Raw genomic sequence first — 144,179 nt, forward strand, 5'->3', positions numbered from 1 at the left:
ATTGCACTACCGACTGGGCAACAAGAGTGAAACTCCATCTCAAAATAAATAAATAAATAAAAATACAAAAATTAGCCAGGTACAGTGGTAGGCGCCTGTAGTCTCAGCTACTCAGGAGGCTAAGGCAAGAGAATTTCTTGAACCTGGGAGGCAGAGGTTGTAGTGAGCCGAGATGGCACCACTGCACTCCAGTCTGGATGACAGAGCCAGCTTCTGTCTCAAAAAGAAAAGGCGGGGGCGGGGGGGGGGGGTGGGTATTTCTAACTCCCCAAAGTCTCCAGATTCCCAGCTTGGCCTGACTCTGATCACGTGCCCATCTCTGAAGTATGAAGTATGGCCTGGGAGAGGGAGTGTCTGATTGCTGGACCCAGGTCTGATATGCAACCTTCAAAAGGGTAGGGCAGATGAGGTTGGGGAGCTGAATGATGGTGGGGAAGAGGATCTGCTCTACCCAGATCATGTGAACCTAGAGTGGAGGAATAGTGGCTTCCTCAAGGAAAATCAAGATGCCGTCACCTAAGGAAGGAGGAATGAGATCTTGAGCAGATATTCATGCGAGATATCCATGGACCATGGGACATAGCCAGAGACATAGCATCAGAGACGGAGAGGGAGAGCCAGAGCCAGATGGACCATTAGGGAAGCCAACCACTGACACAGGGGAAAGAAAGAGACTTTTGTAATTTTAAGAAGAAAAGTGACTTGTTTTAATAATCAAGAAACAGAGCTGGGCGTGGTGGTTCATGCCTATAATCCCAGCACTTTGGGAGGCCAAGGCAGGAGGATCACTTGAGCCCAGGAGTTCGAGACTAGCCTAGGAAACATAGAGAGATCCCCGTCTCTAAAAACAGTTTTAAATTAGCTGGGGGTGGTGGTGCATGCCTATAGTCCTAGCTATTCAGGAGGCTGAGGTGGGAGGATTACTTGAGCCCAGGAGTCCATGATCAGCCTGGGCAACACAGGGAGACCCCATCTCATATTTTAAAAAGGAGAAAGTAAAAAGAAACAGTTATTACACGGATGTTCATAGCAGCATTATTCACCACAACCAAAAGGGGGAAACAACCCAAATTTTCATCAACAGATAAATGGATAAACAAGGGCTGGGCGTGGTGGCTCACGCCTACAATCCTAGCACTTTGGGAAGTTGAGGCAGGTGGATCACCTGAGGTCAGGAGTTTGAGACCAGCCTGGCCAACATGGTGAAACCCCATCTCTATTAAAAATACAAAAATTAGCCAGGTACGGCGGTGGACACCTGTAATCCCAGCTTCTTGGGAGGATGAGGTAGGAGAATTGCTTGAACCGGGGAGGTGGAGGTTGCCATGAACCAAGGTGGTATTACTGCACTCCAGCCTGGGCAACAGAGCAAGACTCCATCTCAAAAACAAACAAACAAACAAACAAAAAATGTGGTCTATACCTACAATGGAATATTATTCTGTCATCAAAAGCAAGGAAATTCTGACACATGCTGCAACAACATAGGTGCCCTTTGAGGACATTATGCTAAGTAAAATAAGCCAGACTCAAAAAAGTGTATATCGTGTGATTCCCCTAAAGTAGTCAAATTCATGGAGACAGAAAGTGGAACAGTGGTTCCCAGGGCCTCGAGGGAAGAGGATTAGGAAGTTAATGGTACAGAGTTTCAGTCTGGGAAGATGAAAAACTTCTGGAGGTGGGTGGTGGCAATGGTTGCACAACAATGTGAATGTATTTAATGTCACTGATTTGAACTTAAAAATGGTAAAAGTAGTAATTTTTATATTATGCATATTTTCCCACAATAAAAATTAAATTAAAAGAAAGAAACAATCGCTATTGGGACTGAGAGGAAGAAAGCGATTTTGCCCCACACCTTCTTGGCAATACACTTAACTCAGACTTTGCCTAGTGCAGTGCCCTGCAAATAGAATAAATAAATAAAAATTTCCTGGATATATCAATAAAGCAACTTGAGCTGTTCTGACCCCATCATGAAGCCAGCGATAGTTTCTTTTCTTTTTTCTTTTTTTTTTGAAAGGAAGTCTTGCTCTGTTGCCCAGGCTGGGGTGCAATGGCACAATCTCAGCTCACTGTAACCTCTGCCTCCTGGGTTCAAGCAATTCTCCTGTCTCAGCCTCCCAAGTAGCTGGGACTATAGGCGTGCACCACCATGCCCAGCTAAGTTTTTGTATTTTTAATAGAGACGGGGTTTCACCATGTTGGCAGGCTGTTCTCAAGCTCGTGACCTCAGGTGATCCACCCACCTCGGCCTCCCAAAGTGCTGGGATTACAGGCATAAGCCACCTTGCCAGGCCACCAGCAGTAATTTCTGAGCAAATGTTAAGATCATCATCCTCTGGCCCAGCACTTTGGGAGGCTGAGGTGGGCGGATCACCTGAGGTCAGGAGTTCGAGACCAGCCTGGCCAACATGGTGAAACCCCATCTCTACAAAAAATGCAAAAATTAGCCAGTCATGGTGGTGCACACCTATAGCCCCAGCTACTCGGGAGGCTGAGGCAGGAGAATCACTTGAATCTGGGAGGCGGAGGTTGCGGTGAGCCGAGATCACGCCACAGAACTGCAGCCTGGGCAACAGAGCAAGACTCTTGTCTCAAGAAAACAAAACCAAAAACAAACAAAAAAAAGTTATCCTCCACATGTCATATCATGGCCCTGAATGCTTGAGTCTTTGTGGGAACCTCAGCATTGTCTCACGCAGACCTGATCATCAGCATGTGGCTGTCAGCCTTCCCCAAATAGCCCAAATCCCCTTCAGTTCTCAACCCTTCTTGCCCGTAGAACACATCAGGCAATATCTAGAGATTTTTTTTTTTAGATGGAGTCTTGCTCTGTTGCCCAGGCTGGAGCACAGCGGTGCCATCTCGGCTCACTGCCACCTCCACCTCCCAGGGTCAAGCAATTCTCCTGCCTCAGCCTCCCGAGTAGCTGGGATTACAATTTTTGGTTGTTATAACTGGGGGAGCAGGGAGATTTCATGGATAGAAGCCAGAGATGCTGCTAAACATGTCAGAATTCACAGGACAGATCCCAACAACAAAGTTATTCAGTCCCAAATGTCGATAGTTGCCAAGGCCAAGCCCACCTGGGAAGTCCTCTTACCTGTCCAAAAGCTCAAACACACACGTGCACACACACACACCCTCACCTATGTCCTCCTAGGTACCTTCTTGGTCTGTGTTAATTTTCAATGAATCACAAGAAGTTTACAGCATAAAAATACACTTCTAAAATTAACTTCTTGCTCAATATCCTTTATAGCAAAAGGCCACGCAATAAATTTGCCTTGGGTTTAATCCCATGCTTGGGATTCTGCATGACAGGGTACGGGCAGGAAGTGGAAAGGAAAGGGAGGGGCATTGAGATGCACCCATAGCGCAAACAATAAAGACCAGTGCCCTCTCCCACCCAGCTGGGCCCCACTGAACCATCCTGACCTCAACACACCGATATAAATCACCAATCACCAATATAAGGTGCAACACACAGAACGGACTTTCTGGAGGTTGCAAGGAGGGTTAAGGGGTAAAGAAGGGAAATGTATGCTGTTTGAAAAAATATGTTTAATATAATCATACAGCCAGGTGTAGTGGCTTGTGCCTATAATCCCAGCACTTTGGCAGGCCAAGGCGGGCAGATCACCTGAGGTCAGGAGTTTGAGACCAGCCTGGCCAACCTGGTGAAACCCTGTCTCTACTAAAAATACAAAAAATTAGCCGGGTGTGGTGTAGTCCTAGCTACTCAGAAGGCTGAGGCAGGAGAATCGCTTGAACCCAGGAGGCAGAGGTTGCAGTGAGCTGAGATCGTGCCACTGCACTCCAGCCTAGGCAACAGAGCAAGACACTGTCTCAAAAAAAAAAGAAAATATATATATATATATATATATATAAATAAAATAAAACTGTATGATTTTACATACAACAAAACTGTATGATTTATATACATATATAAATATATGTGTATATACATATTATATATTATATACATATATTATATATTAAAATATTAAATATTATATACATATATAAATATTATATATGTATATAAAATCATACAGTTTTATTTTAAAAAGCGAATACATATTGGCCTTTCTGTGTTTCTCGAGAGGTGGTTTAACTTACAGAATGTTGCAGTTTGACACTTTTTATCAGGCCAGAAGTTAAACTTTCTACTTGAATGACAAAAATTCTTTTTGTGAAACAAAGTTAGAAAAATAAAAACAAAAGCAAAACAATCCAATTACTCTACATATTCCTCTCCCTGCTTTTTTATTTTATTTTATTTTATTTTTATTTTTTGAGACAGAGTTTCACTCTTGTTGCCCAGGCTGGAGTGCAATGGCACGATCTCAGCTCACTGCAACCTCCTCCTCCCAGGTTCAAGCCAGTCTCCTGCCTCAGCTTCCTGAGTAGCTGGGATTATAGGCATGAACCACCATGCCAGGCTAATTTTGTATTTTTAGTAGAGATGGTATTTCTCCATGTTGGTCAGGCTGGGCTCGGACTCCTGACCTTCGGTGATCCGCCCTCCTGCTTCCCGAAGTGTTGGGATTGCAAGCATGAGCCACCACTCTGGCCCCTCTCCCTGCTTTTAAATGTTTTGTATCCAGACAGCTTCTGGGTGGATGAATTAGCCTCGACAAATTTTTTCCCCCTAGGTGTTTTGTTTTGTTTTGTTTTGTTTTGAGACAGAGTCTTGTTCTGTCACCCAGGCTGGAGTGCAGTGGCTCGATCTGGGCTCACTGCAAACTCTGCCTACTGGTTCAAGCAGTTCTCATGCCTCAGCCTCCCGAGTAGCTGAGAATACAGGCACCCACCACCGTGCCCAGCTAGTTTCTGTATTTTTAGTAGAGATTGGGTTTCACCATGTTGGCCAGGCTGGTCTCGAACTCCTGGCCACAAGTAATCCACACACCTCAGCCTCCCAGTGATGGGATTACAGGCGTGAGCCACCACACACAGCCAATACCCCTAGGTTTTAAATGTATACTATTGCATTTACATTTTTTTCTGTTACATTAAATATAATAGAATTACACATTTAACTTATGGATGACTATATAACTTATGTTTGTAAAATCCCACTCCATTAGACCAATGACTAGAAGTATAAGAGTGATAGTTATTCAACAGGATTCCAACAAAAAATGCCAAATTGGCCAGTCTTTTCTACAATTTTTCAAAGAACAGAATACATGTGGCTCTGATTAAGCAAGATGTACGTTCTAATTCAACAAATATGTATTGAACATATATTATAAAGAGTTATTAAAGTTCTATGCTAGGTGCTGTCATATGTATTTGGCTTAGTAATCAAAACAATAAAACATCTTATACAGAGTATTTTAAAATGCATATAAATAATCTTTGTAAACAACTAGGAGCACTGCATGATTTTCCACCCTTTCTTTTATACTTATTGAATGATTTAGATGACTGGACAGGTTTTTCTTTTCTTTTCTTTTCTTTCTGTCTTTCCTTTAGTCTAGCTTAGAGGGTCTCAATTGTGATGTTCATAAGAATTGTGAATATTAGGGCCAGCGCAGTGGCTCACGCCTGTAATCCCAGCACTTTGGGAGGGTGAGATGGGCAGATCACTTGAGGTCAGGCATTTGAGACCAGCCTGGCCAACATGATGAAACCCCATCTCTACTAAAAATACAAAACGATTAGCTAGGCGTGGTGGCACATGTCTGTAGTCCCAGCTACTTGGGAGGCTGAGGCAGGAGAATTGCTTGAACCCAGGATGCAGAGGTTGCAGTGAGCCATGATTGAACCACTGCATTCCAGCCTGGGCAACAGAGTGAGACTCCATCTCAAAAAATAAATTAAAAAAATAGGCCAGGTGCGGTGGCTCACACCTGTAATCCCAGCACTTTGGGAGGCCGAGGCGGGTGGATTACTTGAGGTCAGGAGTTTGAGATCAGCCTGGCCAACATAGTGAAACCCCATCTCTACTAAAAATACAAAAATTAGTCAGGTGTGGTGGTTGGTGCCTGTAATCCCAGCTACTCGGGAGGCTGAGGCAGGAGGTTTGCTTGAACCTGGAAGGTGGAGGTTGCAGTGAGCCGAGATTGCACCATTGCATTCCAGCCTGAGCAATACAGTGAGACTCTGTCTCAAAAAGGAAAAATAAATAAACAAATAAATAAAAGTCTGAATGTTTTTCTCTAAGTTCTGAATAGAATTTCTAGGTCCTTATTCTATTATCTTTTTTTAAAGTCTTAATACTTAACATTTAATTTTTAAAATTACTAATGTTTCCTTATCTCTAAGCTCACTATTCAATCTTTTTCTCCTATTATTGGGGTCAAATATGCCTCTGAGTTTTTGAGGAAAGCATATTTTTCTAATTAGACTAAATTATTTGTTTTTTCTGAAGACATCAGAAATTCTTTCAGACTGGGCAAGATGACGAGATGCCATCTTTACAAAAAATGAAAAAATAGCTGGGTGTAGTGGTATGTGCCTGTAGTCCCAGCTACTCGGGAGGCAGAGGTGAGAGAATTACCTGAGCCCGGGAGGTGGAGGCTGTAGTAAGCTGAGATCACATCACAGCACTCCAGCCTGGGCGACAGTGAGAATTCATCTCCAAAAAAAAGAAAGAAAAAAGAAAAAAAAAAGAAAAAAAAGAAGACATTTTGGAGAATAAGAAGGAGAATGAAATAATTTTGGAGAAGATTCTTAATTAAGACTAACATCTGTTCCCAAACTCTGCCCAGGGCTTTTTCATCCAGAAGTCAATTTTCGCAAGTGAAATAGAACCAAATGACTTTGTCAAAAGGTATTGCTTGTTCCTGTTTTCCGGTGGTTTCTCTCCTGTAGAGATATTTTACCTGTTAAAAGCAAAATTTTCCGAGTTTGCAAACTGATTCAGATCCTAATTATATAATATATGACCTTTTGTGAGTCACCAGGACTTTGAACTTTAGTTTCCTGCAAAATGGGAACAATACCTACGTTACAGGATTGTCACGAGGAGTAAGTAGGATGGTGTTTGCTAAATGCTCTGTGCAAGGCCTGGGCTAGGACTTACTGCATGTTAACCTTTATTCTCCTTGATAACAATTTCAATTGCTGTCATAAAGAGCATAGTAGAGGCTCCTGTTTTTTTTGTTTTTTTGTTTTTTTTTAGACGGAGTCTTGCTCTGTCACCAGGCTAGAGGGCAGTGGCGCAATCTCGGCTCAGCTCACTGCAACTTCCGCCTCCTGGGTTCGAGAGATTCTCCTGCCTCAGCCTCCTGAGTAGCTGGAACTATAGGTGTGCACCATCACGCCGGGCTAATTTTTGTATTTTTAGTAGAGATGGGGTTTCACCATGTTGGCCAGGATGGTCTCGATTTCTTGACCTTGTGATCCGCCCACCTAGGCCTCTCAAAGTGCTGGGATTATAGGCGTGAGCCACCACGCCCCACCTTCTGATTTTTTTCTTTTCTTCTTCTTTTTTTTTTTTTTTTTTTTTGAGGAGGAGTCTTGCTCTGTGGCCCAGGCTGGAGTGCAGTGGCGCCATCTCAATCTCCACTCACTGCAACCGCCGCTCACTGCAACTTCCGCCTCCCGGGTTCGAGGGATTCTTGTGCCTCAGCCTCCCGAGTAGCTGGGATTACAGGCGCCCATTACCACGCCAGGCTAATTTTTGTACTTTTAGTAGAGACAGGGTTTCACCATATTGGCCAGGCTGGTCTCAAATTCCGGACCTCAAGTGATCCGCCCTCCTCGGCCTCCCAAAGTGCTGGGATTACAGGCATGAGCCACCGTGCCCAGCCGAGGCTTCCGGTTTTTAGAGGCAATTTCCAAATGTGCTTATTTATTTGTTTAGACACAGGGTCTTACTCTGTCGCCCAGGCTGCAGTGCAGTGGTATGATCAGGACTCTCTGCAGCCTGGAAGAGATCCTCCCACCTCAGGCCACCCCCAACCCCCAGCCCCAGTAGTTGGGGCTACGGGAGTCTGCCTCTAGGCCAGGCTAATTTTTTAAAATTTTTTTTTGTAGAGACGGGGTTTCGCCATGTTCATATTGCCCAGGCTGGTCTTGAACTCCTAGGCTCAAGTGATCTGCCCTCCTCAGCCTCCCAAAATGCTGGGATTACAGGCATGAGCCACTACGATTGGCTTATATTTATATTTCATGGTGATAAAATGTTATAGCTGACAGCATGGAGTTTGAAGTCAGTATTATCTTCAGCATTCTCTTCTTAGGCACCAAAGTACAGATTTCCTCTTATGTCCAGCAGGTAACTGTCTGAAAACAGTTTGGTTTTAACTTTTTATTCAAGTATACCATACACACAGAAAAGCACACGTATTGTAACAGCTAGATGAATTTTCACGAAGTGAACTCACCCATGTAGCCAGCATCCACACCAAGAAATAGAGGTATCACCCCAAAACTCTCCATGTGCCCTGGGCAGTAACTAACTCCTAAAGCTAGTAGTGTGGCCAGCTTTGCTTCTTTCTGGGTTTTAGAATCCACAGGATGTACTCCTTTGTGTCCGGTTTCTTTCACTTTATGTTTGTGAGATCCATCCAATTGCTAACCAATACATGTGATTTGCATTTCCCATGATGCTTTCTCTCTTTCTCCTTTTCAAAACATTATCATTTCTTGGTCTGTAATCCCAGCACTTTGGGAGACCAAAGTGTGCAGATCTCCTGAGCTCAGTAGTTAGAGACCAGCCTGGCCAACATGGGGAAATCCCGTCTCTACTAAAATACAAAAATTAGCCGGGTATGGTGGTGGGCACCTGTGGTCCCAGCTACTCGAGAGGCTGAGGCAGGAGAATTGCTTGAACCCAGGAGGCAGAGGCTGCAGTGAGCTGAGATCGCACCACTGCACTCCAGCCTGGCCGACATGGCGAGACTCTGTCTCAAAAAAAAAAAAAAATTATCATCTTTTTATCCTTTTATCTTATATGCAGTATATCAATTATGTCTCAATAAAGTTATTATAAAAAAACAAGAAAATCATATATATATATTTTGTTGTTGTTTTTTGTTTGAGACAGGCTCTCACTCTGTCACCCAAGCTGGAGTGCAGTGGCCCAAACATGGCTTACTTCAACCTTGGCCTCCTGGACTGAAACCATCCTCCTGCCTCAGCCTCCCATATAGCTGGGACTACAGGCACATGCTACCAAGCCTGACCAGCTTTTTAATTTTTAATCTGTAGAGATGAGGTCTCACATTCTTGCCCAGTCCCCCAAAATTATTTTTTCTTAGTTGAGATTTGAAGGATGGGTAGGTTGTCATCAGCATTAGGGAGCAGTTTAGGTAAAAGAAGTAGACTGAAGACTTGAACAGTGAGAGAAACTATGGGATGTCCAGGACACCGAAAGTAGACATTCATCTTTTTTTTTTTTTTTTTCCTATGATGAACAATGATGAAGTTGGCCAGGCGTAGTGGCTCCCTCCTGTAATCCTAGCACTTTGGGAGGCCCAGGCAGGTGGATTGCTTGAGCTCAGGAGTTCAAGACCAGCCTGGGCAACATAGTGAGACCCTGTCTGTATAAAAAATACAGAAACAAAATTAACCAGGCCTGGTGGCGAGTACCTGTGGTCCCAACTACTCGGGAGGCTGAGGTGGGAGGAACACTTGAGCCTGGGCGGCGGAGGTTGCAGTGACCTGAGATAGCACCACTCTACTCCAGCCAGAGTGATGGAAGTGAAACCCTATCTCAAAAAAATAAAATAAATAAATAAATAAAAAGATGAAGTCAATGTCCCTGTAATTATATTCTCACCTACCGGAGCTTTTATTTCTGTAGCCTAGAATTTCCAATTTGAGGTTTGCTGGGTCAAGGGTGTGTATATCTAAGTATTTAACAACAAATATTTCAAGATGGTGTTACAAAATATTGTAGCAATTCCCACTTCCACCAGCAATGTATAAGTTTGCCTGTTTCCCCATCTTTTCTTTCTTTTCTTTTCTTTTCTTTTTTTTTTTTTTTGAGATGGAGTCTCACTCTGTTGCCCAGGCTGGAGTGCAGTGGTGCGATCTTGGCTCACTGCAACCTCCACCTCCCGAGTTCAAGCAATTCGCCTGCCTCAGCCTCCCAAGTAGCTAGGACTACAGGCGTGAGCCACCACGCCTGGCTGATTTTTGTATTTTTCATAGAGACGGGGTTTCACTATGTTGGCCAGGCTGATCTTGAGCTCCTGACCTCAGGCAATCGGCCAGCCTCGGCCTCCCAAAGTGCTGGGATTACAGGCATGAGCCACTGCGCCCAGCCTGTTTTCCCCTTCTTTGTCAGCACTGTATGTTAATCAGTTAAAAAACTATTTCTACCTATCTAATGGTGAAAATGTTGTTTCTGTTGCTTTAATTTGATTTTTTTTCTGGCTATTGCAGAGATTAAGGATTTTTTGGTCTGTTTATTGATCATTTGGATTTTTTCTTCTGTAGAGTTATTTAATTTGGATGTAGATAAAAAGGATAAAAGAGATAGAAAAAGAAGATGGAGTGCCAAGCTCTCAGTAGGTTCTCAGAAAATGGTAGTCATTTTTATTGTTCAAAATGTGCAGATGAAGAGAAGCTGGACACTTGCTGATAAGACTTGGTGGACTTCTTCCTTCCTTCAAGGACTTTACGTCTGTAAAGCATTCTGAAATAGCCAATATAACTGGTTACTTGTGATTCAAAAGACATTCAGCACCTTGACCTTGACACTGCAGGGGAAAATAGAAAGAGCTGGTGACTTCTATGAGGAAGGAAGTTGCTCAAGTGCAAACTAATCTTGCAGTGTGAGAAGACAGAAAGGTGAAAACTAGACTTACTTCCAGTGGCTGGTTGCCCTGAGCTCCAAGTGGTAATACATTGAATACAATTGCAAATCTACTGAGATGGAAAGAAAGCAGTTTCAGAAGAGAATGAGAGGTTCTGCTTTAAGTTTCTGTGGTTGCCTACAGAGCACAGCCTAAATTGTCAAGTCTCTGTGTTATAAATGGTGTCTAGTTTTGAGAAGAAGTTATTAACCTGAAACCCAGTATCTCTGGAATTTGGGGATGATGTATCTGCAAGAACTGTTCTCTTCTGCAAGTACCTGAAATACAAGAACATACATTCTTTAATTCAGAGGACCCCAAACTTTGTTGGTTCACTCTGTGCAGAGGCCCCCTTCCCCAAAAAAAAACCTAATAGTTCTATTAAGGAATTAGGTTCAAAACACTTAAAAAGTTCTTATGTTCTAACAACTTAATAGCCATTTGAAAAAAACCCCACATGTACACAAAAAATTCACATATTATTCAGACATACACTGAATAAGACACGTACATTAAAAACATATTTTATTTATATTTGTATTTCATTCTTAAATAACTACATAACCTCCCAGCAGGTTCACCTTGCCCGCTGCCTAGACAAAGCCAATTTATCAAGATAGGGAAATTGCCATAGAGAAAGAGTAATTCACGCAGAGCTGGCTGTGCAGAAGACCAGTTTATTATTACTCAAATCAGTCTCCCCGAGCATTCGGGGATCAGAGTTTTTAAGGACAACTTGGTGGGTGGGAGTAAGCCGGTGAGTCAGGAGTGCTGATTGGTCAGACATGAAATTATAGGGAGTCGAAGCTGTCTTCTTGTGCTGAGTCAGTTCCTGGGGGAGCCCACAAGATCACATGAGCCAGTTTATCCATCTAGGTGGTGCTAGCTGATCCATCAAGTACAGGGTCTGCAAAATATCTCAAGTATTGGTTTTAGGTTTTACAATCATATATATATGTATATTTTATATATATACATATATATTTTATATATATACATTTTATATATATATATATATATATATATATACTTTTTTTTTTTTTTTAGATGGAGTCTTGCTCTGTTGCCCAGGCTGGAGTGCAATAATGTGATCTTGGCTCACTGCAATTGCTGCTTCCCAGGTCCAAGTGATTCTCTTGCCTCAGCCTCCTGAGTAGTTGGGACTACAGGTGTGTGCCACAATGCCCCACTAATGTCTGTATTTTTAATAGAGATGGGGTTTCACTATATTGCCAGGCTGGTCTCAAACTCCTGACCTCAGGTGATTCACCTGCCTCGGCCTCCCAAAGTGGTGGGATTACAAGCGTGAGCCACTACATCTGGCCTATGTATATGGTCCAAGATGGCTGCCACAGCACCAGCATCACATCTGGCACAACAGTGCAGCCATCAAGGCAAGAAAGAAGGGAAAGGTGAGATGCCAGGGTAAAATGTGACCTGCTTCTACACTCCATCTGGACCTGGTGGGGGATGGCAGACAGGTATGGATGCAGAGAAGTCTTGTCAACCAAACACGGATACAAATTAGAAGCCTTGGTCATGTTAAACAGACCTGGATTTGGAAAACTAGGAAGTGTGCCAGCCAAGGAATTTCTTAGGAAGACAGTATCGCCTTAGCCCACTAGGTTTTTCAGTGGTTTTGAGAGACCAGTATATTGTGTATGAGGACATCAGGACATACTCTAAAACTCTCATGTAGTGGAAATATGTTGTTTTGTCTGAATGGCATTCAGGTTTTCCCTGGAAGCCACTAGTTTTCTTTTTCTTTCTTTCTTTCTTTTTTTTTTTTTCTTTTTTTTTTTTTAAATTAAGACGGAGTCTTGCTCTGTTGCCAAGACTGGAGTGCAGTGGTGCAATCCTGGCTCACTGCAATCTCCGCCTCCCGTGTTCAAGCAATTCTCCTGTCTCAGCCTCCTGAGTAGCTGGGACTACAGGCGCGTGCCACCATGCCCGGCTAATTTTTTGTATTTTTAGTAGAGACGGGGTTTTACCGTGTTAGCTAGGATGGTCTCGATCTCCTGACCTTGGGAATCACCCGCCTCGGCCTCCCACAGTGCTGGGATTACAGGCATGAGCTGCCGCACCGGCCTAGTTTTGGAATTATGGAATCCAACCTTGCCTTGAGCAAGGGAAGGGTGTTTTTAGAGGACCAATAGGTAGTTTGCCCAGGCATCAGAGAGGACATAATATCTGATCTGAGATCTGAATGAGGAGTAGAAGTTGGCCAAGAGGGCAAACAAGGACTCCAAACAGAGGGACCAGCATGGACAAGGCCAGGTGAGGGTACATAGCTTATCTGATAAATTGTTTAGGGTTCATGTGGCAAGAGATGATTCAGGGGCTAGGAACTGAAGTCTCCGTGGCTAGCTAAGGGAGTCTGGGTTTGTCTTGGAACCATGGGAGACACTGAATGATTTAATTCAGGGAAAAACTCGACTAGAACCATGGTCTCTGGGAAAGCAACAATTTCTAGTATGTGGCAGAAATTGCTCGATATTCATAAAATGCCTTTCTTTTTCCTCCTGGGCACAGGGCTAGGCTACAATTCCCAGGCTCGATTGCAGCCAGGTGAAGCCACGTGACTGAGTTTGAGCCCATCAAATATAGATGAGAGGGATATATGGTATTTCTAGGCCCAGCCCATAATAATTTCCTGCACAGCCCTCCACATTCTCTCTTTCCTATTTTGCTGGAGAAGATCTGAGGACCCAGATGGGGCAGCTCCAAGATGGAAGTGGCCTGGATCCCTGAGTCACCGTTTGGAGACAAGCCTGCCATGGACTATTATGTGAGCAAAAAATCCATTTTTTTGGGGGGTGGGTGGGGGTGGGATGGAGTGTCGCTCTGTGGCCCAGGCTGAAGTGCTGTGGTGTGATCTCAGCTCACTGCAACCTCCGTCTTCCAGGTTCAAGTGATTCTCCTGCCTCAGCCTCCTGAGTAGCTGGGATTACAGGCGTGTACCACCATGCCCAGCTAATTTTTGTATTTTTAGTAGAGATGGGGTTTCACCATGTTGGTCAGGCTGATCTTCAACTCCTGACCTTGTGATCTGCCCGCCTTGGCCTCCCAAAGGGCTGGGATTACAGGTGTGAGCCAGTGCACCCAGCCTAGTTTTTCTTTGTTCAAGGGACTAAGCAAGAACAGATGAAGGCATGGGTGAAAACAAGAGAGAATTATTCTGGAAGTAGTACTGGCAGGATTTGAGCAAATAATGAGGGGGATGGGGAAGCCTTGGGTCAGACTATCTTATGTTGCTATTTATAGGATGTGGAAGGAAGGGTCTAAGAAACATCTTGTATGATGTGCTGTGGGATATGTGGGATATGGAGGAGGTAGAGAACAGGGCTAAAGATAACCTTCCTAGAGGTGCAGATATTCGGCAGAGACCCTGTATTCCTGGGCCTCTCGCTGACATGGGCTGTCAACAAACTGTCATGCTCTTCTCTAAATATGTCCACTTCTGTCCTAAAGCAGATATTTTTATGTACACAGCCATGGGTGAGTTCTTTAACTTCTTTGTGCCTCACTTTTATCATCTGAAGATGGTGATAATAAGTGATAGGACTTATCTCAAAGGGGGGTTACGAATATATACCGAGTGTTTAGCATGGTGTTGGAGATGTAGTGAGTACTTGAGAAATGTCAGAAATGATCATTAAAATTCCTTTAGCTCTAGCATGACTTCTCTATCAGTGCATACAAACACTCAGAGATAAAGCTATGAGGCAGAGAAGGATTTTGCCTGTCTTGTTCACTGCTACATCTCCAGCCAGCTTAGAAGAGCGACTGGCTTGCAGCAGCTGTTTAAATGTTTGGTGAGTGAATGAATGAATAAAGAACTCATCTCATTTTCTTTCCTTCCTCCTTCCTTTCTCCCTTCCTTCCTCCCTCCTTTCCTTTCTTTCTTCCCTTCTTTCCATCCATCCATCCATCCATCCATCCATCCATCCATCCATCCATCCCTCTTAGAAAGGCAGTATTGTGTAGTGGGTTAGCTCACAAGTATTTTTTTTCAATTGTGGCAAAATACACATAAAATAAAATATGCCATTTTAACCACTTTTTTTTTTGAGATGGAGTCTCGTCCTCTCACCCAGGCTGGAGTGTAGTGGTGTGAACTCAGCTCACTACAACCTCTGCCTCCCAAGTTCAAGCGATTCTCCTGCCTCAGCTTCCCAAGTAGCTGAGATTACAGGCGTCCACCACCACATCTAGCTAATTTTTGTATTTTTAGTAGAGATAGGGTTTCACCATGTGGCCAGACTGGTGTCGAACTCCTGAAATCAAGTGATCCACCTGCCTTTTGGTCTCCCAAAGTGCTGAGATTACAGGTGTGAGCCAAACACGCCCAGCAATTTGAACCATTTTTAAGTGTACATTTCAGTGACATTAAGTACTTCACATTGTTGTGCCACTATATCATCCATTCCAAAACTTTCCTCCCAAACAAGAAATCTATACCCACTAAACACAAACTCTTCATTTTCCCTTCCCCTCGGGCCGTGGAAACCACCATTCTACTCTGTCTTTATGAATTTGACTAGTCTAGATACTTCATACGAGTGGAATCATATACAGTATTTATCCTTTTGTGACAGCCCACAAGTTCTGTGATCATATAAGCTGTATAATCTTGGGAAACTCAATCTTCCTGACACTCCACTTCCTCGTCTGTGAAATGGTTGTAATAATAGTACCTGCTTCACAGGGTGGCAGTGAGGTTTAAATGAGATAATAGAAGGCACTTAGCCCCAGTGCCTGGCACATAGAAAGTGCCCACTATTAGCTATTAGTTACAGCTAAGCATGTATTGTAAATTAGTGGACACTGGTATTGTGTGTCTAGCACTGTCCTGAGCACTTTACCCATATTATCTCATTTAAACTTCCCAACGACCCTATGACATGGCGCAACCACTAACATCCACACCTAACAGATGAGAAAACAAAGGCCCAGAGAGGCCAAGTCGTGTGCCCAAGGGTTACATAGCTAGTTTACAGCAGAGCTGGGATTGAACGCCAGGCAGCCTGTTTCCAAAGTCCATGGGTCTTGCCGCTGCATTGCATTACCTCTTGCCAGTCTCTGCTACCTCTGTCTGTGAAGGATCGTCATCTATACACTCAGTCCTGGCTCAGGCTGTCACGGTGACTGCAGGTGTTTGAAGCTGTGGGACTCAGTGGAAAAATTATTGAAAATGGGTTTGCTGTTTCTTTCTTTTCTTTTTCTTTCTTTCTTTCTTTTTTTTTTTTAGACAGGGTCTCACTCTGAGGCTGGAGTGCAGCAGTGGCACGATCTTGGCTCACTGCAACCTCTGGGTCCTGGGTTCAAGTGATTCTCATGCCTCATCCTCCTGAGTAGCTGGGATTACAGGCAAACACCAACACGCCCTCTCTTTCTTTCTCCTTCCTTCCTTCCTTCCTTCTTTTCTCTTCTTTTCTTTTCTCTTTTCCTTTCCTTTCTTTTCTTTTCCTTCCTTCCTTTCTTTCTCTTTCTTTTTCTTTCTTTTCTTTCTTTCTCTCTCTCTCTCTTTCTTTCTTTCCTTTCTGTCTTTCTCTTTCCTTTTTTTTTTTTTTTCAGAGCCTTGCTCTGTTGCCCAGGCTAGAGTACAGTTGCACGATCTTGGCTCAGCGCAATCTTCACCTCCCAGGTTCAAATGATTTTCCTGCCTTAGCCCCCCAAGTAGCTGGGATTACAGGCATGCACCACCACGCCTGGCTGATTTTTGTATTTTTAGTAGAGACAGGCTTTCGCCATGTTGGCCAGGCTGGTCTCGAACTCCTGACCTCAAGTGATCCACCCGCCTCGGCCTCCCAAAGTGCTGGGATTACAGGCGTGAGCCACTGCACCTGGCTGTTTGCTGTTTCTTAACATGTGAGTTTCCAACCCAGTGGGTCCCACTTACATGTGCTGTTCTGCTTTGGACCGTAGGGAGCTGGGGTGCTGGACCCATCTCCCACCTTCTACAGCCTGGAGAGTGCTCCCAGATGACACAGCCAAGCTGGCGTGTTTTTCCCTCATTGGCGGAAAGTTCAGCAATCCCTGACTCCCTCACCCTGCCCTCTTGAGATTTAAAAAAATTTCCTCTTCTGGGCCTCAGAGCCGCCTCCTACCTGAGGTTTATTGCTTTCTCTGCACTTGCATTGAGCCTCTGCAGCCCTTTAAAAGGGGCAGAGCCTATAGTGTGATCAGCAGGTCCTGTCCCTAGGAGATAAGAGTATCTTGCACGGCAGGTGCAGGTTTCCCAGCAGCTCAGGCAAGAGTCCGATGTTTGTGCCATCTGATCCTGATGTCTGGAGAGGTGAGCCCTCTGTCGGCATCTTCCTCTCCAGGCTGGCAGAGCAAGGGGGGCTGTGAATTAATTCAAGGTTGGGGGTCGGGGACTTCTATATCTGGATTTGCCTCCCACCCGTTTCTTCTATCCCTTTTTCCCTACGGCAGATAGCCATGTGTGAGCCTGAATTTGGCGATGACAAGGCCAGGGAGCCGAGCGTGGGTGGCAGGTGGCGAGTGTCCTGGTACGAACGGTTTGTGCAGCCATGCCTGGTCGAATTGCTGGGCTCTGCTCTCTTCATCTTCATCGGGTGCCTGTCGGTCATTGAGAATGGGACGGACACTGGGCTGCTGCAGCCGGCCCTGGCCCATGGGCTGGCTTTGGGGCTCGTGATTGCCACGCTGGGGAATATCAGGTGAGACCAGCTCTGAGGATTCAGCCTGATGCTGACTTGGGGTGCTGGGGGTGGAAAGCAAAGCCACTGTCAAGGACCCCTGGGCACATATGTATTCGGGATTTCAAGGAGCGCTCTGGATAACTATGGGGTTGGGAGTTAGACTGTCTGGGGTCAACTCTGGACCCTGCAGCCTGTGAGCCTGTGACTTTGAGCAAGTCATTCTCTTTTTGAGTAGCTGGATCACAGGCATGCGCCACAGCACCCAACTAATTTTTAAATTTTGTTGTAGAGATGGGGTCTCACTACGTTGCCCAGGCTAGTCTTGAACTCCTGGTCTCAAGCGATACTCCTGCCTTGGCTTCCCAAAGTTTTGGGATTACAGGCATGAGCCACCATGCCTGGCTGGCAAGTCACTCTCTAAACCCAAAGTTCCCCACCTAGAAAATGGGAATAGTAGCTTTTAAACGATTTTTTTTTCAAGCCAACACATCTATATTGCTAATCATGTACCAGGCACTAGTCTAATTACTTTATAGATATTAGTTATTTAATCCTCACAAAAGCCTTGCGGGGTAGGTCCTGTTATTAGCCCCATTATACAGCTGCAAAAGTGAAAGACTGTGTAATCTGTCCAAGCTTAGAGGGCCAGAAAGTGGCAGAGCTGGGAGTCAAGAACAAGCTGTCTGGCTCCAGCGCTCAAATCCAAGTGCCTTATGGGGGAGGCATGAGAATTAAATGAAGTAGAGCGCCTGGCACACACCAAACATACAATAGGCATTGGTTGCTGTGTTATTGTTACCACTAGAAGGGGGTTTTAGGGAGAGCAGAAATGCGTAGAAGACCTGAGCCAGGTTTTCCCACGTGGCTATGCAGGGATCTGCAGTGGTCCTGGCTTGTCAAGAGGTGATCAAGAAGGAGGGGCAGGGAAAGGGACAGGCTTCTCTGGCTTAGCTCTCGTCTGGGTAGAGGCTCAGTGGGGAGGTCTGTGGACATGGCTGCTGGTTCCCAGGAGAGCCAGCCATCACGACGAAGATCTTGAATGGGGTGCCTGGCAGGGTGATCTGGGACATGGTTGGTCTGTATTAAATCTCACTCAAAAAATAGATCTGAATGAGGAAGCAGAAATACTGTTTCTGAGAAAACCAGAATGGAAAAGAGCTTTAATATCTCTTTAGGCCAGGCGCAGTGGCTCACGCCTGTAATCCCAGCACTTTGGGAGGCTGAGGCGGGTGGATCACCTGAGGTCAGGAGTTGGAGAGCAGCCTGACCAACATGGTGAAATCCTGTCTCTACTAAAGATACAAAAATTAGCTGGGTGTGGTGGCAGGCACCTGTAGTCCCAGCTACTTGGGAGGCTGAGGCAGGAGAATTGCTTGAACCAGGAGGGAGAGCTTGCAGTGAGCCGAGATTGCGCCACTGTACTCCAGCCTGGGCAACAGGGTAAGACTCGATCTCCAAAAAACAAACAAACAAACAAAAAACAAAAAAAACACATGTCTTTAGATGTCCAAGGGAGGCTGCAAGTGAAACAAAAAGTACATGATCTTCCCTTTGGACGGATGTGAGATTGAAGGCAACCTTTATCACTTCTTAGCAAGGTGACCACAGCAAGTTGCTGAAGCTTCTGTGTGCAGTGGTATAAATGTGAGTAATAATAATAGCTGATGTTTATTGAATGCTAACTACACAGATACTACTATGGGCTGTGCACCTATTAATTCTTTATATCTTTGCAATAGCTTTATCAGGCAGAGATCACTGAGGCACAGAGAGGTTATGTAACTTGGCCAACGTCACATAGCTCTTCAGTGGCAGAGTTGGGCTTTGAACCCAGGCCAGCTGGCTGGAAAGACCATCTCTTTGGCACTGCAAATACTGCCTCTCTGTTTGGCTTTTTTGACAAATATTTATTCAGCACCTACTGCGTGTCAGACACTGACTTTGAGGTTGTTCACTGGATCCAGGATGTATGTAAGTTATGTATGTAAGTTATAAGCACCCAGCACAGCACCTGGCACATAGTAAGTGCCAGAGAAATATTTGCTGAGTGAACAATGAATGAATGAATGAATGAATGAATGAATGTGTCTTGATTGTTTTATTGCTAATGAGTGTAAACCAGGAAATGTGTAGTTTTCGTTACCTGGCCCTCCTGGTAGAGCCATGCTCTGGGTGACAGTTTCTCTCCCCTTTGGGGCTCCTGTGGAAAGTCACCTCACCCTGACTCCATCTGTGTATCTCAGCAGAGCCCAGGTTAAGCTACTTAAGGCCAAGTAGGCCTGGCTGCCCCTCTTCCCAACCTGTGGAGTCTGAGCACTGGCTGGTGCTTTCCAACCATGCATGGAGGTCAGGCACGGTGGCTCACGCCTGTAATCCCAGCACTTTGGGAGGCCAAGGCAGGTGAATCACCTGAGGTCAGGAGTTCGAGATCAACCTGGCCAACATGGTGAAACCCCGTCTCTACCAAAAATACAAAAATTAGCCGGGCTTGGTGGCATGCCCCTGTTATCCCAGCTACTTGGGAGGCTGAAGCAGGAGAACTGCTTGAACCCAGGAGGCAGAGGTTGCAGTGAGCTGAGATTGCACCATTGCACTCCAGCCTGGGTGACAAAGGGGGACCCTGTCTCAAAAAAAAAAAAAAAAAAACAAATCAAATCAAACCATGCATGGAGCTTATCTGAGGGCCTGGGCCCAGAGCTGAGCCAGACAAGTTGGGCTAGCTGGTCTCGAGGTATCAGGGTATTGGACAAAGTCCTTTTGTGCAGAGCTGAGGTCCTCTGTCCAGTCTCAACTGAATGTCCTATGTCCTTTGGAGGATGGGTAAACTCATTGGTGGGCTCTTTACATTTGGGGGGCACTTTGGTTCTTGCGTGACATGGGGAGTCTTGGGGTCCCTTTCTCTCTCACTGGGGAGTATCCATTCCTGGAAACCAGATGGATTCAGGAGGCCAAACTGTGACAATATTTCCTCCATCAGAGTGGGACTGGTTGGGACACCGATGTGAGTGCAGCCACCCTGGCTCTGGAGCCTGGGCTGGTTGAACATCTTGGTGAACACGAAGGCTCTTTACCCATGAGCCAGGGAGTGGCTGATCAACTGCAACCTGCCCTTTCACCTCAGGTTCTGACTTGTCTAATTCCCTTCCACACCCCAAACTTGCAATCCCAATCCCTAACCTGGTCATGAACCTCCAACTCCACCCCGTGATTCTCAATGCCATTTCCAGCCTGAACTCCAAATCTGCATTTTACACCCATCACACTTTCAGACCACAAGTAGGGTTTTCATTGGCTGAGCAGTTCAACCAATCAGGAGGTCTTATTCAGGGCCTAGCTACTCATAAGGGGAGACCTGGGCCGGGCACGGTAGGTCATGCCTGTAACCCCAGCACTTTGAGAGGCCAATGTGGGTGGATTGCTTGAGGTCAGGAGTTCGAGACCAGCCTGACCAACATGGTGAAACCTCGTCTCTATTAAAAATACAAAAATAAGCCGGGCGTGGTGGCACACACCTGTAGTTCCAGCTACTTGGGAGGCTGAGTCAGGAGAATTGCTTGAACTCAAAAGATGGAAGTTGCAGTGAGCCAAGATCACACCACTGCACTGCAGCCTGCACGACAGAGCAAGACTCCGTCTCATAAAATCAAACAAATCATAAGGGGAGGCCTGGATACGGCTCTTGGGCTACTAACTTGGAGCCTTGGTGTCTTAATCTGACCTGTGGCCACATCTCTAAAGGGCTGGAGGGAGGCTTGGAGGGAGTCAGGGAGGAGTTAAGGGATGGTCTCCCTACACGCTCTTCCTCCAGGGCCATCCTGGGGGCTGGGCTTCGGACTTAGAGACTGCCCTTTATCTCTTACCCTCTGCCTGGCATCTCAGGGAAAATGGAAGCAATTTGGTGCTTGAGCTGGGCCTTGGACTGACTCTCACCCTGAGAGGCCAGCCTGGTGGATTGGCTGGGACACGCTGTCTCAAGTGCCAGCCATGTGGTCAGCCCTGGGCTCATGACTTCCTCTGCTCTTGTGGGTTACAGTGGTGGACACTTCAACCCTGCGGTGTCCCTGGCAGCCATGCTGATCGGAGGCCTCAACCTGGTGATGCTCCTCCCGTACTGGGTCTCACAGCTGCTCGGGGGCCTGCTCGGGGCTGCCTTGGCCAAGGTAGGTAAACCCCAGGGGCTGGACTAGTCTTCCTCTCTGATGGGGCTGCTGGAGTTGCATGATGTGTGTGTGTGGGGGACAGTGGGGAGTGGGGAGTGGGGAAATGTCCAGTCTTTTGCTTGTTTCTGCCAGTGGAATTGGGGGATGTTTTTTTTTCTCTCTTTCTTATTGCATTTTATTGTATTTTTTATTTATTTGTTTTTTTGAGATGGAGTCTCGCTCTGTCACCCAGGCTGGAGTGCAGTGGCCTGATCTTGGCTCACTGCAACCTCTGCCTCCTGGGCTCAAACAATTCTCCTGCCTCAGCCTCCTGAGTAACTGGGATTACAGGTGCATGCCACCACGCCCAGCTAATTTTTGTATTTTTAGTAGACGGGGTTTCATCATGTTGGCCAGGCTGGTCTTGAACTCCTGAGCTCAAGTGATCTGCCTGCCTCGGCCTCCCAAAGTGCTGGGGTTACAGGCGTAAGCCACTGCGCCTGGCCTCTCTTTTTTATTTTAGAGATAGGGTCTCACTCTGTTGTCCAGGCTGGAGTGCGGTGGTGCAATCACAGCTCACTGCAAGCTGGACCTCCTGGGCTCAAGTGATCCTCCTGCCTCAGCCTCTTGAGTAGCTGGGACTATAGGTGTGTGTCACCACACCCAACTAATTTTAAAAAAGTTTTTGTAGAGGTGGGCTCTCACTGTGTTGACCACATTGGTCTCCAACTCCTGGCCTCAAGTGATCTTCCTGCCTTGGCCTCCCAAAGTGCTGGGATTACAGGCATGAGCCACCGAGCCTGGCCAGCCACAGAGTTTTCATAGCTTTATGCATAAATCCATGGATAGACTTTCTCCCTTCATCCCTCTTTTTCTTTTTTTTTTTCTCTCTTTCTTTCTTTTCTTTTGCCCTTAAGTCTCGGTTCAGCCAGGGACACTTCAAGCCCTTCAAGATGTGGGCCTTGCTTGGCATGTGTGTGGGGGGTCGTGGATGGGGGAGCCCTGTTAGCTTGGCTGTGATAAGGTCTGAGGCTGTAAGTGCTGACCCACCACTGACTTTGTTCTCAAGCCTCACTTTACTGTCATCCCCTGCTGTGGTCTCTCCATGTCCCAATTTGAGAGCCACAGCCTGTTCCCCAGTCTGTGGAACACGCCTGGGACCTTCCTTCTCTGCTTCTGCTCTGAAAAGCAGTGGCCAGACTCGAGTTCAAGCCCTGCCACTCAAAACCTGTCAAATATGGTTCTGACAGTTGCGGGGCAGCAGGGTTCCCTAAGCACATTCTTCCTGCTAAGTGTTTTACACATATTCTCTTATTTCATCTCCCAGCAACTTTACGAAAAACCATAGTCAGTTCATAGAGAGTGCTTACCTTGTGCCAGGCACACCAATGGCCTTGTCTGTGAACTGGGAGCTGTCAGTATCATCTCTATTTTATAGATGAGAAAACAGAGGTGCAGAGAAGCAGGTAACTTGCTCAAGTTCAAACGTGCCTGTAAGCAGCACAGCCCCGACTGGGTCCAGAGTCCAGAAGCTTGTGCACTGCACTGTCTTTCCCCTTAGGGGCTGTGATAGCCCTGAGGCCGATTGCCCATAGAAATAATTGAGCTCAGGCTTCAGGGCTGTCTGCACATGCCCCTTCCACGGTTCTATGGAGGCTTAGCAATGAGTTCACCTGATCATATGTGTTTGTAAAGTTTCTGAGAGTAAGGTATTTTTAGCTGCGCATGGCGGCTGATGCCTGTAATCCCAGCATTTTGGGAGACAGAGGCGGGAGGATCACTGGAGTGATCCTAGGAGTTCCAGACCAGCCTGGGCAACATAGCAAGACCTTCCATCTCTACAAAAAAATTTAAAAAAACATTAGGTGGGCATGGTTGGTATGCACCTGTGGTCCCAGCTACATGAGAGGCTGAGGTAGGAGGAACACTGGAGCCCAGGAGGTCGAGGCTGCAGTGAGCTGTGATCGTGTCACTGCACTCCAGCCTGAGTGACAGAGCTAGACTCTGACTCAAAGAAAAAAAAAAAGATAGTTTATGTTCTTTTTCTCAAAGAGGATCATCTAAGTTACACAAGCTTTAGGCCTGTAACCTGGAGCCATGACTGGGTTATCCCCGTTTTTCTTTTTCTTTCTTTTTTTTTTTTTGAGATGGAGTCTTGCTCTGTTGTTCAAGCTGGAGTGCAGTGGTGTGATCTCAGCTCACTGCAACCTCTGCTTCCAGAGTTCAAGTGATTCTTGTGCCTCAGCCTCCTGAGCAGCTGGGATTACAGGTGCCCGCCACTTCACCCAGCTAATTTTTGTATTTTTAGTGGATATGGGGTTTCACCATGTTGGCAAGGCTGGTCTTGAACTCCTGGGATCTAGTGACCCACCCATCTCAGCCTCCCAAAGTGCTGGGGTTGCTGACGTGAGCCACCACACCTAGCCCCATTCCTATTTTTCAGCTGAACAAAGTGAGGCTCAGAGAGCTTCAGTAGTTCACGCAGGGTCACACAGTAAAATCTGGCAGAGCTGGGATGTGGATGCAGGTATATCTAACTGAAATTGGACATAACCCTTCACTGGCCTTTAAGGTGGGTAGGCATGTGTGTTTTAGGCCCTCTCCCCTCAGTTTCCAGCTGTCTCTGCCCCACTGTGAGGCTGAGCATCTTCTCTGTGCAGGCGGTGAGTCCCGAGGAGAGGTTCTGGAATGCATCTGGGGCGGCCTTTGTGACAGTCCAGGAGAAGGGGCAGGTGGCAGGGGCGTTGGGGGCAGAGATCATCCTGACGATGCTGCTGGCCCTGGCTGTATGCATGGGTGCCATAAATGAGAAGACAAAGGGCCCTCTGGCCCCGTTCTCCATCGGCTTTGCCGTCACCGTGGATATCCTGGCCGGGTGAGTGTCCCTTGGCAGTGGGGTGACCATGCCCAGATCTGCACTGTTCAGCTCTGGGGGATTTCAGGCCTGAGGGTCACAGATTCAGTTGCTATTAGGGGCCAGAAAGGTGCTGCAAATGGGGAGGTGGGCTGGCATCAGGCAGACAACAGGGAGTGGTGGGGACTGCGGTGTCAGAGGTGCTGCAGTCAGTTCAGCTCTTGTCAATTATTGCTGGGTACATGGGTCTGGGGTGATGCTTTCATTCAAAGGAAGTCAGAAATTTAAATCTGTATGTGATGTTTTCCAATTTTGGTAGTGTAAATACAACATTTCTGTGAATTGTGTTCATTCAGTCGGCGGACAGCCAGGTTTTAGCCTCAGGCTTACAAAGAGCATCTGTAGCTGTTGTCTCATTTATTTTGAGACTCCCAGCAGGCTTTGGAAGGGCTTAAGGAGACAAGACTGGGGATGATGTCTTCCGTTTTATAGATAAGGAAACTGAGGCTTAGAGAGGACAGAAGTAACTTATTTAAGGTCAGTGGGCAGTGGCAAATTAAGTGATAGATTTGGGACAAGAGGCTGAGTGAATCCTTTTTATTTTTCTTGTAGAGATGGGGGTCACCCTATGTTGCCCAGGCTGGTCTTGAACTCCTGGCTTCAAGCCATCCTCCTGCGTTGGCCTCTCAAAGTATTGGAATTACAGGCATGAGCCACAGTGCGTAGCCCAGGGAGCCCCTCCCTAATGTCTGACTCTTTCCTTTCGTTTGGACACAGAGCCAAGTCTAACCTTTCTCCTGGGTCAGCTCTCCCTCAACTTTGGGAGGTGGAGCCTGGGGCAGGCTGGGGAATGTGTAAAGCTGTGGCCATGCTTTGCTGCCCCCTAGTGGCCTTTGATTCACTTACAAGCCTTTTTTTTTTTTTTTTTTTTTTTTTTTTTTTTTTTTTTTTTTTTGCTCTGTCGCCCAGGCTGGAGTGCAGTGGGGTGATCTCGGCTCACTGCAAGCTCCGCTTCCCAGGTTCACGCCATTTTCCTGCCTCAGCCTCACGAGTATCTGGGACTACAGGCGTCCGCCACCATGCCCGGCTAATTTTTTTTTGTATTTTTAGTAGAGACGGGGTTTCACCGTATTAGGCAGGATGGTCTCGATCTCCTGATCTCATGATCCGCCTGCCTCGGCCTCCCAAAGTGCTGGGATTACAGGCGTGAGCCACCGCGCCCGGCCTACTTACAAGCTTTTTGACTTCGAAGCTGGACACAGGGTGGGGATGAGGTCTACAGGCCGCCAGCTGGAGAGAATGGGGTAAAGACAGAGCCCCAGAACAAGAGGGGTGCACCTGGGGAAGAGTCTCCTTGTAGGAGATTCTGGGTCTTAAGCTTGTGGTGCAACAAGGGCCTCATCTGGACCAGCTAGATTAGTTAATGCTTTTCGTACATTAATTATATTCGAGGTGTGGGCTCCATTTGCATTTTCTCATTCACTCCTGATGACAACCTATGGGATAGTCACTTTCACCTCACTTGAACACAGAGAGGTTCATGGAGGTTCCCACACTTAGAACTATCTGGGCTGGGGTTTTTCTTTCTTTATATATATATTTTTTAATTTTTGTGGGTGAACCTAGTAGATATATATATTTCTGGGTTACATGAGATGTTTTGATACAGGCATGCAATGCATAATTATCACATCAAGGTGAATGGGGTATTCATCCCCTCAAGCATTTATTTTTTGTGTCACAAACAATCCACTTACACTCTTCATTATTTTATTTTATTTTTAGTTTTAGTTTTTGAGACAGAGACTTGCTCTGTCACCCAGGCTGGAGTGCAGTGGCATGATCATGGCTCACTGCAACTTCCAACCCCCAGGTTCAAGCGATTCTCCTGGCTTAGCCTCCCCAGTAGCTGGGATTACAGGCACGTGCCACCACACCTGGCTAATTTTTGTATTTTTAGTAGGAACGGGGTTTCACCATGTTGGCCAGGCTGGTCTCGAACTCCTGACCTCAAGTGATCTGCCTGCCTTGGCCTCCTAAACTGCTGGGATTTCAGGCATGAGCCACTGTGTCTGGCTGAGGTTACATGAGATGTTTTGATACAGGTACGCAATGTGTAACAATCACATCAAAGTAAACGGGGTATTCATCCCCTCAAGCATTTATTCTTTGGGTCACAAACAATCCTATGATACACTTTTCATTATTTTATAATGTGTGGGCTGGGTTTTGAATCTAGGTCAGCTTAACTCCAAAAGGATTGAAACTGATTGACTTTCCTTTTGTAGACTTTGGAGCAGATGTAGCTCCAGCTTCTCTTCCTGCCATCGCCGAGCAGGCATTTTTGCTGGGCATTCTGGGAGTGCCTGACTGCACGCCCAGCGGGGAGCCACGCTTTCTGCTTCCTGGTGCTAATAGCCCCTCTACCTTCTTTAGGATCTACCTAGGAGCTCATGATGTAGGAGTTTAGAGAGGGTTTCTGGGTGGTGTGTGACTAGGCCTAGTTGGGGACATGAGGTGAGGTGGGGCCTGGCTGGGATCCTGGTGACCTTGGTTGCCTGGGTGTTTGCAGGGGTACTGTGTCTGGAGGCTGCATGAACCCCGCCCGTGCTTTTGGACCTGCGGTGGTGGCCAACCACTGGGACTTCCACTGGATCTACTGGCTGGGCCCACTCCTGGCTGGCCTGCTTGTTGGACTGCTCATTAGGTAGGAGTGTGACACAGGGTCACCGGCCCATTGGATGGGCACTTGGCAACATCTCCCAGAGAGTCCGGGGCTAGAGGGCTAGGCTCTCACCTGGGTTTGGAAGAGAAAAGAGGGAGCCTCTTTAGAGGCAAAGAAAATGGCTCCATCTAGGAGCTTTGGTTGCAAGTGACAGAGATCTATTTCAAAACAGCTTATGTCATAAAGAGGAATTCATTGGCTCACATCATCAAAAACTTCACAGGTAGCAGTGGTTTCAGATGGTGCTCAAACAATGTCTTTAGGACTTGGTCTTTCTCTTTTTTTTTTTTTGACAGAGTCTCCCTCTGTTGCCCAGGCTGGAGTGCAGTGGTGTGATTCTGGCTCATTGCAACCTCCGCCCCTGGATTCAAGAGATTCTCCTGCCTCAGCCTGCCAAGCAGCTGGGACTACAGGAGCCGCCACCATGCCCAGCTAATTTTTATATTTTTAGTAGAGTCAGGGTTTCACCGTGTCGACCAGGCTGGTCTCGAACTCCTGACCTCATGTGATCCACCTGCCTGGGCCTCCCAAAGTGCTAGGATTACAGGCATGAGCCACCGCGCCCAGCCAGTTTTTGTAAATTTTTTTTGGTAGAGATGGGGCTTTACCGTGTTGGCCAGGCTGGTCTCCAACTCCTGACCTCAAGTGATCTGCCTCCCAAAGTGCTGGGTTACAGGCGTGAGCCACTGCACCCAGCTTCATTTATTTCTGGGCTTTCAGAGTGGCAGCAATGAGCATCTTCAGGAAAAGGGTTAGAAACCAAGCAGGACCCGGGCATGTGGCTCATGCCTGTAATCCCAGCACTTTGGGAGGCCAAGGTGGGTGGACCACTTGAAGTCAGGAGTTGGAGACCAGCCTGGTCAACAGGGTAAAACCCTGTCTCTACTAAAAATACAAAAATCAGCCAGGTGTGATGGTGCTTGTCTATAGTCCCAGCTACTCGGGAGGCTGAGGTATGAGAATTGCTTGAACCCAGGAGGTGGAAGCTGCAGTGAGCTGAGATCATGCTACTGTACTCCAGCCTGGGTGAGTGAGACTCTGTCTCAATTAAAAAAAAAAAAAAAAGAAACCAAGCAGGAAACTGTCTCTCTCTCTGCAAGGGGATCTGGGTATTAAGGCTGGGGAGGCTCAGGAAGTCATCTCTCTGGAGACTTCTGAGCCTGGAGACATAAGGCGAAGGGCCGGGTCTCTCCTCCAGGGCAGAGACCTTACTGGGTCATCTTTCTTGCAGGTGCTTCATTGGAGATGGGAAGACCCGCCTCATCCTGAAGTCTCGGTGAAGCCGAGCTCGTGGGATTCCTGCTGCTCCAGGTGTCCTCAGCTCACCTGTCCCAGACTGAGGACAGGAGAGTTCCTGCATTTCCTGCCAGGGCAGAGGCCTGGAGGAGCCACCCCCCGCTTCCACTGCTTGGGCCTGCTTTCTCAGATGGACTGACTGCTGAGGAGGCTCTAGGTTCTTGGAATTCCTTTGTGCTCATCAGAGACCCCAGCCTGGGGAACACGCTGCCCGCGCTGCCCAGAGAGCAGTGCAAACACCACAACACGAGGGTGCTTCTTGAGAGGAAGGTCCCCGAGTTGGACAAGGAGGCTGTTTCTGCACATCAGAAACATCATTTCCTGCACCCCATTTCTTTCTTGATTGCTTTGTTGTAGAAGGGCCTTCTGGGGCCCGGCCACTTCCTTGCTTCTCAAGCTGACAATTCTCACTTTGCAATAAATAGTCCAGTATTTCCTTCCACGTGCTCACTGGCTTGCCTTTCATTTGAGAAATGGGCACTGCTGAGGAGAAAGCAAGCACAAAAAAGTCTGGGGTTAGGCCTTGGCTGTCCAGAGCAGCTGATCCTATAGCCCAGCTCAGAGTTGTGGGCCACGGCAGGCACTTGAAGTTGAGGCCAGACCAGAGCCTGTCTCCACTTGGACAGGCCCATCCTGGAGCTCTGTCTGGAGCTCAGAGTGTATATTGAGTCCAATTTGGAGTCTAGTCAGAGTCAATTCCAGATCACAGACTTCAGGATCCTGCTGAAAAGCCCCAGGCAGAGTCGAGAGTCTGGCTGAGTGCCCAGTGCTGTCCCTACTCGAGTGCTTGGTGCTGTCCGGGACATGGGTCAGCCCATTCATTCACTCTAGGTAGGGAGGTGGGGGGGTGGGTGGGCTTCGGATGGGCTGCAAGAATTCCCTGAGGAAATATTAGGTTGGTGCAAAATATATATATATATATTTTTTGAGACAGAGTCTTGCTCTGTCACCCAGGCTGGAGTGCAGTGGCACGATCTCAGCTCACTTCAACCTCTGCCTCCCGGGTTCAAGCGCTTCTCCTGCCTCAGCCTCCCAAGTAGCTGGGATTATAGGCGTATGCCACCATGCCCAGCTAATTTTTGTATTTTTAGTAGAGACGGGGTTTCACCATGTTGGTCAGGCTGGTCTTGAACTCCTGACCTCAAGTGATCCACCCACCTTGGTCTCCCAAAGTGCTGGGATTACAGGTGTGAGCCACGGTGCCCAGCCAGTTGCCCAGCCAGCCCGTTACTTTCAATGGCAAAAACTGCAATTACTTTTGCACTAACATAATAGAATCCTGAACAAGAGACACAGTACAGGCCTGAAGAGCCAGTGGCACTTGGGTGCAAGATAGGAGTATAACAAATAAGAAAGGACAGAAAGACACACCCTGGAAGTCACCCCTTTGAAGTAGAGTGTGTGTCTTCTCCATAAGAATCGATGGGTCATTTATGGAAGATGATCATTATAACACCAGAAAGAAGGGCCAGGGAGAAACCACTCTCAACAACAAGTGAAAACTCACCCCCTTCAACGAGATGAGCAAAATGCTCACTTGGGCAAAAATGAAGAAAATCACCACTACAATAAGAGACTGCCCATGGAGGAAATAGATTCACGATATAGCCACACATCCAAACCATTCTCAGAGAAAAGGAGAATAGCAAACAAGAATAACGATGACAATCCGACAGAATAGAAAAGGGAAGGAAAAAATATGATACAATCAGAAACAAGCAAATTAGGACATTTACAGAGTTAAAAATGGGTCAGTCATGGTGTTTCACGCCTGTAATCCCAGTACTTTGAAAGGCCGAGGCGGAGGATTGCTTGAGGCCAGGAGTTCGAGACCATCCAGGCAACATGGCAAGACCCTGTAACTACAAAAAATAAAAAAATTTGCTGGGCGGGTGGCACATGCTTGTAGTCTCCTCTACTCGGGAGGCTGAGGTGGGAGGATCGCTTGAGCCTGGGAAGTTGGGACTGCAGTGAGCTATGACAGCACCAATGCACTCCAGCCTGGGCAACAGAGTGAGATCCTGTCTCAAAAAAGAAAAAAAAAAAAAAAAAAAAAAAAAAAGACCAGGCGCTCTGGCTCACACATGTAATCCTAGCACCTTGGGAGACTGAGGTGGGTGGATCACTTGAGGTCAGGAGTTCAAGACCAGCATGGCCAACATGGTGAAACCCCTTCTCTACTAAAAATACAAAAATTAGCCAGGCATAGTGGTGGGCGCCTGTAATCCCAGCTACTTGGTAGGCTGAGGCAGGAGAATTGCTTGAAACCGGTAGGTAGAGGTTGCAGTGAGCCAAGACCACGCCACTGCACTCCAGCCTGGGCAACAGAGTAAGACCCTACCACAAAATAAAATAAAAGAAGAGTAAAAAAATATTAAAAGTTACTATTTTTTTTGGTGAAATAATGAAATAAATCTTTGATAAACCTAGTAAACAACAAAAGTTATATATCCATATATATGTATACTTATATGTATATGGGTAACATTTATGGAGAGTTTGTTACATGTTAGGCACTGTGCTGAATGCTTTACACGTATTACATCATTTACTCCCTACGACAATCCTATGAGATAGTACAGTGGGTTGAATAGTGTCCTCCCGAAATCTGTGTCAGTCTACAGTCTTAGAGTGTGACGTTATTTGGAAATAGGGTCTTTGAAGATGCAATTAAGGTATGGGTCAAGATGAAATCCCACTGGATGAGGGTGCCCTTTTCTTGTAAGAGATAGTAAAAGAGGCACAGAGACACAAAGGAGAAGGCCACGTGAAGATGGAGGCAGAGGTTAGGGTTCTACTGCCAAAAGACAGCACCAGGAACCACCAGGAGCAGCGGGAGGGAGGGAAGGTTCTCCTCTAGAACCTTCATGGGAAGCTTGGCTCTGCTGACATTCTAATTTCAGACTTTCTGGCCTCCAGAACGGAGAGATAATAGTTTCTGTCATCTTAAGCCACAAGTTTGCGGTGTTTGTTCGAGCAGTTCCAGGAAATGAACAGATAGATTCTCTCATTATTCTAATTTTGCAGAGGAGCCAGTGGAGGTTCTAAAGGATGGTGTTAATGCGAAGCTACACGGTTAGTGCACTGGTGGGCAACTGTTGAAGGTCAGGTATATCTGGCTGCAGGGTCCATGATCTTTGTCATCATACTTTTCTGTTTCTGAATAAGGAACAATATTATGTCCTCTGCCTAGTCTCCTACTTGCCTATTAGTTCCTCATTAAAAAGGGGACAGAGCCATGGTGGCACGTGCCTGTAGTCCCAGCTACTCAGAAGGCTGACGTGGGAGGATTGCTTGAGCTCGGGAGATCGAGGCTGCAGCGAGCTGTGATTATATCATCGCACTCCGGCCTGGGTGACAGAGCAAGACTCTGTCTGGGAAAAAAAAAAAAAAAGGAGGACACAAAGACATTCATTGTTACTCCTCATTTCAAACTTGCAATTGGATTTTAAGTTGTGGCTTTCATTTCAATTTCTAGACTATAAGCTCTCAAGAGCAAGATGGATATAAATTCACCTTTGTATTAAATAACTGTACACTATGCGTTTGGCATTTGCTGAATAGAATGGATTCAGTTCTTTTTTTTTTTTTTTTTAAATGGAGTCTTGCTCTGCCGCGCAGGCTGGAGTGCAGCGGTGTGATCGCGGCTCACTGAAACCTCCGCCTCTCGGGCTCAAGCGATTTTCCTGCCTCATGTTGGCCAGGCTGGTCTTGAACTACTGACCTCATGTGATCAGCCCGCCTCGGCCTCCCAAAGTGCTGGGATTACAGGTGTGAGCCACCGTGCCTGGCCAGAAGGGACTCAGTACTCACTGACTGGAAGAATGGCATAGGCTGATCCCAGTGACTCCCAAATTCATTCTGACCCTACAGAGTGGAATCCAAAACTGATCCAGACCACCAGGTTCATCTCTATCCCAGCTCCCTTTTCCTCAGTAAGAAGGAAGTCACAGAATTTTGGGGTGTTAGAGCTAGAAACTCTATTACAGTAGTAAAATATGGTGGCTGTAACTTTACATCCTGAGGAAGATCCAAGTTTAAATTTCAGAACTGTCACCTTTTTCTGTATGTGCTTGAAGAAGCTATTGAAATTCTTTCGCCTCAGCTTTCTCATCTATAAAATGCAACTACTACCTCAGAATGCTTACGACAATATGTTTAGAAAGCATTAGCACAATGCCCAGTACATAGTAAGTACACAATGTGTTAGCTCTTATATTTATTATCAAATGTTTTGCAATTTGCAGGTATCAGAATCATGACAAGGGGTGGGGTTTGGCAAGGAACAACTTCTGCTTTTTTTTTTTTTTTTGGAGACAGCATCTCGTTCTGTCATCCAGGATGGAGTGCAGTGGTGCAATCACAGCATGCTGCAGCCTCGACCTCCTGGGCTCAAGCGATCCTTGAACCTCAGACTCCTGAGTAGCTGGGACTACAGGTGTACATCACCACACTGGCTAATTAAAAAAAATTTTTTTTTGTAGAGATGGGGTCTCACTGTGTTGCCCAGGCTGGTCTTAAACTCCTGTCTTCAAGTGTCCTCCCACCTTGGCCTCCCAAAGTGTTGGGATTACAGGCGTGATTACCAGCCTTGGCAAGAAACTTCTAAATGGACTTGGGACATATGTATTTTCTCAGTCAAGTATTCTCATATAGGGACCATTAGGGCCTCCCGAGGGAAAAAGGTTGGAACCCCTTCATCCTGTCCAACATCAAATTTCAAAACCCAGAGAAGCTAAATAATTTGACTGTAATTACAGAGTTGTCTAGCAGCAGAGCTCAATTAGAATCCAGGATCTTGGACACACAGTCTAGTGCCCTTTCTACTGCAACACGTGTGTACTTAATTCTCCAGACCCTTGGGGTACAAGTACCGAGCCATTTCCTTTTGCCAGAATTGTGCTGAGGTCCTCGCATGCCATGTTGTTGGGAATCCTAGTATCCCTACTAGGATTATATTTTCCAAGAACCCTGGGGGTTTAAGCAAGCCAAAAGAGAAGTGTACCAATCTTTTATTAATACTTGCATGGGCTGGGTGCGGTGGCTCACGCCTGTAATCCCAGCACTTTGGGAGGCCGAGGTGGGTGGATCACCTGAGGTTAGGAGTTCAAGACCAGCCTTGCCAACATGGTGAAACCCCTTCTCTACTAAAAATACAAAAGTTAGCCAGGCGAGGTGGCGCACGCCTGTAATTCCAGCTACTTGGGAGGCTGAGGCGGGAGAATCTCTTGAACCTGGGGGGCGGAGGTTGCAGTGAGCCAAGATGGCGCCATTGCACTCCAGCCTAGGTGACAGAGTGAGACTCCATCTCAGACAACAAAACAAAACAAAACAAAACAAAACAAAACGAAACATAACACCTTGCATGTTGTCATAGGGAAAATTTTACTTCGTGCCGGCAGCTGCTGTTCTCTCCGCTGCCACATGGTGCCGCTGTTGGAAGAGGTTCGCAGAGATGCTGTATGCTACAGCAAAGTCACACTGGTGTCTTCAAAGAGGGCTCCTTTACTGATAATTCCACAGCTTCCATGCCAAGCATACTTGCATGCGCCAGGGACTCTGCACATGTATCCAAGCAAGGCTTATGGCCTTTCAGGACCCTCCTCTCCCCTTGGCCTCCCTAGAGCCCTATACACACCACCACCACCACCACCATCACCATCATTTTCCCTCCAGAGTCCGACCACCTCAGAGTGAGTAAGATATTTACTTGTCTTAGAATCCAAATCCACTGTTCCCCCTCAAAGTCCCTGGACCCATCATAAAGTTTGGGGGTCATGATGAGCAATGCTCCTTTTAGTGCTTGGAACACAAAGCATTCATTCTCCTCCCTTAATGTCTAATTGCCTCAACTGATTTTTAGGAATTGAAAATTTGTAATCCTTAGAGATTTTTTCCCCCTCAGAGACTTAAAGTCTCTCATCCAATTCCCAAATCTGAGTGAGTTCACAGACTTAAGTCTCTGTGAAGGAATGGGAGGTCTGGTAACCCTGTGGAAGAACCCTGATGGAATACGGCCTGTGAAGATAATGAGCTTTTATCTTGCCTTTCGCCAAAAAGGTTTGTGGCCATTTACTCAAGGAAAATACAGGGGACTCATTTAGTTATGGATACTCTGCAGACACTGGCTCTGAGCAGCTACACCTCCTGAGGTCTCTGGGTCCCACTGTAGCACGCTGCATAGAGCAGAGGCTTATCAAGTCCATGTGACAGATACTTTATCTGGAATCGACCTCATGTTTAGGTGAACTGGCTCCCGGAACGCATCCTATAGTTCTTTCTACAGTTCCCGATGGTGTAGTTGAAAATAGAGCCTCAGCAAGTACTAAAATCTCTACCCTGCCTTTACAACCCATGGAGCTGGAGTTGTTATGGTAGGAAGAGCTAAGTGGAAGCCACTGGAACACTTCCTGTATGCCAAAATTTTCAATCAAAAGCAACGCTCAAGGATGACAGAAGATGCCACCCCCATATGTGCCACTTTTGGGAATAAGGATTATCTTGAGTTAAAGGCACTTGAGAAACAGCAGGTGCCACAGGGCACTCTCACTCCTCTTTTACTTCCTGAAAGCAGGAGTTGAACCCCCAAGTGAAAGATGCCCTCCCTGTCCTGGGAAGAAAGAAACGTACTTATCACAAGATGGGGAGGCAAGGCCGAGGGAATCTGTACAGACCTTGTTAAAATAATCCTTATCTTCCTTTGGTCCTCCCATATATTTTAGGTACTTTTCCACAACTGACTCTTTGTTCAATCCATAATACAGTTAGGTTTTGCTACTTCTTTGGGTCATTTCCTTTTTTTTTTTTTTTTGAGACGGAGTCTCGCTCTGTCACCCAGACTGGAGCACAGCGGCGTGATCTCAGCTCACTGCAAGCTCCGCCTCCTGGGTTCACGCCATTCTCCTGCCTCAGCCTCCCGAGTAGCTGGGACTACAGGCGCCTGCTAATACGCCTGGCTAATTTTTTTTGTATTTTTAGTAGAGACGGGGTTTCACCATGTTAGCCAGGATGGTCTCAATCTCCTAACCTCGTGATCCACCCGCCTCGGCCTCCCAAAATGCTGGGATTACAGGCATGAGCCACGGTGCCTGGCCAGGTCTTCATTTCTTGTGGAGACTCCCGTGTATGCTTTTCTCTTGTTTATCTGTTTTGTGTTACTTTAATCCTCAGGCCTAGCCTGAGACCCTAAAAGAGTAAAGTTTTGTCTCTCCTGTTACTCTATCTTCGAAGAAACTTTTAAGACTTCTTCCACCATTAGGCTATGGGGGAGTGCCTCAGAAACACAGGCAGCACGTGTATACAAGGCTAATTCCCTCCTAGCACTGGAGATGACCATTACTGGGACAATGGCAGGGACAACCACCAGAGGACTGCTGCACACAGACAAGCTGTGGACCCACAAAAGACCCCTGCTACTTGTGGGGGACAGCAGTGAACTAGAATGAGACCGGAATTCTTTTCATTGGCTGCTAAGATCAGCTTTTATCAACTTCTTGGTACATTATATTTTCCCTTAATAGAATGATGCCCTTCAAATTATGGCAGAAACCAGTGGGAGCCATTTATTTTAGACATTTAGTTCACAAACAAGTTTTCAAGAAGACATCTAAGTGAACACTGATACAAAACAATGAATGCACATCCATTTGCACCGGGTCTTGGAATGCATTCAGAGGCAGAGGCTTCCAGTTTCACAAGTTACTCAGACACTCCTTTAGCCAGGGCTGCCCCAGCTCCCTCACAGCTGAGTCTTGTCTGTCACCGGGCGCCAGACCTCCTGACAGAGGCTTCCTTCACTTCAGCCTACCTGCCACTGGTTATCGAGGTGCTTGGGGGGCTGCCTGCTGTGGACCACGAGGGACTTGCCCTTTCTCCTTCCCGAACAAGCTCCTGGGCTGACTTTGCTGTCACAGCATCCCTTCCCTTTCCTGAAGCATGCGATGGATTTGGTATGGCCAGATGAGGCAGGCACAGGAGAGCTGGGCCGGCAGCCTGGTCTTCTAACCTCTTCCGCATCTATATCATGCTCCACAGCCTCATGAAACATTAGAGCCAGAGCAACTTAGCAATCAAGTTCAACTTCTCTTCAGATGAGGAGCTGAGGTCCAGAGAGGCTATGATGTGTCAAACAACACTCATTAAGTAGTGACAAGATTAAAACTTGCTTCTTTCAGCTTCTGGTCTCATGCTCATTCCACCAAGGCCAGGCTGCCCTGAGCCATTTATGTGTGAGGTTTCCCTCTTTAAAAAACTGTTTCTTTCCAGATGAATGAATTACGTTGAATGCACAATAACATCACTGGTAAGAACTGGAGGTATTTGTGGCAGTAACAAAGCAAGCCTAGGTGGGACATACGAGCCCAGTTTCCAAAATGCCTTCGATAAGATGATAGTGAAAAATTGTCAGTCTATGTTGCTTTTCAAAAACAGGATTTGACACAATTTACAAGGAAATAAGACGAAATTAAATAAATATAGCTTGGGGTAGTTGGTTGAGGTGGGCTGTAAGTTTTGTTGAACTTTCCAGCAGCCAGAACAAAGACAGAAAAAGCAGCTTAAGTTACAAAAATCACAGTGTTTGTAATACATATATACAGATCTACACACACATGTAGAAGTGTGTGTGTGTATATATACTGCGCTTAGGATTAGAGCTTTCCTTGGTACTGAGATCTACATAAAAAAACCTATTTCTATGAATCTTCATAAAGGCAATGTTACGTGATCTAAAAGACACATTGGTCAGAACATGATTATTCATTTTGACTTACATGTACCAGGTGAAAACAAATAAAATGCAGGGAGACAAGTAGTGTTGGTCTAAAATGGGGGGGAGACCTTCCATTTCTTCAGAACAAAGTTCATCAAATTAATGTAACACATGTCTAGACAGCCCATTTACAATTAGGAGTGGAGGTAGGGGAACCAAAATTCCACCTCAGCTTGCTCCCAGGCATATGAGAGTTAAACAGAATCAGTTTGTCCCACTAGAGATGGAATGGGTCTTGACCCTTTCCTGCCACTGGGGAAGGCTGAGAGATGAAGGTACAGAATATGATTCTGGGCAACTTAGCGAAACTCTTCTGCAGGTGAAGGTGAGGTTCTCATGACTGAGCTCCTGGCCTTGGTGTAACTGCCATGGTGTAAGTGGCCCCACCTTTTGCTGTGATGCTTCCTCTATCAAACTGTCAGTTCCTTGAGTCCAGGCACCATGCCCCTTCCTTCCTGTATCCTTCACTGTGGCTAGAACATGGCCTTACATATAACAGTGCTTCATATTTATGAATAAGTCATCTACTTTCCTGAATCATGCTTCCATATAATATCAATCCTGTGTACATATTACTAAGTGGTGATTTCTATCAATGTGCATCTTCTCTAGAGCTGGAATTCCAGAACATCTACACAATATAAACACAAGCCCACTGGCACCACAAACATCTTACTATGCTACACACACTACCAACATGGAACTGTACTTAGCATTAGAAATCTATAACTTGGACAACACAGAAAAATCAACCTATTGAGATGTGAACAGTCTTAACATTCCCAACAAACGTAAATCAGAAACATTTATCAATGTTTACCTGAGTCACCTGCCTTCCAACAGGCCACACCCTATTCTGGCACCATAAATTACATTTCTTTCTACAGCACCTACCCTCCTAGGTACTTTGCTGAACAAGTTTCAAAAGATTGAAACATACCAAAAGGAAAAATATCACTTCCAGATGGCTTCAAATAAAAGCTTTTGACAAAGAAAGGGAGAGATAAGGGCAAAATAATCACCTACAAACGGCCCTAACTCCGGTTCCCTTCCCATTAAACTTGTGACTTCTCCCTTGCCAAAGCAAAGCCACCCTGGGTCACCTACATACTAAGGGAATAAACACCACTGGCTCCATCCTGAAGCAACTGGCCATGGAAAATCAAATTTCTGGGTTTCATCTGTAACTTCAAAAGTGAATTAACCATCCCCCATCAGAACTTTTCCTTCAATGTTTATTGGGTTACTGCCGGGGGTTCTCAAAGAGATTTTTCAGACAAAACAGGTAAATGAGGAAAACAGAAACGGTGTTCTGGATTTCTGGATTGAAGTTTTTATAAATGTTCCCACTTTTCACCCAGTGAGCTCTAGAGTTGTGTTAAGTTACTTGGGGCACTACAGTTAGGTTTCTGAGGCGGTAAACAGGGATTAGAAGCCTCAGGAATAGAGACTGGGAGATTTAACAGCCAGACCTGAGCGCGCTGGTCTAAGCTGAGGTGGCTATCTGATCTACAGCAGGCCAAAGGAGTCCATCTGGTCTTAGAAATGTTTCAGGTGTCTATTACCTCTTCCCCATCCCCTTAAAGTTTTAGAAACACTATTATAATATTATACTGCAGTGTGGGGGTGGGAGGTACGAAATATGTCAACATGCCAGTCATGTTCTAGATAAGAGGCAGAGAAGTTAGAGGATAGAACTAGAACGCATCTGAAATCCTGCTTTGCTTTAGTGAGACACACCACGAGCAGGCCTCCTTTTCCATCTGAGGAGGGCATGGTAGTTCCGAAGAGGCCGGCAGGAGCACCCAGAGCAACTGAGAGGTAAGTGCAGGGCTATGAGAAACAGTATAAGGACCTGGGATTACTTATAGGCCGGAGAAGCAGCAGCCAGGGGATTTAAGTCTTCAGGTACAGAAAAGGATGACGGGTGATCAATTGCTTCTCACCTCCATGGAGGGCAAGGCATTAGTAACAGGATTTCAGTGACAATACAGGGATTCTGCCCTAGCTATTTGGATCAACTTCTTGACAAAAAAAAAAAAAGGTACACTGTAACAGACTTCTGAGAAAAGCTATTAAAATGTTTACTCTTCTTTTGTGGATCTCTTCAAAACCAAGATGGATTTGATGTAGTTCTGATCAGACTCCTCAAAGTTCTATCTAAATATGAAAATCTGTTATCAAGTTGCATCCAGGATCTCATGGACTAGGTAACAACAACAAAAAAACTTTTGGCATTTTTGATATCCTTGAAAACAACTCTCACCCACATGGAAGATCTTGAATGTCGCCGAACTTAGCAATCCGTTGCAGTGGCCTCAACGTACTGAAGGGCATTTCATTCTGAACTCGGACAATGTATCTCCTCCACATTCTTAAAGGAGAAGCTGAGACACACAGAAGAAGAGGAACAGACTGATGAAGTTAGAGGCAGAGGTGAGAACAGGATAAAAGTGTCTAGTTTATTTATATTCTCAAGTTTATCTTGGGAATTACACTTCATAGCTAAGAAAAGATCGCTTCCAAGAATGAGATTAGGGTAAAATGGCTAAGGGGGGCATTTAGGAAGAGAAGATCATCATCAAAAAGTTTTCCTAAATTCATCAGTCTTTCCCTTATGTGGGTTCTCAGGGCAATACAGAGATGGAGGGTGTGGCAGAGGCTTTTCTCTCACATGAACTTCCCGATGTTTGGTAAGAACAGAACTCTTACTGAAACGTTTGCCACACTGGGCACATCCATAGGGCTTCTCTCCAGTGTGTATTCTCCGATGTTCTCGAAATCTCGTACAGTTATTGAAACTTTTTTCACAGTCCACACATTTGTAGGGATTCTCCCCAGTGTGAACTCTCCGGTGGGCGCTGAAATGAGAACTGTTGGTGAAACTTTTCCCACACTCTCCACACTGATAGGGCTTCTCACCGGTGTGTGTTCTCTGATGTATAATAAGACTAGAGCTCTGACTAAAGCATTTTCCACACTCTCCGCATCTGTAGGGTTTCTCTCCTGTGTGGATTCTCTGGTGGGCACCAAAATTTGAGGAGTCATTAAAGCTTTTTCCACAGTCAAGACATTTAAAAGGTTTTTCGCCTGTGTGGATTCTTTGGTGTCTGATCAGGCTCCTGCTTCTACCAAAGCACTTTCCACAGACACCACACTTATAAGGATTCTCCTTGTGGTGGGTCATCCGGCACATCAGACGAGTGCTCCTTCCAAAGCTTTCTCCATATTTGAGAAGTCTGTAGGGTCTCTTCCCCACAAAAGGCCTCTGATGCACAACGGCTTTCCCTAAATCTCTAGGCTGAGACATCGGCTTTCCCTGTCTAATTCCTTGAAGATTTTCCCATTGTCTTCCTGAGATGCATTCCCTTTTGCGATATTTGCTGGGGTCGGTACTCTGGGAAACAACTCTTTTAGACTTTTCTATTAATGCCCTATGCTGTTCCATGTCCTTATATACTATCTGTGTTGGATCCTCCTTGATGCTACTTCCAATTTCAAAATCTGAAAAAACAAAAGACAATACAAATTTCATACAAGTCTGATATTAACCATAAACAACCTGGCTTGCAAGGCTTGATCCGCTTGCTCTCCATACGCTTCTCTAACCTCAGATCCTGTGACTCTTCCCTGATTCATTCTGCTGTTATTTCTTTCCATTCATAAACAGGCCAATAACAGGCAGTACAGAGTAGGCCTTCAGAAATGTTTCCTGCATTATAATCCAAGCCATCATTCCCCATCCATATCCCGATTAACATGGGGGCAACCTGGCTTATCTCCCTGAAGTTCCACTCTAATTTCATGCTATTTTCATAATTTCACCTCTATACTAAAGCACACTACACCACACTGATCTTTAGATTAGATTCTGACTAAGTCCAAGTTCCTCGAGGGACTTGAGGAACTAAATTCCTCTACATATCTAATCATATCCCACCCAAGGGTACCTGTTTCTTCTCAAATGTTCTTCTCACTTTTTTTTTCAGGCTGTCCCATACACCACACTAAATGAAAACTTAATTCTCACTGTTCCCCAAATTGGAACTATTTTCTCACTCTTTTCATCTACATCCCACATTCACTACATCTTGGATCCAGATTTTCTGTGAAGTTTTCTGGACAGAGAGCATGACATGGTGAACAGAGACAAGTTTTGGACTTACATGGCTCTGGGTCTGGTCCCATCTTGGTCAGTTATTAACTGTGTGATTTTTGTATTAACTTATGGAAAATTCAAACACAGAAAAGTCCGGAGAACAGTATGTATAATGAACTCCCACAAACCACTTACCTACATTTAACTATGACCTATTCATGGCCAATCTCATTTCATTTCCACTCCCACACACTCCCTGCTCCCTCCATCCAGACTACTTTGAAGCTAATTCCAGACATCATGTTATTTCATCCATAAACATTTCACAAGCTGTGCAACTTAGGCCCAATTCAGGTTAATTCTTGTTCTTAAGCATCTGCTCTCCTGCCTTGTTTCTACTGCCAGTTTCAACATTACTTTCCTTCAACACATTCAGTGAAAACCACAGATAACTCTCAATCCCAAGTGTGGAGGCTGTGGCATGGGATGGGGAGAGGAGGGCAGCCATTAATCAGTCTAGTCACTTAAGTAAAAAGCCCTAACAATTCCATCTTTCACTTATTAGTACTTTTTTTTTGTCACCCAGGCTGGAGTGCAGTGGCATGATCATAGCTCACTGCAGCCTTGACCTCCCAGGCTCAAGTGATCCTCCCACCTCAACCCCAGAAGTTGCTGGGATTACAGGTGCACACCACCACTCCCAGCGAATTTTTAATTTTTTGTAGAGATGGGGTCTATGTTGCCCAGGCTGGTCTCAAACTCCTGTGCTCAAGCGATCCTCCCACCTTGGCCTCCCAAAGTGTTAGGATTACAGGTGTGGGCCACCACACCTGGCCTGTCAGTACTTCTTTTGAAGTTTTCTGATTGAGTCCAACATTGTTCTGGGATTTGGAGGAAGTCACAGTCTAGCAGTTGGCTCAGAGAAAGCTTGATAATTTGATGATAGGTCTGGAGCTCACTTTAAAAACAAGATTCACAAGGACTTTGTTTCCAGTTATCAAAGCCAGGGTTCTACAGGACTTAATTCAAGCCTTCATACTATAATTTCCCATATATATACTAAGCTAGAGTCACTTGCTTCAATAAACTAGTCCTGAATTACCCCGCATATTCAACTGATTGCCGGGGGCTTAATCTAGTGTTATGGGAAGACGGAGCTCCTGTCCTTCAGCTCACCATGTCTGGGAGATCTTACATATAAAGTGTTCAGTGCCATAAGACAGAGACAGACAAAGTATGGGAGGTGAGAGAGAATTTGGACATGGAGATATGTAGAGCAAAGGACATTCAAGGTGGAGGGAACATCACAAGCTAAAGTTTGGATGTGAAAGGGCTCGAGGTGTGTATAGGAAATAGCCAGTAGTTCCGCTCTGAATAAGCACAGAGTTGAGGAAGGAAAATGCTAACATGTAGACTAGAAGAGTAAGATGAGCTTAGATCAAAAATGGCTGTGAAACCTTAATAAAAGTGTGGGTGGGGAAAACTGGTTTGGAGGCTTTTACAACAGTCTAGGCAAGAGAGAGAGTGAAGACTGAACTAGACAGTAGCTAATGGTAACTGAAGAGGGGACAGATAGACGTGATAGTCTGGACGAGGGCGGGAGCCCACAGGGAAGAGCCATGGTGTGGCAAGGAAGATGGTGATGTTAGTTTTGAACATCTTAAGCCTGAGTTACTAGTGACAGGCCCATGAGGGCATAAGTCAGTGGGAAACATGCAGGTGGAGCTCAGGACCAGAATAAAGTCTTTTATTTATTCTAAATAAAAAAATAAAGTCTTTTATTTAGTCTCTATCTTTTTTGTCTTGCACACCACATGTAACCATAAGATATTCTTCTTTTGTGCTTACTGAAACACTTCCTTCATCCAAGTTTTTTCTCATGTGTAATTCCAAGTTTTTCTTCCCCACAGTACGTCCAGGAGATACAAAACACTGTCTGACCCATACCAACAAAAACCAAGACTGAGAACCCAAGGACTGAGTCACTCTAACATGAGTTCCTCCTTTGAATAGAAGCACCATGAGAACAGGAACTTTGTTTTTTTTCAGATGGAGTCTCACTCTATCACCTAGGCTGGAGTGCAATGGGACGATCTCGGCTCACTGCAACCTGCGCCTCCCAGGTTTCAAGTGATTCTCCTGCCTCAGCCTCCTGAGTAGCTGGGATTACAGGTGCCCGCCACCACACCCAGATAATTTTTGTATTTTCAGTAGAGACAGGGTTTCGCCATGTTGGCCAGGCTGGTCTCAAACTCCTGACCCCAGGTGATCCACCCGCCTCAACCTCCCAAACTGCTAGGGTTACAGGTGTGAGCCACCATGCCTGGCCAGGAACTGTTTTATTCACTGCTATATCACCTGTTCTTCAAGTAGCACAGGCACTCAAATATTTGTTGAATGAAGGAATATTCATGAGCTATGTGCAAGATCTACCAATTTTTCAGTAAATCACACTTATTCCTCTTTTGGACTAAAACTCCTTGGTTTTGCACCTTACCATTTGGGCTCTGCAGTAGACCTGGAGGTCCCTGGAATTCTGGCTCTTGCACAATTTCCTCCTCGCTCATTCTCTCACTGCAAGAGTCTTCTATTACTGCCTCCTGTGAGGTCTCTTCAGGTTCCCAGCCTGTAGGTTCCTGGGGTTCAACCTCAATACCCCCTCTTTCTTGCCTTGAAGGTGATGGGACTTCCTCTGGGGTGCTGGGGTAAGGAGCAGGTGCCCGAGAGTTAATCAGGGCATCCATCTCCTTGTAGAATGCGCAGGACTCTAGCACGTGGCCATTTTTCACCTTGCGGTAACTCTTCTGAAGGCTTTTGAACTTGGTTCGGCACTGTTCTGGTGTCCGGAGGAAGCCGCACTCTCGAAGTTGTTCAGCTACAGCCCCATACAATTTGCTCTTCCGATGACAGGCTTGAAGCGCTTCATAAAACCGAGTCTCACGGAGGATATCAAGAAAAGTCTTGGTTTCTTCATAGCCCCAGTGCACACCTGCCATTCGGGGATAAAGTTCACAATGTAACAAAGAAAAGGAGTCTGTAGCCTCCATACTATATACATTAAGAAATGTAGAGGTAAAAAAAAAATCCCATTCACAGTGGCAACAAGAACTACATATGCCTAGGAATAAGCTTTGCAAGAAATGAGAAGGTCTATATAAAAATGTGTAATAACATAAAACTAGAAAAAATGACAAGACACTGTTTATGAATAGGAAGACTCAAGTTGTACAGATATCATTTCTCATATGAATCTATAGTCAAAATCCCATTCAGATTTTTAAAATTGAAATCGGTAAACTAATCTCAAAGCTCATTTGGAAGAATAAAAATGCAGTCCCCCAAATCTGCCATTGCTATGGTGATTAAATGATATAGTTCTCTAGAAGTCTCTTTCCAAAGTGGTTAAGAATAATGACTAGAATTTCCAATAGGAACTTCTCCCCTCAAATTTCCTACCACTTCTGTAACCAGTCTTCCTTGAGGAGCAGAACTATGTTCAGAGTAGTTTTTGGATGTCATTGAATCCTCTACTTTGAGATGAAATGATCTGCAAGACAAGACTATGTTCTGCATTTATAGCAGAATAAAACTTTTCAGGGCATATCTAAATATAATTTGTAAAACATGCTTTTTGTATGTTTTGTAATCTATTGTAGGAAAAATCTCTATCCTCTATCTTACTAGGTGGTCTCTTCCAGGCCTATGACTGGATTCCCATATTTGAGACCACCCCAAGAGTCCCAGCCTCATGTTGATGGATTTTCAGACTGGTGAGACCTGTCTAGGCATAATGAATCTTCCCATCTTAGCAGATGTTTATTTTTTATTTTTTGAGACAGAATCTCAGTCTGTTGCCCAGGCTGGACTGCAGTGGCACAATCATGGCTCACTGAAGCCTTGAACTCCTGGGCTCAAGTGATCCTCTCGCTTCAGCCTCCTGAGTAGCTGGGACTACAGGAGTGTGCCACCACGCCTGTCTAATTGTTTTATTTTTTGTAGAGACGGAGTCTCGCTGTGTTGCCCAGCTGCTCTCAAACTCCTGGCCTCAAGGGATCCTCCCAGCTCAGTCTCCTGAAGTGCTAGAATTACAGGTATGAACCACCGCATCCAGCCAGATATTTCTTTTGAATGGGTTTAGTCATGAATACATTCCCTAGCCTGATTTAGTTTTCCATTCTATGCAAGAATTTATAGGCTGGGTGCGGTGGCTCATGCCTGTAATCCCAGCACTTTGGGAGGCTGAGGTGGGTGGATCATTTGAGGTTGGGAGTTTGAGACCAGCCTGACCAACATGGTGAAATCCCGTCTCTACTAAAAATATAAAAATTAGCCAGGCATGGTGGTGGATGCCTGTAATCCCAGCTACTTAGAAGGCTGAGGCAGGAGAACTGCTTGAACTCACCCAGGAGGAGGAGGTTGCAGTGAGCCAAGATTGCGCCACTGCACTCCAGCCTGGGTGACAGAGTGAGACACCATCTCGGAAAAAAAAAAAAAAAAAAGAATTTATCTCTAGCTGGAGTAAAGAAACATTACTAATAACAGTGATACCAGGCAATGCTGTATTATATTTCAGCATTTTCACAGTGCCTTCATTATCCTATTTAACACTAACAACAACCCTATGAGGTATTCTTAGTCATATTTTACAGATGAGAAAACTGAAGCTCAAAGTAGTTACATGATGTGTCTGCTGTCACACAGTTATTAATTGGCGATTTAATTCTGCATGTCTCAGTCACGAAATATTTAACACCAGCTCTCTTTTGCATGGTGTATCTGTCTGCCTTTTTAATTTTAATGTCTCTGTATTAAAGGTGGATCTCTTATAAGCAATTAATGTCTGATAATCTTAGTCCTTTAAGTTTGTAATTAATTATATATTTGGATTTATATCTTATTTTTTTCCATCTGACTCATCTATTTTGTATTCTTTTTTCTCTCCTTTGTCTTTAGATTACACAAAAAAGGTTTATTTCATTTTTAATGAAAACCTGTTGAAACTGTTACCTAATTTTGTACTGGTTATTTTAGATAATGTAATAATGCATGCTTGACTTATAATCCAATACAATTGATTGCTTTATGCCAATTATCAGATAATACTAGATCCTTAGATCCCTTTAACTCCATCTGTCTTCCTTCCACAAGGACGCAAACACTCAAAATCCATGCTGTGCTCTAAAGTGAAAACGACTCCTCCACGGCCTCTTGGAGCTGTTACTCCGACTGCAATGGGGGCAGCAGCAAGCACCTGAGAGTACTTTAGTGATGTGGCCACACCACAGTGAAAGTGGTGAGGTGTGTATGACAGCACCCCCTGGGTTTGGTCACTTCTGGTCCTTTTTCCACAAGATCACATATCTGTTTTCTTACCAGAGAAACAAAGCACAATTCTTACCACTGAGGTTCTGAAACAAGACAGGGGCACCATGGATTTCAGACTTGCGGATAAATTCGACGCCTATTTCATCACCATCAGAATCTTCTGCAGCTTCCTCCTCCTCCACCAAGCTGATGCGTTCCTTAGCACTGACGGCAATTCTCTTCAGTCTGGGGACAGGTATCATCTCCTTTGGTTTATCAGTGGACGGAGCATGGGCTGCAGGGTTCAACAAAGCATCCATGTCCTCAAAGAAGGCGCAGGGTTCTAGCATGTGGCCATTTCTCACCTTTCGATAGCTTTTCTGGAGACTTTTGAACTTGGTTCGACACTGTTCTGGGGTTCTAAGAAAGCCACATTCTCGCAACCATTCAGCCACAGCACCATACACCTGGCTATTTCGGGGACAGGCTTGAAGTGTTTCATAAAAGCGAGACTCTTTGAGAATTGCCAGGAAAGTCTTTGTTTCCTCATAGCTCCAATGCACACCTGCTATCTTTTCGTCTTCTAAACCCCACTGCTGCTGCTCTCTCCATGTTTTTCCTGCACTCCTTGCAGGGACCTGAATAGCACGAACTGACTTTTCCTTGACGTAGTTGCTTCGTAGGATACTTCTCTTGTTAGAGGAATGCAGACCTACAGTCCATGGCTCCTTTCTCTGTTCCAACCGGGTTATCTTGTTAGATGTAGACACTGCACTTCCTACAGTAAAAGAAACATATTTCATGGTAGACATAGAAGTCATTACTGCATGCTTCAATCTTCTGCTGTCACATGCTCTCCTGGGCCACTTGTTCACACACAAACCTTCCTCAACTGTGACACTGCACATTTATTTTTACATGACTTCCTTGGTACAAACACCTACTAACTTACACGATCATTTTACTTCTCATATATGTACCATTTCTTTTCCTAGCTAGTTCTTACAGGAAAACCTTTAAGGGTAAGAATATATATTTTTAACCTTTGATTACCTCTCAGTAGCCAGTGTTGTGTTAGGTTCAGGGTATGCTCCTACTCAGTATTTGTTACTTGTAAAAAAAAGTGTATCTTTTCCCCACATTCCCTTCCATGCCCACCCCAACATACATACATATATAGGCACTGGGACTATAAGAGATGAGAAGCCAAGAATTTTTTGTTAAACTATATTACAAAGCTATAGTAATCAAAACAGTATGGTACTGGTATGAAAACAGACACAAAGACCAGTGGAACAGAATAGAGAGCCTAGAAAGAAGTCCACGCATGTATGGCTAAATAATCTTTGACAGAGTGCCAAGAACACATCACTGGGAAAAGGTCATCTTTTCAACAAATGGTGCTGGGAAAACTGGATATCCAGATGCAAAAGAATGAAACTGGACCCCTGTCTTACACGACTCACAAAAATGAACTCAAAATGGATTAAGCCTTATAAATGTAAGACCTGAAACCATAAATCTCCTAGAAGAAAACACAGGGGACAAAGCTCCTTGACACTGGTCTTGGCAACAATTTTTTTGGATATGACATCAAAGCACAGGCAATGAAAGCAAAAATAAATGAGTGGGACTACATCAAACTACAAAGCTTCTATACAGCAAAAAAAAAAAAAAAATCTAATCCAAAACAACAACAACAACAAAAACAGTCAACAAAGTGGTGAAAAAAATCTATGGAATAGAAAAAAAGATTTGCAAACCACTCATCTGCTAAGGGGTCAATATCTAAAATATACAAGGAACTCTTACAATTCAATAGCAAAATAACAACAACAAACCAAACAAATAATCTCATTAAAAAATAAGCCAAGGATGTGAACAGACATATTCCCAAAGAAGACATACAAATGGCAGATAGGTACATGAAAAGGTGCTCAACATCGCTAATCATCACGGAAATGCAAATCAAAGCCACAATGAGATATCACTTCATACCTTTCAGAATGGCTATCATCAAGGAGACAAACATAAGAAGTGTTGGTGAGAAGAAAATGAAACCTCTGAACACAGTTGGCGGAGCTGGGAACTGGGAAGAGTCATTATGGAAAACAGTACAGAGGTTCCATAGAGAACTAAAAATAGAATTACCATATGATCCAGCAAACCTGCTACTGGGTATATATGCAAAAATATTAAAATCGGTAGGCCAAAGAGGCACTACCATGTTCACTGCAGCATTATTCACATATAGCTAAGATACGGAAGCAACCAGGAGGCTGAATGGATAAAGAAAATGTGGTCTATATACACAAAGGAATATTATTCCACCTTAAAAAAGAAGAAAATTCTGCCTTTTGCAATAACATGGACGAACATGGAGAACATTATGTTAACTAAGGTAAGCCAGGCACAGAAAAGACATATATCACATGACCTCACTCTTTTGGGGGAATCTAAAAAAGTCCAACTCATAGAAGTAGAGAGTAGAAGATGGTTACCAGAAGCTGGGGGAGGAGGAGGGAGGACGGGGAAAGTGGAGATTTGATCAAAGGGTACAAAATTTCAGTTAGATGGGAGGAATAAACTTTAGTAATCTATTATATAAATTTAGTAATCTATTATACAGTGACTATAATGTGTAGTAATGCTTTGTTTATTTCAAAATTGCTAAAAGAGTAGATTTTCCTTTATTTTTGAGACAGAGTGAGCCCAGACTGGAATGCAGTGGCGCGATCTCGACTTGCCTCTGCCTCCTGGGTTCAACCGATTCTCCTGCCTCAGACTTCCAAGTAGCTGGGATTACAGGCACCCACCACCATACCCGGCTAATTTTTGTATTTTTAGTAGAGATGGTGTTTCGCCACATTGGCTAGGCTGGTCTCAAACTCCTGACCTCAGGTGATCCGCCTGCCTTGGCCACCAAAAATGCTGAGATGACAGGCATGAGCCACTGTGACTGGCCTAAAAGAGTAGATTTTAGATATCTTCACCATGGGAAAATAAGTATGTGAGGTGATGAATTTTTTTTTTTTGAGACAAATTCTCACTCTGTCGCTCAGGCTGGAGTGCAGTGGCATCATCTCAGCTCACTGCAACCTCCGCCTCCTGGGTTCAAGCAATTCTCCTGCCTCAGCCTCCCGAGTAGCTGAGACTACAGGTGCATGCTGCCATGCCCAGCTAATTTTTGTATTTTTAGTAGAGACGGAGTTTCACTATGTTGGCTAGGCTTGTCTTGAACTCCTGACCTTGTGATCCGCCCACCTCAGCCTCCCAAAGTTCTGGGATTACAGGCATGAGCCACCACGCCCTGCCAAGGTGATGGATTTGTTAATTAGCTTGATTTAATCACTCCCCAACGAAAATATGTATCAAAACATCACACTGTAACCCATAAATAAACATAATTATTATCTGTCAATTAAAAAAAGACAAATGATAACAAGGTTGTGGAGAAAAGGGAATGGTCATGCACTATTGGTGGGAATGTAAACAGGTACAGCCATTATGGAAAACATTAGGGAGGCGCCTCAAAAAATCAGAAATATAATATGATCCAGCAATCCCACTTATGGTACATATCCCAAGGAAACAAAATAAGCATCTTGAAGAGATAGCTGTATTCCCGTGCTCACTGAAGCATTATTCACAATAGTCCAGACATGGAAACGACCCAAGTATCTGCTGACAAATGAATGAATATTGAAAATGTGAAAATACAGGAAAAAAAATATAATGGAGTACTAGTCATAAAAAAGAAAGAGCCTGGGCGCAGTGGCTAACATCTGTAATCCCAGCACTTTGGGAGGCCAAGGTAGGAGGATCACAAGGTCAGGAGTTCGAGACCAACCTGGCCAATATGGTGAAACCTCGTCTCTACTAAAAATACAAAAATTAGCCGGGCATGGTGGCACGCACCTGTAGTTCCAGCTACTCGGGAGGCTGAGGCAGGAGAATCGCTTGAACCCGGGAGGCAGAGGTTGCAGTGAGCTGAGATCGTGCCACTGCACTCCAGCCTGGGTGAGAGCAAAATTCTTCTTCTTCAAAAAAGAAGGAAATCCTGCCATTTGTGACAACACTTGGAGGGCATTGTGCTAAGTGAAATAAACCAGACAGAGGAAGACAAATATGATCTCACTTACATGTGGAATCTAAAATGCTAAACTTAGAGAAAGCGAGAAGAGAACGGTGGTTGCCAGGGGCTTGGGTAAGGGGAGATGATGGTCAAAGGGTATAAGCTTTCAGTTATAAGATTAATAAATTCTAATGTATACAGCATGATGGTTACAGTTAATAATATTATAGTGTATACTTGAAATTTACTGAGAGTGTAGATCTTAAGTGTTCTCAACACACACATACATAACTGTGTAAGGTGATGGATATGTTAACTCAAATGTGGTAATTATTTTACAATGTATATGTACATAAAATCATCAAGTTGCAATATGACATTCTTAAATATACACAATTTTATTTGCATATATATACATATACATATTTTTTGAGATGGAGTTTCGCTCTTGTTGCCCGTGCTGGAGTGCAATGGTGTGATCTCGGCTCACTACAATCTCCACCTCCTGGGTTCAAGCTATTCTCCTGCCTCAGCCTCCCAAGTAGCTGGGATTACAGGCATGTTCCACCACGTCCAGCTAATTTTGTATTTTTAGTAGAGATGGGGTTTCACCATGTTGGTCATGCTGGTGTTGAACTCCTGACCTCACGTGATCTGTCTTTGACTTCCCAAAGTGCTGGGATTACAGGCATGAACCACTGTGCCTGGCTTTATTTGCATATATTTAATAAATAAATATTAAATTTATTTGTACCCCAATAAAGCCGAAAAAAATTTTGTAGAAGAACCTAATTTTCAAACAAAAACTTACAGGAACCTACAAATACATATATCAAAGAAATAAAATTGAGTTGTTTTGCTTAAGGAGGTTGAGGGTGGGTGGGCAAAAAAAAGCCTTATATCTTATTATAGCTTTGTGGTCCTGAGACATGTCAAAGATGTCTTTCTCTTCAAAAGAGACTGAAATCTACTTTTCTATTACATGAAGGGGAAAAATAATCTGTGACTTCACATTTGAAAATTATTGGTACAGATATATTTTCATAAGTATTTATTGAAAACAAAATATTTCATTAATAAAATATTTCATTAATTAAAAAAAAACTCCTGAAGACATTTTGGTGAGGTTAATAGGAAAGAGCTGTTAAGAACAGAAGGCAAATTGAGAATTTGCCAGCTTACAAAAGAGATGAACATGTCGTAATTTGAATCCTAGCTACATTGCTTACTTTACTTTGACCAGGGGAAGTTTCTTAAGCTCTCTAAGCCTCAGTTTCCTAAGGAATAATACCATTTACTGTACTACACCATTTTATATAATACAAATATGATAGTCATATGTAACTCCTCTCCAATGTTTTAATCACTAAATTATTATTTTTTTTTTACTGGAAGGAGGAGTGGGTGAGGGAAGAGAACCTGGCTAAGTGATTACACTAGACAATCCTTAGAGATCCTTTAAGTGTTAACATTTCTATCTGCCTATCTTCTAATCAGTAGAAATGAATACATTAAAAAGCTCCAAGTCTTATATTTGGAAAGGGAAGGAATCCTTACCCAGGGAGACCACGTTCCCAACATTCTCCTTCCTGAAATCCCGGTAGAGGTCCCTGTGGGCAGGAATCTGATGTACACTCTTTTTGTAGGAAAAGCCTCTGGCCACGTGGACATCTTTCACTGGTTCCTGTAATGACACTAACACCAATGACTACCAAGATAACTGCACAGGTCTTCAAAGGATGAACAATCATGGATGAGGCAGAGGAAGGACCCTAAAGAAGAACTGAAATCAAGGAACAAGTGGATAGTTTGTGCCAAATGAAGCAGAAGAGAAAGAATCATAAGATGACAAGATAAGCAAGATGATCCAGCAAGGAGTCTCATTACTCAGAAGACTGGGTCCCATCTTTTCAGGAAAAGGAATAAACGGAAATATACTTATACACTTGTGAGGAGTGTAAGTATATTTAAAGTAAGTAAAGTAAGTATATTTAAAGTAAGTATAAGTAAAGGAATAAGGGGGAAATATACACTTGTGAGGACTGTAAGTATATTCAAAGTAAAGTAAGTATATTTAAAATAAGTATAGGTAAAGGAATAAGGGGGAAATATACTCTTGTGGGGAGTATATTTAAGTTAAGTAAAGTAAGTATATTTAAAGTAAGTACAAGTAAAGGAATAAGGCAGAAATATACTCTTGTGAGGAGTATATTTAAGGTAAGTAAAGTAAGTATATTTAAAGTTAAGTATAAGTAAACGAATAAGGGGGAAATATACTTTTATACTCTTGTGGGGAGTATAAGTATATTTCAAGTAAGTATAAGTAAAGGAGTAAGGGGGAAATATACTTTTATACTCTTGTGGAGAGTACAAAAATTTGTGAGGACAGTGAAGGCACAGAAAGCATTGTGCCTCAACACCCTAGTAAGCAAGGCCAGAGAAGATAATTACGGCAGGGCATGGTGGCTCACACCTGTAATCCCAGCACTTTGGGAGGCCGAGGTGGGCGGGTCACTTGAAGTCAGGAGTTTGAGACCAGCCTGGGCAACATGGTGAAACCCTGTCTACTAAAAATACTAAAACTTAGCCAGGTGTGGTGGCATGCACCTGTGGTCCCAGCTACTCAGGAGGCTGAGGCAGGAGAATCGCTTGAACCCAGGAGCAGAGCTGGTTGCAGTGAGCTGAGATTGTGCCACTGTACTCCAGCGTGGGTGACAGAGTGTGACTCCACCTCAAAGAAAAAAAAGACAATTACAACGTACCTGGGACCGAGCAGGAAGCCATGTGGTTGTCACTTCCTGATCTAGGGTATTCCATTCATCAGCAAGGGCAGGAACCCAGGCAGAAGGCCGAGCTGTAAGAATAGAAAGAAACGATTAGTGATCTGGGCTTTGACCCTTTAATTCATGCTGTCTCTCTTTTTAAGAGATGAGTACGTATTGAAACACCAACAAATATAAATTCACCATTTTCTCTGTGAGTTCAGAACAATCCCCAAAAACACAGTACCCTAAAGCTGGGATCACAACCTCAAATGCTTTCCGGGGGTAAGCAAGTAAATACAAGATGAAGGGGGCCAGGTAAGGACTGCGGGAACTGGAGAGCACACATCTGATTCAAAGGGCACCGCCAATGCCAATGCTCAGGTCCCGCTCATCTCTCAGTGTGAGACTATGGCTATGGTACTTTCCCTCCTTCCCTACCCCCTTTCCCTTCCCCCGCCTTCCTTTTCCCTTCCCCTCCCTTCCCTTCTCTTTCTCCCTTCCTCTCTCTCTCTCTCTATCATGGACATTTGCAATGCATTCCATCATAATATAAATTTGAGGAGGCATAAAAAAGTATAGTAGTACTGAATCTTGCCTCTCAGTGAAGAGTTGGCTAAGTCAGTCAGACAGACAGTCAGTCAGACAGACTTAAAAATAATTGTGCCATTCTGGGGGAAAGGAAACTAACATTTATTGAGCACTATTATGCACTGGCTCCTTCACGCTGCCTCATTTAATCTGCACTAATAGCCTTGCTATTTCCCTTTTAAGGATGAGAGGACTGGGTGCGGTGGCTCATGCCTGTAATCCCAGCACTTTGGGAGGCCAAGGCGGGCAGATCACCTAACGTGAGGAGTTCAAGACCAGCCTGGCCAACATGGTGAAACCCCATCTCTACTAAAAATACAAAAATTAGCCAGGTGTGATGGCACACGCCTGTAATCCCAGCTACTCGGGAGACTGAGGCACGAGAATCGATTGAACCTGGGAGGCGGAGGTTGCTGTGAGCTGAGATTGTGCCGCTGCACTCTAACCTGGAACAAGACTCCACCACAAAGAAAAAATAAAACAAAATAAAGATGAGAAAATGGAAAGTTTGAGAAGTTAAGTATCCTGACCAAGGCCACATAGATAAAAAAAATGGCAGAGCTAGGTTTTGAATCTAGGTCTGTTTGCCTCTAAAGCCTAAGCTCTTAGCCTCTGTGCATTCATGCTTCTTTTCATATTATTTGCCCAAGATCACAGACACAGGGTGGCAGAGATAAGTTATAAACAGAAGACTTGTGATGGCAGGTTCAGCGATGTTTCCATTCCTCTCTTTAAGACTGAGATGAAGCCACACTTCAGGAGATGGAGAGATCACTGTGGAATGGGAAGGACAGGGTACTCATTTCCTAGTATTTGACCTGATTCATTAATGTGCAGGGTAGCTATGAATGTCAGTAGTCCTTTCCCTGTGAAATCTTAACTGTTTATCTCTCTTCTATGCCACTTCTGTGATGGCCTGTGAGTCAAACTTTGAACACAAATGCCTTGTTCCCTCTCAAACAGCTTTTTGACTTCTTTATAGTCAGCCAAGAGCACATACACATGGTAGGACTGAAAAACACATGATGATTGTAGAATGCAGATCTTATTTTATTTATTTTTTTGGTAGAGAAAATGTGTTTGTCTCGCTATCTTGCCCAGGCTGGTCTTGAACTCCTGGCTTCAAGACATCCGCCTGCCTCAGCCTCCCAAAGTGTTGGGATTATGACGTGAGTCACTGTGTCCAGCCGTGGAGAGTTTAACACCACAGGATCTCATAGCTGGCCCAAGCAATTTAAGTTTCCCCAGTTTGGATCTTTTTTTTTTTTTTTGAGACAGGGTCTCACTCTGTCACCTAGGCTGGAATACAGTGGTGTGATCATGGCTCACTGCAGCCTCAACCTCCTGGGCTCAAGCAATCCTCCTGACTCAGCCTCCTGAGTAGCTGAGACCACAGGTGCATGCCATCACACCTAGCTAATTTTTGTTTTTTTTTTTTTGTGATTTTGTAGAGACTGGGTTTTCCCATGTTGCCCAGACGCAGTTTCCATCTTTACGATACCTTTTTACTTATATTGCACATGTTCCTAATTCTTGAAGTGAATGAAACCTTTCTCCTATTCTGAATATATATCTAGGAGGCCCTCTACTGAGCATTCACAGCGTTGGGGTACTGTGGAAATCTGCCCCAGCCTCTGCACTGGGCATGCTCCCAGTCTTCCCTCTTACCATTCTTGGGTAAGGGCCGATGTTCTCGCTTTCGGTTCAGCTGTTCCTGGTGTCCTGAGTGGAGGCTTCCAGCTTCCTCCCGAGACTCCACCCTGGGTTGGGTCTCCACCTGCTCTGGCTGGAAGTCTGCCATCTCCCACGCTGCTCCAAGTGGGGCAGGCTTCTCCAGGTGCACGGGACTGCTGACCTGAGAAATGAAGTCAATACCATAAGAGGGAGTAAAACAGGCCCATATCAGGGCAAAATTCTCCCACGAAAGACATCAAAGAAGGACAGAGACATGAGAAGGAATGAAAATTCCACTCCATTCCCAATGAAGTCTCCGAGAGCGCTGGGCTGAGAGTACTGTCCAGCAGTCTGGGTGTAAGGTAACAGAACAGTATTCTTTTTTTCTGAGACAGAGTTTCGCTCTTGTTGCCCAGGCTGGAGTGCAATGGCACGATCTTGGCTCACTGCAACCTCCACCTCCCAGGTTCAAGCGATTCTCCTGTCTCAGCCTCCCGAGTAGCTGGGATTACAGGCATGCACCGACACGACCGGCTAATTTTGTATTTTTTTAGTAGAGATGGGGTTTCACTATGTCGGTCAGGCTGGTCTCGAATTCCTGACCTCAGGTGATCAACACGCCTCGGCCTCCCAAAGTGCTGGGATTACAGATGTGAGCCCCCGCGCCTGGCCAGAGTAATCTTTATTACTAAACAGAGGGGGAATCTGTCAGGAGTTAAAGAACCTCCTTGTTGTTAGAATAGATATTATTCGACTCTTTATATCTGTTAAGTTCGCAAAGAAATTACCAGGACATGAATATATTCACTAGTGAAATGAAAACTTACAAAATTAATATCCATATCTATCTGTCTATCCCTGACCAACACAGCAACCTGCTGATAGATCTCTACACGATGGAAGTCCGATGCAAGGTGAAACTGCAAATCTTGCAAATGCTGCAGGATTTCACGAGGTTCATGAAAGGGAGGTTGAAGAACAACTAGAAGAGCATGCAAGCCACTGAGGAATGAAGATGTGGCAGTTAGACCGGAGGAGAGTGACAGAAATGACGGCATAAGAGCACTTCAGAAGACACTGAGTGTAACAGTAAAACGCTTGGAGACGGCTCTGGGATAACGGATGAAGTCTTTTTTTTTTTTTTTTTTTTAAAGGGGGAACAGAATAGCCTTTTTTGATCAAAATGCGTAAGTGAACCTCTGTGACGCAAAACCATATTGTTCTCTTATATTGTTTTGTTGCAAACATTATGCCAAAGATGACGATAAATGCTTAGGTGAGTAATGTCTGGTTTCCATTGCAAGATAATATTTCAACCAAAGCTTTTATTTTTGTATTTCATGTGAAATTCTGATCCCCTTTTAAGTGGATTCACTTAAAGTGAAAAGACCTCCTTATAGAGTCTTTTATTAGTACCATTTACCTTTCTCTGAAGAGCACTTCTTTCTGCAATACATCCCTGCCCACATGGCTTTCCCATTCCCTTTTTTCTAAGTACAAAAATTTGGAAAATCCTCTCTCACCTGCTGTCTTAGTCTTCCAGTCTCTTTCTCCAAATGCACTACCAGGGCCACCGCTTCCTCTCCACTTTGCGGACACTGCTTCTGTGCCCAAGCCTGAATCTTCTCGGGTAAAATGGTGAGAAACTGCTCAATCACCAGCAGCTCAAGTATTTGCTCCTTGGAACGCATTTCTGGCTTCAGCCACCGGCAGCAAAGTTCCCAGAGTTTACTGAAAGCTTCATGGGGTCCGGTCACATCCTCATAACAGAATTGCCTGAAGCATTTGCGGAAGGTCTCAGAGCTATCCAATCCTTCCAGAATGGGCTCTGATGCCCACTCGGGATCCTTTTCCACCTTCATTATTAGGCATCCCTCAACCTCCAGGGGCGCGTCGATCTGAGAGTCGAGGGCTACAGCCATGCTGCAGCCCAGGGGTCAACTTCACGTCTAGCTCAAGGTGGGGAACCAAAGAAGACTCCAAGCGCTCCCTGCTTAATGTTCCTGGGAGTGTGATAAGGTAGGGAGGTAAAAACGGCCAGGTCGGCAGGAACAGGGTATTCCAGGCTGATTAATCAAATCGATGCCAGGCCCTTGAAAAGGTGAACGTATACCCTAAGATGCAAAAGCCCGGCCTCTTCCCCAAACAAGATGTGACCGCGCAGTGTGGTTTTCCAGGGTGCATCCCTCTTAGTGCAAAGTCGGAAACCGGGAGGCTGGACGACTGGGAGAAAAATGAAGCAGGTTGAGGAAAGGCTGGGCGGAGGCGGACAGCCGGGCCGGGAGGGGGTGTGTCCGCTACTCCGGGGTCGGGCTCCGAGAGGCGAGGCCCCGAGTGGGTGGGGCCGGATGTGCAGGCCCCGCCCGGCGCCACGTTCCGGGCTCGGGTCACGGCAGCACGTCCAGGCCGCTGCAGGCCGGCGGATTCTGAGAGCGGCGCCGGGCTCTTTCGGGGCCACGATGGCCCCGACCGTCCTCAGGAAACCTGTGCCCGCTGAGGAAAGGCCGCAAAAACCGTTCCGCCCGGAGGGGAAAAGAGCTGCGGGCTGAAGCCAGGCCTCTCAGGGGGCAGCGGCCGGCTCCTCGCGTTCGGCCTCGTCCACTTGGCCCGCGGAGAGCGCGGGGGGCGCTGGGAGTCGCAGTCACGCATGCGCCGCCTGCCACCGAGCGCCGCGGGGCCCGCGCGAGGCGTCCTCGCGGGCGAGGGGCTGGGGGAGGGGGGGCCGTGTGGTGGACTCTCGCGAGAGCGCGCGGCGCGGTGACTCGTCGCTGAGGGACTTTAGAACTGTAGAGGGGCGCAGAGGGTCCTCCCCAGGGCGGAGGGACACAGAGGGATTGTAGGGCACCGGCCGTCGCGAGTCCCGCTTCAGGCGGAGAATCCAAGCGGCGGCGGGGCTTCCCTGAGGCGGAGGAGTCGGCACCGGGGCCTGGCTGCCGGGGAAGGAGAGCACGGGAGCGGGGACTCGTGTCTGGCGGAGGGATCTGTTTCGTGTTCCTGGTCCAGGGCCGCGGTCGGGGCTAGAGCGGGTATCCCGACCCTGCGGGACTTTCTTCCCTTGGCGGAGGTGCACGGCGCGGCGTGACCCTTTCTGGCGGAAGTATCTGTGCGTGGCCCCAGGCCCTTCCCGGCGCGGTCTCATCTGGGGCCACTTGTTGGCCCTGATGTTGGGGAGGTTCATGTGGTCGATCCTGATGTGAAAGGGGTCACAGGGGTCTCGGGGCCAGGGTTCAGCCAGCCAGGCCCCAGCTTGCTCTCTTCTGGTGCTGCCCCGTCCCCGAATTCATAGACCCGGCTTTCCCTCTCTTGAGCACCTACTGTGTGCCAGGCAGCGCTTTGCGCACTTGGCAGAGGCAACAGTGTCACCTGGGAAGCTGGTTTCCCCCAAAGGGACTCTTGTCTGTCCGTTGTTGCAGAGCCAGCGCATGAGACCAAGTGTGAGTATTAGGCAGTGCAGCCTTCATTCAGTGGCCATGGAGTTGGAGAAGTGGGAGCGTAGCTCGCAAATCAAGCTCTCAGCTCTTGAAAACTGAGAAGTTACAGGTAATAGGGAGTGTTGACGAAAAGTAAAACTGTGCAAAATATTTGAAGAGATTTATTCTGAGCCAAATATGAGTAACGATGGCCTGTGATACAGCCCTCCGGAGGTCCTGAGAACATGTGCCCAAGGTGGTCGGGGTGCAGCTTGTTTTTATGTTTTAGGTTGGCATGAGACATCAGTCAAATACATTAAATACATTGGTTTGGTCCAGGAAGGCGGGACAACGCAAAGGGGTGGGAGTGGGGGCTTCCAGGCTGTAGATAAATTTAAACATTTTCTGGTTGACAATTGGTTGAGTTTTTCTAAAGACCTGGGATTGATAGAAAGGAGATGTTCAGGTTAAGATAAAAGATGGTGGAGACCAAGGTTCTTTTGAAGTCTTATGGTGGCTGCTCTTAGAGATAATAGATGACAAATGTTTCCTATTCAGATCTTCAAAAGGTGATCAGTTTAGGATTGGGAGGGCCTGGAAGAAAAACATCTAGCTATGTTAATAGATGTTCTTTACAGATGCACGTTTTACCCCACAAAGGATAGCTTTTGGGGGAAAATGCTGTCCTTTATGGAAGAAATTGCAAAATAGGGCAAAGAAACATGTTTTGGGGTAAAATATTTTGACTTTCTTTTTGTCACGTAATGTTATGCCAGAGTCAGATTGGAAAGTAAGTCATCATATATAGGGTTAAATGAAACCCATCTGATGAGAATTTATGGTTTGTAGGTCATGACTCCCCAGATCCCTTAGATAGGAATTTGGGCAGGATTTAAAAAATCAAGAGTTTAGGCTGGGCGTGGTGGCTCACGCCTATAATCCCAGCATTTTGGGAGGCCAAGGCAGGTGGATCACTTGAGGTCAGAAGTTCAAGACCAGCCTGGCCAACATGGTGAATCTCCGTCTCTACTAAAAATACAAAAATTAGCTGGGCATGGTGGCACACGCCTGTGATTCCAACTGCTCAGGAGGCTGAGGTATGAGACTCACTTGAACCCGGGAGGCGGAGGTTGCAATGAGCTGAGATTGTGCCACTGCACTCCAGCTTGGGTGACAAAGCGAGACTCTGTGTCAAAAACAAAACAAAACAGAGAAAAAAAACAACAAAAGAATCAGAGGTTAGTCCTCAGGTGTCCTTAATGAAGGGGCTGGACATTAAAAACAAGGCGAGGAGGCAGAAGGAAAGCTTGAGCCCAGGAATTGGAGACCAGCTTGGGCAACATGGCAAGACCCTGTCTCTAAAAAAAATAAAAATTAAGAACAAGAGGAGGAATATTCATGTTTTTTCTTGGGAAGGGAGGTAGATTTTCCTGGAATCAAGGAGCTGCCTCTTTTTTTGTCCTTTTTTGGTCTCTTCGGGTCATCATGGTGATTGTCAACTCATGGCACCAGTGGGAATGTCATTTAGTACTGAAGTTGGATTAGAATGAAGCTAGAGGTTCTTCAGAGGTCGAGTAAGCTAAGAAGGAACCTATGACCACAGACCACCTGTTTTCTAAAAATAAGCAAGTTAAACCTGAGTAGGAATTTAGCTATGTCATGGAGGCATTGCATTGGGTAACAAAAGCCAGGTAGGCATCCAGCTAAGTCCCCTAGGCCCTGCAACGAGTAACAGTAGTACTGACTCTATGTTAGAGAAGAGCTTGCTTGCTTGAGTATAATTATTGTTTTGCCTGAGTTTGTAAATTATTCACTAAAAACAGCCACAGAAAAAAACAGGACCTTCTTCAACAGAGAAAACACACAGACCCGCAGCTCTGGGAACAGGCTGATGGCCCCTGCACAGTCTAGTCACGAGGCGTTCACCAAGAAAGTAATGAGTAACTGCCCATCTGAGACTGCGCATGATTCACAAGAATGTTTCTTTGTTTTGTTTTTTGAGACAATCTTGGTCTGTCTCCCAGGCTAGAGTGCAGTGATGTTGGTTTGCTGCAGCCTCTGCCTCCTGAGTAGCTGGGACTACAGGTGTGTGCCACCGCACCTGGCTAATTTTTGTATTTTTAGTAGAGATGATGTTTCACTATGTTGGCCAGGATGGTCTCGAACTCCTGACCTCAAGTGATCCACCTGCTTCGGCTTCCCAAATTGTTGGGATTACAGGCATGAGCCACCGCTCCTGGCCCACAAGAATGTTTTGATCATTATGTCTCCTAATTTTCCTTAAAATCCCTGGATCTAGAGGCACAACTGAGAAAGGTGGTCTTTGAACACTAGTGCACTGCGTTTTGCAGGTTGCTGGTTTCTCGAATAAAGCTAACTTTGCTTTCACCGAAGCTTGTCTTTTGAGTTTTTGGCTTTCAGGCGACGAGTGGCCTGGACACCAGTTCGGCTACATGTATGTCAGTGGGCAAAACAAAAATCCTTATTCTGGGAGGTAGATAGCTTATTAGAAAACACAACCTAATCACTTCTTTCCCAAATGTTAAAAATTGAGCCAATTTTAGCCCCAGAAGCTTAGGGTACCATGTACATAACAGGTATTACCTGAGGGTGTGGCAGAGAGAATCAGTGGGGTACCTTGTATATGCCAGGGGTTGTATCAGCATCCCTACACAGCTCATTTTTCTTTTTAAATAATACTTACTGAGGACCTATTTAATGCCAGATATGGTGGTAGGTAGGGAGCAAAAGCAGGATTCCCCTCCCATTATTGAGTTTTCAGACTGATGGGAGAGGCAGGAATTAAGCAAGTAATCCACAAACTCAAGTACAATTCTAAGGGAGGTGGGTGCCACCAAGAAGAGACATGGTGCTGAGAACCTATGTCTGTCAGAGGGATTTGATCTATTTGGGAGGTCTGGAAAGGTTTTTTTGAAGAAGCAGTGCTAGAGGTGAGATCCAAAGGAGAAGAGCTAATTAGGCAAAGCCTAGTCCTCACAAAAATCCTATAAACCAGATAAGATTACCTCCATTTTAGAGTTTAGGGCATTGAGACTTGAGCAAGGTGATGTCACTGCCCAAGGTTACATCAGATTAAATGGCAACCCAGGATTCAGATTCAAATAAGAGTAGGGTCCTTTATATTCTCCTTGGGCTATTTGGTGGTTTTAGGAGAGGCAAGTATCACAAACAGCTTGGGGACATGAGGGAGCAGGAGTCACAAACTTGAAAGCCTGCAGAGTTCAGGCAGATAGCATAGAGTGAAGTAAGGCAAAGTATAAGACAATAGGGAATGGTGGGGAGTGTGGTGAGCTGCAGGCCACATTTCCTGTCTAAAGGAAGCAGCCACTAGTTCCAGCCTCTTGTTGCCATGCAGGAATACAGACCAAGCCTTGCTGGATCTTCTGATAATATTATTTTGAGGGCCGGGTGCGGTGGCTCACGCCTGTAATCCCAGCACTTAGGGAGGCCAAGGCGGGCGGATCACAAGGTCAGGAGATCGAGACCATCCTGGCTAACACGGTGAAACCCTGTCTCTACTAAAAATACAAAAAATTAGCTAGGTGTGGTGGTGGGCACCTGTAGTCCCAGCTACTTGGGAGGCTGAGGCAGGAGAATAGCGTGAACCCGGGAGGTGGAGGTTGCAGTGAGCCGAGATCACGCCACTGCACTCTAGCCTGGGCAACAGAGTGAGACTCCTCAAAAAAAAAAAAAAAAAAAAAATTATTTTGAGAAGGAATCTCGCTCTGTCACCCAGGCTAGAGTGCAGTGGTGCAATCATAGCTCACTGCAGCTGGGACTGCAGACACATGCCACTACCCGGCTAATTTTTATTTTTATTTTTGCAGAGACAGGGTCTCACTATGTTGCCCAGGCTGGTCTGAAACTCCTGAGCTCAAGCGATCAGCCTGCCGTGACGTCCCGAAATGCTGGGATTACAGGCGTGAGCCCCTGCGCCCGGCCTAGATCTTCTGATTTCTAAAAAGAAGCTGGCAGTATTTTTAGGTGAAGTTATCACACTTTCAAATAATTGGCAGTTACATCAGTTTGCCTCACTATAATGTTAGCTCAGTGAAGCAGGACATTTTATGTTTTTAGCCACTGTGTACTGGGAGCTTATAAAGTGCCTTACACATAGTAAGCACTCAACCTCATCTGTGGTATGTTGCCTCTGAGCAATTCCTCCCTTGTGTGCATGGTTTCACAGTTTTTGAAGTAGTTTTATAGTCATTATTTTATCCACCAGTCTTTCTGCTGGCACCTCATTTGTCCTGATGCGGCTGCTGCAGGAAAAGTCCTCCGAAAGGCTCCCTAGGGAAATATTTAGTTGTGCCTTCCTTTTGTACCTTTCCGCCCTCTTCGTATTTTACGTTTCTCCATCCTAATGTGCTTGGCATTATATCTTGGCTCCCTCTAGTTATCCAACCCATTTTATATTTAATATTTTGTTGTTGCTTTGGTTCTCACCTAGACTTCATGTATTGACCTGGGGCCCATGACCACACTTAGGTATGCTTTCACTTATGCTTGGCCCAGCCCCTGCTCCCAGCTGCTTGTCAGGGAAAAGTGCATGAAAACGTTTCATTTCTTAGAAATTGCTGTCCTGAGACATCTTGCGAAAGTGATCATCCCTGGACATCTGAACTTCCTACTCCATCACATGGACTTGAGCAAGAGAAAAATCTCAGGTCTGCATGGGGCATTTAGAACTTTGCCTCCTGAAAGCTCCTCAGGGAGCAGAGGGAATCAGGCTTGCTCTTTATTATTTCCTAGGTGCAGGATCATAAGTTGTTCAGGATCATAAGTTGTTCAGGAATTGTTACAATTTTTTGGTAGCCTCTCAGTAACACACACAAGTGCACACACACAGACTCATATATATGCATATGTGTGTGTGTAATATATATATATATTTTTGCATATGTATATATTTAATGGAAAATTTCTAACATAAAATAGAATCCTCACGTTTCTGTCCTCCAGCTTTAACAATGAGCAATTCATGGCCAATCTTGTCTCACCTGCTCTGATCCTGGATTATTTTGAAGCAAATTCTGGACATGATATTTTTTATTTGAAACTATCAGAATGTATTGCGTAAAGACAGGAATTCTTTTTTTTTTTGAGACAGAGTCTTGCTCTGTCGCCCAGGCTGGAGTACAGTGATGCGATCTCGGCTCACTGCAACCTCCACCTCCCAGTTTCAAGTGATTCTCCTGCTTCAGCCTCGCGAGTAACTGGGAGTATAAGCGTGCACCACCACTCCAAGGTAACTTTTTGTCTCTTTAGTAGAGGCAGGTTTCGCCTTGTTGGCCAGGCTGGTCCGAACTTCTGGCCTCAAGTGATCCGACTGCCTCAGCCTCCCAAAGTGCTGGGATTACAGGCGTGAGCCACTGTGCCCAGCCAGGAACTCTTACTTTAAACATAGCTTCAATATCATCATAAGCTCTTCTCAGTTGTATCAACAATTCCTTAATACCATTTAAAGAAACAGCTAATTTGGGCCAGGCATGGTGGCTCATTCCTGTAATCTCAGCACTTTGAGAAGCTAAGGGGGGATGATTGCTTGAGGCCAGAAGGTCAAGACCAGCCTGGGCAATATAGTGAGATCCTCATCTCTACAAAGATAAAAGTTAAGCAGGTGTGGTGGCACACACCTGTAGTCCTAGCTACTCAAGAGGCTGAGGTGGAAGAATTGCTTGAGCCCGGGAGGTCGAGGCTGCAGTGAGCCATGAGGGAACCACTACACTCCAGTTTGGGTGATAGAGTGAGACTGTTTCTTCAAAGCAAAACAACACAACAACAACAAAAAGAGCAAACTCAGGACAGCTAAAGAAAAAAGGGTTATAGATGCTGGACATGTAAAAAGAACAGATGTCCTCCACATTTGCTAACTAGGTGTTTACATTTAGTTCAGCATGCAAATGGTGTCTTGGGAACAGAAGAGCAGATTGTCGAAGTAGTGGATCAATATGTAGGTTAGTAAATGAAGCAGGTCATGGTACTCAGAGGTATCTTTAAGGAGTGGTTATTTTCTCAAGATCCCAAACCTCTGAGTTGATCCAAACCCAGAGCTACTCTCTTCCTTTGATGCCAAGAACAACGTTCACACTAATCTTTCTTTGATAGACCATCATATATCACAGCTGTTATTTTCTAAGTACTCGCAGATCCAACTTTTGCACCAGATTCCTCTGTCCATGGTGCTGAGCCACCAGCCTTTTGGCCGGCAGGCTGATGAACTATAACTTGGTGTTGGCCAGTGGGATCTAATTTAGGGTCACTGTAAATGTGAATATTAAATATGCATTAAAGTCCTAAGAGATTATATCTGTGCCTATGTTAGGTAAAAAATAAAAACTCCAAGACAAAGAATTTTTTAGTAATGCCTGTTCTCATTTTTTTTCATTTTTTCTTTTTTCTTTTTGAGACAGAGTTTCACTCTGTTGCCCAGGCTGGAGTGCAGTGGCACAGTCTTGGCTCACTGCAACCTCTGTCTCCCGTGTTCAAGTAATTCTGCCTCAGCCTCCCAAGTAGCTGGGATTACAGGCACATGTCACCATGCCCAACTAATTTTTGTACTTTTAGTAGAGACGAGGTTTCATCATGTTGGCCAGGCTGGTCTTGAACTCCCAACCTCAAGTGATCCGCCCACCTCGGCCTCCCAAACTGCTGGGGTTACAGGCATGGGCCACCGTGCCAGATTATTTCTCATTTCTTTTCTTTTCTTTTCCTTTCTTTCTCTTTTCCTTCCTTCCTTCCTTCACTCCCATCACCCAAGCTGGGGTGCAGTGGTGCAGTCTTGACTCACTGCAGCCTCCACATCTCAGGTTCAAGAGAGTCTCATGCCTCAGCCTCCCGAGTAGCTGGGATTATAGGTGTGTATCACCACGCCTGGCTAATTTTTGTATTTTTTTGTTTTTTTAGTAGAGACAAGGTTTCACCATGTTGGCCAAGCTGGTCTCAAACTTCTGGCCTCAAGTGACTCACTCACCTTGGCCTCCCTAAGTGCTGGGATTACAGGTGTGAGCCACTGTGCCCAGCCTTCTCATTTCTTTTATGCCAAATCTGATCTACTTCTTAAAAACTGAAAAGTAGAAATGAGAAGATTAGGTATGTGTGTACTGGTGTCTACTTCAGACGTAGTATTAATATTTTCAAATATGATTCCTTAACTAAGCTACATGCCTCTTTATAAGGCATCATGCCAGGCACTAATGGGATAGGCAGATACATAAGACATGACCCTTTTACTTAAAGTGTTACAGTAAAGTGGAAAAAATTTGAGACAGTGTCTTGCTCTGTGCTCAGATGATGTCCTCAGGCAATTGATTCCCCTCTATTTTCAGCTCTGCTTTTTCCTGAATCAACCTTATTTTCAGTAGGTTCTCCCCATGTAGTAGCTGCTGGTCTTCTGAAAGAGAGTACACTCCCATGAACCCCCAGTAGTTTCAGCAAATGTCCTGGGGCTGACCCTCATAGGGTTGACTTGGGTCATGTGCCCATCCTGAACCAATCACTGTGACCAGGGAGAGGAAATTCCTGATTGGTGAGGCCCGGGTCACATGTCCACTCTGGAGCTGTGGTGTGTTGTCAGCTCTTTCTGAGCCACCTGGCCCAAGAGTTTGGAAGGGTTTTTTTTTTTTTTCCTAAAGAAAAATTGAGTGGATACTACTACCAGAAGAAGGGATAAAGGATGCTATACAGGTAAAACCAAGGGATGTTCACTTTCCCTCAAGGCCCTAGTAGAAGAGGTGTCATAAAACCGTACATAATTCCATATGATTGTATCAGGCAATTAGAGCTATCAGTTCAGATGTTTTGGAAGTGGTCAAAACAAACTTCATGGATGAGACTGAAATTTAGTTAAGCTTGAGGAATGGGCAGGAATTGATAAGAGGAGTTCTAGAGGTGGGCAGGACTAGAAGTACATTCAATGGACCAGGGTGAACTGAGTGGGTAGTTGGTGAAGGGAGAGAGGTTGCAAATGCCAGAACTTTGATTACCTTGATAGGATAATCTTGGCCAAGAGAGCTGCAAGCAAACCTTTTGACAAAATTTGCTTGAGCCAGCCTGTGGTCTAATCCCTATTCTTGTCTGTGATGCATGGATAGCCCTTTGGGTTCCAGCTGGCCTTTGTCTCTGGAGTTCTGGGAACACCTCTTACTGACCCCATTGCCTACTTTGTGATGAGGCTTCTAGTTATTGGAAAAGTCTAATGTCCATGTATGCCTTCCTGTGACCAATCCGGTTTACCCCTTGTAGTTGATTGTGCCAAGTCATTTTAGCCTGGGACACGGAAAATATGCTGCAGGCCTTTCCCTATTTTCAGAGTAAAGCCTTGGGAGAGCTTGCTGCAACACTGTCAAACAGAAGAAAAATCCCTCTTAATCAGAAGAGCAAATGCAGCTGTTTTGAATGGCAAAGTCATGGAACCAACCTAAGTGTCTGCCAGTGGTTGACAGGCAGAAAATGTGGTGGGCTGGACACGGTGGCCCATGCCTGTAATCCCAACACTTTGAGAGGCTGAGTCAGGAGGATTGCTTAAGGCCAATACCAGCCTGGGCAACATAATGACAAAAATAAAAATAAAAAATTAGCCAGGTGTGGTGGGATGCACCTGTAGTCCCATCTACTAGGGAGGCTGAGGTGGGAGGAGCACTTGAACCCAGGAAGTGGAGGCTGCAGTGAGCTATGATGGTGCTATGATGGCTGGTGGAGTGGGACCCTGTCTCAAAAAAGAAAAAAAAAAAAAGAAGATGTGGCAGATCTATAACGTGGAATATTACACAGCCATAAAAAGGATGAAATCACGTCCTTTGCAGCAACATGGATGGAGCTGGAGGCAATTATCCTAGGTGAACTAAACAGAAAATCAAATACTGCATGTTCTCACTTATAAGTGGGATTTAAACAAAGGTTACACATGGACATAAACACGGAGAGAATAGATTTTGGGGATTCCTAAAATGGGGAGGGTGGGATGGGGGTGAAGTTTGAAAAATTACCTATTGGGTACAATGTCTGATATTTAGGTGATAGGTCCACTAGAAGCCTAACCCACACCATTATGCAGGTAATACCCTTGTAACAAACGTGCACATGCACCCCCAAATCTAAAAAAAAATCGAGTGAAGCACAAGCAAGGAACAGCTGCAAGGATATCAAAGCTCCTTATGTGCAAGCCACACTTTTATTGGGTGCTCCCACTTTGCCTCTGTGAGTCCCTAGAGAGGTCCAGTATTCCTCTTGGGGGATTCACCCAATCAACCATGTGCATCTAGACAAGGGTATTTTCCTGGAGGCAGGGAAGTCCAGGTTGCTGCTTGTCTAATAGCTAAAATGTATTGAATTTTTATTATGAGCCAGGTGTGGTTTTGACTATTTTATGTGCAATAACTAATTTCTTTCTCATGCCAACACTGGGAGGTAGATGCTATCAATATTCCCATTTACTAACAAAATTAAAGCAAAGGGAAGTAACATGCCCGAATTCTTCTAGCTGCTGAGTAGAGGATCCTGGATTCAAATCCAGGTGACCTGACTCCAGAGTTTGTGCTTTTAACGATTACTTTATGCTGCATCTAACCCTGTTATTTTAACTTACAATGACTGAAAAAGAAGGCAGATAATTTGTTCATTTAATTATTAGAAAGGACTTGATGCTCATCATTGCTAGTCAGGAATAGATTGAGAATGCAGAGGCTGCTGCCAACATCTCTTTGTTCTGTGCATTACCTGTCAGGCTGAGTTTGCCTTTTGTAGACACAAGGAAATTCCCTTTATCTTGATTTCCATCCCTCCATTATTTTCTAACAAGGGCCCCAGCCTTTATCTGCACCTGCTCCTTTTTATCTGTCTTGATAAGACCCATTTTCCCTGAGTTCTCATATTTTTCAGAGCAGGGTACCCAAAGACCATGAAACCTCTATGGCTAATATTGGTCAACTCTCATAGGATAACTTTCATGTATTATACTAATGATCCTCTTCCCGCTAGGAAAGAAGTTGAAGAGGAGGAACAATGGAAATGAAGGGGTTAGGGGATAGGATCTTGCCCCAGTAGGATGGGATAAAGGGGCTATGTGATTAGGTAGAGCAATGGGTTCTGTGCTTCAAGACCTGAATCTCAGGCTGGGATTCTATGAGTATTTCCTATAAGAAATGCTATGGAGGCCAGGCGCAGTGGCTTATGCCTATTAATCCCAGCAGTTTGGGAGGCCGAGGCGAGTGGATCACCTGAGGTCAGGAGTTTGAAACCAGCCTGGCCAACATGATGAAACCTCGTCTCTATGAAAAATACAAAAATTAGCTGGGTGTGGCAGCGCTTGCCTGTAATCCCAGCTACTTGGGAGGCTGAGGCAGGAGAATTGCTTGAACCCAGGAGGCGGAGGTTGCAGTGAGCCGAAATCACGCCATTGCACTCCAGCCTGGGCAACAGAGCAAGATTCCATCAAAAACAAAAAACAAACAAAAAAAAACCATAGAGACTTGGAGCAGCTTAGAAACAGAAAATGGCAAATAGTGACCTTGGCCAGATGTGCCTGGGTTTGAGTCTGTGAACTGCCCATTTTCCACTGTTGGCCCAGGACTGAAACAAGCATGTGTAAAAGGGGCTGACCGGTTATTTATGAGTTAAGTAAACTTCTCCCTCTCGTCACTCAGCACATGAGTTTGTATGGGAGGTTGAGTATCATTCGTGAAATCCATACCATGATGTTGGAATCCCCAATTTTTTTCTCTTATGAACACTGTCAGATGGTGCCAGGCTGGCCCTCCAACCATCTGGTTTGGTTTGGGGGTCAGAGGTCTGGCAGTGTCTTCATTTATGTGGCTGCTTCTGCGCATGTCTTGGGAGTTTGGGTAGGTGTAAGCAAGTAGGCAATTAACTCTACCCAAATCAGGAGGTCTGAGAATGGGCTAGTGGACAGAGCAGGAGCATTGCCATCTTGGACAAACCCCACGATTTTAAGTTCCCCTTGATTAAAAAAAACCTGCCTAAATCCAGCCCCCAAACATCAGCCTAATGGCTAATGTCAGCATAACCAGAAACATTCCAACCCTAAGATAAACCCCACTCCAACCAGAAACATGCCAACCCCAAGATAGCTTCACCTCCAACCAGAGACTTTCCAACCCCATAATAAACTTTTCCTCACGTAGAAACATTGCGAACCTATGATAAGCTCCCCACTTCCTATATCCTTAAACATCCTTAGTCTGTAAGAGAGAGTGCTCCTGATCAAAAAAAATTGGCCAGAAGCCCCTCTCAGGTTTATTCTCCAAAATAAACCTGACTTTGAATGTTAAGCCGCTTTTCATGTTTCTTTGCTCTTTAACTCTTACACTAGTGGGTCATTTCCCAAGTGTGATGCTGTCTACACTAGTTTACTGTGGTTGCTGAGAAGATAAAATATATGACTGGACCTGTTGGTTAGTCTACTAGGTTGCTGTAAGGAGAGTCTTCCAAGAATGAGGCAAGATCAAAAAACAGAGAGGGTGCCACAGAGTTTGAAGTCATTATTTGAGCTCCTAGATGCAACTGCACCTGAAACTAGACCCCTGTCTCTAGGTTTTTGAGCCAATATATTCCTTTGTTTTGCTTAAGCCACTTTTAGTTCAATTTCTGTCACTTGCAACCCACACAGTTCTGACTGATATACAAAATAAACACGTTATCTTCTGTGACTCAGAAATTATTATCCATTTTTACAGATGAGATGGAGGTTTAAAGTTGCAGGTAACTTGCAGTGAAAAGCTAACATCTGGCACAAGGTTGATCTTGAATCTGAAGAAGAAATGGTTCAAAGTCTCCTTTAGAGATGATACCTTCCTGCTGCTCGGTTCCAGAATTTAGTCAGGGAATTATCGGGCTGACTTGAGTTGTGTATACAGTCTGTGAACTTGCAGTTTATGGTATTTTATAATTTTGTTTTCCCTGCCATTTTGCTAATGCAGCTTTGTGAGCAAACATTGCCTGTGATTTAAATCCACCACGGTAATGAAACGCACACACACACATGCAGACACACTTCCTCGGAACAGTCCACAGCTCTCTGATTAATCACATGTGTACAGTACAGTGTTTATAGGAAATCAGCAGGTGGCAATTACCATCTTGGAAATTATCTGGGAAACACAACTGGAGCTGCCACTTCAGGATGGAAATGTGGCAACAACCGGCAAAGTGACAAACCCCCTCGGAGTTGGAAATGAATGGGGCTGAAAGCAGCACTACCAGGCACACAACAGCTGGTGGGGGCGGCCCAGTGTGGACTGCAGACTGCTTGCTAGCTTCTTCCTTTTCCTCCCAACACGCAAGAAGCAATCCTTGAATAGAGACATGTAATAGATGCTCAGACCTGGCTGGACACGGTGGTTTATGTCTGTAATCCCAGAACTTTGGGAGGCTGAGGCAAAGCCAGGAGTTCGAGACCGGCCTGGGCAACATAGTGAGACCCTGTCAGTGCCCCGCCCCGCAAAAAAAAAATTACCCAGGTGTGGTGGGGCATGTCTGTAATCCTAGCTACACAAAAGGCTGAGATGGGAAGATTGCTTGAGACCAGGAGTTTGAGGCTACAGTGAGCTATGATTGCACCACTGCACTCCAGCCTAGGTGGCAGAGTGAGACCCTGTCTAAAAAAAAAAGAAATATTTTCAACAATGACCAAATGGAATAAAATAATGTTTATTCAGTATGTATCACAGTATCTGCCACATAATTCTCAATAAATAGTAGGTGTTTTCAATTATTATTTAGATCAAGGCATAGGCAGACATTGGCATTACTGTAACAGTTGTTAAAATATTAAGCTATTTCCATATCAGTTGGAAAACAGCTGCTTTCTTGAGCCCTCTGAGTGGCTCCCCACTGCTGCCCTCCCTTGGGAACCACACTCTTCCGGATCCAGTGATCAAAATGTTAATGTCTCAATCCTGCTCCAGCGATAAGTCCAGCGTCTATTCTGATTGGTCAGTTTCTGTGCTGCATTCTGATTGGTCAGTTTCTGTGGTGTCCGGACTCTCACTGCTCAGGAGTTTCAGTGACCACAAGAGAAAGCAGCAACACAAGGATGGATGTACTGAAAGGAGTGAGGAGAGGAAACAGTGCCAATCTGTTTTATACATGAGATGTTCTTCATCAATAATTGAAAACAAATTCAATACTGGGTGATACGGTTTGGCTCTGTGTCCCCACCCAAATCTCATCTCAAATTGCAATCCCCACGTGTTGCGGGAGGGACTTGGTGGGAGGTAATTGGATCGTGGGGGCAGTTTTCCCAAAACTGTTTTTGTTTTTTGAGACAGAGTTTTGCTCTTGTCGCCCAGGCTGGAGTGCAGTGGCACGATCTCAGCTCATTGCAACCTCCATCTCTTGGGTTCAAGCAATTATTCTGCCTCAGCCTCCCGAGTAGCTGGGATTACAGGCGCCCACCACCACACCTGCCTAATTTTTTTTGTATTTTTAGTAGAGACAGGGTTTCACCATGTTGGCCAGGCTGGTCTCGAACGCCTGACCTCAGGTGATCCACCTGCCTTAGCCTCCCAAAATGATGGGATTACAGGCGTGAGCCACCATGCCCAGCCCCAAAGCTGTTCTTGTGATAGTGAGTGAGTTCTCACGAGATCCGATGGTTTAAAAGTGTAGGCCGGGTTCGGTGGCTCATGCTTGTAATCCCAGCACTTTGTGGGGCTGAGGCAGGCAGATCACTTGAGATCAGGAGTTCGAGTCCAGCCTGGCCAACATGGCAAAACCTTGTGTCTACTAAAAATACAAAAATTAATTGGGTGTGGTGGTGCACACCTATAATCCCAGCTACTTGGGAGGCCGAGGCACAAGAATCACTCGAACCTGGGAGGCAGAGATTACAGTGAGCCAAGATCACACCACTGCATGCCAACCTGGGTGACACAGCAAGACCCTGTCTCAAAAAAAAAAAAAAAAAAAGAAAAAAAAGTGTGGCACTTCCCTCCTAGCTCTCTCTCTCTCCTGACACCACGTATGATGTGCCTTGCTTCCCCTTCTCCTTCCACCATTATTGTAAGTTTCCTGAGGCTTCTCCAGCCATGTGGAAACATGAGTCAGTTAAACCTCTTTTCTTTATAAATGATCTAGTCTCAGTTAGTTTCTTATAGCAGTGTGAAATGGACTAATACACTAGGTGTATGTATATCTGTACTTATGTCTATATATATTGATATCACTGTCAACATCTATATCTATATCGTCTTCTGTATATGAAGTGGCAGTAAAGCCCTGAATTCCAGTATCTCTAACATTCACATTGGTTCTCAGCCCTGGTTGCACATCAGTGTCACCTCTGAGAGCACTTACAAAATACAGATGCTTGGACACCATCCACAGAGATTCTAACCCAGTAGACTTGGGATGAAGCCCAATCATCAGAATTTTTTAAAAAATAAAACCTCCCAAGATGATATTAGCATGCCGTTGAGAGCCACTAACTTAAATTTACTAAGCTTCATGTTCCCATGTAATCAGTACCAACACCCATCTCCCAGGATTACATGACACAATGTACATGAAGCTTTTTATCACAATGTGGGACCTAACCCTGTAAATGTTAGTTCCATTAATAATTAATATTCATTACTTTTTTCTTTTGAGATGGAGTCTCGCTCTGGAGTGCAGTAGCACGATCTCGGCTCACTACAACCTCCACCTCCTGGGTTCAAGTGATTCTTCTGCCTCAGCCTCCTGAGTAGCTGGGATTACAGGCACCTGCCAACACGCCTGACTAATTTTTGTATTTTTAGTAGAGGCAGGGTTTCTATGTATTTTTAGTAGAGACCATGTTGGCCAGGCTGGTCTCAAACTCCTGACCTCAGGTGATCCACCTGCCTCGGCCTCCCAGAGTGTTGGGATTACAAGTGTGAGCCACTGTGCCCAGACTTTAAATATTTTTATTGGAAAAAATTTTTTGCCCATGACACAGCCCTCAGGAAACCCTGAGAACATGTGCCCTAATTCATTTTTTTATATGAAGTAGAGGTGAAAGTTCTTTTATATATTTTCTATATGTATATCGAATGGTTCCAGCATCATTTTGTTAAAAAATTCTCTTTCTCCATTGCATTGACCTGGTACCTTTATGAAAAATAAGTGGATTCAATATGTGTGGGTCTATTCTTGTATTCTATTCTGTTCCATTGATCGGTTTGTGTATCCTTACGTTGAGTCCTTGTCTTTTAATTGGAGATTATTGATGCAGTTTGTTGACTCCTTCTGTATACCCTAATTTCTCTAATCAGGCCAAATCTTTCTCAGTAACAGCAAGGGATAAAGAAAGCAAACAAGGCAGTGAGTTGTCTGAGTGCTACTAAGCCAATTCACAAAGCTGTCAGAGGAATGAGCCCTGCTTTGACTTGTGCAGGTGTTTCTTTCCACTGATCAGTGGTTATCAGGTCAAAAAGCAAGGCAACATGATTAAATAATCAACATTTTCTACCTAAGTTATGACCATGCCAATGAAAGGTAAAGTAGGGCTGCAGTAGCCAAGAATGTCCTGAGCTCCCAGCTGCAGCCTAATCCCTTGAATTTACACTGTAAACCCATCACTCACTCTTAAACTCAGTCCACTGTTCAAAAGCCTCCAGAAAAACCTCCCGGAACTTCCGCCGAGGTAGAACTGGTTGGCGCATATGCTGTTCTTACTGTAATTACTGTTCGCTCTGTTCACTTCATTTGTATGACTTTTCTAATATCATAATGATCACATCATTATCAAGAAGAGGAGACCCTTTGTAGTAATTTGCTATAACAAAGTCCTACAAACTGGGTGGTTTAAACAATAGAAATGTATTTTTTCACAATTCGGGAGGCTAGAAGCCTGAGATCAAGGTATTGGCAGGGCTGATTCTGAGGTCTCTCTCCTTGACTTGTAGATGGCCGTCTCCTCTGAGTCTTTATCTGGGCTTCTCCTTGGACATGTCTGTGGTTAGAGTGATGAAAACTCATGGCTTTTTATCTTGGATTTGTTGCTTAAAATTTGTGTGATGTTGAGCAAGTCGTCTACACTCTTTGCACTTCAGTTGTACCAAAGTGGGTTGGAAGGTTCTTATCTATTTATTTATTTATTTTTTAGATGGAGTCTCACTCTGTTGTCCAGGTGGGAATGCAGTGGTGTGATCTTGGCTCACTGCAACTTCCGCCTTCCAGATTCAAGCCATTCTCCTGCCTCAGCCTCCTGAGTAGCTGGGACTACAGGTGTCTGCCACCATGCCTGGCTAATTTTTGTATTTTTAGTATCCACCTGCCTTGGCCTCCAAAAGTATTGGGATTACAGGCATGAGCCATCATTCCCGGCCATATTTTATGTTTTTAAGAGGTAGGGTCTTGCTCTATCGCTCTGGCCAGAGTACAGTGATGCAATCATAGCTCACTGCAGACTCGATGGTTAAGCAATCCTCCAGCCTCATCCTCCTGAGTAGCTGGGACTACAGGTGTGTGCTTCCATGCCCAGCTAATTAAATTTTTTTGTTGCTGTTGAGATGAGGGACTCACTATATTTCCCAGGCTGGTCTCAAGCTCCTGGCCTCAAGTGATCCTCCAACCTTGGCCTCCCAAAGTGTTGGGGTTACAGGTGTGAGCCACCACACCCAGCTGAGTTGAAAGGTTCTGACTGTCATCCTGGTTTTACCATGCACTGGCTAATGAGACTACATGCAAGTTCTACAAGTTTCCAAAGTCTCAGTTCTCTCATCTGCAAAAAAGGCTAACAATGCCCACACAGCTCACCTCACAGGCATTTGCAGAGCATCATGTGAACAAGTTGGTGAATATTTTAGATCTTTAAACAGTTTTGCCTTTTCCAGGAGGTCATATAGTTGGAATCATACAGTATGCAGCCTTTTCAGATTTTCAGGCAAAACCTTGGAGACAACAAAAAGGTTAGTGATTGCCAGGGTTTAGGGGTGGGTGGGTAGGGATGAATAGGCGGAACACAGAGGGTTTTAGGGCAGTGAAAATACTCTGTGTGATACTGTAATGGTGGATACATGGCATTATACATTTGTCCAGACCCACGGGATATGCAATGTCAAGTGTGAACCCTAATGTAAATTAGGGACTTTGGTGATAATGACACATCAGTACTGGTAGGTGCCTCAGTTGCAACAATTGTACCACTCTGGTGGGGGATGTTGATCATGGGGGAGGCTATGCATGTGTAGGGGAAGGGGGTGTATGGGAAATCTCTCTGCCTTCCTCACAATGTTGCTATGACCCTAAAACTGCTTTTAAAAAAATCGTAAAAAAATAAAAAATAAGGCCAGGCGTGGTGGCTCATGCCTGTAATCCCAGCACTTTGGGAGGCCGAGGCAGGTGGATCAGGAGGTCAGGTTCGAGACCAGCCTGGCCAACATAATGAAACCCTGTCTCTACTAAAAATACAAAAAATTAGCTGGGTATGGTGGTGGACGCCTGTAATCCCAGCTACTCGGGAGGCTGAGGCAGGAGAATCGCTTGAACCTGGGAGGTGGAGGTTGCAGTGAGCCAAGATCGTGCCACTGCACTTCAGCCCGGGTGAAAGAGTGAGACTCCATTTCAAAAAAAAAAAAAAAAATTAAATTAAAAAAAAAAAATAAATATATAGGCCAGGGCTGGTGGCTCATGATTGTAATCTCAGCACTTTGGGAGGCTGAGGCAGGAGGATCCCTTGAGCCCAGGAGTTCAAAACCAGCCTGGGCAATATAGTGAGACCCTGTCTACAAAAAATCAAAAAATTAGCCAGACAGGGTGTTGTGCACCTGTAGTCCCAGCTACCTGGAAAGTTAAAGCAGGAGGATCACTTGAGCCTGGGAGTTTGGGGCTGCAGTGAGCTATGATCATACCACTGCACTCTGGCCTGAGATAGCAAGACCTGTCAGAAAGAAAAGACAAGACAAGACAAGACAAGACAGAAAAGAAAAGATACAAAGAAAGAGAGAAGAAAGAAAAGAAAGAGATAATGTAATATTTAGATAGAAATGAATGATGAAGATTTGGGAGATATCCTTTCCTCTTATATTATTTTTTAAGAGCTTCCGGAGATAGTCAAACTTATTGGCAAGGAAGACGGGGTGTCCTGATAACTGGTTATTGGTTTTCTACCAGGACAGCGTTTGCTTCCTTAGGTGATAATAGTGGCTGTTAATCCAAAAGTGAACAGCAGAGGGCAGTTTGTGCCCAAAAATGACATCGCTCTCTTGCTGTCTCCAGCAAGCTCTATGAATATGGGGCCAGGGATTATAATAAAATTCATGTAGAGTCCACTAATACTGCAATCTGCGGGTGCAGCTCAGGATTGCTATTTGTTTTTGATACACACACACACACACACACACACACACACACACGTATATATATATATATATATTTTTGAGACAGAGTCTCCCTCTGACACCCAGGCTGGAGTGCAATGGCGTGATCTCAGCTCACTGCAACCTCTGCCTCCTGGGTTCAAGCGATTCTCCTGCCTCAGCCTCCTGAATAGCTGGAATTACAGATGCCTGCCACCATGCCTGGCTAATTTTTGTACTTTTAGTAGAGACGGGGTTTCACTATGTTGCCCAGGCTGGTCTCGAACTCCTGACCTCAGATGATCCACCCACCTTGGCCTCCCAAAGTGCTGGTATCACAGGCGTGAGTCACTGTGCCCAGCCTGTTTTTGATCTGTATATGTTTTTTAAAATTATAAACACACGTGTGGTTAAAATATTAGATCTATACAAGAATTTACAAAAGATTCCTTAGAGTCACCACACGACCCTACGCAGTCAGGCCCCCCTTTTACTTCTCTGTCTTTGAATCCTATGCACTTGTTGGCCCCAGCCCATCCTCAGAAACTGTTCTTGCTGTTCCCTTGCCCTGGAAGACTCCTCTCCAGATATCAATGAGGCTCATTCCCTCACTTGCTTCAGATCTTCACTCGATCATCTCCTTATAGAGATTTTATCTGGCCTTCTCATTTGCTATTACAACCCCTCTCAACACTCTCTACCCTCATTTGAAAGGTTTCTGGATCATAGCGTTATACATAGTGTTATTCTTTTCCTCCAGAGCACTCATCACTCTTGCTCAATCTGTTACACTTAGTAATTAAAAAAAAAAATTCTGTGGTTGGGCATGGTGGCTTATGCCTGTCATTCCAGCACTTTGGGAGGTGGAGGTGGGAGGATTGTTTGAGCCCAGGAGTTGGAGACCAGCCTGGGCAACATAGCAAGACCTCATCTCTACCACAAACAAATAAAAAATCAGCTGGGTACAGTGGAGTGGGCCTGCACTTCCAGCTACTCAGGAGGCTGAGTTGGGAAACTCGCCCGAGCCTGGGAGGTTGGGGCTGCAGTGAGCTATGATCGTGCCATTGCACTCCAGCCTGGGTGACAATGCAAGACCCTGTCTCAAAAAGACAAAACAACATTCTGTCTCTTACCTCTAGAATGTAAGCTTCGTGAGGGCAGAAACTTTTTTTATTTTTATTTTTTTCATTTTATTTCATCAGTGCCTAGACAATCCTAGCATGTAATAATAGGCTTAATAAATATTTGTCAAATGAAGCTACAACACAGCTCTGCTTATGAAAGACACTGACCTTTATGACAATGTGATAAAATGAATTCGCATCTTTTACTAGCTCATGCATAATTCTGGGATTTGGCAATTAGGGGTGGGCTCAGGTGGTTTTCTGTTCTAGACCAGGCTTAGCTGATCTTAGCTGGGCATGCTCATGCTTCTAAGGTCAGCTGAGGCACATCAGTTTTCCTCCACGTGGCCTCTCATTCTATAGCAGGCTGGCTTGGACTCATTCACATGGTGGCATCAGGCTTCCGAGCACAGCAAAGGAGGCAATTGCAATGTATAAGCCCCACTTGCATTACATTGCCCATTCTCTCCTTGGCCTAAGCAAGGCCCATGACTAACCCAGATTCATGGAGGTAGGAGCTGCTAAGTAACATTGCAATTGGGAGTGCATACAAAGATGAGAAGAATTAGGGGGTATTTTTGCAATCCACCATGATAAGTATGATTCAGTTGCCTTTAGAAAAATAGAATAAAATCCCACCAAGAGCATATTCAGTTGCCTGTTTCTTTGTCGTATTATGCACTGTGTATTATTACATTAAAAAAAACTTCACTAATCAGACAGATGAAAAGTAGTGTCTTATTTGCTCAGAGAACTTAAAAGACATCAGTGTAGCTGGTAAGAAGCAGAGCCTGACCTCAAAATGCAGGTTCTTGCTTATACACTGTTGTTGGGAATGTAAACTAGTTCAGCCACTGTAGAAAGTAGCTTGGAGATTTCTCAAAGAACTTAAAACAGAACTACCATTTGACTCAGCAATCTCATTACTGGGTATATATCCAAAAGAAAACAAATCATTTTACCAAAAAGGCACATGGACTCACATGTTGATTGCAGCGCTATCCACAATAGCAAAGACATGGAATCAACCTAGGTGCCCATCAGTGGTGGATTGGATAAATAAATTATGGTGTATATACACCATGGAATACTACACAGCCATAAAAAAGAACCCAATCATTTCATTTGCAGCAACATGGATACTGCTGGAGGCCATTATCCTAAGTGAATTAATGCAGGAATAGAAAACCAAAGACTATATATTCTCACTTATAAGTGGAAGCTAAGCATTGGGTACTCATGGATATAAAGATGGGAACAACAGACACTGGGGTACTACAGTGGGGAGGAAGAGAGGAGGGGAGGGGTTGAAAAACTATTGAGTACTGTGCTCACTACCTGAGTGATGGGATCAAGCATACCCCAACCCTCAGCATTATGCAATGTGCTCATGTAACAAGGCTGCAAATGTACCCCCTGAAACTAAAATAAAAGGTGAAATTATTTTTAAAATATTGCAAATTCTCACTTGGCTTGCCATGCTTTCTCACTGTAGACAGGGCGTTAAGACCTGTCCTTGACTCCAGGCTGGGTCCTGTGACTTGCTTTGGCCAATGTGGTATTCACAGATGTGATGCAAGCAGAAGCTTGAAATAGGCTTGCACGCTGGCACTTGCTGTCTCTTGTCCCTCTGCCATCACCATGAGAACATGCCCAGACTAGTGTGCTGGAGCATGAGAGACACTTGGAGGAGAGCTGAAGAAGCCCAGCCACCCTGCAGAGGCCAGTCCAGGTGCCTGGATAGCCAGCTGACACCTGGACACGAGAGCAAGCCAGCCAGGATCAGCAGAGCCACCTGGCTGACCATCAGCTGCCCCAAGATCTGTGCATTGATTGCTTTCATCTCACTGGTCTCCCCAGAGGACCTGTGAGTTTAGAGCAGAGAAATGGCATCCCACAACTCTAGATGATGGAGGAGCCTAATTCAATCCCAGCATCCTCAGGCCCTGGGGACTCCCTGTTGTTGTGCTTGGACCCATGAATTTGGACATGCTCCTGGGACATCCTTTATAAAACTATTAACCCTTTCCTGATCTCTTGTAGTTTCCTTAGCTGGAGTGTTCTGATGGTGCAGAGGCTGTTAGGCTGGGTTAGAAAAATCTTCATAATTGTCAACACGCTGGCCAGAGTCAGACCCCGACATCTGATGGAAAGGGTCATGAATCGCAGAAAAGGAAGCTGGCTGCATTTGCCCAGAGCCTGCCTGAGATGATGGATGAGTGGCCCGGCAGGCCAGGAAGGATGGAGATGTTTCTATTTCTTAAGGCAGGGCATTTTCTCCCAGGGCACAGGATGAGTGGAAACAGGGTCAGAACAAATCACTTTACATTTTTTTTTCTCTCTCTCTCTCTATTTTTTTTTCCTTCTGATGAGAAATAACTCCTACTCCCAAGGCATGATAGACTAGTAAAACTGCATCAAAGCTACATTTACGCTCTGAACATTTTTTTTTCCATGAATTTTAATCTTCTTATGGGACTGTAACCTCTCTGAGAATCTGATGAAAGACATGGACCCATTCCCCAGAAAAATACTCATAAATACAAATTTTTACTTAAAATGTTAGGGGATTTACAGTTTCTCTGAAACCCACTCATGGAACCTAGATTAGGAGATTCTAAGAGAAGAAAAGAGGAAGGGAGGGAGGGGGAGACAGTGGTGAGGAGGGAGTTGGAAAAAAATGGGGAGAGTTTTGAAACAAACATGTCGAGAAATTTGAACCACAGATCCTCTGGCCCTAAATATGACCCCTCTTCACTCTGTACTAGTTCAAGAACCTATGCTTTTCCTACAAATCACTTCTCTTAGTCAATGATATCATAGTCCATGTATCGTTCTGCAAACCTGCCTTTTCCCATCAAGTCTGCCTATTTCAGATCTATTCATATATGGTATATTTTGATATAGTCTATTCACTTTAACTGCTAGACAGTATGTGGTAGGAATTTACCTCATTTTATGTATCCCCTCTAATATTGGACATTTAAATAGTTTCCTGTTTCCTGTTACCTTTGGAAATATCCTTGTATATTTCTCCTTGAACACAAGTGAGAGAAGTTTCTCTGTGGACTTTTCTTAAAGTGGAATTGCTGGGTTGTAGGGAGTGAGGATTTTTTTTTTTTTTTGAGACGGAGTCTTGCTCTGTGGCCCAGGCTGGAGTGCAGTGGTGTGATCTCGGCTCACTGCAACCTCTACCTCTTGGGTTCAAGCGATTCAGGAGTGAGCAGTTCTTGAACATTTTAAGATACAATTACCTTGCTCTCTGGGGTCATTGCACAAATCTACAATAGTGTCTTGGGGTTGTGTTACCCACATCCTTTCCAAGCCTTGTTATTTTCTGACTTTTATACATTTAAAAAATGAATCTGATGGGCTTAAAATGATGTGTGTGTATTTCAAAAATGTGTGTTATTTTTGCATGTATTCACTTTTTTTTGGCGTTTGTGTGCCTCTACTGCAAATTGCCTATGTCCTTTGCCCATTTCCCTTCCCCTACTAGCATATTGAAGGTGAAGTCTTTCTAGGTCTTGGTTTTGGGTTTTTAAAATTTGGCCATAGCCCTACCTCCTCAAAACTTGGTAAAAAAAAAAAAAAAAAAAAAAAAAAGTGACATGCATGGGAGACGAAGAAGTCAGAACTTGAATTTAAGGTATTCCAGTTTCAGTCCTGGCTCTGACGCTAACTGGCTGTGTGAATTTGGGCAAGTTATTTAACCTCTGTAAACCTCAGCTTCCTCACCTGGAGAATGGTGATAACCATCTCTACTTCTCAAAGTCAATGACAGGCTTAAATACACTGTGCCTATGAGTGGTCAGTAAATAACAGTTGAGTTGAAGAACCCAGATAAAGTTCTCACCATGTCCAGATGCCTTCACATATAGCTCTGAACGGATCTACAGCACAGCCTCCATGAAGGAATTCAGTTATGACAGTGGGGCACAGCCCTCCCATAGGACGGTTCTGCTGTCTGCCAGATGGCCCTAGAACTGACACACAGTTATGGAGACCCATAGACTGTTCTAGGGAAGCCCCCTCCCCACTTTCTCTGCTACTTCCAGCGAGGTCTCATGGAACATCATTAACCTCACATCAGAACAGTAGTGGCTCTGGAATGCCGAACCAGCATCTATACCCTCCCTTAATGCCCACTAAGGAAACCAAACCATTTGGAATTAGTAATAATAACAAAAGAAACAACAATAGCTCATCATTCTTGAATGCTACCTGAATAGATATAAAGCACTTAGAACATTGCCTAACACATAGGAAGTACTATGTAAGTGTTAGCTATCATCATTATTATTATTACATGGTGATGATGATGATGTACTAGGCACTGAGTTAAGCATAATGGACATTAATTTGTTTAAGCCTCATAACTGTAAAGATTTTTGGTTAATTCTCATAAGTGCTGGGGATGGACACCCCTCCCAGTGCTTTTCTAAGTTCCTTCTCTAAGCACAGAGATGTTGGACTAGGGGAGGGTGATTTTTTTCCCTTAAGATGATAGCAATACTTCATGTAGTATTTGTTCATCAATTAACAGCTTACAAAGTGCTTCCATAGGCATGCATTCTTTCAGTCCTCACAAAATCCTTGTGCAGGAGTATCTTATCTCCCTTTTGAAACAGCCCCCTCTCAGCTTCCAGGAGCCACATATCCTGGTTTCCTTCCTCTATCATTGTTCACTTCTTTCCAATCTTCTTTTGCTTGATCCTCCTTTTTTCCCCGATCTCCACATGTAAGCGTTTCTTAGAAGATCTGATGCCTGGGTTCCATGCGCAGAGATTCTAGCTTATTAAGAGTTGATTTGCTGGTAAGGCTTTGGCAGCAGCATTTTTTTGGTGGGTGCAAATTATTATTATTATTATTATTTTTCACAGAGCAGTATGAACATTTATTTGTACAAATTTATGGGCCAACACTGTCACCACTCTTATTCAACATAGTGTCAGAAGTGTTTGAACCAGAGTAACTCCATCTTAAATAGGAGCTGTGTAGAATGAGGCTGAGACCAACTGGGCTGCATTCCCAGACAGTTAAGGCATTTAAGTCACAGGATGAGATAGGAGGTTGGCACAAAATACAGATCATAAAGACCTTGCTGATAAAACAGTTTGCAGCAAAGAAGTCAGCTAAAACCCACCAAAACCAAGATGCCCACGAGGGTGACCTCTGGTTGTCCTCACTGCTACACTCCCACCAGTGCCATGACATTTTACAAATTCTATGGCAATGTGAGAAAGTTACCCTATATGGTCTAAAAAGGGGAGGCATGAATAATCCACCCCTTGTTTAGCATATCATCAAGAGATAACCATAAAAATGGGCAACCAGCAGGCCCCAGGGCTGCTCTCTCTATGGAGTAGCCATTCTTTTATTCTTTCACTTTCCTATTAAACTTACTTTCACTTTATGCACTTACCCTGAGTTCTTTCTTGCACAAGATCCAAAAACCCTCTCTTGGGATGTGGATTGGGACCACTTTCCAATAACAATAGTGCTGGAAATCCTAACCAGAGCAATCAGGCAAGAGAAAAAAAAAAGTCATCCAAACAGGGAAAGAATACGTCAAATTATGTCTCTTCCCTGATGATATAATTCTATATCTAGAAAATCCTAAAGTCTCTACCAAAAGGCTCCTAGAATGGATAAATGACCTCAGTAAAGTTTCAGGATACAAAAATCAATGTGCAAAGATCAGTGGCATTTCTACACATCAATAATGATCAAGCTGAGATCCAAATCAAGAATGCAACCCCATTTACAGTAGCCACACCAAAAATAAAATATCTATCTGGGAATACCTCTAACCAAGGAGGAGAAAGATCTCTAGAAGGAGAACTACAAAATACTGCTGAAAGAAACCATAAATGACACACAAATGGAAAAATATTCCATGCTCACGGACTAGAAGAATCAATATTGTTAAAATGGCCATACTGCCCAAAACAGTCTATGGATTCAATGTTATTTCTATCAAACTATCAAAGCTATTCTTCACAGAATTAGAAGAAACTATTCTACAGCTCACATGGAACCAAAAAAAAAAAGCCCCAATAGCCAAAGCAATCCTCAGCAAAACAGAACAAAGCTGGAGGCATCATAGTACCCGACCTAAAATTATACTCTAAGGCTACAGTAACAAAAACAGCATGGAAGTGGTATGAAAATAGAAACGTAGACCAATGGAACAGAATAGAGAACCCAGAAATAAAGCCACACATTTACAACCAACTGATCATTGACAAAAATAAACAATCGAGAAAGTACCCTTTATTCAATAAATGGTGTTGGGATAACTGGCTAGCCATATGCAGAAGAATAAAACTGGACCTCTATCACCACATACAAAAATTAACTCAAGATGGGTTAAAGACTTACATGTAAGACCTAAAACTAAAAATTCTAGAAGAAAATCTAGGAAACACCATTTTGGACGTTGGTCTTGGGAAATAATTTATGACTAAGTCCTCAAAAAATTTGCAACAAAAACAAAAATTGACAAATGGGACCTAATTAATTGAAAGAGCTTCTGCACAGGAAAAGAAACTATCAACAGAGTAAAAAGACAACCTGGAGAACAGGAGAAAATATTAACAAACTATGCATCCAAAAGAAGTGTAATATGAAACTTAAACAATTCAACCAGCAAAAAAACAAATGACCCTATTAAAAAGTGGGCAAAAGACATGAACAGACACTTCTCAAAAGAGGTGGGTAGATCACCTAAAGTCAGGAGTTTGAGACCAGCCTGGCCAACATTGTGAAACCCTGTCTCCACTAAAAATACAAAAAATTAGCCAGATATGGTGGCGGGTGCCTGTAATCCTAGCTACTCAGGAGGCTGAGGCAGGAGAATCGCTTGAATCTGGGAGTCAGAGGTTGCAGTGAGCCAAGATCACGCCATTGCACTCCAGCCTGGGCAACAAGAGTGAAACTCTATCTAAAACAAAACAGACATACAAGCAGCCAACAAGTAAAAAAATGCTCAACGTCGCCAATCATCAGAGAAATACAAATCAAGACCACAGTGAGACCAATTAACAGCTCACACCAGTCAGAATGGCTTTTGCTAAAAGCGAAAAGATAATAGCTGTTGGTGAGGCTGTGGAGAAAAGGGAATGCTTGTACACTTTTGGTGGAAATGTAAGTTAGTTCAGCTACCATGGAAAGCAGTTTGGAGATTTCTCAAAGAACTTAAAACAGAACTACCATCCGACCCAGCAATCTCATTACTGGGTATATACCCAAAGGAAAATAAATTGTTCTATCAAAAAGACACATGCACACATGGGTTCATCACAGCACTATTCACAACAGCAAAGTCATGGAATCAGTGTAGGTGCCCATCAATGGTGGACTGAATGAAGAAGATGTATATGCCATGGAATACTGTGCAGCCATACAAACAAAATCACGTCCTTTGCAGCAACATAGGTACAGCTGGAGGCCATCATCCTAAGCAAATTAATGCAAGAACAGAAGACCAAAGACTGCATGTTCTCACTTAAAAGTGGGAGATAAATAAATATGCTCATAGATGTAAAGATGGCTACTACAAATAAAGTTTCTACGAACAATCACAGATCACTTTTTGTGTGGGCATAAGTTTTCATTTCTTTGGGGTAAATGCCCAGGGATGGGTGCAATTGCTGGGTCATATAGTAAGTGTATATTCTGTTTTTTTTTTTTTTTTTTTTTAAAGAAAGTGGCAATCTATTTTTCCATGGTGGCTATACCATTTTACACTCCAGAAACATACAAGAAATCTAGTTTCTCCACATCCTTGCTGGCATTTGATACTGTCACTGTTTTTTATTTCAAATGTTCTAATAGATGAGTAATGATAGCTCGTTGTGGTCTTGATTTGCATTTTCCTAATGGCAAATTATGTTGAACATCTTTTCCTGTGCTTGCCATTTGTATATCCTCTTTGGTGAAATGCGCCTTTTGCCCATTTTCTTTTTTTTTTTTCTTTTGAGAAGGAGCCTTGGTCTGTCGCCAGGCTGGAGTACAGCAGTGCAATCTCGGCTCACTGCAACCTCCACCTCCCGGGCTCAAGCGATTCTCCTGCCTCAGCCTCCTGAGTACCTGGGACTATAGGCACGCACCACCACACCCAGCTAATTTTTGTATTTTTAGTAGATACGGGGTTTCACCATGTTGGCCAGGATGGTCTCAATCTCTTGACCTTGTGATCTGCCCGCCTCAGCCTCCCAAAGTGCTGGGATTACAGGCATGAGCCACCGCACCTGGCTGCCCATTTTCTAACTGAATTATTATTATTTGTTTAACGTTCAGTTTTGAGAGTTCTTTATTCCAAAGTGGCCTTTTGTTAGATATGTGATTTGCAAATAATTTCTTCCAGTTTATAGCTTATCTTTTTATCCTTTTAATGAAGTCTTTTACAGAGTAAAAGTTTTTCATTTTGAAGTCCAATTTATCAATTTATTCTTTTATGAATTACACTTCTGGTGTCATGTTTAAGAGTTCTTCATGTGCTCCAAAGATTTCCCCTTTTGTCATCTTCTAAAATATTTATAGTTTTACATTTTACGTTGAAGTCTATGATCCATTTTCAGTTAGTTTTTATATAAGGTGTGAGATGTAGGTCAGAGTACTTAAAAATTTTTTTTTGCTTCAGCACCATTTGGAGAAAATATTACACTTCTTATATTGCATTGCTTTTGCATCTTTGTAAAACATCAGTTGGTTGATGCAAAAGCAGAGGGGTGTTAAAAAATCAGTTGGTTGCACTCATGTGGCACTATTTCTAGGTTTTTCATTCTGTTCCGTTGATCTCTGTGTCTCTCCCTCTGCCATTATCACATAGTCTTTATTACTGTAGCTACCTCTATTAATATTTATTTATTTATTCATATATATATTTTGAGACAGGGTTTTATTTCGGTCACTCAGGCTGGACTGCAATAGTGCAATCTTGGCTCACTGCAACCTCTGCCTCCCAGGCTCAAGTGATCCTCCTGCCTCAGCCTCCCAAGTAGCTGGGACTACAGGTGCACACCACTGCACATGGCTAATTTTTCTTCTTTTATTTTTAGATACAAGAAGATTTTAGAGATGGGATTTCACCATGTTGCCAAGTCTGTCTTGAACTCCTGGCCTCAAGCAATCCACCCCCCTCAGCCTCCAAAGTGCTGGGGTGACAGGTGTGAGCCCCTATGCCTGGCCTTACTGTAGCTACATCTAATAAGTCCTGATATGAGGTAGAGTGATTCCTCTGAGTTTATCAATGTCTTTTGAAAATTGTTTTGGTTATTCTAGCGCCTTGCCTTTCCATATAAATTTCAGAATAATTTAGTCTGTATCTATCTGTAGAAAATTTTGCTGAACTTTTGACAGGAATTCTGTTACATTTGCATCTCAATTTGGGGAGAATCAGCATCTTTACTGAATCTTCTACTCATGAACATGTTATGTTTCTCTGTATAGTTAGATCTTTGATTTAATAGTTTTTGGCCTGTAATTCCTATACATATTTAGTTAGATTTACACATAATTGTTTCATCTTTTGAGCAATTATAAAAGACATTATATTTTTAATTTCAGTTTTCATGTGTTCATTGTTAATACATCAATACACAAATAATTTTGTATCTTTCTCTTGTATCCTGTAAACTTGCTGAACTTATTTATTTATTTATTTTTGAGACAGAGTTTTGCTCTTCTTGCCCAGGCTGGAGTGCAATGGTGCAGTCTTGGCTCACTACAACCTCCGCCTCCTGGGTTCAAGCAATTCTCCTGCCTCAGCCCCCCGAGTAGCTGGAATTACAGGTGCCCACCACCACTCCCAGATAATTTTTGTATTTTTAGTAGAGGTGGGGTTTCACCATGTGGGCCAGGCTGGTCTCGAACTCCTGGCCTTAGGCTATCCACCCGCCTCAACCTCCCAAAGTGTTGGGATTACTGGCGTGAGCCACTGCACCTGGCCTGCTTTTCTTTTTCTTTTTTTTCTTTTTTGAGACAGGGTCTCGCTGTGTCGCCTAGGCTTAGCTCACTGCAGCCTCGCCTCCCAGGTTCAAGCAATTCTCCCACCTCAGCCTCCCGAGTAGCTAGGATTACAGGGGCACACCACCATGCCGGACTAATTTTTACATTTTTAGTAGAGACAAGGTTTTACCATGTTGGCCAGGCTTAGTCTCGAACTTCTGAGCTCAGGTGATTCACCCACCTCAGCCTCCTAAAGTGCTGGGATTATAGGTACAAGCCACCACGCTCGGCTGTGCTTTTCTTATATACACATTTTTTCCCCATACTTTATCACATCAGTTATTCCAATCAGATCCACTTTATCCCCTTGGGGACTTCAAGTCTTATATTGTTATCTGTTACATGGCTGTCAGGACAGTAACAAAACATTATTCTTTTTCTCTTGCTCTACCACCTCGAACCACCCCCAGTGGCAATCATGACCTGCCCATGTTTCTCTGTCTTCACTTTTTTCCTGCCCGTGCTTTTGATGAGCTCACTCCTTTTTCCCAGCCACGTTCTTTCTTGTCCATCCATTTGGCCTTCTCACCATTTCACTCATAGTGATATTGTTATCAATTTTTGCCTCATTATAAATTAGCATTTTCAAGTGTTCTCATTTACATAGGGCACCCCAAAGATAACTTGGTCCACAGCTAAAAGGGCAGTCGTTCTAATGCATCTATGATTGAGGCAAAGCCCTTGCAGGAAATAGCAAGCTAAGGACAGCTGATTATAATGAAGGGCTTAAGCAAGGCATAAATGCTTGAGGGATGATGAGAACACAGACTGAAAGGACTGATGATCTATTTCAGCAAAAAAAAAATCCATCAAGAGAGAAACCTTTCCTAAAGCAGTGCCCAGTCAAGGTGTGGGACTTAGAAAAGCTGGATCTATATTTTAGGAGACAGCAGCCCACTTGGTTGACAGGTCATACGTCAAGAAACAAGTTTAATAAAGAATTCATTGAAAAACACTATTTCAACACTAGGTGATAAAGTTGGCCCCAGAAGAGTAGGACTTGCGAAGGTTTTGGAACATATTATAGGTTGATATCAGATGTTCAACTTAGAAGGCTACATCTTTAAGATTCATGGAGCAATGTGTAAGCATCATGACCTTGGACCTGTTCCAAAGTCCCGTATATTATCTAAGTGAATTCATTGAGACCACCTGTGTACCTACTTGGTGTGCTTTCTCTGCTCATCAATTTGAGCTATTGTGTTTGAGTTTGAATTACCTCTATATACTGACTGTCACACTTTCCCCATCTAGTTTTAGTGTCACTGTTAAAACAATTGAATGATGGACACTGCAGCAGGCAGCAGGTGTTGCTTCAGGCAGTTGGTTTGGACCCTCCCTCCCTCCCTCCCTTCCTTCCTTCCTTCCTTCCTTCCTTCCTTTCTTCCTCTTTCTCTCCTTCTCTCCTTCTCTCCCTCCCTCCCTCCCTCCTTCCTTCCTTTCTTTTTTTCTTTCTTTTTCTTTCTTTTTTGACAGTCTTACTCTGTCACCAGGCTGGAGTGCAGTGGTACAATCTCGGCTAACTCCAATCTCCGCCTCCGGGGTTCAAATGATTCCCCTGCCTCAGCCTCCGAAGTAGCTGGGACTCCAGGCATGCACCACCATGCCCAGCTAATTTTTTGTATTTCAGTAGAGACGGGGTTTCACCATGTTGGCCAGGATGGTCTCAATCTCCTGACCTTGTGATCTGCCCACCTCAGCCTCTCAAAGTGCTGGGATTACAGGCACGAGCCACCGCACCCAGCCAAGAAAGTAGGCTTTCTATTTGCCCTCTCTGGGTATCTAGTATTGGCTAGGACTTTGTCTCTCTCATCTCAGACCCTTCCTGGGACCTGTGCAGCTTGAGTGGGAACTGCTGCTGCAGCACCTGTTTTTCTTTGTTTTTTTCTTTTTTCTTTTTTTTGAGATGGAGTCTCACTCACAGCCCAGGCTGGAGCGTGGTGGCATGATCCTGGCTCACTGCAACCTCTGCCTACTGGATTCAAGCAATTCTTCTCCTGCCTCAGCATCCCAAGTAGCTGGGATTACAGGTGCGCACCACCATGCCCAGCTAATTTTGTATTTTTAGTAGACATGGGGTTTCACCATGTTGGCCAGGCTGGTCTCAAACTCCCGACCTCAGGTGATCCACCCGCCTCGGCCTCCCAAAGTGCTGGGATTACAGGTGTGAGCCACTGCACCTGGCCCAGCTCCTGTTTTATTGGTGCTGCTGCCAATGGTGGTCCCTTGGCTGCTGTGGCCCAAGACAATTCTTCTTCCAATGTGGCCTAGGGAAGCCAAAAGATTGGACACCCCTGCTCTAGACACCTGTTGCTCTGTTCCTCTGCCCTACCCCATGGCCACCGTCCTCATTAGGGCCTTCCTAATGTCTCATCTGGATCACAGCGTTAATCTCTGAAGTGGTCTTGCTGCACTTCCTGGTCTCCCTCAGTCTCAAATCCATATTTCACCCAGAGAGATGGTTCTAAAGCACGAATCTGATCAGAAAGTGTTCTGTTGAGTGCCTCTGGGGCTCCTCACAGGATTTAGGCTTCGGTTAGTCTTCTTATCTTAACCCATAGGACCCCTTGTAATCAGTCTTGTGACAACTTCTTCTTTTCTGCTTTAGCTGTTTGGTGTGCTGCCACATTCATTCATTTACTAAACATTGATCAAAGGCCTGGCACTGTTCTTTCCTGGCACTGGGAATAGAGTAGTGAACAGAAACAAAAGCCCCGACTGCATGGAATTTCATTCTCATTGGAGAGACAGAACATAGCAGAAGGCAGTAAATACAGCAGAGAGAAACAAAGCAAGAAGGGAGTCAGGAGAGAGGGGAGGGCTCTCTCTTGAAAGGGAGGATTCTTAAAGGAGAGTGTTCAGGGAGAACCTCACTGAGGAGGTTATATTTGAATCCCGACTTGAAGGAATTGACGGAGCAAGCCATGTGGGATCTAGAGGAGGGAACAGTATATGCAAGGGCCCTGAGGTTATTTCAAGGATTGGTAAAAAGGTGAGTGTGGCTGAAGCTGAGATGGAAAACCACTGGATTTTTCTGAACCTAAGAGTGATGTGCTCTGACTTACATTTTAGAAATGAACTACTGGGTTGGGCATGGTGGCTCACACCTGTAATCCCAGCACTTTGGGAGGCCAAGGCAGGCAGATCACCTGAGGTCAGGAGTTCGAGACCAGCCTGGCCAACATAGTGAAACCTCATCTCTACTAAAAATACAAAAATTAGCTGGGCGTGGTGGCATGCACCTGTAATCCCAGCTACTCTGGAGGCTGAGGCAGGAGAATTGCTTGAACCTGGGAGGTGGAGGCTGCAGTGAGCTGAGACTGTACCACTACACTCCAGCCTGGACAACAGAACAAGACTGTATCTCAAAAAAAAAAAAAAGAAGTGTTGTCGGGGGGCGGTAGCTCATACCTGTAATCCCAGCACTTTGGGAGGCCGAGGTGGGTGGATCACCAGGTCAGGAGATCGAGACCATCCTGGCTAATGTGGTGAAACCCCGTCTCTACTAAAAATACGAAAAATTAGCTAGGTGTGGCGGTGGGCGCCTGTAGTCCCAACTACTCGGGAGGCTGAGGCAGGAGAATGGCATGAACCTGGGAGGCGAAGCTTGCAGTGAGCCGAGACCAATGCCACTGCACTCCAGCCTGGGCACAGAGCGAGACTCTGTCTCAAAAAAAAAAAAAACAAAAAACAAAAAAGTGTTTATGAAGTGAAGGAACAAATGAATAAAATTATAGATCTGATTGAAAGTGAAGGATGACATTCATGCCAGGGAAGGCAGGTAAGCAGATGCTTCCCTTAATACCCAACAGTTTTTGAGTGCTCCCTACCTGCTGGGCATTTTCCTAAGTGCTTCTCATATACGTAGCTATCTCTTACAGGAAGGAACTGACTTACTTTACAGAGGAGCAGACTGATCCTAGAGGCGTGAAGGAGCTTGTCTAAGATCGCACACCCAGCAAGAGATGGAGGCAGGACTTGAACAAGGCACTTAAAGTCCAGCTGTACTTTATACTTGGATGAGAGGAAGCAATTCATTTCCCCATGGGCTTGCTTTCTGAGAAATTGCTGAGCCAGAGCAAAAGTACAAAAACTGGCTGGGTGTGTTGGCTCATGGCTGTAATCCCAGCACTTTGGGAGGCTGAGGTAGGAGGATCGCTTGAGTCTAGGAGTTTGAGAGCAGCTTGGGCAACATAGTGAGACCCAGTCTCTACAAAAAATAAAAAAATAGCTGAGTGTGGTGGTGTGTGCCTGTAGTTCCAGCTACTCTGGAGGCTGAAGTGGGAGGAGCACTTGAACCTGGGAGGTCCAGGCTATAGTGAGACATGATTGCCCCACTGCACTCCAGCCTGGGTGACAGAGTGAGACCTTGTCTCAAAAACAAAAAACAAAAACTATCTCTGGGCTGGGTATGGTGGCTCATGCCTGTAATCCCAGCACATTGGGAGACCGAGGCAGGTGGATCACCTGAGGTCAGGAGTTCCAGACCACCCTGACCAATATGGCGAAACCCCATCTCTACTAAAAATACAAAAATTAGCTGGGTATGGTGGTGTACACCTGTAGTCCCAGCTACTCAGGAGGCTGAGGTGGGAGAATCGCTTGAATCTGGGAGGCGGAGGTTGCAGTGAGCTGAGATCACAGCAATGCACTCCAGCCTGGCGACAGAGCGAGAATGCATCTCAATAAATAAATAAATAAATAAAGTAAATCATAATCAACTGACCACTAATAGAAGCACTAAAATTTTTTTTAAATGAGCAAAATTTTAAGAAATATAAACATCTAAATATGGTTTAGCACATTTCTTTGTAAAGTACAACTGTTCATAGTCAACACTTATCTTTTCTTTCTTTTTTGAGATGGGGTCTCACTCTGTTGCCCAGGTTAGAGTACAGTGGCACGATCACAGCTCACTGCAGCTTCAAACTCCTGGGCTTAAGCGATTCTCCCACCTCAGCCTCCTGAGGTGCTGGGACTGTAGGTACAACACCATGCCTGGCTGATTTTTAAATTTTTTTGTAGAGATAGGGTCTCACTATGTTGCCCAGGCTGGTCTTGAACTCTTGACCTCAAGTGATCCTCCCACCTCTGCCTCCCAAAGTGTTGGGATTACAGGTGTGAACCACCATGTCTGGCCATAGTCAACATCTAGTTTGGTCCTCATTCTTCTGTTAGGGCTCAGGAGAAGTGTAATTCCAAAACTTTCAGGGGTTCTTCCCCAAATGGGGCTCAGCTTCTGTGGTTTTGCACTTCAGAGTATCTCTAAAGTCCACGGTACTTACAGCAGAGTGCCTTCACATTTCACAAGAAGCCTCAATGGCCTGCTTTCATTTATTGATGAGAAGGGCTTATTTTGCTTCCTAATTTCCTTATTACTAATAGTATCAGTGCCAATAGCATCCTGCTCATTTTACCTTTTCAAGTCTTATTTCTGAGAAGGAGAATGTCTCATTCCTCACTAATCAAATTTTCTTTTTCTTGTAAGCTGGAAAAGGATAAGAGGCATGTTCCTATAAACTCCCTGCCTTTCTCCTAATAACTTCCTTGCATCTACTCAACAAGTATTCATTGAGCACCTATTAAGTGCTGAGTATTGCAATTAATCATGCTCTGTTAGCAGCTATCTTACTACCTTGTTGCTCTGATAATAGATACCTTAAATGACATAGTCACATTTTCTCAGGGCTTCTAAAGTACCTAGTAAAAATACTCAACATGGTTATACAGCGACTTCTCCAAATGTGAAATCTGGAAAGTTCAAAATAAGTCAAGGAGTCTATGTAGGTCCCTCAGTCTTTCCTTTTTTTTTTTTTTTTTAAAGCATATACCAGAACTTGTTCAGACTATGTTTTTTTGTTGTTGTTTTGTTTTTTGTCTTTTTTTTGTTTGTTTTGACCAAGTCTTGCTCTGTCGCCCAGGCTGGAGTGCAGTGGTGTGATCTTGGCTCACTGCAACATCCGCCTCCTGGGTTCAAGCAATTCTCCTGCCTCAGCCTCCCAAGTAGCTGTGACTACAGGTACCTGCCACCCTGTCCAGCTAATTTTTGTATTTTTAGTAGAGTCAGAGTTTCACCATGTTGGCCAGGCTGGTCTCGAACTCCTGACCTCGTGGTCTGCCCACCTTGGCCTCCCAAAGTGCTGGGATTACAGGAGTGAGCCACTGCACCCAGCCAGACTATGCTTTTTCATTGCTTTGGATTGACTACACTGTTACAGATTAGGTAAAGAGGCAGAGAGTATGTTGTTAGCTCTCACAGCTAACTTGTAATCCAGCGTTGGTCCAAGTTAACTGTACACCAAAACATCACTTCCTGTGTAGATGTTAACAATTACTAATGCATTCCTTGATCAACTGCAACAGTTTTGATGGAGAGACAGTTGAGGTCTGAGATGTGCTAGCTTCCTGTTTGTGTATTTGATCTTGAAGCAGCTGGTGAATCTGCACCCGCTGGTAGAGTCCAATCCACATTTGTTTCTTTCAGTGGAGAAACTTCCATCATGAACTTTACCACTCTCCTTGCTGAAGGGGGAAGGATGTTGCAAAATTGGCTTGATGCCTGAAAATGTCTATTTACTATGCTTCATGAAAAGATGTCTATGATTGAATAATGATGCTTGAGTACTTAGATGACTTCAGTCTGTAGGGGATGCCTCTCTCATTTGCCACCTGAAAAGGTGCAATTACCAAAATTGCTTATAATGCCTCTCCTTTAGGAGTTCACATGAGGAATCCCTTCAGGAGAATTCATTCATCCATTCATGCATGCATGCATTCATTCATGTCTCTCCCCCGAGGCCCTAAAAGCAAGCTTGTTCTACCCATGTACCGTGAACCTGTCTATCAACAAAGACGATTCACAAATTTTGATGTTCAAGATTACCTGATCACAGCTGGGTGCGGTGGCTCACACCTGTAATCCCAGCACTATGGGAGGCCCAGGTGGACGGATTGCTTGAGCCCAGGAGTTCGAGACCAGACAGGGCAAACTTGTCCCTCCTAAAAATACAAAAATTAGCTAGGTGTGGTGGCACGCACCTGTAATCCCACCTACTCGAGAGGCTGAGGCGGGAGAATCGCTTGAACCCAGGAGACGGAGGTTACAGTGAGTGGAGATTGTGCCACACTACACTCCAGCCTGCCGACAGAGCGAGACTGTGTCTTAAAAAAGAAAAAAAAAGATTACCTGATAACCGGAGATAGACCCAGTGGTGTGCTGGGAAGTGCTTGACAATCAGCTTGCCAAAAAAATGAAGAAATGTTTTATTTGTAGTGATTTCTGATCACTACAAATGTTTTATTTGCTGATTTCTCTGGTATAAATGCTCCTACCACGGTTGATTAGAAGTCACCAATATGATGTCACTGCAGGTGTGCACAGTGGCTCTCACAAATCATGAGCCAGCTCCAGGACCCAGTGGATGTGATCTGCACCCAAATCTCCACCCCCTTGATGATTTCATTACCTCATTCATACGTGGGCCATCTGCAGCTCCCATAAGAGGAGTTGAGGGTTGAGGTGAAGGTGGCATTCATAGCTGAGTGAGAAACAGCCTAATGTAATTATCAGGCACGTGGATTCTGGTCCATGTCAAGTGCATATGTAGTTCAGACCTCAGCTCTGCCATTAACTATTGTATCATCCTGGACATGTTACTTATCTCGCTGTTTCTATCTTAACTTGAAAGCAGAGGGCCTCATTGGAATAGCCTATGGACTTAAATGGACTTATATTTGTAAAGTGCTAAGAGTAGTGTCAATCACACAGTCTGTGTCATGCAAATGTTTGTTGAATAAATAAGACTCAGTCCACAAATATTTACTGAGTACCTAGTTTGGGCCAAGTGCAGGCACTAAGCCTTATGGATGTGACAGAGACGGAAACACAGTTTCTCCCCTTAGGAGTTCAGCGTGTAGTGTAGCGGGGGAGAGGTAATGCACACACATTGCCTTGATGTAAAGAAGAAATGAAAACATCTAACTTTCATTGAGAACTATGTGGCAGATACTTCGATAAGTACTTAATATACTTTATTTTATTTATTTCCATTTGGTCATCACTTAAGAGGTACCACTTTTTTTTTTTTTTTTTTTTTTTTTTTTTTTTTCCAGATGGAGTCTCACTCTGTTGCCCAGGCTGGAGTTTAGTGGTGCAATCTCGGCTCACTGCAACCCCCACCTCCTGGGTTCAACAATTCTCCTGCCTCAGCCTCCTGAGTAGCTGGGATTACAGCCACCACACCCAGCTAATTTTTGTATTTTTAGTAGAGACAGAGTTTCACCATGTTGGGCAGGCTGTCTCAAACTCCTGACCTCAAGTGCTCTGCCCACCTCGGCCTCCCAAAGTCCTGGGATTACAGGCGTGAGCCACTGCGCCCAGCAAGAGGTATCATCTTTGTTTGTAAAACTAACATTGAAGAATTAGTAGTAAAGCTAAGCATTTGAAAACATCTGGCCACTTTTAGTTCTTTCATTATCAAGAGTTCCTTTTGATTATCCATTTTTATGATGGGGTCTTTATTTGTATATTTAACTTTTCTAAGTTTTATACTACAGAAACTTCAAACATACAAAATAGAGCCAATGATATAATATACCTCTAGATATCCATCATCTAACTTCACTAATATGGTTTGGCTCTGTGTCCCCACCAAAATCTCATCTCAAATTGTAATTCCCACGTGTCAAGGGAGGAAAGTGATTGGATTATGGGGTCGGTTTCCCTCCTGCTGTTCTCATGATAGTGAATGAATTCTCACTAGATCTGATGGTTTTATAAACGATGGTTTTTCCTGTGTGCTCTCTCTCTGTCCTGCCGCCTTGTGAAGAAGGTGTCTGCTTCCCTCTCCCCTTCCACCATTATTATAAGTTTCCTGAGTCTTCCCCAGCCATGTGGAACTGCGAGTCAATTGAATCTCTTTCCTTTAATTACCCAGTCTCAAGGAAATTCTTTCTAGCTTTATGAAAACGGACTAATACATTCACCGGTTATCAACCTATGGCCACTTTTGATTCATTCATACCCCTGTCTGCTTCTCTTACCTGGATTGTTAAGAAGAAAATTCCAGACATCATATAATTCCATCCACACTACCCCCATTTCACAGATTAGAAAAGTGAGGCTCAGAGTCAAGTTTACACAGCTAGTAAGTGGCAAAGCTGGGACATGAACCCCAGTCTATTTCACTCCAAAGTCTACACTTTTAATTTTTTTAATTTTGCTAAAATTGGGGGGATATTGCAAGTATCCCAAGTAAGGGAAGGAAATGGGGGCACAGAAGCTTGGAAGAAATCCAGGAGAGCTTTGCAAAAAAAAAAAAAAAAAGTAATTTCAGGCTGTTGAAATGGAGGTGGAGATTTTCAGGAGACATAAAAAGCTTGCCTTAAGTCACAGAGGAAAATGATTAGAGGTTGGGCTGTGGGTTTGAAGAGAATTATCGAAGGTGTGGGGAATGGGTTAACTTAATTGGTATCATCTGGGAGGTCTTGTTTAAAATGCTGATGGCTGGGATCCTCTGCAGACCTCGTGAGTGTGACTTTCTGGGACTTGGGGCCTCAGGATCTATTTTTAACAAGCTCTCCTGGAGTTTCTGATTTTATTATCCTATATAGTTTGAAAACCAAATGGAGCCATTAGCTGGAACCATCAGGACTGTAGGGATAATCATTCAGCAATTTTATTTTTGTTTCCCACTGTGTGTTCAAACCTGTTATGCAGCCCTGAGAGAAATTCCTGGGAAGCCCCAGTGCCTTTCTCGGCTGTTATTAGTCACTCGGTTCTCCAGGCACCTCAAGCTGTACATAGAAAAGTCTCATTTCAGCAAATATATGTAAGGCCTTAAATTTCATTTAAAGAGGTTTGAAATGGAATGAAAGCCTCTCTAGTCCTGTGGTAGGGCGTGCTTTGGGCTGGCAGCCCACGGTGGGAAAGAAGGGCTTGGCCATCTCTTTCTCTCTTTCCTGGTCCAGGTTTCTCCTTTTTTTTTTTTTTTTTTTTTTTTTTTTTTTGAGACAGGGTCTGGCTCTGTCGCCCACGTTGGAGTGCAGTGGTACAATCTCAGCTCACTGCAACCACCTCCTCCTGGGTTCAAGTGATTCGTGTGCCTCAGCCTCCAGAGTAGCTGAGACTATAGGTGACCACCACTCCTTCTGGCTAATTTTTTTGTGTTTTTCATAGAGATGGGGTTTCGCCATGTTGGCTAGGCTGGTCTTGAACTCCTGACCTCAGGTGATCCGCCTGCCTTGGCCTCCCAAAGTGCTGGGATTACAAGCGTGAGCCACCATGCCTGGCAAGGCTTCTCCTCTTCTTGCCTTACTCATCCAGCTGCCTCCAAATTCTCCAAAGCTGCATCAGAAAGAGAGGGAGTGCCTAAAGGTTAGAAAAATTCTTTTACTTTAACACTACAATCTGGACAATAAATGATATCAATTTTCTAGCTCACGAAATTTGTCTTCATATGTGTTTGTCCTGCCCTTTGCTTTGTTTGTTGCTGTTGGACTTTTAATTTTGGCAAGTATTTCTTTAAATTTACAAGGACTCGTTTCCTTTGTATTGTTTGCATCCTCATTTGGATTTAAGAATGTGATATCTACTCAAATATCTCTTTATATTAACCATACTTCTTTGAGAAGTCTCTTCTGATTGTATTAACTGTACTTCATTTGGTGTTAGCTCCTCTGTTTATTCAGCCTCCTACCTTCTGTTTCATGCTGTTTGCCTCAACTATTTGGTTGTCTGGAGTGAAGTGTGGTTCTTTCAGCATAATTGAAAATCAATGTGGCTCAGGCAGTGAATGTGGATTATGGTGATAGAGAATTTGGTGTGGGGAAGCCTCAATTCTTCCTCATGAATTTCTCCTGTGGCAGAGCCCCTACTGTATTAAGAGCATCGTTCTTCCATCAAGACAGTCAGGCTGGACGCAGGGGTTCACATCTGTAATCCCAGCACTTTGGGAGGCCACGGCAGGCAGATCACCTGAGGTCAGAAGTTCAAGACCAGCTCTGGCCAACATGGCGAAACCCCATCTCTACAAAAAATACAAAAATTATCTGGGCAGGTGACACGTGTCTGTAATCCCATCTACTTGGGAGGCTGAAGTAAGAGAATCACCTGAACCTGGGAGATGGAGGTTGCAGTGAGCTGGGATTGCGCCACTGCACTCTAGCCTGGGTGACAGTGAGACTCTGTCTCAAAAAAAAAAAAAAAAAAAAGACAATTGGTAATGCCAGTATGATTTAATATTTTGTAATGTAAATTGTCATACTAGTAGGCCAAAAAAGAAAAAACTATACATTTAAATAAATGCAAAAACAGATATTCAATACATTTTGAAGTCCCATGCTGATTTTAAACATTTAGTTACATAATAATAGGTGGACATGTACTTAACATGACAAAAAATATAAAAATATATAAATACACATTTATATACTTCATATAAAAATATAAAATTCACACTCATTTATACACATAGAAAAAACAAGTAAAAAAAAAAAAAAAAAAAACCAAAAAAAGCCAGGGCTTTGCTTAAGGGTGAAATGTTGAAACATTTCCTACTAAAGCGAGAAATTAAATGAGGGCTGCAATCACAATTATTAATATCTTTTTAATTATACAAGTAATGCATATTATAATATAAAATTTAAACTTCTCAGAAAAACATAATAAAAAGTGAAGGCCCTCCCTATAATTGCATGCTCTTAAAATATCAATTCAATCATTTGATGCCTTTTCTCCTAATTTTATTTTCCTAAGAAGTTACTAAGATTTATTGCATTTTTTTTTGGATAGGTCACAAAATGGGATCAAAGAACTAGTCAACACACTTAGAAAAGAATATAAAGTAGCATAACAATCTTAATTGAGGACCCAAAATTGTTGTTATTTGTAGATGTTTCAACTATCTATTGATATGTAACAAACTACCCCAAAACTCAGTGGCTTCAGATAACAGCCATTTTATTTGCTCATGATTCTGCCAATTTGGGTGGGTTTTTCCATCTTTCTCTCTTTATGGTCTTTGCATGTGGTCTTTCCAGCAATAGAATCAGACTTTTCCCAAGATGGATCAGGGTTCCCAACAGCACAAAAGCATAAACTGCTGGGCTTCTTAAGGATTAGGCACAACATCACTTCCATTCCTTTCTATTAATTAAAAGCAAGCCACAGACCCAGCCTAGAACCAAGGGCAAGAGACTACACAAGGATGCAAACACCAGGAGGTGTGGTTTATTGGGACAACAATTTAACAAATTACCGTGATAGATAGTAAGACTTTAGTTATAGAAACATAAGAGAATCAACCACAAAATGATTAGGAATGATAAGAGCGTTTAGTTAAATAATGGATAACAGAATAGATTAAAAACAACAAATTGTTAACTATATATTACCATATATAATTAGATATATTTTCATGTATATTATACATGTAATTAGATATTATTGATTATATATTTAATTATACCTACAATGTTACTTATGAAGGTTAATGAAATCAAAGACAGCATTTACAATACCAATTATACATATATATATATATATATATATATATATATATATATATATATATATAATTTTGAGACAGACTCTTGCTCTGTCACCCAGGCTGGAGTGCAGTGGCACTATCTTGGTTCACTGCAACCTGCACCTCCCGGGTTTAAGTGATTCTCATGCCTCAGCCTCCTGAGTAGCTGGGACTACAGGCACATGCCACCATGCCCGGCTAATTTTTATATTTTTAGTAGAGACAGGGTTTCACTATATTGACCAGGCTGGTCTCGAGCTCCTGACCTTAAGCAATCTGTCTGCCTTGGCCTCCCAAAGTGCTGGGATTATAGCCATGATGAGCCACTGTGCCTGGTCCCAATAATAATTTATTTCATGAATATTTATTTTGGCCACTACCACATAGCAAGTATTATGCTAGGCCACAGCTATATAGAGGTACACAGAACAGACAGAAGTTTTACCGTCATGAAACTAACTTATAGTCTAAAGAAGTGGGCATACATTAAACAAAATCTCTGATGGAGGGAAGAATTTCATGCATCCCTGAGCTATTGCTTTGATAAATGCTGTGTAACAAACAATCCCTTAATTGTTTTAAATCTTAGTAGTTTAAAGAAATAAACATCTGTTGTTCTGCTCAACAGTGTGCCAGTTGCTTGGGGACAGTGCTGCTTTAGGCTATGGGTTGGGTTCAGGCCTGTTCCACGTATCTCTCAGTCTGGACCAGCAGCAAATCAGCATGCTCTTCTCCCAGATGGCAGAAGTGCAGGCAGCTAAACCAAACCATGCAAGCACATTTAAAGCCTCTCTTTGCATCGTTTGTTTACATTCCATTGGTAAGAGCAAATCACATGGCCAAGTCCAATATTGATGAGATAAAGATGTGTAATTCTATAACATGGAGGAAATGAAGAATTAGAAACAATAATCTAATAAAACATAGTCAGAAATCTGAAGAACTAATTCCCATGGGGCTTGGGTGTCATGAACAAGAAGGACAGTGGTGGGATATCAGGCCAAAGACAGAGAGGGGATAGATCATTTAGGGCCTTGCTGGTTTCACTGAAGATGTTAAATTACATCTAAATGGAATACAAAGCCATTGGAAGATTTTAAGCATGGAGGTGATATGATCAATTTACATGTTTAAAAAGATCCTGTTGTAGAAAGGGTGAATTGGAAGAAGAAAAGAGAAGACATAGACCAATGAAATCTGTTGCAATAAGTTCAGATAGCAGTACGGCTTAGACAAGGAGCGTAGTAGTAGTAGAAAGGAAGAGAAGCCAGTGTGTTTGAGATATATTTTGGAGAGGGTCAGACTTAGTCATGAGTTGGATGTAAGTTTTAAAGAGGACTCAGGAATGATTCAGATTCCTGACAATCGCACTAGGGTGAATACAGATACCTTACTTGCAATGGGGGCTGGGGAAGTGGTGTCTGGCAAAGGAACAGATTTGAGGAGATAGATTAAAAGTTTAGTTTTAGGCATACTGAAATCCATATGCTTGTGAGACACTACTCATAAAATATCTGGGGACAAGCTTAACAAGCAATGTGGAGGATCTATATGAATAAAACTATAAACCTCTATTGAGGGACATAAAAGAAGATTTGAATCAATGGCGTGTCAAATCTTGCACTTGGATAAGAAGACAAAAGTGTAAAGATGTCAATTCTCACTAAATAAATCTATAAATTCAATGCAATTTCAATCAAATTTCAATAGTACTTTTTTCTTGGAACTTGTCACAATTACCAGGAACATTCTCTAAAAAGAAGAGTAATGAGAAGTAACCAGTTCCACCATGTAGTATAATGCATTATAAAATAATGAAATTTATAACACCAGACTACTGATGCAGGAACAGACTGTTAGATCAATGGCATTTAATGAAGTATAGAAATATATCCAAGAATAGATGAGGATTTAGTATATTACAAAGATTGAGCATATCTAAGTGGGAGAAAAGACAGGTTATTTGTAAGTGGTTTAAGGACAACCGGATAGCTATATGGAGAAAAAAGAAGTGAAACAGCATTTGTAGGTCATTTAGGAAGATTTACTCTTTCTTCTTATTGGCTATATACTGTTCCATAGTTTCAGTATAGCATAACTTATATTCACATTGATGTACTTTTAGCTTTTTTTGGGTTACAAACAATAGTGTGAAAGGAAATTTTAATATAGCATCCTTGGACAAATGTGTGAATCCTTCTCCAGGATAGATTCCGAGATGTGAATTTGCTGGGTCAGAAAGTATGTGCTTCTCTAAAAAAAGCACTGCTAAATTTCCCTTTGAAACCTCAAACTACACTCCAGCAGCACTGGGCAAGAAGAGAAAAACAAAAGAAACCCAAATAAAATAGATGGATCAAGTTGATAAAAACCAAAGCAGAAATAAATGAAACAGAAAAAACAAGAATAAAGATGATCAATAAAACCCCAAATGGGATTTTTTTTAAAAAGAATGATAAAACACACAAAGTTTCTGCTAGCCTAATCAAGGCAAAGAGAGAGGATCCAAATGGTATTAGGAATGATGAAGGAGATAGAGTATGGATACAGAAGAGATTTTTAAAATTAGGAGGTTACTTTGTACAGCACTTTTGCTAAAGTAAGAGGGTAAAACAGTAGCTGCTTGTAATAAAAAAATGGCATTGAAATTACTTTGTAAGTCATACCTATATCAAAAGTGGATATATTCTTGCAAAAACTAATTTTTTTTTAAATTCATTTTTGCATTTCATCATTGTTTTTAAAGTAGTGGCCAACTTATATGAAAAACGTCATCATTGTTTTTAAATTAGTGGCCAGCTTATATGATTGTATAGTTTACTTCTAAACCATACGATCGCCTTTGGAGAGGTGAGATGCTTGACAGAAACTAACAGCCTGAGCAGCAGATTCACATCTTGCTCATGTGAGGCATAGCCTCTTTAATTGGAATAACAGGAGGAATTGCCCACGCGGTTTACATTGTTTGGCTTCCCTCCCTCCTTTTTTCCTTTCTTTAAAAATATATAAAAAATTGAATAGGGCATGTATAGTTGAATCCACATGTAATAAATGTATGGATGATGTGATTCAACTATATAACTTTATACCAATCCATTTGAAATCCTTAGATGAAATGGGCAAAAATGTCAAGGAAAATATAAATTACCAAAATTGGTCCAAGAAAACCAATAGAAAACACTCATTAAAAAAAAAAATTAGAAATGGCAGTTAAAGGCTCATCTACCAATGTGCCCCTACCTTTCTGTCATCCAGGACACAAGCCCTTTGTAGTTATATAGGTAAGTTCTACCAAATTCCAGGGAAGAGCCCACTCTATTTTACATGCCAGAGCATTGAAAAATATGGGGAACAACCGATCTTATTTTATAAGGCAAATTTATTTCCAACATCAAGACAAAATAAAATTACAGGCACTTTTGAATATAGAGGCAAAAAACTGTAAAAGGTACTAGATAATTGAATCTAGTGGTACATTAAAAGAATAATATATCTTGATCAAGTGGATTTATCTAATAAATTCAAGTTTGGGAATCAATGTAACTATCAATGTAATTCACTGTATTTACAGATCAAAGGAGAAAATCGTTCAATGGAAACTGGGAAGACATTTGTTAAAATGCAACATCCTTTCATGATTAGACACACTAGAAATAACTATAAAGGGGTCTGCCATAAATATACAGCAAATGTTACACTTAATGCTGAATTTTTTAGAAACATTGTCATTCAAGTAAGAAGCAACACATGGATGTTTGCTTTGACTACTAATAATTACAATTCTAGTGAGGGCCTCACGTGCAATAAAGAGGAAATATGTGAGAGATAAATATTGGACAGGAATATAGAATTTGTAGAATTGTATTAACTGAAATATGAAAACATTGTTCTCTCTGCCTTCCTTGCTTCCAGTCATACTGCATTTACTCTTTTGTAACTCAGTTATATACAACATATATATGAAATTACTTTTATATATATATCATGTGTATGTATATGGAATCTCTCTCTATATATATAAATACACGTTGTGTGAATTAATGCACATTGTTTAACCAGGCCCCCATTGATGAACTTTGCATTTCTTTTGTTCTTTACTATTGTAAACACTTCCTTGCCTTTGTGTACTGTATTTGAAGGATACATTTCCAGATCTTGAATTGCTAGATTTAAAACAGCCCAGATGTCCTTCAACAGGTGAATGACTAAGCAAACCACGATTTGCTTTGTATTCCAAATCATGGAATTCACATCAGCCATAAAAAGGAATAGACTATTGGTACACACTACAACTTGGATCAATCTAGGAAATTACGTTGAGTGAAAAAAGCTAATTCAAAAAGTATGATATACATGCTATATCATTTCATTTATTTAACATTTTTAAGGACAAAATTTTCTTTTTTCCTTCTCCTTCTGCCACTGCTATACTGAGCTATAACGGACAAATATAAATTGCATATTCTTAAGGTGTACAATGTGATGTTTTGATATGTGTATACATTGTGAGAGGCCGGATGTGGTGGCTAATGCCTGTAATCCCAGGATTTTGGGAGGCCAAGGTGAGCGGATCACTTGAGGTCAGGAGTTCGAGACCAGCCTGGCCAACATGATGAAACCCTGTTTCTACCAAAAAATACAAAAATTAGCTGGGCATGGTGGCAGGTGCCTGTAGTCCCAGCTACTTGGGAGGCTGAGGTGGGAGAATCACTGGAACCGAAGAAGCGGAGGTTGTAGTGAGCTGAGATTGCGCCAATGCACTTCAGCCTGGGAGACAGAGTGAGACCCTGTTTCAACAAACAAAGAAACAAAGAAACAAATGAACAAAACAAATGTACCCCCAAAACCCCCAAAATGTTACATACTGTATTATTTCAGTATGTAACTTATTTAACATATTTAAGTGATTTAAATATCACTTATTTAACATATTTAAGTGATAAAATTTTCTTTTCACTGAGAATAATAAGATTTGTTCTTCTTCCTCAAGAATTGCTTTGGCTATTTGGGGTCTTTTGTGGTTCCATATAACCTTTAAGGTTTTTTTTTTTTCTATTTCAAGTGAAAAATGCCATTGGAATTTTGATAGAGACTACATTGAAATTGTAGACCAAAGTGGCAGTATAGATATTTTAACAAAGGACTATTATCCTTCATTCTGTTCATGTGGCTTATCACATTTATTAGTTTGCATAAGTTGAATCATCCTTGCATCTTAGAAATAAATCCCACTTGATCAAGTGTAAGATCTTTTTAATGTGCTGTTGAAATAAATTTGCTAGTATTTTGTTGAAAAGTTTTACACCATGTTCATCAGGGATATTGGCCTACAGTCTTCTTTTCTTGTAGTGTCCTCCCGTGGCTTAATCAGGGTAATACTGGTCTCATAAAATGAGTTTGGAAGTGTTTTGCCATCTTCAAACTTTTGGAGGAGTTTGAGAAAGATCAATTCCTTCCTTCCTTCCCTCCCTCCCTCCCTCCCTTCCTTCCTTCCTTCCTTTTTTTTTTTGACAGGGTCTTACTCTGTCTCCCAGGCTGGAGCGCAGTGGTGTGATCTCAGCTCACTACAACCTCCGCCTCCTGGTTCAAGTGATTCTCTTGCCTCAGCCTCCCCAGTAGCTGGGATTACAGGCGCCAGCCACCATGCCCAGCCAATTTTTGTCTTTTTAGAAGAGACGGGGTTTCACCATGTTGGCCAGGCTGGTCTCAAACTCCTGACCTCAAGTTATCCACCCGCCTCGGCCTCCCAAAGTGCTGGGATTACAGGTGTGAGCCGTTGTGGCCAGCCTAATCCTTATTTAAATATTTGGTAGAATTTATCAGTGGAGCCATCAGATCCTGGGCTTTTCTTTTGTGGGAGGTTTTTGATTACTGCTTTAATCTCCTTACTCGTTATTGATCTGTTCAGATTTTCAATTCATGATTCAGTCCTGTTAAGTTATACTTCTTAGGAATTTAGCCATTTCTTCTGGGTTATCCAATTTGTTGGTATATAATTGCTTCTTATATTCCTTATGATCCTTTGTATTTCTGTGGTATCACTTGTAATGTCTCCTCTTTCATTTATAATTTTGTTTATCTTCTCTTTCTTAGTCTAGCCAAACTTTTGTCAATTTTGTTTTATTTCCAAAAAACAAACTCTTAGTTTCATCAATCTTTTCTATTGCTTTTCTAGTCTATTTCATTTATTTATTCTCTAATATTTATTCCTTTCCATCTGCCAACTTTGAGCTTAGTTTGTTTTTCTTTTGCTAGGTCCTTGAAATATAAAGTTAGGTTGTTAGGCTGTTAACTTGAGATATATTGTTTTCTTAACATAGCCTTTTTTTTTTTTTTTTTTTTTTTTGCTATAAACTTACCTCTTAGAACTGCTTTTGCTGGTTGGGAGCAGTTGCTCATGCCTGTAATCCCAGCACTTTGGGAAGCCAAGGTGGGTGGATCACCTGAGGTCAGGAGTTTGAGACCAGCCTGGCCAACATGTTGAAACCTTGTCTCTACTAGAATTATAAAAATTAGCTGGGCATGGTGACATGTGCTTGTAATCCCAGCTACTCGGCAGGCCGAGTCAGGAGAATTGCTTGAACCTGCGAGGTGGAGGTTGCAGTGAGCCGAGATTGCGCCACGGCACTCCAGCCTAGGTGACAGAGTGAGACTCCATCACACACACACACACACACACACACACACACACAGACACACACACACACACACACAGAGAACTGTTTTTGCTGTATCCCGTAAGTTTTGGTATGTTGTTTTTCCATCTTCCTTTGTACCAAGATATTTTTTGATTTCCCTTTTGATTTCTTCTTAGACCTACTGGTTGTTCAGGAGTGTGTTAATTTTCATGTATTTGTGAGTTTTGCATTTTTTCCTCTTGTTATTGATTTCTAGTTTCATACCATTATGGTTGGGAAGATAACTGATATAATTTCAATCTTCTTAAATTTAAGATTTGATTTGCAGCCTAACATATTATCTATCCTGAAGTGTTCTTTATGTACATGAAAATAATGTGTATCCTGTAGCCATTGTATGGAATATTCTATGTATATCTGTTAGGTATTTGTTCTATAGTGTTGTTCAAGTCTGCTGTTTCCTTAATGATTTTTTGTGTGGATGATCTGTTCATTAGGAAAAGTGGGATATTGAAGTTCCCTACTATTGTTGTATTACTCTCTATTTCTGTTAATATTTTCTCTATGTATTTAGATGTTTTGATGTTGGGTGCATATAAATTTACAATTGTTATATTATCTTGTTGAATTGACCCCCTTCATCATTATATAATGACTTTTTTGTCTCTTATGACAGTTTGACTTAAAGTCTATTTTGTCTGATATAAGCGTAACCACCCTTGTTCTCTTTTGGATACCATTTGTATGAAATATCTTTTTCTGTCCCTTCACCTTCAACGTATGTGTGTTCTCAAAGCTAAAGTGAGTCTCTTGTAGGCAGCATGTAGTTGGAATTTTTTTTTTAAATCCATTCAGCCATTTCAGCCATTCTATCTTTGCTTTGGATCCATTTACATTTAAATTAACTATTGATCAGTAAGGATTTACCATTGCAATTTTGTTGTTTTCTGACAGTTTTGTAGTTTCTTTCTCTCTTGCTATTTTCCTTTATGACTTTTGTTTTTGTATGCTTTTATTCCTTTCTCTTTATCTTTGATGTATCTACCACAGGTTTTACTTTGTGGTTACCATAAAGCTTGTATAAAACCTCTTATAGTTATAGTAGTCTATTTTAAACTAATAGCATTTTTCTTCAACTGCATAAAAATAATCTACACTTTAACTTCTCCTCTTACTTTTTCTTTTTCTTTTTTGTTTGAGACAGAGTCTTGCTGTGTCACCCAGGTTGGGGTGCAGTCATGTGATCTTGGCTCATTACAACCCCTGGCTCCTGGGTCCAAATGATTCTCATGCCTCAGCCTCCAGAGTAGCTGGGATTACAGGTACCCACCACCACACCCAGCTAAATTTTGTATTTTTAGTAGAAATGGGGTTTTGCCATGTTGGCCAAGCTGGTTTTGAATTTCTGGCCTGAAGTGAGCCTACCAAAGTGCTGGGATTACAGGCATGAGTCACCACACCCAGCTCTCCTTACATTATATGCCACTAATGTCACATTTTACTTTTTAAAATATTGTGTATACATCAGCACATTATTGTGGCTATAGTTATGTTAAATATTTTTGTCTTTTAACTTTTATACTAAAAGTGATTTTATATCAAAAGTGCTTTTATGTACCACCATTACAGAATTAGAGTATTCTAAATTTGATCATATTCTTACCTTTACAGTGAGTTTTATACTTGCGCATGTTTTTATTATGTTAGTTAGCATCTTTTCAACTTGAAGAATTCCTTTAGTATTTCTTGTAAGGTAGGTCTAGTAATGATGAGCTCCCTCAACTTTTGTTTGTCTGTGACAGTGTCTTTCCTTAATTATGAAGGGTAATTTTGCTGTGTACAGTGTTCATGATTAGCAGTTTTTTTTTCTCTCAGCACTTTGAATGTGTCATCCCAATCCTTTCCGGCCTGCAAAGTTTCTTCTGAGAAATTCATGGACAGTCTAATTAAAGTTCCCATGTATGTTATAAGTCACTTTTCTCTTTCTTCTTTCAAAATTGTCTTTTCTTCTTTGACTTTTAAGATTTTGATTATATGTCTTGGTAAACATCTCTTTATATTTAATCTATTTGGAGTTCTTTGGGCTTCATGGATCTGGATGTTCCCTCTTCAGATTTGGGAAGCTTCTGTCATTATTTCTTTAAATAAGTTTTCTGCACATTTCTCTTTCTCTGATCTTTCTGAAACTTTCATAATGCATATATTGGTTTGCTGGATAGTATCCCAAAGTCTTGCAGGTTTTCTTCACTCCGTAATTCTTATTTCTTTTTTTTACTCTGATTGGGTAATTTCAAATGACCTGTCTTCAAACTTGCTGATTTTTTTCCTGCTTGATCAATTGTGCTGTTGAAGCTCTGTATGGAATTTTTCAGTTCAGTCATTATGTTCTTTAGCTCCAGATTTTCTGTTTGGTTCTTTTTTGTGGTTTCTATCTCTTTGCTGAACTTCTCATTTTGTTCATTATTGTTTTCCTGATGTATTAGTCAGGGTTCTCTTAGAGGGACAGAACTAATAAGATATATATATATATAAAACTAACAAGAGATATAGAACTAATAAGAGATATAGAACTAATAAGATCTATATCTATATCTATATCTATATCTATATATATAGGGGAGTTTATTAAGTATTAACTTACATGATCACAAGGTCCCCTACTAGGCTGTCTGCAAGCTGAGGAGCAAGGAGAGCCAGTTTGAGTCCCAAAACTGAAGAATTTAGAGTCTGATGTTCGAGGGCAGGAAGCATCCAGCATGGAAGAAAGATACAGGCTGGGAGGCTAGGCCTGTCTCTCCTTTTCACTTTTTTCCACCTACTGTATATTCACAGGAAGCTGATTAGATTGTGCCCACCAGATTAAGACTGGATCTGCTTTCCCCAGCCTGCTGACTCAAATGTTAATCTCTATTGGCAACATCCACACAGACACACCCAGGATTAATACTTTGTATCCCTCAATCCAATCAAGCTGACACTCAGTATTAACAATCACACCTGATATTATTTAATTGTCTATCTGTGTCCTCTTGTAGTTTACTGAGCATCTGGAAGATAATCATCTTGTATCTTTGTCAGGCAGTTCATAAATCTCCATTTCTTTAGGGTAAATTACTGGCCTTTTACTTTGTTCCTTTGGTGGTGTCATGTTTCCATGATTATTTATGATCCTTGTGGCTTTGCATTGTGTCTGAACATTTGAAGAAGTAGGCATCTCTTCTGCTGGCTTTGGCAGGGAAGCCCTTCACCAGTTAGCCTGTCCTGAGATTCTGGGCAGGTAGGTTGGTGAGGTCCATGGTCAGGCTTGCTTCTGTGGTCTTGATTTCTATTTGTGCAGAGGTAGGTCTGAAACTTGAGTCCACTGGTGCAGGTCTGGAGCTTGAATCTGTCTGGGATGATCTGGTACCTGGGCCTGCAAGGGTGGGCTTGGATCTTGGGTCCATAAGGGCTAACTTGAAGCCTGGATTCACTGGAGTAGGCCTGGACCCTGGATCTACTGGAGCTTGGGTTTGTGGAGGCTAGTGTGGCACAGGGGTATATTGGGGCAAGCTTGAACTCCGGATTTCACTGGAGTGGACCTGATTCCTGTTTCTGCTGGAGCCTGGGTCTGTGGGGGCTTGCCTGTTGCTGGAGCAAACCCAGAGACTGGGTCTATGGGGCCTGGTCTGTGGTCTGGTGCTCTGGGGTCTGGCTTGGAGGTTGGGCCCACGGGGCTAGTCTTGAGCCTGGGGCCGTAGGGGCCAGCCTGGCACTGTGGCAGGCCTAGAGCTTAAATCTGTGGGGGCTGACTTAAAGGCTGGGTCTATGGGAGATGGTCTGGAACCAGAGGCCATGGGCTGGCTTGGTATGGGGACAGGTCTGAAGTGTAGCTCTGTGGAGGTTGGCCTGGAGGCTGAGGATATAGGGGCCAGCCTGTAGCTTGAGGATGATGGGGCTGGCCTAGATCTTGAGTCTACTAGGGTGTGCCTGGGGCCTGGGTCTGCTAGAACCTGAGACTGTGGGGGCTGGCCTGGTGCCTGGGTCTATGGGGGCTGGCCTGGAGCCTGAGTTTTTAGGGGCTGGCTTTTAACTTGGAGCTATGGGGCCTGGCCTGGTGCTGGGGCAGGTCTGGAGCCCAGGTCTAGGGGGATAGCCTGATGCTAGTGCAGGCCTGAGCCTGGGGCCACAGAGGATGTCCTGCCATTGGGTCTGAAAACTGATTCTGTGGGAATGGCTGAGTGCTGAGGTTTACTGGGGTGAGCCTATTTCTGAGGTCCACGAAAAAGTCAGGTGCTCACTTTATTCTCTTTTCTTTTTTTCTTTTCTTTTCTTTTTTTTTGAGATGAAGTCTTGCTCCGTCGCCCAGGCTGGAGTGCAGTAGCGTGATCTTGGCTCACTGCAACCTCCACCTCCTGGGTTCAAGTGATTCTCCTAGCCTCCAGAGTAGCTAGGATTACAGGCATGCGCCACCATGCCCAGCTAATTTTTGTATTTTTAGTATAGACAGGGTTTCACCATGTTGGCCAGGCTGGTCTTGAACTCAGAACAGGTGATCTGCCTGCCTCTGCCTCCGAAAGTGCTGGGATTAGAGGCATGAACCACTGCTCCCAGCCATACTCTCTTTTTCTCATGTGGAAGGTATCACTGTCTATGCTGTGTTTCCTGGGCTTGGGGGAAGGGTGATGCAGGCAATGTGACACTGTTTTCCTATCCTCTTCAATACGTCCTTTAAAGTTTCTGTGCTTCTTTTTTTTTATATATATATATATATATTTATTATACTTTAAGTTCTAGAGTACACACAAGGATATGTATAACAGGATGCTATTGTAGCAATGTTTGTGGTAGGAAAATAATGGAAACAAATACCACTGATATGAAAATTAATGAATAAATTATAGTATAACTATCCCATTTCTCACTTGGTATTCATTACAACAATTTATTTAGATCTTTATTGAGTAACTTGGAATCATATTTCCATGGAGTATTATTGAGTGAGAAAGATAAGAAGCAGAAAAGCAAGCCATTAAAGTGATAAACCAAATAAACATTACAAAAAAAAAAAAGTTTCTGTGCTTCATCCAGGGGCTATAATCTCTTACCTGAATTTCTTAGCTCTTGTAAAGGTATTTTTATGTGTTGGTGGTTGTTTAAGTGGATGTTTCTGTGAGGAGATGAATGTCAGAAACTCTTCTTCTGCTATCTTGCTGACAACACACACAATTTTACAAATGGAGGACAGATATTAATGACTTTCAGGGTTTAGTGACAGGGGTAGGGTGGTAGAGGGTAGGAGTGGGAGAGAGGTGGATGTCATTAGAAAAGAGCAAAACAAGTGATTTTTTTGGTGATGGAATTGTTTAATGCCTTGACTGTGATGCTGGATATGTGGAATCAAACGTAATAAAATTTTATAGAACTAAATACACCCCTCCCACCACGAGTACAAATAAAATGCGAAATATGAATAAGATGGGTTGATTATATCAATGTTGATATCCTGATTGTGATACTACACTGCAGTTTTACAAAATGTGCAACTACCTTGTAATATAGTTGTATAATGCAGGCCACAATATTACAATTGTAATATAGTTGGGTCTGGGGTAAAAAGTACATGGAATTCTATGTGTTACTTCTTACAACTAACTATATGTGAATCTATAATTATATCAACAAATGAAAAAACATGCCATGCTCATGGATAGAAAGAATCAATATTGTTAAAATGGCGATACTGCCCAAAGCAATGTATAGATTCAATGCTATTCCTATCAAACTACCAATGCCATTCTTCAAAGAACTAGAAAAAGCTATTTAAAAATTCATATAGAACCAAAAAAGAGCTCAAACAGCCAAGGCAGTCCTAAGCAAAAAGAACAAAGCTGGAGGCATCACGCTACTCAACTTCAAACTATACTACAAGGATATGGTAACCAAAACAGCATGATGCAGGTACAAAAACAGACACACAGACCAATGGAACAGAATAGAGAGCCCAGAAATAAGGCCACACACCTACAACCATTTGATCTTTGACAAAGCTGACAAAAAGAAGCAATGGGGGAAAGGGCACCTTATTCAATAAATGGTGCAGGGATAACTGGCTAGCCATATGCAGAAGATTGAAACTGTACCCCTTCCTTACACCATATATAAAAATCAATTCAAGATGGTTTAGACTTAAATGTAAAACTCAAAACTATAAAAAACCCTGAAAGACAACCTAGGCAATACTATTCTGGACATAGGAATGGGCAAAGATTTCATGATAAAAATGCCAAGAGCAATTGCAACAAAATACAAAATTGACAAATAGGATCTAATTAAACTAAAGAGCTTCTACACAGCAAAAGAAGCTATCAACACTCAGTTTACTCTGGTTATCTGTTTAAACAACCTACAGAATGGGACAAAAAATTTTCAAACTATTTATCTGACAAAGGTCTAATATCCAGCATCTTTAAGGAACTTAAACAAATTTACAAGAAAAACCCAAACAACCCTATTAAAAAGTGGACAAAAGACATGAACAGACACTTCAAGAATGACATACACGTGGACAACAAGCACATGAAAAAAGTTAAACATCACTGATCATTAAATGCAAATCGAAACCACCATGAGATACCATCCTATACCAGTCAGAATGGCTATTATTTAAAAATCAAAAAATAACAGGTGCTGGCAAGGTTACGGAGAAAGAAGGAATTCTTGTACACTATCAGTGGGAGTGTAAATTAGTTCAACCATTGTGGAAAGCAGTGTGGCAATCCCTCAAAGACCTGAAAACAGAACTACTATTCAGCCCAGCAATCTCATTACTGGGTATATACCCAAAGGAATATAAATTATTCTGTCATAAAGACACCTGTATACGTATACTCATTGCAACACTATTCCCAATAGCAAAGACATGGAATCAACCTAAATGCTCATCAATGGTTGAATAAAGAAAATGTGGTACATAGACACCATGGAATACTATGCAGTCTTAAAAAAGAATGAGATCATGTCCTTTTCATGAACATGGGTGGAGCTGGAGGTCATTGTCCTTAGCAAACTAATGCAGGAACAGAAAACCAAATACCGCATGTTCTCACTTAGAAGTGGGAGCTAAACGGTGAGAACACATGGACATATAGAGGGGAACAACAGACTTTGGGGCCTACCAGAGGGTGGAAGGTGGGAGGAGGGAGAGGATTTGGAAATATAACTAATGGGTAGTAGGCTTAATACCTGGGTGATGAAATAATCTGTACAACAAACCCCTGTGACATGAGTTTACCTACGTAACAAACCTATACATGTACTCCTGAACTTCAAAGTTAAAAATAAAATAAAATGTAAATGAAAATTTAAAAGAATCACCTCAAGTTTAAAAAGGCATATATAATTTTCAGTGTTTGCATTATTGTAAAATTACTCTCCAAAAACGTTACTTCAATGCATGCTCCTAATGACAATGAACCATATTAAAGTGTCTACCTTATTCCAAATTAAAACAACAGAGGGATACTTCTTTTGACTTATCAATTTGGAAAGAATAAAAAGCTATGCACATCCCACTGCTGGCCAGGGTTTGGGGAAACAGACACTCTCATATATTGTTCATGTGTGTTGCAAGTTGGCTTCTCCAGGAAGCAGACTCTGAAATAGTGAGTAGTGGGTAAAAAGTTCATTAGGGTATACTATTGGGATCAACAACTGTAGAAGGGAAGGGATCATGCAGGACTGGGCAGAGGGAGAAATTGAGCTAAGATGTCATTTCAGTGGAGACCTTAGCTGACCTTAAGATAATCGGGAAGCTTGGATGATCTCCAGAGTTGTCTGAAGTTGAGAGTTGGGGTATGAACTTTTTTTTACCATCATCTAAATTAGATACTGAATGTACCCATTGTGCCAGGACTGGGGTGGCTTGTGACAGATATTGACTGATGCCAAATGACTGAGCATTTTAATCTCTCAAGTTGTGTAGTGCTTTCTTTGATGCATGCTATTAGTGAACAGGAACATCTTTACCCTTTCTGCTTATTTCCACATGTCCATCCACAAGTCCCCACACCTGGTCTCTGATATGTCAATCATTGTCCATCTAGGCTGAGTCATTCTCTACTGCCCAGGAGCCTATGTATATTCTAATTGCAGCTCTCTTCTTTTCCACACACAATAGATAACCAGCTGTGCTATGTAGACATTTAAATATTTTTAGAGGGTAAATGTATTTGTCTTTAACCTTTTCTTTTACAGCTTCTGGATTTCATGCCACAATTATAAAGATTTTCCATTACAAATTTTAAAATTCATGAAATTTCAACATAACTTTTAAACCTTTAAAAATCCTTTTAAAATCCTTTTTTATCCTTTAAGATTTATTATGGTATTAAAGGTGAGTTGAGGACCTAGTGCTATTCATTCAAAAGGCTAGTCAGTAATCTCAATAATGTTTAATACTTTATAATTTCACCATTGAAATGAAATGCTACCTTATCGTATGTTAAATTCCCTGAGGAATTTGATAAATACGTTTTTAAAACTTCATAGTACTAAGTTGTCTTTGTATTTCTGAAATAAATCTTACTTGCTCATGATTTATTATTTTTTATGTTTCATTGAATTTTATTTACTAATATTTTATCTAAAAATATTCATCTATTCTCAACCATGAAAATTACCACTAGTCTTTATTTTGCTGTGTTTTAGTCTTAGTGTTTTGTGTAGTAAAAAAGATGTGGAATCCTTGATTCTAGCCTTGTCCCCAGGATAAAGCTGAAAGTATACCTCTTTAAACTGTGCGTGTGTGTGTTTACTGGGAGAACACTCTCCAAGTGTGCATTAGAGATAGAGAAATGGGATAACACACTCAGGTAACCTAACTACAAGAAGAGAAGAAAGTTCCTACATCCAGAGAACAAACAAACTATATTAGCTATCTATTGCTTGTGCAACAAATTACTAAAAAAGTTAGTAGTGGCTGGGCGCGGTGGCTCATGCCTTTAATCCCAGCACTTTGGGAGGCCGAGGTGGGCGGATCACGAGGTCAGGAAATCGAGACCATCCTGGCTAACACGGTGAAACCCTGTCTCTACTAAAAATACAAAAAATTAGCCGGGCATGGTGGTGGACGCCTGTAGTCCCAGCTACTCAGGAGGCTGAGGCAGGAGAATGGCATGAACCCGGGAGGCGGAGATTGCAGGGAGCCGAGATCGCACCACTGCACTCCAGCCTGGGCGACAGAGCGAGACTCCGTCTCAAAAAAAAAAAAAAAAAGTTAGTAGTTTAAGACAACACACATTTATTTTCTTACAGTTTCTGTGCGTTAAGAGTCTGGGTGTGGTTTACATGGGTCCTCTGCTTAGTCTTTCACAGGGTTGTGATGAAAATATTGGCCAGCACTTGGCTCTTATTAGAGGCTCGGCTGGGGGAATGATCTCCTTCCAAGTGCCCTGAGGTTGTTGCCAGAATTAATTTCTTTGCGGTGTAGGATTTATGATAGCTTACTTCTTCAAAGCCAGTAATGGAAAGTAAAAGAGAGGAAGACAGTAGAGAGTGTTAACATGAAGGAGTCTTAGATAATGTAACATAATCATGATAGTGACATCCTCTCACCTCTGTTATATTCTACTGGGTAGAAGTAAGTCACAGGTCTCACCTGCACTCAATGGGAGGAATCACAAAAGGACCTGAACACCAGGAGACAGAGATCATGGAAGCCACCTTAAAGTCTACCTGCCACATACACTAAGTGTGACTGCACACTTCACCTCTTGCCTCAGAAAATCACTTGAGGAGGAATTCTGTGATGAAAACGTAAATTTGCTGCCAGGTAAATAGAGACCTGACTAGAGCTGACAAAACCCAGACTGCCTGCCAAGTATTTCCTTTCTAAATTCTCATCTACAAAATGCAATTAAAAAATCACCAATCATTTGAGAAAAACCAATCTCATAAGAGAGGTACCAAACTCACTAAGCACAAAAACTGACATCTGAGACAGTAGAATTAAAGAAGGGAAGTAGGAAATAGAAACACTAGTATTAATTTCTCAGAGAGATTCAAGAGACTATCACAACCATAAAAAACTACTAAGAAAAATAGGAAATCAGAGGACCTAAAATTTTAAAGTATGATTGCAGAATAAACCCCATTCAATGAGTGGGCTGAAAAGCTGAAGACTGAATTAGAATACTAGAAGCAGGGGATGCTTCCAGGATGCAGAATAGAAGGATGAAGAGATGTAAAGCATAATAAATAGACTAAAAGCCAGGGAGGATAGACCTTTAAGTTACAAAATTGATAGCTGTTTCAAAAGGAGATAAAAGAGAATAGAGGGAAGAGAACAATAACAGAAACAACAGAATAAAATTTTCTAGAGCTGAAGACAGATGCAGAGTGCTGAATAGTATTAAAAAATGATCCTTCTATGACACATTAGGTAAAACTCTAGTATCCCAAGTATAAAGAGAACATTCTTGAAGGTTCAAGAAGGAAGAAACAGCATTTCAAAAACAAAAAGAGATTACATATATATCTGACTTCTCAATAGCAATACTGGATATAAAGAGAAAATAGAGTTCAAAATTCTGAAAGAAAATTATTTTGCACCTAAAATCCTTTATTCAGAGAAACTATCAGTCAAGTATGGACAAATTAAAGTCATTTTCATATATATAAGTATTTAGGAATTTTATCATTCAGAGGCCTTATCTGAAAGAATTATTTAAGGGTGTACTCCAGCAAAATGAAAATGATAGATCAAAGAAAAAGGAAAATATGGGACATAAAAAGTGATGACACAGTAAACCAGCAAATCATAGAATTAAGGATAAAGAATTTTGGTGCATAATACAAAAGGGGTAACAGTTTGGGAAAAAATCTCCAGTGGCTTTCAAAGCAGGAAGTGAGAATGGGGATCTGGGAATAGAAGTGAAACATGCTAAGAGATTTAATAGGGCTTAGAAGTTAAAAGGAGGATATTGATATTGATTAACTACCACTGTGGAGAAAAAACAGAAAATATAGAAAAAAATCGAATAATGAAACTTCATGAATTTCACAGAAGTTAGACAAAGGATAGAAGAAAACTCAAGAAGCATAACAATAGAAAACACAAAATATGGTGGCAAAAATAAACTCAAGTATTAGTATTCAGATTACATGTGAATGAGTTAAACTTCTCTATAAAAAGGCAGAAACTATAGCTACCATTTAGTGAGTGTTATTATGATTTAGGCACTGTGCTGAGCACTTTAAATAGACAATTTTATTGAAAGCTAACAATAAACTCTACAAGGTAGGTTCTATTTTTATTCTCATGTTAAAGATGAGACCCTGAGACTTAAGAGAGATTAAGCCATTTGTTTCAAGTGAGAGGCCAGATTTGAACTCATGCTCTTTGATGGTTAAGACCCATGCTCTAAATCATTCTGTTAAACTACCACTCAGCTTGGTTTAAACAATTACTTACATGTTATTTGTAAGAGATAAACCAAGGCGAAACAATATATAAATTCTGAAAATAAAGAGTTGGAAAAAGATCTATAAGGCAAATGATAACCAAGATGAAAGGAGGCAGGGACAGTGATATTAATACCCGTGACATATGATGAGAACAAAACAATTTTGAGAACAGTGTGTATAGTATATACTGTTTGTATATACTATTCTGTTTATGTTAAAAATATTAAAAATATATGTGTGTGTATGCTGTAGAATCAGTAGTGGCATGAAGGGGGTATGTATTTAGATTGTTTGAGTTGTATAATGCTGTTTTACTTGAGTAATTAAAAAAGATTAAAAAAAATAAGAAATAAGCTTATTTTTTTAAACTGGAGAATAGGCAGGTGTCCAGCTGGGTAATGCAAACCAAGAGAGAAACTAGGGAGAGAGGCTGTGGATTATGTTGGGTGAATACAAAAATAAGCCTTAAAAGTGGTGATAAAAGGGAGGATGCTTTTCAATAGAGGTGTCACGAAGCACCTTCACTCATCAAACTTTGACAATTTCCCCTTTCTATGTGTGTGTTGGGAGGGTGGTGAGGGTGGAGGATCAGGAGGCAATGTGTGAGAGTGACAGTATCAGCCATGTGTCTTCTGTTCAAAGCAACGCAACATTTTCAATCAGAAAGGAAAAATATGAAAAAGAAAAACCCTCAACTTTTCTTATTTCCTCTGAATTGGGTTGTCTGTCCCTTTGCAGTTGCTATGACAACAGCAGCCCTCCTCTTCTTCATCTGGATCTATTTCCAAACTGAAAACAATGAATGTGAAAAATCAGAAAATAGGAAAAGCAAGTAGGCATTAAAAGCATTAGGATGATTTACCCTGGAGAAGAGAATACTAAGAGGTGGCAATTATATTGTTCTGAGCTATTAAAGGTGACTACTACATAAGTAGTTCCCTGCTTGGGCCCAAGATAAAATCAGATTTATTTTAACTGGAGGGAAATAGCTTTAGAGAGAAGAAGTCCCTGATAGAAAGTTCTGTGGGACTGCTTTGGCTCTGTCAGGGTAGAGTGGTGAGGAGGCTCTGAAATTTTTGTATCGTACGGTGGTTATTATTTTCCTCTAAAAAGTTCTTCATCAGTGAAAGAACAACAACCATGACAACCAACACATGGTGCTTACTCTGTGTCGAGTACCACTCTAAGTGTTTTATATTTATGATCTCACTTAGTCTTTACAGCAGCCCTATGAGGAAGATACCATCGTTATTCTCATTTTATGGATGAGAAAACTGAAGGTCAGAGAGCTCAGCAATTTGCCGAAGGCTAAACAGCTGATGAATGGCAAAGCTGGGATTTGAACCCAGGACATCTGTATTTTTAAGCAGTGGTAACTTCTCACAGTAGATAATCACTCTCTTGAAATGGTTCTGGTTGCACTGGGGTCTTGGAAGGAATCCTCTATAAAGCCTTAGCTGACATGAGTTCTAATCTTATCCATTAATTGAGTCATATTCTTTAATAACTATTTATTGAATACCTACTATACGCAATTTCTAGGCAGGCACTGGGGAAACAGCAGAGAGCAGGACAAAGTCTCATCAAGCTGGTAGTTTAATGCAGGACCACAAACCTGAACAAATAAATTAATCGGATGATTTCAGGCACTAACAGGTGCAGTGAGGGAAATAAAACTGGGCAATGGGATAGAGAAGTGGGTGGGTGGGCTGCTTTACACAGGATGGCTGGGGAAGAACTTTCCGAGGAGGTGACAATCTGAACTGAGACTTGGATGATGGGAAGGGGCTGGTCCTGTGCAGATCTGGAAGAAGGGTCGTCCAGGCAGAGGAGGAACAAATGTAAATTTGGGAACAAGCATGAAAGCAGGACAGTGAGGTTAGAGCACAGTGATCAGGGCCGGGACAGGGGTTGCAAGTTGGAGGTGGCTTTGGATAATTTTGAGAGTTTGGATTGAGAGTCAGGGTACCACATGGGGCTGTGCTACTGGCATCTGGTGGGTGGAGGCCATGGATGCTGCTTACCACCCTGCAATGCACAGGAGTCTCCAGCTTACAGAATGGTCCAGCCCCAAATGTCCATAGCATCAAGGTTGAGAAACCTTGATTTCTCTATACAAGCCAAGGAAAGGAGATTATAAGCTTATAAGCCAAGGAAAGGAGATTGAAATTTATTTGAAGTGGAAGGGAATTCTTCAGATGACTTGAAGCAATAGAGTTTCTTTCAGGGATTTACATTTCAGAAGACAACCGGCTGCAGAATGGAAAGTTGATTGTAGCAGATCGAGAGTAGAAGCAGAGAGAAGAATGAATTTTTTTAACTGTCTCATTTTTGTAGTCTTAGCAGTACTTAGTCCAGATGAATGGAAATGGTAGAGTGGTTTAGAGGAGCAGCAGTGGCGACAAAGGGGTTTTCACTCTTCACCTTTCATCATTTTCGGCAGGATTTGGGAGGCAGAGGGGACCAGGCTTGATAATGGATTGGGTGTGGGTCTGCAGGAAAGGGAAGAATTAAAGATGACTTTCAGATTGTGGCTGGTGCAACTGGGCACGTGGACATGAGCCATGAACTTACACGGGGAGAAATGAATTTGGGGATAATGAAGAAAAACCAAGAATTTAGATTTGACAAAACTAAATAAGACATAGTTATATGAGGAGGTATCACATAGGCTGTTGGAAATACAGTCATGTATGTGATTGGCCTCACTGGGCCTTTATTTCCTCCTTTGGAAAATAAGCAAAGGGCTCTAAAATTCAACGATTCTAGAGCAATCAGGCCTGGAGATGAGAGATTGGCTTTGGTAGACTTTGGCAATATCATCTAGTTCTGAGACACTCATCTGTATCTCCCTAGGTCCCTCAGAGCACTGTTATGAAGGTAGACAAGAGATGAGGAAATTAGTCCCATTTTTCAGAAACTGAGTTATGCTGCACAAGAACTGACGTTTGTGTGGAGCCAGCGTGAGTGAGTTGCTGAATAATAGCCTGGGAGCATCCTTTAAGCTAGGTGTGGGATCTCCCCAGCAGCTGAGGGAGATTAATAGAAATAAAATCACACCATGCAACAAAAGGGGCTGTCTGGACCTCCAAGGAGAAGATAGGACTTGGAAGATTATAACCTGTGATTCTCAGCAATTTCTTTCCCAGTGGCTCAAAGGCTATTCTCTGTGTCTCCTCCCAAATCCACTGTGGTCTTGCATTCCCGACAAGGTTTGGAAATACCTGAAGCAAGTAAAATATCTTGTTAAATTTGTTTGCTGTTTCCTTGGTATCTATCCTCAGGCTGAAAAGGGGCTCATTCTTTGACGTTACCTGGAGCCAAGGGAGCTGAGACATATTTTGCAAAAATGAGATGGTGTGAGAGGAAAAGAGGAAGATTGAGAGTGAAGTTCCTTTTGTTTCTGTTTTTGGAGGGTAGGGCAGTAGCAGGGAAGACACCACATCCTCTGCTTATGTGAGTGATGGAGGTCGGGGAGAGCCCAGGGGAAATAATCTGACTCAGTTACTGGTAATTAAAGGAAGAATGTCAAGTCTCCCTGAGGATCATTGCTTATTGGAGAAGCAGGGAGCAGTCTTGCTTGCAGCTACTTACAGGAGGAAAAGTAAAATAAGCCGTGTGTTGACAGTGTCCTGAAGCCAGAAAAACATTCTACGAAGGGCATTGCCTCCAAGACTTGCTGGATTTATTCTGTTGAACCGTAAAGCTAAGCCAAAAAAGAATCTTAGCAATTAGTTTAAGAGAGAGAGAGAGAGAGAGAGAGAGAGAGAAAGAGAGAGAGAAACTAACGCCGGCAAATATTTTTCCAGTGCTTGCCACATGCTAAGCTCAGTGTTATGAATGCATTGACAAAATTAGGGTCTAGAGCAACTGTTTTAGGCTTCTGGTCAGTATGGTTTTTATCATAACTATCCAACTTTGCCGTGGTGGGGTGTAAGCAGCCACAGCCATATGTAACTGAATGAGTATGGCTGTGTTCTGGTAAGACTTTCTTTATGAAAACAGATGATGGGCTGGATATGGGCTGAGCTATGGTTTGCCAACCCCTGGTTTAGAGCGTGGTTCTTACACCACACTGTGCACCAGGGTCGTGTGAGGGCTTTATAGTAATGCTGATGTCAGCCCCATCTCCAGAAATTCTAAGTGTGGTCGGGAGTGAGGTCTGGGCATCAGTCGTTTAAAGAAACTCTTCAGGTAATTTAAGGCACAATCAGGGATTAGAATCAGGGGGTTTAGGGTTGTGGTTTTTGCCTGGTTACACAACAGAATTTTGTGTGTGTGTGTGTGTATGAAGAATACTTATGTCTGGCACCACCCTTAGAGATACAGGTGTAATTGGTCTGGATGTGGTCTGGGGTTCAGAAATTTTTAAAGTTTCCCAAATGTTTCTACTGTAAAGCCAGAGGCAATTTCAATACAGTGTGATAATTGTGGGACAGGAGCAATTTCAGCAAGTGAGTTATTTATTTATTCATTGAACACTTATATTGTAGTTTCTATGTGCTAAGCAAGTGTTCTAAGTGTTGATACAATGAACTCATCTAAGTTTCATGATATTTTCTAAGGTAGGTACAATTAACATCCACATCCTGCAGTTGAGTAAACTGAGGTGCAAAGAGTTTAACTGGGAGCAAGGGACATATTTTGCCGGAAGGTGTTTTAGGAAAAACTCCTAGGAGAAGGTGATGTCTGAGAAGGACATGTGTAAGAGAGCCAGGTACACGTAGGGTGCAGGAGGAAAGTAGAGTGAGGACTGCACCCTAGATGTAGCCATGCCAAGGCATGGAGGTGAGAGATGGTGATACAGGGCAGGTGAGCCCAAAAATTGGGGCTTAGGCATGGAGGGTTCTTGGCTTCACCCAGCAAGGAATTCAAAGGTGAGCCAGGGGTGTTAGACAGCAACTTTTACTGAAGCAGCAGTGTACAGCAGCAGCAGAGGTATCACTTCTTGCAGAGCAGGGCTACCCCATAGGCAGTGTGCCCAGAGTAGCAGCTCAGAGGCAGGGCTGCAGTTATATTTATACCCACTTTTAATTACATGCTAATCAAGGGGCAGATTATGTAGAAATTTCTAGGAAAAAGGTGGTAACTTCTGGGTCACAGAGTCATTGTCATGGAAAGGGATGGTAACTTCTGGGTGTTGCTAAGGCGATGGTAAACTGACATGGGACACTGGTGGGTGTGTCTCATAGAAAGCTGCTTCCACCCTCTCCCTGTTTTAGTTAGTCCTCCGTTTGGTCTGGTATCTGAACCCTGCCTCCTATCTCAACAGCATGGCATCTTCTGTAAACAGTGAGTATGCAAGTTGACTTTACTGGGGTGCAGAGTGTATTGTGTTCTCAGGGACCTCAACAAGAGTTTTTTTCAGTCGAGTGCTGGGATGAATTAAGAAACCCATTTCCCATTTAGAAAAAAAAGTGCAGCTTATTCTCAGGGCAAATGGGAAATAGGTTAAGGAATGAAACAAAGGGGATGAAATGAGAGTCAAGAGTGAAGATAATTCCTGATAGAACCTTGAAGAAGAGAAGAAATACATGGTGGTAATAGGAAGCAGAGATGGAATTAAGGGCAGGATTTATTTGAACTGGGAGAGACTTGAGTAGGTTTAGTGACTGGCAGGGGGCAGAGCAAAGGGAAAGGTTGAAAGTGCAGGTGAAAGGGGTGAATGATGGACAGTGTTCTTGAGAAGAAGTCACAGGATCTAGAATGTGTGAGGAGGAAGGACCTTCTTCCTCTGGGAAGGAAAGGATTGTAGAGATGCATATATTTTGTAGGTGAGTGGGTAGCTAGGCAGAGGAAGTGCTAGCTGATGTTTTTTCACTTGTGGCAATTTTGGTTGTAAGGAACAGAAACATACTTAAGCTTGCACAAGAGAGGTTATCAGTTAGAATTGCATGCAGAAATCCAAGTATAGGTGCTTAGTCCAAAATAAATCTTATGTTTTTTTCAAATATTGAGAATCTAGAGTAGGCAGATCAGGGATAGTATCAGCTACTTAAGGAAATAATAAATAATTGAAACTCTTTCTAGATATCTGATTGACCAGACTCAGTGTGTAAATTTTGCCCTCATGGCCACATGATGTTTACTGTATCTCAAGCGTCATGTCTGGATTCCAAGCAGGAAAGAAGTGCTGATATGGTTTGGTTGTGTCCCCACCCAAATCTCACCTTAAGTTGTAGTAATCTCCACATATCAAGGGCGGAGCCAGGTGGAGATAATTGAATCATGGGGGTGGTTTTCCCCATACTGTTCTTGTGGTAGGGAATAAGTCTCACAAGATCTGATGGTTTTATAAATGGGTGTTCCCCCTGCACAAGCTCTCTTACCTGCTGCCATATAAGATGTGACTTTGCTCCTCCTTCACCTTCCACCATGATTGTGAGGCCTCCCCAGCCATGTGGAACTGTGAGTCAACTATACCTCTTTCCTTTATAAATTACCCAGTTTCAAGTATGTCTTTATTTGTAGCATGAGGACAGACTAGCACAAGTGCAAAAGGTACATATCAGTTGAGCCTCTTCATTTTTTTCAATCAGGAAAATTTTTCCCTGGAGACACTGGCAGTAGTTTACCACTTATATCTCATTGGCCAGAGAAGGTCATATAACCCTCCTATTTGCAAGAAGGTTTGGGGAGGCAAATATATTTATTTTATTTAAAAATTTTTTAAGAGACTGGGTCTTGCTACATTGCCCAGGCTGGTCTTGAGCCTCTCGGCTCAAACAATTCTCCTGCTTCAGCCTCCTGAGTAGCTGGGACTACAGGCTCATGTCAGTGCACCCAGCAAAGGTAAGTATATTTCATTGGTGTACAGTCCCCACAACAAAATCGAGTGTTATTCGGGGCAAAAAGGAGAAGGGAGTCTGGATAGGCAAATAGCAAGGTCTACTACAGAATAATGCATGAAAAATCTCACCTGGGTGTGGCGGCTCATGCCTATAATCCCAGCACTTTGGGAGGCTGAGGCAGGAGGCTCACGTAAGGCCAGGAGTTCAAGACTAGCCTGGGCAACATAGCAAGACCCTGTCTAGACAAAACATTTACAAAAATTTAGCCAGATGTGCTGGTGTGAACCTTTAGTCCCAGCTACTTGAGAGGCTGAGGCAGGAAGATCACTTAAGACCAGGAGTTTGAAGCTATAGTGACCTAAAATCAGGCCACTGCACTTGAACCTGGGCAACAGAGTGAGACCGTGTCTCTAAAATAAAATTTAAAAAAAATCTCAGAAAGTCCATCTAACCAACCGAAGTAGAGCCAGACCTTAAAGAGTTTGAAACCGGGAGCTAAGATGCTCCCTGTCTAATGAACAGCAGGGAATTGCTTTCTTTTCCTTGGGTGTCGGCTCTGGTTTCCTTTCTCCACTCATCAGCATCTTCTGTTTATATGTCCTTTCTGCTTGATATTAACCTTCACATACCCACATCATGCTGGCTGCCCACATCACTTTCTTTCAGCTGCTTCAGTTTTGTAATTCCAAATTCAGGCAAATATCAGATTGGCTGATCCTAATTTTGTGAGCCAGGCTTACAAATTATTCATGACTGGCTAATCAATGGATGATGCATTGGAGAGTGGAAGGGATCATGTGACTTGAATCTTGGCCATGCTCTACATGCATACATGCTACAGGAACCATGTGGGGTAGTTTCCCCTTGAAGTTATGGGGAGGGGAGGTAATACAGGATTTTAACTTACTATGGGAAGTAGAAGGTCAGGTCTTATTCTAAGAGTGATCAGAGAAGAGGAAGTTAAGAAAATTTATGCTATAGTTTAGATATTTGACCTTCGTCCTCATGTTGAAATTTGATTCCCAGTGTTGGAAGTAGGCCTAGTGGAAGGTGTTTGGGTCATGGGACTGGATCCCTCACGAATAGGTTAACTCCCTCCCTGAGTGGGAGTAATGAGCAAGTTCCACTGTATTAGTTCCCTTGGGAGCTGGTTGTTAAAAGCAGCCTGGCAACTTGCTCCCCTCTTGCTTCCTCTCTCATTATGGGATCTCTGCACATGCTAGTCTCCTTGGTCATCTACCATGAGTGGAAACTCCCTGAAACCCTCACCAGAAGCAGATGCAGGTGCCATGCTTCTTGTACAGCTTGTGGAATCATGAGCCAAATAAATCTCTTTTCTTTAGAAATTACCCAGCCTCAGGTATTTCTTTATAGCAACACGAATGGACTAATACAGTTCAGCAGACTACAGATCTGAAACAACTATGGAAAAAGAAACCCAGAAGATATTCACAACAGCATGAAGGGCTCAGATGGGTTTTGAGACCAGAATTTTGCAATTATTCCATTCTTTGTAATTATATGATTTCTTCCAGCAGAGCTCACAGCTAGTGAAGATGTGTGGGAGGCAATTACTGGATTCATCCAGGGCTGGCATTTTTCCAGGTAGGTGAGAAAGTCAGACATTGATACAGAAGATTAAAATATTAAAAAAGGAGCTAGGATGATTGTCAGCTGTTGCCAAAAAGAAATCTTAGAATTTAAGACTTCAGAGATATGAGATTTCTTGTTGGATGGATGACTTTATGGTCTGGGGTGTGATCATGAGAGAAGATGGTCAAAGAAGAGTGGAGGTGAAGGCCACTGAGTTGAGCAGGCAAAAGATTTGAGAGGCATAGATAGTGAATGGGGTGCTCAAATGGATACTAAAGTCACTTGGGATAGTGGTAGTGCTTGGAACAGAGAAGAAAATGGTACACTAGGATATTTAGTAAAAAAGGAGAGTGGCTAGGAATGAGTGGGTAACTATAATGTAAAGGCATAAAGAGTTAAATCTAGAATCATTTTTGACCCTTCTTTCTTTCTCACTATCCATACCCAACAAATCACCAGATCTTATAAATTCCATCTCACAAAACTTTAATCTAACCCATCTATTTCCACGGGCGTCACCCTAGCATAAGTCATTATACATTTCCTCCCACCTTTACTATTATGATAACCATCAATAAACACTTTTGAGACTCTCCAAGCCGTTCTCTGCATTGTGATTTATAATTTGTGAAATTATGAATCTTATCACTGCTTAAGACTCTTCCATGGCTTCCCACTGCTCTTAGGATAAAACCTATGTGGGAAACTTATCAGTGTTCAAAATATTTGATGCTCTTCCTGGATAAGGATTCTACTTCCCTGTCTCACTAGTGTCAAGCATGGCCATGTGACTTGCAGGGACCCTCCATGCAGGAGGATTATATATTCCTACTCTGTTGAACTCAAATGTAGCCATGTGGCTTGCTTTGGCTAATGGAATGTGGGCCAAAGTGATGTGTGTTATTTCTAAGCAGAAGCTTTAAGGGCCAGATATATGGCTTCTCTTTTCTCTCCTTTTCCTCTTTTATAAGACTAGCATTGGCCCAGATAAAGACTGATCCATCAGTCCTGAAGGCAACGTGAAGACATGACCCACATGGACATATAACATGAATGGGAAATAAATCACTATTTTAAGACGTTGATATTTATTATTGTAGCAAAACTTAATACAGTCTGTAAGGCTCTGAGTGATTTAATGATTTGGTCTGACTTCTCCAGCCTTATCTCTCAAACATCTCCCCCTTTACATCACTTAATCTTATTTTTCTTCCAGATCCCAACTTAAATGTCACTTTCCCAGAAAAGTCTTTTCTAACTTCCCTTCTCCCTCACAGCTCTGGACTAATTTAGATCACCTATTATTCTAGTTCATAACACCTTGTTCTTTTTATTCATGTCACTCAAACACAGTCTGTAATTTTTTTTTGTGTGTGATTATCTGTTTACCCCAGGAGAAGTTAAGTTCAGAGAGGGCAGACATTACGTGGGTGTATTTCTTCATTATATTGCCGTGCCTGGTATACAATAAGCACTCAATTAAAATTTCTTCATCAAGTGGACAGATTTGAGTCCAGATTACAGGTGAACCCAGAAGTCAGAGACAGTCTGATGCATCAAATATGAAGAGCTGGGGTGGAAAGCAAGAAATGGATCCAGTGCAAATGAAGACAGGTTGTGGATCAAAGGGAGTGGTGGTACGTGGAGAAATAATCAGATGCAAAAGTTTACAAAGGAGAGGTCACTTGTAAGATGCCAGATGCCATTTCTACAGGCAGGGAGGTAGCTGTTCACAGCAAAGAGCTGACGTGTACACTAAGCTACCACCCAGCCCTCCCTCTCTCCTTTTCTCATTTTGTTTTTTCTCATTCCATCAACTTGTGGAGCATCTTCTGGATATTGGGCTTTTTGGAGGATGCAGTAATAAAGGAGTTAATAGCTAGTTTCATGAGATTACCAAATGGAGAAGACAGATATGAACCTAGTAAGTCAGGCACAGTGGCTCATGCCTGTAATCCCAGCACTTTGGGAGGCTGAGGCAGGAGGATTGCTTGAGCCTAGGGGTTCGAGAGCAGCCTGGGCAACATGGTTGATATGGTTTGGCTGTGTCCCCACCCAAATCTCACCTTAAATTGTAATAATCCCCACATGTCAAGGGCGGGGCCAGGTGGAGAGAATTTAATTGTGGAGGTGATTTCCCCCATACTGTTTTGCAGTGGTGAATAGTCTCACGAGATCCGATGGTTTTATAAATGGGAGTTCCCCTGCTCAAGCTCTTTTGCCTGCTGCCATGTAAGGGGTGCCTTTGCTTCTCTTTTGCCTTCTGCCATGATTGTGAGGCCTCCACAGCCATATGAAACTGTGAGTCCATTAAATCTCTTTTCTTTATAGATTACCAAGTCTTGGATATGCCTTTACTAGCAGTGTGAGACCAGACTAGTACAATAGTGAGACACTATCTCTACAAAAACAAAACAAAACAAAACAAAAACCAAAACACCCAAAATTAGCCAGGTGTGGTGGTGCATGCCTGTGGTCTCAGCTACTTGGGAGGTTGAGATGGGAGGATCACCTGACCCCGGGAGGTGGAGGTTGCAATGAACTAAGATTGTGCCACTGCACTGAAAAAAACAAAAAACAAAACATGAAACAAACAAACAAACAAGAAAAAAACAGTGATAGATGAATCTTTCTTTCAAAAGAGAAATTCAGAGACATGGGAAATTTCAAAGAGAAATAAGCCTCTGTTCACCTTTCCTGTCTCTGTTCCTTCTACTCAAATGTCAGGACATTGCCATTGATTCAGAGAATCCATGTCCAGAATTTTATTTATTAAAATTTAAAACTTTAAAATCAAAGACAGTCTTTCCTCTGTCTTCCACCATGTCTTGATGGAACTATATACCTTTGGCATATTCTACCTTATTTTGTAAGTTCATGTTTTTCTCTTACTTTCCTGTAAGCTTCTGGGGGCAGAAACCATGTCTGATTCGTCTTTTTATCCTTCCATGGCTTAGTAGAGGTCCTGTCACAGAGAATCTATTTACTCAATAAACTTTCACAAAATTGAATTGTGGAGGACACCATGGCTCCCCAGGGCACTATTAAGTCAGATCCCTTCTTTCTTAACACCACCAAAGGTTAATGTCAAGACATGGGCATTGATTGGGAGAATCCATTTCCAGAATTTTACCTATTAAAAATTCAAAAAATTTAAATCAAAACAATAGATATACATGGTAACAAGTCATGAAATACAGAAACACTTATTGACAGAAAACAATAGGCATTCACTCCACCTGCAGTTCTCTCTCCAGAGGCAGCTTTTTTTATTTTTATTTTTTAACTATTTCTGGTTTTAGTTCTTCTGTTTGTTTCCACTAGAACTCTAAATAGTATACTTACATCTCTATTTTCTGACTTATCTACGGCAGATAATTTTTATTTCTTCTTTGTTATGAAAAATGAGGATTTAGTTCAGACAAATAACCCTTTCTCTTCTGTCCTCTTCTGAATATTTGGTACATTTGTTTTTGGTTCTTCTGAATTTACATTTTCAACTTTATGCAATATAGTTTGTACACAGTTTCTATCTTCCCATTTTAAATTTTATCAGTGCTTTTTTCCTACATTCTTTTTAAGATGAGGACATTATTTCCTTTCATTTTTCTTCCTGCTTCTACTCAACTCTCACCCTCCCCTTTTCTGTTACCCTTTTACTCTCATGTTGCCAAGACACTTAACAGCTACATTCTGTTCTTTAACAGTTAAGTTGTTCTTTGCCAATAGGTTGACCCTGAAAATAGAATACAAACTCATGCTTTCATTATTATAATTACGTAATGGTCATTCACACCTGGAGCAGGGATTGAACTAAAATTATATTTTCTTCTTTACAGATCTAAAGTCACAACCCTTTGGTCACTCAAATAAGAATGTCCTAAGCCTCAAAGTTAAAAGATTTTTATGTTCTTATGGCAGTGGCTTAAAACCACACCACATTTAATTAGCTTCATATTTAGAGCATGACTTTCTCATAGTTTTTTAAGCCTGGAGTTTCTAATTGCTCTTTTACTTGTTGCCAAAAACATAATGTTCCTTTATCATATCTTCAGCTTTTCCACTCTCTCAATCAAATCATTTCTGTGTGTATTTCTTTGGTACATTCTCTCTTGAAAGACCTCTTGTTAGGAATTGGGAGTGGGGGATGGGGGGATGAATTCTTCTTTATTTTTGAAACATTTTTAAAAGAAATATAATTTTAGGGCTGAGCGTGGTGACTTATGCCTGTAATCCTAGCACTTTGGGAGGCTGAGATGGGCGGATCACCTGAGGTCAGGAGTTTGAGACCAACCTGGCCAGCATGGTTGAAACCGCATCTCTACTAAAAATACAAAAATTAGCCAGGCATGGCGGTGCACGCCTATAGTCCCAGCTATTTGGGAGGCTGAGGTGGGAGAATCACTTGAACCCGGGAGGTGGAGGTTGCAGTGAGCCAAGATTGCGCCATTGCACTCCCACCTGGGCGACAGAGTAAGACTCCATCTCAAAAAAAAAAAGAAAGAAATATAATTTTAGGTGTGATCGTTACCAACAATTATTACAGGTTCTGAATGATCCCCATGCCAAGCCTCTGACTGTCTCACATTTTATCGGCCTCATGCTGGCTTTTCTCATATTTTCAATTTTGTTATTCTTTGTGCCTTCATTTTCTTGCCAGTAAAATGGGGATAAGAAGTTCAAGTTATATCACGGGAAAATGATAGGAAATATAACAGTTGACCCTCTTTTGGAAAAAAATCTACATACAAGCTATATTCAACACCTACACATAAGGTTATTACGCTTATAACAGAATAAACATAGCTTGGGAGAAATCTTCCTGTGAATAGCATAGGGAGATTCTAAAGTACATATTACTTTTATTTCTGTGATAGGGGCCATTAATTCATGATCTTTGGATTGGAGCACAGTCTGATATTAGCTTCAGGACCAAGACTTTCCAATGCCTGAGGATGGAAGCATAGATGCCATGTTGAACCATATGCCTGATCCTTGGTGGGTGCAAATTCTGTCTCCTGCTTCTCAGTTCTAGTGAAAAATCCCCATGCAGGATTGATACATGGAGAAGAAAAACTCCTGGACTATTGCAGACCTCTTTCTTCTCAAAAGGAGCAGAGATCTCATTAAATCTATGTGATCTTATCCTCCACTCTGAAGGCAAACACATGGCTTTGGGTTACTCAGAATTAAAATGATTTGGAGGTTCCTTCCCACTATCCCTTAGAGTCTTGGTTTAAGGGGTACTTAGACAGATCCCACCTGACTCCGTAGACTAGGTTAAATTCCCTAGCAACATATGCTTTTAATTGGCCAAGGCTCTTTCTTTCTTTTTTTAAGTGGTAGATACTCAAATCAAACTTGTTTAAGTAGAAAGGGAAATAACTGAAAAGACCATGTAGCATTCATGGATAGATCCATGGTGGGTATAGGGGCTGAGTTTATATTATGAAGCTTGTCTGGCTCTCGTTTTTTCTTAACATTTGCTGCTGTCCCCATCTCTTACCTTCCCTTCCTCTCCTTTTCTCCCTCCCCTTCCTTCCCTTCTTCTCCTCTTCCTTCTTCTCTTCTTTCCTTCCTGTCTCTCTCCCTCCCTCCCTCCCTTCCTTCCCTCCCTCCTTCCTTCCCAGCCTGCAGAACTGTGAGCCAACTAAACCTCTTTCTTTATAAATTACTCAGTGTCAGGTATTTCTTTCTTTCTTTTCTTTTCTTCCTCCCACCCCCCCCCCCCCATTTTTTTTTGAGACAGAGTTTCACTCTTTCACCCAGGCTGGAGTGCAGTGGTGCGATCTCAGCTCACTGCAACCTCTGCCTCCTAGGTTCAAGCAATTCTCCTGTCTCAGCCTCCCAAGCAGCTAGGACTACAGGCATGCACCACCATGCCCTGCTAATTTTTGTATTTTTAGTAGAGATGGGGTTTCACCATGTTGGCCAGGCTGGTGTCAAACTCCTGGCTTCAAGTGATCCGCCTGCCTCGGCCTCCCAAAGTGCTGGGATTACAGGTGTGAGCCTCCGCACATGGCCAGGATTTCCTTTCTTCCTAAGGCTGAATACTATTTCGTTGTATGTGTAGAACACATTTGCTTTATCCATTCATCCACTGATGAATGTTTGGGTTGTTTCCATATATTGGCTGTTGTGAATAAGCCTGCAATGAACACAGGAGTGCAAATATCTCTTCGAGATCCTAATTTTGATTATTTTGGATAAATATCCAGAAGTAGGATTGCTGGATCAAATAGACAGCAATGCAATAATAGTAGGAGACTTCATTACCCCACTTTTAATAATGAATAGAAAATCCAGACAGATAGTCAATAAAGAAACAGCAGACTTGAATAGCATTGTATTTAATAGGCCAAATGGACCTCACAGATATATATGTATATATATACACACACACATATACATCCTATTCCACCCAAGTCCAGCAGTTTACTCATTCTTTATACACACTTAATTTTTGTTCTGGAGACAGTAATGCAATATAAAACCCATTGAATGGTTACTTCTGTGCCACTTATTTGTTTTTTTAAAAAATTTATTTTTAAATTTACATATGCTTTTTTTGGATGTACAGTTCTGGGAATTTGACAAGCCCATAGACATTGACTTTAGTACCTAATTTTGCATTTGTACCTTTGTATTTTTTTTAGATGCTCTCCTTTCCCCAAATTACAGTCAGCCCTCTGTAACCTCAAGTTCCACATCTGTGGATTTGACCAACCACAGATGGAAAATACTAGAAAAAAACTACAATGAAAAAAATAATGATACAATAGAAGATAATGCAAACAAAAAACAATGCAGTATACCAATTATTTATGTAGCATTTACATTGTATTAGGTATTATAAGTATCTAGATATGATTTAAAGTATATGGGAGAGTGTGTGCAAATTATATGCAAATACCATGTCATTTATTTATTTATTTATTTATTTGTTTATTTACTTTTTGAGATGGAGTCTCACTCTGTCGCCCAGGCTGGAGTGCAGTGGTGCGATCTCGGCTCACTGCCAGCTCCGCCTCCCGGGTTCACGCCATTCTCCTGCCTCAGCCTCCCGAGGAGTTGGGACTGCAGGCTCCCGCCACCCCTCCCCCGGCTAATTTTTTGTATTTTTAGTAAAGACGGGTTTCACCGTGTCAGCCAGGATGGTCTCAATCTCCTGACCTTGTGGTCTGCTCTCCTGGGCCTCCCAAAGTGCTGGGATTACAGGTGTGAGCCACTGCGCCAGGCCCGTGTCATTTTATATAAAGGACCTGAGCATGGATTTTTGTATCTGTAGGGGGTCCTGGAACCAATCCCCTGCAGATGCTAGGGGACAACTGTATACAAGCTTTGGGCTCCATTAAATTAGAATTTGCTTGGCTCAATTTGTTTGTTTATTGACTGGCTTTCCAGTGATTGCATGGTCATTGTCTGTTTTCCTTATTACTGTAACCCAACATCTAGCACAGTGCCTGGCACGTGATAAATGCTCACTAAATATATAACAGGAAACTGTGGGTAAAGCCGTTCTCAGCAAATTCCTCCACTCCCAGACCAATCCTGGGACATATGCAATGCCTGTTATGAGGACTTAGCGTTGCTTGAGCCACTGGGGCTCACCTTCCCAGGAATGCCTACCAGTGCCTCAGGGTCCTCTATGTTCATGTGCTTCCTATTCTCTTTTGCTATTTTTCTATCACAAGGGTTTCAGTATCCAAAATCATCAAGTCTTGTTTTTCCCTAGCTTTAGTTTGCAAGATTGGAATTTTATCTTGGTCCTTTTTCCTGAATTTCTACTTAAGCCCTTTAGGGTTTGTTTCCAAGTCTGGAGTCTTGATTCTGAATCCTAGCCCCCAAGGAAGGGTTTCCTAATCTTGGATCAATCGTCCTGGTGTTAATTGCCTTAGTGCCTGAGTTCTAAGAGGTGTCCAGTGTGGAGGCGCAGACTTGGACGTCTTATCATCTCTTGGATCCATGATTAATTAATTCCCTCAACAAATTTGTATTGTATACTATGTGCTGGACATTGTGCTAAGGTGGACAAAACAAAAATTATCATTGACTCTGCAGAGCTTTTAGTCTAGACTGGGTTGGGGGAGGAGTAAGAGAGAGACAGAGAAACAGAGAGAGGAAACAAGCAATCAAACAGACAAGTGAAATGATTTTAATAACAGTGCTGTAAAGACAGTAACTATGGGATTGAGATAAAGAACACCTGGGGGGCTGGGGAATGTGTGCCACCTTGGATCTGTGGCCAGGCCATGCTGAAGAGGTGACTGGAGGTGACACCCAAGGAATGAGAAGATGTTAGCCGTGTGACGAGTGGAGGAAGTACATTTTGGAAAGAGGGAGCAAATTGCATGAAGACTCCAGGGTGGGAAAGAGCTCTGTGGGTCTGAAGAACTGAGTTAAGGCCAGTCTGGGGAGAGAATGGTGATGGAAGGAAGGTGAGGTTGTAAGTAGGGGCCAGGTGCTGCAAGGCATTTAGGCCTTGGTAAGGAGCGTGGATTTTCTCCTATGTATTATGGTAAGGCACTTATGTGTTTAAGCAGGGGAAACTCCTAATAAGATTTATGTTTTTTAAAAATTTTCAACTTTTATTTTAGAATCAGAACATACATGTGCAGGTTTGCTGCAAAGATGTATTGCATGATGCTGAAGTTTGGGGTAAGAATGATCCCATTACCCAGGTTGTGAACATAATACCCAATAGGTAGTTTTCAGCCTTTTGCCCCCCTCCCTCTCTTGCTCCTCTAGTAGTCCTGTATTAGTCTGTTCTCCAGCTGCATACCCAAGACTAGGTAATTTATAAAGGAAAGATGTTCAATGGACTCACAGTTCCACATGGCTGGGGAGGCCTCACAGTCATGACAGAAGAGCAAGGGACATCTTACGTAGCGGCAGGCAAGAGAGAGCTTGTGCAGGGGAACTCCCCTTTATAAAACTATCAGATCGACTGGGCACAGCGGCTCACACCTGTAATCCCAGCACTTTGGGAGGCTGAGGCAGGTGGATCATGAGGTCAGGAGATCGAGACCATCCTGGCTAACATGACGAAACCCCGTCTTTACTAAAAATATAAAAAATTAGCCGGGCGTGGTGGCATGCACCTGTAGTCCCAGCTACTCAGGAAGCTAAGGCAGGAGAATCGCTCGAACCTGGGAGGCGGAGGTTGCAGTGAGCCAGGATTATGCCACTGCAGTCCAGCCTGGGCAACAGAGCGAGACTCTGTCCCAAAACAAATAAACAAACAAACAAACAAAAACCATCAGATCTCAGGAGACTTATTCACTGTCATGAGAACAACACGGGAAAGACTCGCCCCCATGATTCAATTACCTCCCACCGGGTACCCCGATGACATGTGGGAATTATGGGAGAAACAATTCAGGATGAGTTTTTGATGTGGACACAGCCAAACCATATCAAGTCCCCAGTGTCTGTTGTTCCCATCTTTATGTCCACACGTTCCCAATGTAGTACATATACACCATAGAATACTACACAGCCATGAAAAGAACAAAATCATGTCCTTTGCAGCAGCATGGACCCAGCTGGAGGCCATTATCCTAAGCAAACTAACGCAAAAACAGAAAACCAAATACCACATGCTCTCACTTATAAGTGAAAGCAAACAGAGGATTCATGTTTTAAGAATATTCTTCCTCCTGCTTTGCAGAGAATAAGTGCCAGGGCAGGGCAATCTCTATGCAGCCCTCCACGGTTTATGCAAACCACAATGTGAATGGTACCCACTGGAGTGTTTCCTGGAAGCAGCACTTCTAGAAAGGCAAGAGTGGAAGGAGAAGATGATTTCAGATGGCTCTCCATGTGGGCTGTATATTATACTTCCCTGGGGAGTTGCTAAAGAACGCAGTCACTCAGGAGTGTCTCCACCCTCAGGCTATTGTAAATCAGAGCCTCTGGGAGTGGGGCCAGGCATCACTGTAACTAGTGTTGCAAACCATAGCTTTAGGAGGATGTTACATCAGCCCAGGCAAGAGATGATGGTCATTTGGACTAGGATAGTGGTAGTGAAGAGAGAAAGAGGTGGAGGAACTTTGAGGTACAATAGATAGGCTTGGCTAAATGTGGATAGGGGATGAACATGAAGAATCAAGAGTTACTCCCAGGTTTCTGGTTGGGGAATTACTAGAGCAGTGGTTCTCACTCAAGCATGCTTCTGGATCACCTGTAAGGCTTGTTAAGACACCTTCCAATCTAAAAAGTGACAAAATAGATGGAAAGAAATGAAGTTTTGAAGTTTTGTCAAATTGGAAAGTTTTCAGCCATGATTTCTTTAAAAAAAATGTTATTTGTTATTGTTGTTGTCGTCCTATCCTCTTTCTTCTGTCTTTCTGGGACTCTTGTGACAAAAATGTTAAATGTTTTGCTACAGTCCCACGGGTCCCCCAGGAAGTGGAAATCTGGGCTGTCTCACTCAGTCTTTGCTGGTACGGTTGGACACAGGGCCACAATTTTTCTATGGTGTTTGGATGTAGTTAAGTGGTTATTGTCCAGAGTTTTCTCTCTTGCTAGATTGCTCTTTTCCTGTTCTTTTTTGTTTTTGTTTTTTGGCAGAAAGATTGGGCTTTTATACAGGCTTTTTTGTTAGCTTCTTCAGCTTCAAGTCTGGGATACACAAAATGAAAAGAAACCAAGTGCGCGTACCCACGTGTTGTTCCTTGATCCCCAGCCAGTCTGCTTTCTCCTCATTTCAGAATCCTTTGCTTGTTTTATATGTAATGTCAAGAGTTTTTAGTTTTACTTAGTAGGAAGAATAGGGAAAATATATCTTTTTTATCTTCCCAGAGGCACAAGAACCGAAACCAGTTTCTAGAAAAAGAAAAAAAAAGTTTATCGGTTGGGCGCAGTGGCTCAAGCCTGTAATCTCAACACTTTGAGAGGCCAAGGCGGGAGGATCACTCGAGCCCAGGAGTTCAAGACCAGCATGAGCAACATAGCAAGACCTCATCTCTACAAAAAAAAAAAAAAAAGAAAGAAAGAAAGAAAAGTAGCCACGCATGGTGGTGTGTGCCTGTGGTCTGAAGCTACTTGGGAGGCTGAGACGGGAAGTTCGCCTGAGCCCAGGAGTTTGAGGGTGCAGTGAGCCATGATTGTGCTACCGCGCTCCAGCCTCGGAGACAAAGTGAAACCCTGTCTTGGAAAAAAAAACAAACAACAAACAAACAAAAAACAATTTATAAAAGTCTCTCTCTTATTGTATCTTCTTTTCCAAAAAAGTTATAAATGTTAAGAGCCTAGAATATATCCTTTTATTCTTTCTCCATACACATTTACAAATATGCACATGCAAGCACACACACATAGAATATTTGTCACTCTTTTTACCAAAAGGAAATCATACTATATATATTCTTGCAACTTGCTTTTCTCATTAATAATACATAACGGATACCCTTTTGGGCTAACAGTCATAGATCTAACTCATTCTTTATATTAGCTACTTAATATTCCATAATATGGAAGAGCCATGGTTACTTAACTTGTTTTTAGTTTTATTGCCTTCACAAATAATAATTTTATTTATATAGGATAGATTACCAAAAAAGGACAGATCAAGATAAGCAGTACATGTACTATTTTTTTTTTTTTTTTTGAGATGGAGTCTTGCTTTGTCACCCAGGCTGGAGTATAGTGACAGGATCTTGGCTCACTGCAACCTCCACCTCCCAGGTTCAAGAGATTCTTATGCCTCAGCCTCCCAAGTAGCTGGGACTACAGGTGTGCACTACCACACCTGGATAATTTTTGTATATTTTAGTAGAAATGGGTTTTGCCATGTTGGCCAGGCTGGTCTCGAACTCCTGGCCTCAAGTAATCCATTTACCTCAGCCTCCTAATATGCTGGGATTACAGGCTTGAGCCACCATGCCCAGCCAGTATATGTACTTTTAAGTTGAATAAACATGGCATGGTTATGGTTCCACAAAAGGCTCTGATGACTCACATTTCCCCAGTGACATGACAATATATGTTTCTTCCAGCATCTTGCCAGCTCTGGGAGTTTCCTTTCATTTTACATTTTTTTTTTTTTTTTGAGGTGGAGTCTCACTCTGTCGCCCAGGCTGGAGTGCAGTGGCACGATCTTGGCTCACTGCAAGCTCCGCCTCCAAGGTTCATGCCATTCTTCTGCCTCAGCCTCCCAAGTAGCTGGGACTACAGGCGCCCACCACCATGCCTGGCTAATTTTTTTTTTTTTTGCATTTTTAGTAGAGACGCGGTTTCACTGTGTGAGCCAGGATGGTCTCAATCTCCTGACCTCGTGATCCGCCTGCCTTGGCCTCCCAAAGTGCTGGGATTACAGGCATGAGCCACTGTGCCTGGCCTCATTTTAAATTTTTGCCTTTGTCGGGGTGAAATAGTATCTCATTTTTAATTAACATACATTTATTGGCCTGTTCCTGCCTTTTTCCATTTTCCTGTTGGGTGTTAGTATATTTCTCATCAGTTTGAGAGGACTCATTTTACAGTTTTATTTGTTATATGCATTGCAAATACATTGTCTCTGTTTAACTCCAACCTATTACCAGAGCATCTGTGAACATTACCCCTAACACACTGAGCATGTTGCATTGTCCCTTGCTGACAATTGCTGTCTCTGCTAAAGGCTGTCTTCCTTAAGCTAAGGACCATTTTCTCAACTTTGCAGCTCTAGTCCCAGGCAGTTATTTGTGCATAGTAGGTGCTTAAAGGGTTTTTGAATTAATTGTTGAATTTCTATCTCAATTAAAATGGTCCCTCAGTGTTTTCCTTCCTTTGTACTTCCCTAAGTGACACATTAATTACAGATGTTCCATCAAGTGTCAAGCTAACCTGAACAATTACAACTTGAAGCAAAGAGCACAGCCCAAATGGCAACATCTTCATCCTCAGAGATGAGCTGTTTGCACGAGGAAGGACAAGAAAATGGCACCATCTGCCTGGATGTAGAAGGAAAGACTTGGCTCCTGCAAGACATTGCATGAAGGGGGAGGGATGCACTTACTTGTTATTCCAAGCTATGATGGCTATTTTCATGTTATGTGTCATTTGTGGAACAATCTGATGTTATGGTTGGCTCAAAGCTTTTATGCCTAAGGATCTGCTTCAAGGAGGAGGAGTGAAATAACGAAGGAAGTCCTTAATCCTTAGTCCTATGGACTGTCCCCCACTCTGGGAAACTAGAGAGGTCTGTGGTCAGCCAATGCTGCAGCAATAAAGTATGACAGAGTAGAGGGTTGAAAGGAGGTTTCAGGAAGGAGGAAGGGTGTGTGGAGGATAAGAAATGGTCCCCAGACAGTCTTGCTTCACTTCATTTCAAAGTCGTTTGCTTGTTTTATATATAATGTTTGGGGGTTTTAGTTTTACTTAGCAGAGAGAATAGGGAAAAGTGTACCTCCTTTATCTTCCCAGAGGCACAAGAATAGGTGTGAATGGACATAAAGCATAAATGTATATAAGGGACTGAGTAGACAGTGGTGTCTGGGGAGCATGCAAAGATTGCAGAGAGAACCCAGTCTTTGAAGTTAGACAAATGTCAGTTCTAATCTTCCCTATGTTACTGACTTACCCCATGTGTTGTTCAAACTAATTGATCACCTTAATGGCATAAGAACTGACAGCTACAGACACCAACCCCTCCTCCATCCCATCTCTCTGTGGCGTTGCCACAGAAAATCTCCATGTTCTATTCTATTCCACATCTTGTTGCTTTTGTGTTATGACTACTGTTGCTGACCCTTGAGTCTGAATTGAAGTTTGCTTTTAGGCTGACCTCTTAGATTCAACCTTAGATGCAACAAGATTCATCTTATTTCTGGAGGTCGCCCTTACTTACCCAGGATGAGAAGACTAGTTTTTCTTTCTTTTTTTTTTCAGATGGAGTCTCACTCTGTCATCCAGGCTGAAGTGCAATGGTGCGATCTTGGCTCACTGCAACCTTCGGCTCCTGGGTTCAAGCCACTCTCCTGCCTCAGCCTCCCAAGTAGCTGGGACTACAGGCATGTACCACCACCCCTGGCTAATTTTTGTATTTATAGTAGAGATGGGGTTTCACCATGTTGGCCAGGCTGGTCTCGAACTCATGACCTCAAGTTATCCACCTGCTTTGGCCTCCCAAAGTGCTGGGATTACAGGCATGAGCCACTGTGCCTGACCCTGAGAAGCCTAGTTTTTCTCTTATTCCATTTTCATAGCTAATTCTTGCTCCTGAGACCCCAGTGTCAAAAAAGCCCAGCTGTCTATATAATCCTGCCAGTCCCAGAGAGGGTGCACCTGGTCATGCTGGGACCTCCTCCCTTGGCCAAATTAAATGTTCCTGAGCAGGGTCATGCCATCTCATATGGCAGCTCCTGCAATAACCATGTGACATGAGTATGGTGAAAGAAGAGGGAAATGATGCTGGTCAGAATAACTATCCAGAATCAAAGTGAACAAGGAAAATGTGAACAAGAAAAGCAAAATGAAGATGATAACATTCACAATATGTATTACCCAGGAAAACATTTAAAAATGTCAAAGAACTATATACAAAAATCGAAAGACAAAAAAGAAAACTCCGATTAAATTGAAAGACATGGCATTCTTCTAATTAGGAAAAGTCACTATTTTAAAGAGGTACAATTCCTCCCTAAATCCATATATGAATGGTTACAACTGAGTCCCAATATTTTTGGAATTCAGTAGTGTATTAGTCTGTTCTCACACAGCTAATAAAGACATATCTGAGACTGGGTAATTTATAAAGAAAAAAGGTTTAATTGACTCACAGTTCTGCAGGGGTGGGGAGGCCTCAGGAAACTTACAGTCATGGCAGAAGGGGAAGCAAACATGTCCTTCTTCACATGGCAGCAACAAGGAGAAGTGCAGAGTGAAGTAGGGGAAAAGGCCCTTATAAAACCATCAGATCTTGTGAGAACTCACTCACCATCACGAGAACAGCATGGAGGTAACTGCTCCCATGATTCAGTTACCTCCCACTAGCTTCCTCCTATGACATGTGGGGATTATGGGAACCACAATTCAAGATGAGATTTGGGTAGGGACGCAACAAACCATATCAAATAGTTTGATAAAAACTTTCCTCTAGGGGAAAAATCATAGACCTAAGAACAGACAAGAAGATCTTGAAACAGAAGAATGATGATAAGGGACCACATACAATAACATATTATGAAGCTACAATAATAAAACAGTATGGCACTAGTTCAGGAATAGGCCAGTGGAAGAATGGAACAAAATTTGAGAGTCCAGAAATGGACAGATCAGAATTCAGTGTCTAATAAAAATGGAATATCTCATTGGTGAAGGCAGGAAGGGGTTATTCAATCAATGATGTTGTGGTACAATTGTCTATTCATTCAGGAAAAAATTAACTGAAATTCCAAACTTCATCAGACAAGAAAATCAACTGAAACTTAATTAAAATCTAAATAGGAAACAGAAACACTAAGGGTATCATAACACTATTAGTTATCACAAAAGCCCTAAAAGATAGCTATTTGATCCCAGTTTTGAAGATGTAAACACTGAGGCTCAGACAGACCAAGCGGCTTACCTGAGGTCACACAAAATCACACACCAAGAGTTCATAAGACATCCATAGTCACTTTGTTCTCCAGATGTTCCCATTAGGTAAATTTACCTTACAGTTTTCTTTTAACCCAGCTCATAACTTCTAGCAAATGATTATTCTTTCTAGCCTAGTGTAGTACCCAGGCAGACAACCTGATGAAGACTTAAGTTCAAAAGATGATTCAGGTGCATACCTCCCCGCTCACATTGTGAGTGTTCCCCAGGGAGGGTCAGCCATTCCTTGCACAGATACCATGGAGAAGACCATGAGGGGAAGTTGGAGCTGAATCAGACCCAATGAGATTCTGGTGTTTTAACAGCATGGCTGTATTAGTCTGTTCTCACACTGCTATAAAGATACTGCCTGAGACTGGGTAATTTATAAACAAAGGAGGTTTAATTGACTCACAGTTCTGCATAGCTGGGGAGGACTCAGGAAACTTACAATCATGGCAGAAGACAAAGCAGAAGCAGGCACCTTCTTTATAAGGCAGCAAGAGAGAGGGAGAGAGTGAGAGAGCAAGGAAGGCCACACTTTAAAACCATCAGCTCTCGTGAGAATTCACTGTCATGAGAACAGCATGGGGGAAACTGCCCCCATGATCCAATCACTTCCCACCAGGTCCCTCCTTTGACATGTGGGGATTACAATTTGAGATGAGATTTGGGTGCAGACACAGAACCAAACCATATTAATGGCTTAAGATTGTCCTGAGGGAAAATGAGCAGGTATACCCTAAAAAGATGGTAGGCCCCCTGCCTACCCACTCCATCTCTTCTTACCAAAGAGTTTCTCCCTGGGGAACAGAGGCTCAGCCATGGCACACTCTTCCCAACCATGTTCCAGGACTGACAGAGGAACTACAGGAGGCAAGAGACAAAACATTAGGCACTCAATGCATTCAGAGTTGTATTAGGGTCCCCATGAGGTGCCATACAGAATAGAGGGAGGCATAGTTGACGCTAACCCTAACTTCTACTGCCTTCCAGTCACCCCTAGTCTCATCCATTTCTTCATCTCCTCACATTTTCCATAGCATCTTCCAAATCTAAG

The 144,179-nt window shown here is 43.0% G+C and overlaps 2 protein-coding genes across 2 annotated transcripts; one reads left to right on the forward strand and one right to left on the reverse strand.

The window, feature by feature from the left end:
- Positions 1-16,950: 16,950 nt before the first annotated feature.
- Positions 16,951-28,963, forward strand: AQP8 (aquaporin 8). The gene is made up of 6 exons (XM_002826254.3): positions 16,951-17,061; positions 17,202-17,449; positions 21,465-21,591; positions 24,231-24,445; positions 26,997-27,131; positions 28,381-28,963. The coding sequence occupies exons 1-6, from the start codon at positions 17,050-17,052 to the stop codon at positions 28,427-28,429; spliced, it is 786 nt and encodes a 261-aa protein (XP_002826300.1). The 5' UTR covers positions 16,951-17,049; the 3' UTR covers positions 28,430-28,963.
- Positions 28,964-35,981: 7,018 nt separating this feature from the next.
- Positions 35,982-58,674, reverse strand: ZKSCAN2 (zinc finger with KRAB and SCAN domains 2). The gene is made up of 7 exons (XM_024233944.3): positions 57,244-58,674; positions 55,715-55,901; positions 53,456-53,547; positions 52,251-52,377; positions 46,713-47,396; positions 43,812-44,303; positions 35,982-40,719 (listed from the first exon to the last, which is right to left on the reverse strand). The coding sequence occupies exons 1-7, from the start codon at positions 57,640-57,642 to the stop codon at positions 39,797-39,799; spliced, it is 2,904 nt and encodes a 967-aa protein (XP_024089712.2). The 5' UTR covers positions 57,643-58,674; the 3' UTR covers positions 35,982-39,796.
- Positions 58,675-144,179: the final 85,505 nt, after the last annotated feature.

This window comes from Pongo abelii, chromosome 18 (genome assembly GCF_028885655.2).
Source record: "Pongo abelii isolate AG06213 chromosome 18, NHGRI_mPonAbe1-v2.0_pri, whole genome shotgun sequence".
Classification (NCBI taxonomy): Eukaryota; Metazoa; Chordata; class Mammalia; order Primates; family Hominidae; genus Pongo; species Pongo abelii.

Coding starts and splice junctions, on each gene's coding strand:
- AQP8 (XM_002826254.3), top strand. Junction 21,592..24,230: donor TCGGGGCTGCCTTGGCCAAG/GTAGGTAAACCC, acceptor TTCTCTGTGCAG/GCGGTGAGTCCCGAGGAGAG. Junction 27,132..28,380: donor CTTGTTGGACTGCTCATTAG/GTAGGAGTGTGA, acceptor TCTTTCTTGCAG/GTGCTTCATTGGAGATGGGA.
- ZKSCAN2 (XM_024233944.3), bottom strand. CDS start 57,642: ATGGCTGTAGCCCTCGACTCTCAGATCGACGCGCCCCTGGAGGTTGAG. Junction 55,902..57,243: donor CTGGAAGACTAAGACAGCAG/GTGAGAGAGGAT, acceptor TTCATTTCTCAG/GTCAGCAGTCCCGTGCACCT. Junction 44,304..46,712: donor CTTGTTTCAGAACCTCAGTG/GTAAGAATTGTG, acceptor CCCGAATGGCAG/GTGTGCACTGGGGCTATGAA.